Source organism: Pelophylax lessonae, assembly GCF_965119305.1.
Source record: "Pelophylax lessonae genome assembly, chromosome: 2".
Taxonomy (NCBI): Eukaryota; Metazoa; Chordata; class Amphibia; order Anura; family Ranidae; genus Pelophylax; species Pelophylax lessonae.
In genome coordinates, this window is record NC_138769.1 from 150,472,715 (window position 1) to 150,616,893 (window position 144,179).

Consider the following 144,179-nt stretch of genomic DNA (forward strand, 5'->3'; position numbering starts at 1 on the left):
GATTTCCCTTACGAGACAATGACTTGACCTGTTAGAAGTTGAACTTAGAGGTTCGTCTGACCTGAAAATAAAAAAAATATGTATTAACCATAAGTAGATGTAGAGGGTAGCTGGTGGTTTCCCCATCCCCTCTCTATTTTTTGTGTGCTCTCCCCCCTACCCTTAGTTTAGTCTTAGTTGTGGTGAGTAGTGGGGCTGGGAGTTGACTAAGGTGGCCAACTTCTAATCTCACGCTCTCCTTGACCTGCTGATCAACCTTACCATGAGTGGTCTTATATTTCATGTTCTACTTTGCTGGTTACTAATTGATTATCTCTGAAACTATTCCAGTTATATAGGTTATTAACGATAACAGCTGTTTATTTGTTACATCCTCATCAAGGTGTCTTCTCAGTTTAATAACTTGTTCATTGGATGGAATTGTTTTATTTTGACTTATTTCATTTTGTATTTTTTTCCTTTTCTTCTCTCTCTCTTCCTCTTCTTACATGATGCAATGTATTTGGAGTCGAGTATCTGTAATGCTCATTAAACTCTCAATAAAATGTTTATGCAAAAAAAAAGATCAGATTTCCCCTTACTTCCTGTTGTGAAGTGAAGAAGTAAAGGAAAATCTACCAAATGAGTCACAAAGCCCACAAACAGTTTGCTGAAGACAAGCAGACTAAGGACATGGTGGTGGGAGTGTTATGGACTGGGGCTGCATGATTGCTGCCAGCACTGGGGAGCTACAGTTCACTGAGGGAACCGTGAATGCCAACATGTACTGTGACATACTGAAACAGAGCATGATCCCCTCACTTCGGAGACTGGGCTGCAGGGCAGTATTGCAACATGATAACAACCCCAAACAGGCCTCCAAGACAACCACTGCCTTGCTAAAGAAGCTAAGGGTAAAGGTGATGGACTGGCCAAGCATGTCTCCAGACCTAAACCCTATTGAACATCTGTGGGGCATCCTCGAACAGGAAGTGGAGGAGCTCAAGGTCTAACATCCACCAGCTTCATGATGTCATCATGAAGGAATGGAAGAGGACTCCAGTGGCAACCTGTGAAGCTCTGGTGAACTTCATGCTCCAAAAGGGTTAAGGCAGTGCTGGAAAATAATGGTAGCCACACAAAATATTGACACTTTGGACCCAATTTGGACTTTTTAGCTTAGGGGTGTACTCACTTTTGTTGCCAGTGGCTTAGACATTAATGGCTGTGTGTTTAGTTATTTTGAGGGGACAGCAAACTTACACTGTTATACAAGCTCTGCACTCACTACTTTACACTGTAGCAAAGTATCATTTATTCAGTGAGGTCACATGAAAAGATATAATAAAATGTTAACAAAAATGTGAGGGGTGTACTCACTTTTGTGAAATACTGTAGCAACTTTACAACAAGACCTAGTTAGAAAATAACCTAAGGTCTCTAAAAAAGGACAAGTGGCCACACAATGAAGGTGCATAAGAAGTGGTTCAATCCTAAACTGCAAAAGGGGTTCTTTACTGTTAGAGCAGTAAGGATCTAGAACATCCTTTCAGAGTTGATTGTGTTAGTGCAGACTAGACTAGATAAATCCAAAAAAAAAAATATTTTCCTTTCTCCGTTGGGGTCCCCGAGGTTCTGTTCTTGGACCTTTCCTATTCAAATCTTGGACCTTTCCTATTCAAATCTACACCTCCTCCCTGGGTCAGCTGATAACCTCCCATAGGTTTCAATAAAATTTTGTACATTGACACTCAAATCTATCTCTCTACCCCTCAGCTCACAACGTCAATCTCCTCATGTATCACTAATTTACTGACCGACATATCAGTCTGGATGTCACACCACTTCCTCAAACTCAACCTGTCAAAAACCGAGCTCATAAAATTTCCTCTCCCACGTGCCCCTTCCCCTGACTTCTCTGTCAAGATCAATGGCACAACCATCAACCTATCCTCACATGCCAGGGTGCTAAGTGTAGTCCTGGACTCTGAACTCTCTTTTCAGCCCCATATCCAATTACTTTCCAAAGCTTGCTGCCGCAACATCTCCAAAATACGCCCCTTTCTAACCAATGACACCCCAAAGCGCCTAATCCATTCCCTGGTTATCTCTCGCCTAGACTATTGCAACTCCCTCCTCATTGGCTTACCTTTACATAGGCTATCCCCTCTTCTGTCCATCATGAATGCTGCTGCCAGACTCATCCCCCTTACAAACCACTCAGCGTCTGCTACCCGTCTCTCCCAAACCCTCCATTCACTGCCACTCATCCATGAAATTCAATTCAAAATACTAATAACTTACAAAGCCATCCACAACTTGGCCCCCAGCTACATTACTAACCTAGTCTCAAAATACCAACCAAATTATTCTCTTCATTCCTCCTAAGACCTTCTGCACTCTAGTTCCCTTGTTACCTCCTCCGATGCTCGCCTCCAGGACTTCTCCTGAGCATCTCCCATCCTTTGGAATTCCTTACCCCAATCTTTCAGATTATTTTTTACTCTAGTCACTTTTAGGCGATTCCTAAAAACCTCTCTTCAAAAAAGCCTACCCTGCCTCCACCTAACAACTGGACTTTTATTTTCTCCATCAGCTCATCCCCCACAGTTATTACCTTTTGTATCACTTGACTTGCTTTTTAGACTGTAAGCTCTGATGAGCAGGGCTCTCTGATTCCGCTTGTATTGAATTGTATTGTAACTGTACTGTCTGCCCTCACATTGTTAAGCGCTGTGCAAACTATTGGCACTATATAAATCCTGTATAATAATATTCATTTTAAATGTGCTTCTTAGCAAGCGCAAGGTACAGAGATATGGAAAATAGTAGTGTCACGCACACATATGCACACACACCCACACAGGTTGACCTGGATGGACAGGTGTGTTTTTAATTTTCCTATGTGACTGGGTATTCTCTGCAAAGTAAATTTTCACCACATTCAACTAAGCTGATTGATAACTCCTGGGCAATGTTAACAGCCTATTTGCCTTTCACTAAGTTCACATCTATGCAGGTAGCGGTTGATGCATTTTTGCAGCGCATTTTGCATTTTTTAACACGCGTGTTTTGGCTAATAGGAATATATGACAGTTCTGTTCATGTAGTGCGACTTTGATGTAGTGTTGACTTTACACTCTCTGGCACTCGAGTCACATCAAAGTAGTGCAGGAACCTTTATGTGACCAAAGTCGCATGTTAGGGCTAGGGTTAAAGTTAAAGGCTAGAGTTAGAGATAGAGTTATGGTTAGAGGTAATCATTAGGGTTAGCAGCAATCGTTAAAGGTTAGGGCTAACCCTAACCATTACTTCTAACCCTAACATTTAACCCTAACCCGCACTGCTTTAATGTGACTTGAGTGCCAGAGAGGGTAAAGTCGCACTACACGAAAAAAAAACTGTCATACTTCCCTATTAGACCAAAAAAAATGCAACACTTGCATTTTTGGTGCGAGTTTATTGAAAAGCTATTACACACAAAACGCAATCTGCTGCAGGAAAAAAAAAAGTCTCTGACCCTTTTCAAAAAATGCACTGTGGCTCAAAACGCACAAATGTAAAATAGATCCATAGGAAACCATGTTAAATGGACTGTAGTAAGTGTAGTAAGTGTCTGCAAAACGCACTAAAAAAAAAAAAAAACATAGGTGTGAACCAAGGGTTAATAAATCAACCCCCTCTGGAGAGATGTTGCCACAAATGCTGACCTAAATAAGGGAGTTGCTGCTGTAGAGGACTAACAGCATGTCCATTTTTCAGATAAGGGGTTAGAGAACCAGTGAACTTTTACTGATGGTTCTAAAAGCTCCCTGGGCACACTGAGTATAACCTGCAGCAGCTGTCAGATTTGTACTCTACAAATAGCTGGTGTCACATCTATATGCATGTAACCGCTCAGCTGAATGGTTACATGCAAATAGGGCTTTCAATCCACCCTAGACACAGTGTGCATCTAGGGTCAGTGTTTCTACGCAGCTAATCAGCCACTACACAGCCATAACCATAGTGTTGCTTTGTCCACAGGTGGCGTTTAGCCACTTCCGGCCCCCAGAAAACGATCCACTCCTGTGAATGTAGCCTTTAACCCCTTCCCGCAAACCGACGTACAAAGAAGTGGTTGTATCGGGGTGATGCCTGCCGCTAGAGGCATCACCCTGGTACCATTTTTTAGAGCAGGCGGTCGGCTTTCTGGTGATAGCAGCCGCTCGGCCATTATCACAAGGATCGGGAGGGGACGTCCACCCCCTGCCTTCCGCCTCTACGCCCGGGAGACCTGAGTGACCAGCCAGCGGGTCCGCAGGCTGGTTGGAGTCCCGACGAAGCTGGATTAGGCTTCGCTCATGTCTCCGATGCAGTAACCCAGAAGCAACGCCACAACGTCACTTCCACATTGTGGCCAATGTCATTGATTTTGAAAAAAATTACAGTATTCAAACATGAAGGAAGGATTTGAGGTCTTTTAGACCCCAGACCTATCCATAAAGAGTACCTGTCACTGCCCATTACTGTCACAAGGGATGTTTACATTTCTTGTGAAAGGAATAAAAGCGATTTTTTGTTTTTAAAGGGACAGTGAAAAAAATAAACAAACTAAATAGGAAAAAAACAAAAAATTTCAAAGCGCCCTGTCCCGACGTGCTCGCACACGAAAGAAAACTCATACGTAAGTCGCGCCTGCAAATGTAAACGGTGTTCAAATCACAGATGTGGGGTATTGCCGCAATCATAAGAGTGCAAGCAATAATTCTAGCACAAGACCCTCTCTGTAACTATAAACTGGTAACCATTAACCACTTAAGCCCCGTAAGATTTTACCCCCTTCCTGACCAGGGGATATTTTGCGATTCGGCACTGCGTGACTTTAACGGACAATTGCGCGGTCGTGCGACGCTGTACCTAAACGAATTTGACGTCCTTTTTTTCCCACAAACAGAGCTTTCTTTTGGTGGTATTTGATCACCTGTGCGATTTTTTTGATCATGCGCTATAAACAAAAAAAGAGCGTCAATTTTGCAAAAATAACAATATTTTTCACATTTTTTTTATATGAAACTCCCAAAAAAAAAAAAATGTAAAAATCTAAATTTTTTTAACATTTTAGGCCAATTTGTTTTATGCTACATATTTTTGGTAAAAAAAAAAAAAAAAAATGCAAAAAGCGTATTTTGATTGGTTTGCGCAAAAGTTATTGCGTTTACTAACTAAGGGAAAGATTTTTGTTGTTTTTTTTTTTAACGCGCAATGGCAGCGATCTGCGATTTTTTTTTTGCAGGACTGCGACATTGTGGCGGACAGATTGGACCCTTGACTGACATTTTTGACACTTTTGGGGGTACCAGTGACATTGCTACAGTAATCAGTGCTGTCACGGACGATCGTGAGTGCCCGCCGGGCACACGTGCGGGGGGGGGTCCGTGACCAAGTGGGAGCGCGCCTCCAGCGGTGCGCGCTCGCTCCCCAGAGCCTCACAGGCTAGTGACGTACCCATACGTCACTTTGCCTGTGAGGGGCTGACCGCCGCAGTATATGTACTTGCGGAGGTCGGCAAGTGGTTAAAGCATTTTAAAATGTCGCCTATGGAGATTTTTTGTACCGTAGTTTGTCGCCATTCCACGAGTGTGCGCAATTTAAAACCATAACATGTTAGATATGTTAGGTTAGGTACTCGGCCTAACATCTTTCACAATATACAAAAAAATTGGGCTAACTTTACTGTTTTGTCTTTTTAAATTCAGGGACGTGTATTTTTTCCCAAAAAATTGCATTTGAAAGACCGCTTCGCAAATGCCGTGTGACATAAAATATTGCAACGACCGCCATTGTATTCTCCAGAGTCTTTGCTAAAAAAAAAAAAAAATGTTATATATATATGAGAATATTTGGGGGTTCTAAGTAATTTTCTAGCAAAAAATACAGATTTTAACTTGTAAGCAACAAGTGTCAGAAATAGGTCTGGTCCTTAAGTGGTTTAAGAGCAATTCCACTTCTGTTGAGAAAAAAAAATAATCCCCTCAAGGAGATCATTGTACATTGCAGAGATTTTAACAAACCAGGAGAAAAAAAAATGATGTGTGCTGTTGTCTGCAGCGATACAGTAATCTGAAGAGGAGTGACTTTTTCATTATTATTCAGCTGATGCACTTGCAGTCGTCTATTGAGGAAAACACATTAACAAGTGATTAACCATTTAGGAATACTTTACCTAAAATAAAAAACTTTTTGCGGAGGACGCCTTCAAATGTAAAAAGGTAGAAAAGAACTGCAATTGGGTTGCATACATTCTCATATTGCAACTGCATTCATTGAGGTCCCCAATGTATTTTATGAAATCAATGTGATAAATATGGCAAAAAACAAATGTGCAGCTATCCCTTTAAGTGAATAAACCACTTAGAAAATGAAAAAGTACCATCAATCAAAAGTAAGGTGCTACAAAACCACAGTATAAATCAACTGTCATCAAACCATTTTTTAAACAAAACTAAAACTATTATGTAAATGTACATAATGTGAATTTTTTTTATAATAATCTTCTTAAAGAAAGTCCTCCAATCACCATGTTCAAAGATGTGCAGTATTCCAAAGATCTCAAATAAGTGCTCCACCACAGTGTATATGAACTGCATACTCACCAACCATAAGGATTTAAGCACCTTAAACAAATGGAACAGTAATGGATATTTTGCTTAGAACATATTCCAGTTTTTCAGCTCACAATATCCACAGCTACCAGATCACTTGATAATAGATTGTAACAGTGCAGTATGCTTATTTTTTAATGGTTAAAAAGTGTGTGTGTGTGTATGTATATATATATATATATATATATATATATATATAATATAATATAATATAATATAAATATAAGCTGTGCAGCAGCCAGTGGTGTTCCTTCCTTTTGGGTCTCAGGGTAATTTTCGGGGTGCTGGAACGCACGACGTATCGGGATGAGCGGCGAGTGTGGAGGAACTTTTGGGCAGTTTATGTTGGTGCTGACAACAGCACCAAAAAATGTGAGTGTATTTTATTTTATACTTATACTTTTTCAACATTGATAAACATACTGTACTATTATTATCTATTATCTTTTTGGGCTCTTGATGCCATTGAGAATAACAGCCAAGTGATCTAGTAGCTGTGGATATTGTGAGCTGGAAATCTGGAATATGATCTTATGCCTCGTACACATGCAACGATAATCGGCCGACAGATCGTCCGACTTTTGTCCAGAGTTGTGTTTTGTTGGTTGGAATGTGCTCTAGACTGCACACAAATTTTCTCGGCCAACAAAAATAAACTTCAGAAGTGATGTCATGAGCTGGTTTACTTTCCGTGTGTTTTTTCATCTCTGAGCATGCCCAGTCTTGCTCATCGGATTTTTGTCTGCCGAAATCTGTACTGACTGACGGAAAATCGGCCATTGTGTCACGGCCAACAAAAATTTTATAGTCTGCACACCAGATTTTTTTTCGGCCGAAAAGTCGGAGTCGGTTGTCGAAAGCATCATACTAACAAGCCGAAAATCGGCCGATCGGACGTTGGCCGAAAATTCCCGGCCAATATTCAATGCGTGTGTACGAGGCATAAGCAGTATATCCATTACTAATCCATTTCTTTGAGGTCCTTATGGTTGGTGAGTGTGCATTTCTTGCACACTGTGGTAGAGCACTAATTTGAGGGAACTTTCTTTAAGAAGATTATAAAAATTTCACATTACGGACATTTATTTAGGTTTACTCATTTTTGTTTGAAAGATGGTTTAATTACATTAACTGATTATATTGTGGTTTTGTATCACCCTACTGTTGATTGATGATGTATTTTATGGCCTTACAATAAAGTAAACATATAGTGGTTTTATACATTATTTTAAATTATGGGGAGGGCTATAAAAAATTAAGTAGTTTTTGCTCAATAAAAACAAAATGCACTGATAGAAAATTACATCTGTTTTTATTAATAGCGCATCAGTAATTTTAAAACAATCCGATATAAAACTATCTTCTGAATTGAATGAATTAAAAGAATATACAAAATAACTTAAAACAGGTAATGAATAAGTAGACTACTAATGACAATCTTCCTTAAACAGATTGTCCCTGGAAACCAAGGGCTATCTCCAGCAGCATCTGTCCCAGCTTCTCCTGAGTACCACCAGGCATGAACTCTGCTGATAATTCTCTAAAAGTGCTGCAAACTCTGCGCTGCTTGATGTGTTGTCTGTGAATAGCATGTTTCCAACTATACCGTGCCTTTCCATATATAACTACCAGGGATCTTCTTGGTAAACATATGGCTACTTCCACTTCAGAGCAAGGAACTAGAGCAGTCTGTGTTCCACAATGTGGTGCAGAGTCCTGAAGGGCACACTGTGAATTATTCAGATGACTGCTGTATTTACCATTGAATTTAGGGCTTTCATTTGGCTCACCACTTAGATTTGCAGAAGAGAAGAGCTGCAGTATATCTGTGGAAGAGTTTGTCATAGTAAGCACTGTATCTGAAAGAAGATTGAGACTAACCAGTCTTTCACCCCACAGCCAAGAGTCATCAAAGTGAGGATCAATAGCAGATCCTCTGTCAGAGTTATAATCTAGATTGCACTGTTCTACGGGCAGAAACCCTTCTAGCACAGTGTGTGCCTTCATGCGTTCCCATAGGACTTTGCTGAAGTTAGGAAGACCAGTGAAACTGCCAACCTTTATCTTCTGCTTCTTAAAGTTCACCTTTGGACCAAAATCCTGCATAACGATAATAGGTAAATAAAAGGTCACAAATAACATTTTTACAGTTTCTCAAAAAACTCTATTTAAAGAAGTCTCACTCTAATTTTTTCTTTAGTATTCAGCACCTAGGGGACAAAGTACAGTTAGTAGTTTTTCCTATGTCCCTATGAGGTCGGACAAAACCCCCCCCTTTCCCTGCAGCCATCCAACAACATTATCTAGAAAGAGACAACTGCTTGATAAAGAGCGCTTGCCTGTACATACCCCTTTATTACTAGGCTAGTTTTCAGTTTTGGTTCTGTGATAGTTTGATCAATAACGGCTAAAAAAAAACAATCTCACAATCAAAACCCCCCACCTTGAATCTGCTGCTACCTGTTATTTGCTTCCAATGATGAATAGTTCATTTAAAGGGTTAATTCAACTTTACCAAAAAACTTCCTATGCCAAAAAAGGGGCATCTGTAGATCAAAACAAACTATATAGCTTTGACTAAGCTCCAATTCACACGTGCATTTTCTGATGTGTTTTTGTGAATTTGCATTACAAGTAAAAAAGAATGTGTTCCTACTGAGGGCATTCATCTAGATGCAGTTTAATCACAGTGCGATTTGGAGAAAGGGTCCTGTGCAACATTGAACTTATTTTGCCTGCGTTTTTTTTCCTCACTTGACTTGTGCAGAGGGGAAGACAGAGAGAGCTTTGGAAACTTCAGAATAAAATCGTATCGCTGAATCAGACCACTGATGTGTGAACCCTCTCTAAAGCCGTAAAATGCCCTTACTATAGATGTAGGCCATTTGTGTACCTCCTAAAGTCATGCTGAAAACTTCCAGAGATGGCGTTCCCCCTGTTGAAACCGCGTTAAAATCACAGCTTCTGCAACAGGGGAGAGAAGAAGTTCAGACACAGGGTTTTGTATCAGGGAGAGAGCTTGCTCCTCCGATGGTTGGGGTGCACATCAACAACTGGGAGCATCTCAGCAACAATGCAGGACAGGGGAGCACCATCTCTAGGAGTTTTTCACCATGGCTTCAGGACGTATGCAAATAGTCTACACTTATAGCAAGAGCATTATTACATTTTATTCCAAGCTGGAGAAAGAAAAAGAGAGAAAGAGAAAGAAAAGGAGAGAAAGAAAAAGAGAGAAAGAGAAAGGAAAAGAAAAAGAGAAAGAAAAAGAAAAAGAGAAAGAAAAAGAGAAAGAAAGAGAAAAAGAGAAAGAAAGAGAAAAAGAAAAAAAAAGGAAAAAGAAAAAGAGAAAGAAAGAGAAAAAGAAAAAAAAAGAAAAAAGAAAAAAAAGAAAAAAGAAGAAAAAAGAAAAAAAAAGAAAAAAGAAAAAAAAAAGAAAAAAGAAAAAGGAAAAGGGAAAAGGGAGAGAGACAGAGAGAGAGATATGAGCCGTGGCTCTGTGTCTGAATGGACACAAGCAAGCTGCTTGCTATGGGAGCACTCGACATGAGGGAGGGGCCAGGAACGCCAGTGTTCTGTTGATATAGCCAACTCATTAAAATCTCCAATTACATCACTTCCAGTGTGGCGGAGTCACGGTCAGCTGGCCTGAGGTCAAACACGGGTCGAAACACTGCCATGTTGATACACCTAAAGCATTTCTGATTCCCTGTCCTACTGATAAACTTGGGTAAACAGCGGCTGCTCACTGGAGTTTTATTACAACATGGCGGCCTGTGGGCAAAGACCTTTTCATAGAACTATACAGGAAGATCAGCTGGTCCTGAGTTTACCAATAGGATGGGGAATCAGAAATGTTTTAGATTTACCACCATGTTAGTACACCCAAAACATGACTAACATGGCGGTACAACTAAAACATTTCTGTTCCCCCTCTTATTTGTAAACTTGGGATCAGCTGATCTTCCTCTATAGTTCTATGAAAGGGTCTTTGCCAAAAGGCCGCCATGTTATAAAATTCAAGTGAGCGACCGCTGTTTACCCGAGTTTACCAATAGGACAGAATATTTTCTGACTCTAGGTTAGCATTTTGTCTGACCATTCCTGCATAGAACTGTAAGAATAGTATCCTTATGAATGTTTTCCCCTATACCCTCCACACAAAAAATATGTTCAGGTATGAATGTTATGGGCAACAATATGGCTTGTGTCACTCGTTATGAACAGTGGTATTAACGTACTTGTTTTCTGCGACCAGACTGTGAGAGTCTCCACTCATCCAGGTCCATGGTGTGTACCATCTCGCGTTCCTCATCTTCTGTTACAAAATCTTCTATCAAACACACTCCTGGGAACAGGAACCACCAGCCAGCCGAGTCGGTGTTTTCTACTCCAACAGCTATGCCTTTTTTTGGGATGTAGATAAAGGATTTTGTCTGCAAAATAATATTAAAAAAATATTTTTTTTTTTTTTTTTACCAAAAAGGTATACACGGGATCAAATGTAATTAAAATTGAAGCTCACTCTTACCTTCAGTCTTACACAGTAGTAAATGCTCCTATCCTGTACTAAAATAGCTTACTCTACTTTCCCTGCATACTGTGAGCTTCTCACACCGTGCATTCAAAGATGCAACAAGTCATATGAAACCAAATTCTGGAGCTGTACACCGCTTTCAAAAGAGCAAAATCAACTTTATTGTGCAGCACAAGTACAGACACTCACCAGCTTTTACCTCTAACACATTTCACCCCCTATTGGGGCTTAATAGTAGCAAAACAGAGAGGAGAATAGCTAGATTATATTACATACATACACACAATTTAAGAGCTTAAAAAAACTGGATAAAATGAGTATCACTTTTTTTTGCTTAGAATAAAGATCATGATTCGCTCACAATTCTGGGTTCAGATGTTTATAATTGAATGCTGCATGTTATTCGCTATCTGGTGAGTGTTTTGACACACCACACTGTCAAATTTCCATTATACCTGTGTATCTCCCCCCACATTAAGGCCCCTTTCACACTTATGCGACCTAAAAGTAGTGTGATTTTACTGCGATTTTGACTGGACTTGAAGGAATGCCTATGGACCTCAAAACGCATTACAATCGGCCCAAAGTAGTGAAGGGACTACTTTGAAGTCGTTGCGTCTTGAAGTTGTACAGATATTAACGGTACTCATTGGAAATCATGGAGTACGACTTGTCATGGGACTTTGCAACCACAAATCACAGGACAAGTCACACAAGTGTGAGAGGGTCCTAAACCAACATGTATATTACAAATATTTAAAACAAAACAACAACCCACGGTCTTATTTACAATGCAAGCTTTGAAGATTATTTAGGACGTTCATAAGGTTTCACAATTAGTCATATTTTTGCATCTTCTAAATACCCTTTTCATTATTTGCTTAAAGCTGAAACAAAACTATTTTTCTACATTTGTACAGTAAAAATAAAGTACCTGTAATGAAGTGTGCCCCATCTCTGGCTGCAACTTGTAGTTTCAGCTGTAATACACAGTGGAAGAAGGGGACCCCTGCGCCGGTGCCCAGAGAGAGAAGGGGTCCCCTGCGCCGGTGCCCAGAGGGAGAAGGGGTCCCCTGCGCCGGTGCCCAGAGGGAGAAGGGGTCCCCTGCACCGGTGCCCAGAGGGAGAAGGGGTCCCCTGCGCCGGTGCCCAGTGGGAGAAGGGGACCAGAGGGAGAAGGGGGCCCCTGCGCCGGTGCCCAGAGGGAGAAGGTGCCAAGTGGGAGAAGGGGACCCCTGCGCCGGTGCCAAGTGGGAGAAGGGGACCCCTGCGCCGGTGCCCAGTGGGAGAAGGGGTCCCCTGCGCCGGTGCCCAGAAGGAGAAGGGGTCCCCTGCGCCGGTGCCCAGAAGGAGAAGGGGTCCCCCGCGCCGGTGCCCAGAAGGAGAAGGGGTCCCCTGCGCCGGTGCCCAGTGGGAGAAGGGGACCCCTGCGCCGGTGCCCAGAGGGAGAAGGGGACCCCTGCGCCGGTGCCCAGAGGGAGAAGGGGTCCCCTGCGCCGGTGCCCAGTGGGAGAAGGGGACCCCTGCGCCGGTGCCCAGTGGGAGAAGGGGACCCCTGCGCCGGTGCCCAGTGGGAGAAGGGGACCCCTGCGCCGGTGCCCAGTGGGAGAAGGGGTCCCCTGCGCCGGTGCCCAGTGGGAGCAGGGGACCCCTGCGCCGGTGCCCAGTGGGAGAAGGGGTCCCCTGCGCCGGTGCCCAGTGGGAGAAGGGGTCCCCTGCGCCGGTGAAGGGACCATTGTTCTGATGGTCAATGGGAAGAATGCCGCTTACTGGGAACATGAAATATCACCATAGTCAGTGGTATCTTATCTGGCAGGTAGTAACTGCTCATTACTGAAGGAAGCTCTAGCAACCACTGGTGTATCCCTTGAGTTCCATGGTTGAACCCTGGTTGGGAACGAATGGACTAGGCTGATGGGAAACAAAGTAAAAGAACACGTTAAGACAACACAAAATACATGGACAATGAGAAAAGAGGAGGATTGGGTATAAATACACAGCGAAGGTTTATTGGTAAGATGTCTGATTGCAGTCATGACAGAGAGCGCCCTCTAGTGTTGTCATTGTACTCCTACAGCACTTTAAGCCTAGCACAGGTTTCCCAGCCCCGTAAACCAAGTACAGTACTAACAACCGTGTCCTCCTTCCAACCACACACCGAGCAGCCGGGTCCTAATAGAAACCAGAGGAGCCACACACTGAGCAATGTTATAATATCAGGGAAGTACCTGAGGTGACTCCTTGAGCAGCTCCCGGTCTGCGGACTCACACAGCAGGCAGGATCGGATCCCTTTACACCCACAGCCAGACTCACCACCACCTCCAGCCATGTGCAGCTACAGGACGGCGACACTTCCGGGAGAAAGGTGTCTCTCGGAAGTGACGACATGCTGGCGGGAGCTGCGATGTTGATAGTGCAAGTACAGTAAGTTGTGCAAGTAGTGATAGAGAGGAGGCTGATCATTGTACGGAGGACACAGAGGAGGAGGCTGATCGCTGTACGGAGGATAGACTGCACAGAGGAGGACCCAGTAAGTATGATCACCACCATAGAACCACGTGTGTCATCATACACTGATCACACATCAGACTAATCGGGGACATTGGAGGGTACATGATTGTATCTCTGCAGGATGATATGGAACTTATAAAAGGATAACTGATGGATTTGCTGACCTGTTTTATATTTTGTGTTTTTATCCCTATGTTTGTGTCCTGTAGTGATCAGAGATTCTTGTATGTTTACATGGTAATGTTCTGTTTATAATATTTATATCTAACACACATTTTGTTTTTATATATAATCACATATTTATGTATGGTATAGTATTTTTATACTTTTCAGGTCTCCAAAATACTCCACAGGAGATGATCAATGTGTGACTGTGTCACCACTGATGATGTCGTCTTGGATTCCGATTAGATTTTATATACCACTATTGTTGCTGTTTATGATTGGTGGTCTCATTGTGTTCATCTGTACCAGCATAAACCTTTATCAGGTGTTGTGTAAAATACTGATTGTTGATGGGAGGTTGGTGTACCCCGATACTTCCTGTGGGTGGGGTGTTTACTGTATGTTCACAAAGGCATTTTTCAGTAGAAGAAAATACAATATTGTGTACAAATCGGATATCAGTTTGAAGTAGTGGATGTTATGATGATCAGTTGGAATGGAATGGAATGATGCAATACGTAGTTTAGGGGGGTCCTGCTAATTAATGTACACATATCAAGAGGTACGTATTATTATGGGACCCATGACGAGAATGGACCTATCTGAGTATAGCTGTATGATGGTACCCCCACACTCCTGTAGGTGCATACAAGGTTAAAGTAGAACTATAGGCAAAACTTCCCAGCAAAGTTCCTTTCATCCTCAAATTAAAAACTTAAAGTAGAACTATATGCAATTTTTTTTTTTCATTTTGAATGGAGTAAGGGAAGGTTATACCACTGTCAGTTTTTTGTTCACCATCTGTGTTCCAATGCAGAGATTTTATTTCACTTCCTGTTTCATAGCCTAACAGGAAGTGAGAGGAAATCCCTGCAAATTAAGGGAATTTCTTGGGGACCCCCATGTCATCAGAACTAGTGGAAGATTCATCAGAACTAGGGTAAGATTCCCCTCTAACATTTCTGAGGAAAACCCAAAATTTGGGATTTTCTTTGCTTTCACGTTCAAAGATAATGGTAAACAGGACAAAAATAATGGGGGCACAGACAGCAATAAGAACTGACAAGCGTTCTAATATTTCTCCACTCTATCCCAAACAAAAAAAAAGTGTTGCATTTAGTTATACTTTAATAAAAATCAGATTTAAAAAAAAAACTGTACACAATGGCAGCTTTAAAGAACTTTTAAGACAGAAAACCCAAAAAAGAAATACAAAACCATCTTATTGGGTGCATAGGGAGCAGCTGCTTCCTGGAATGATATACATAGGAATACAGACCACATGATGATGATCAGAGTGCGGCATGTAGTAAACAAATAGCACATAAAGATAACAAAATATACTTTTAACATAGAAAAATAAAGACTATGATTGCTCAAGACACGGGCACACTGGGGAGAAATACAGGACTGTATCCCATAGTAATTCTCAGAGTATTACCAGGATCAACAGAGGTGAAAAATACCAGTATTTGAACCAAGCTCTTCGTTTACATATATCATCTAGCGCCCCCCTATGGAGTATGGTTGTATATTTGTGTCTCCACACCCTGCAGTTGCAGACAATGCTGAGGCCTGTTTATGTTTACACCTATAGTCTCATGACTCCCTATGGAGGCACAATCATGTAAATCAATGTAACTGTATGCTAAACATCTTCTGAAACTGAGTGCATTTTCTGTTAACCCCTTCAAGACCAGAGTGGTTTTAGCCCAAAGGTTTATTCCACCAGAGAAGTTCAAGCACGCTTCTAAAGATAGCTTTTCATCTGAGATGTGTTCTACTGGCTAGTGCAAGTTAAAGCTGGCCATTGATGGGTAGCGTTTTGAACAAAATATTTTGGGAATGTTCTAAAAAAAAAAAAAAGCCATTGTATTTTCCGGTGTATAAGACTACTTTTTAACCTTAACCACTTTACCACCGGAGGATTTTGCTGTCTTCCGTCCAGGCCACTTTTTGCGATTCGGCGCTGTGCGACTTCAACTGACAATTGCGCGGTCGTGCGACGCCGTACCCAAACGAAATTTACGTCCTTTTTTTCCCACAAACAGAGCTTTCTTTTGGTGGTATTTGATCACCTGTGCGATTTTTACTTTTTGCGCTATAAACAAAAAAAGAGCGTTTATTTTGAAAAAATAACAATATTTTTAACATTTTTTTATATGAAATTCCCCCCAAAAAAGATGTAAAAACCAATTTTTTTAAAAATTTTTGGCCAATTTGTTTTATGCTACATATGTTTGGTAAAAAAAATCGCAATAAGCGTATTTTGATTGGTTTGCGCAAAAGTTATTGCGTTTACTAACAAAGGGAAAGATTTCTGTCATTTTTGGTGTTTTTTTTTTAACGCGTAATGGCGGCGATCTGCGATTTTTTTTTTTTGCGGGACTGCGACATTGCGGCGGACAGACCGGACCCCTGACTGACATTTTTGACACTTTTGGGGGTACCAGTGACATTACTGCAGTAATCAGTGCTATAAATATGCACTGTTACTGTAAAAATGACACTGGCAGGGAAGGGGTTAATTTTATTGGAGAGGGAGGGGTTAATGTATGCCTGGTGCTTACTGACGTGTAGGGGGGGAGGTGACTGAGTGATTCATGGACAGATCGGATGTCCAGCTATGCTGAACAGTCCGATCTGTCACTCCCTGTCACTATGGAGATCCGCCCGCTGTGTTTACACACAGCGGGCGGATCTCCAGACTCGATCCCCGACGATCGGGTAAGAGCAGCGGCGATCGCCGCTGCTCCTCCCCTGGCCCGACTCCCGCTGTGAATGAAAACAGCGGGAGCGAGCCTCCGGCGGCGCGCAAGCGCAGCCCAGAAGGGGGAGTGTCCAGTCACGTTATACTACGTGGCTGGACGATAACGAACCACTCTGCCGCAGTAGTATTACTGTGAGCGGTTGCAGAGTGGTTAAAAACATCCCCCCAAAAATGGGGGGGTCGTTTTATACACAGGGTATAAAAATCTCCAAGGTAAGTAAGTAGGTGTAATCTCTCGAAAGTGCTGGCTGGATGTGTGGGAATACTGTACCAGTATGTACCCTATTACTCTATTTACCAGTATGTACCCTATTAGTCTCCAAGGTAAGTACTGTACGTAGCTGTAATCTCTCAAATATCTCCATGGTAAGTAAGTAGGTGTAATCTCTCAAAGCGTTGGCTAGATGTGCGGGAATACTGTACCAGTATGTACCCTATTACTCTATTTACCAGTATGTACCCTATTACTCTATGTACCAGTATGTACCCTATTACTCTATTTACCAGTATGTACCCTATTACTCTATTTACCAGTATGTACCCTATTACTCTATGTACCAGTATGTACCCTATTACTCTATTTACCAGTATGTACCCTATTAATCTCCAAGGTAAGTACCGTACATAGCTGTAATCTATCAAATATCTCCAAGGTAAGTAGGTGTAATCTCTAAAAGCGCTGGCTGGATGTGCGGGAATACTGTACCGGTGTGTACTGTAACTTTGGCTACATACAGTATACCACGCTGAGCCAATCACGTTAAGCGATGTATTCTATTATTGAATATAAAGCCAGCTCGGATTGGCAGAGTCAGAGAGGCGGGCTGCTGATGCTACTCTCTCTAACTCCGCCAATCCGAGCTGGCTTTATATTCAATAATAGAATACACCGCTTGCCGTGATTGGCTCAGCGCGGTATACTGTATGTAGCCGAAGCTACGGTACAGTATTCCCGCACATCCAGCCAGCGCTTTGAGAGATTACACCTACTTACTTACCATGGAGATATTTGAGAGATTACACCTACTTACTTACCTTAGAGATAGTTGAGAGATTACACCTACTTAGGGTACCTACCTTGGAGATTAATAGGGTTGCCTCAGAAGGGGGGTAGTCTTATACGGCGAGTATAGCCCAAAACCTATGTTTTAACTTGAAAATTAGGGGGGTCGTCTTATACGCCGGCAAATACGGTCAAATCAACATTCATTTTCCTTTTTTTTTTTTTCCTTCCAAGATTTTATTGAGTTTTTCAATGAAGTATAACAATACAGCGTAAGTTGAGTATTCTAATAAAAAGTGTCCAAACAGTAAATAGGAACATTCGATCATAAATCGAAACATTCATTTTCATCCGCAGTGATGAGAAAATTCAAAGGAGCAAGAGGGTTTTTTTTTTTCTCAAACAAACGTATTTCTAACAGTGTACCGTATGTGCTTTTTATTTGGTAAAGGTCATTTATTCCAAAATCAAATATTAAAAACAAATAAGTCTTTCAAACTACATGTTCTGAGGAATTTTGTACAGATTTTCCTAGGAATTTCGAAATTGTAGATCCTCCTAGGGTAAACCTAGACAAGTTCTAGGTACTGGGTAGCTGTTAGGGCTAAAAAGCTTTCTGATTTTTGACTAAGGCCTCATTCACACCATCTGCAGAGACCTGCGTTTTTCTAGTTGGGGCGGCTATGTGGCAAATGAGATTTAAAATGTTTGTACAGGCACAACGTTTTTTACTTTTCATGCATTCTATATAAAAGGTAAAAAAAAATGTGTGTGCAGCAGCACCCCTAATACTTACCTGAGCTCCCTCTCGATCCAGCAACGTCCACGAGAGCCTTTCTCTCTGGGGACTTATACTCCTGATTGGCTTTTGGCAGCAGCGGGAGCCATTGGCTCATAAGTCATGTCAGTCACAGCCAGTGAGCCAATCGGGGGGGGGGGGGGGTGTGAGCCCCAGCCCCATGTCTGTCTGAAAGCAGCAGCTCAGCTCACGTGCCCCCATAGCAAGCTGCTTGCTGTGGGGGCACTCGGCAGGAGGGAGGGGCCAGGAGTGCCGACGTAGGACCCAAGAAGAGGAGGATGCGGTCTGCTCTGTGCAAAATCACTGCACAGAGGAGGTAAGTACTGTATAACATGTATTTTTTTTTTTCTAAAAAAGGAGACTTTATTATCATTTTAAAGTTGATCAATTTGAAGTTATGCACTTGGGGGCTAAAACAAATCCCTGCATTATACATACTAGGAGGAGTACAACGGGGGGAATCAATGGTAGAGAAGGATCTGAGTGTTCTGGTAGATCATAGGCCTAAAAGGTACCTTCACTTTTGTGGAGGGAAAAAAAAAAAAAATGTAGCATATACAATTGCTACACAAGTTATATTGTAACTGAATGTTATTAAAGCATACATTTTGTTGGTTTTCAATCTGCAGCAGCTGTTTTTTCCTGTAAAATGCAACATGCCTACCTGGAGGCGTTCTGTACACAAATGGTGTACCAAACTTCCCCCCTCCCCCCAGATATGTCATTTCCTGCTTGTGTGATTGGCTCACTGATTTTCCCAGAAGTCTACACTACAATACAAGTTAGATTTTGGGGATCCCTGCAGCATAAATGTCATTTTTGGTGAAATACTTCCAAAGGGAAATCGTGTTTAAAGGGATGCAGGCCCATCCACTTTCCTCATTACCCTCAGGTGCAGCAGCCGAAATGTGCAACAAAGTTTGTTCAAATCCTGGCGATGTACATAGATTACCCAGAGAGGAGTGGTTTGTTTTTTTAAGAAAAGTGGAGTTACTCTTTATTAGCATGCAATGCCAAGCTGCAGTTTCCAAAGTGAGAAAAATACTTTCTTGTATGAAGAGGGGCATGGACTCCAGAGAGTGAGATATCATTTTGCCCCTGTACAAATATTTAGTAGGACCTCATCTGGAATACGCAGTTCAGTTTTGGGAACGAGTTCACAAAAAGGATATTGGGTTGCGGAAAAGGGCAACCAAACAGAGGTATGGAGGAGCTCAGCAATGAGGAAAGATTGGCTGAATTTAATTTATTCTCTTGAGAATCGGTGATTAACGGGCGGGATATGATCATTATGTATGAATAAGGGGTCCATATGGTGAATTTGGTGTTGAGTTATTCCCCTTCAGGTCATCAAAGAGGACAAGGAGGTACTCTTTGTGTCTGGGGGGAAAAGAGATTTAGGGTCCTTTCAGACATTTCTGTCATCCGCTCCGTGTGCCCGCATATCATCCCATCCGTTTGCGGATGATATGCGGAAATAATGTAAGTCTATGGCATTGCGGATGTCAGCGGATGACACCGCTGACATCCGATTTTCCTTCCTTTCCGTTTTTTACACGGAAGAAAAAATAGGGTTCTGTTCCATTCGAAAATCATCCGCAAACGGATGGGATGATTTGCGGACACACGGAGCGGCCGTGTGAAAGGACCCTTAAGCTTGATATGGAAAGGCTTCTTTACAGTAAGAGCTGTGAATATGTGGAATAGACTTCCTCAAGATCTGGCTCTGGCCAGCTTGTAAATTGTTTAAAAAAAAAAATCCAGGGAATATTTGATTGCCACACTGGGGATCAGAAAGGAATCCCCCCCCCCCCCCCACTGGGGAGATTGGATCATACTTTATTTTTTGTACCTTTCTTTAGATCAACTGTGTCTATAGGATTGTGTATACAAAAATGTTTTAATTGTGTGCTTGTTTGTTTTTTTTTGTTTTTTATGTTTTTCTTTATTGGTTGAACTAGATGGACTAGTGCCTTTTTTTTTTTTCAATCTGACTAACTAATTATGTAATTCCTAAAGTGATATTAAAGGCTTAATTATTAAAAAAAAACAAAAAGACCCTGTTATACTTACCTGCTCTGTGCAAGAGTTTTGCACAGAGCAGCCTCTATCCTCCTCTTCTCGGTTCTCTCACCAGCACTCTGGGCTCCTCCCGCTTGCTGATTGCCCCCATAGCAAGCCACTTGCTTTGGGGGCACTAGTGCATGCTCAATCCTGAGCTCCACTCTGTTTGTCCATAAGACATAAAGATTGGGGCTTGGCCCCACCCCCGCTCCCTCTTCACTGGCTGTGATTGACAGCAGTGTGAGCAAATGGCTTCCCTGCTGTTCCCAGCCAATTTCGGATATTCTGACAGCATGGATTCTGTGGCTGCTTAAATACAATATCAAACCAGATCGATAGCCAGCATGGATGACTGTCTATCATGGATACAGGAATGCCTAAAGGGGACCTAAACTCTCCCAATATATGTACCTCCACCTTCTAGCAATGCATTGGTTACATCCCTTACCGGGTGCTGTCCTCTTCTCCCCAAGTGCTGGATTTTCAGCTCCTTGGTTGGCCGAGGGAAGACAAACTTCCCTGCATGCGCACAGAAGTCATTCTTGCACACACGTGCACATGCGCAGCTCGCTGTACATTCGCTAGAAAACTGTGAGCAGGGAGGTAAGTTTGTAATATTGCAGAAGAGATATAGGCATGTGTGTCTCTCTTTGGCAATAAAAAGCTGCTTTCTTGCAGGTAGGTTTACAGGTAGGTTTAGTCCCATTGTAAGATCTTGTATTGAATCACATCTGGAAGAGAAACCCAGCATTTTGAAAGCTTGTATTTTAAGTCTTCTGAGTTGGTTGATAAATGAGATCTCTTTTCTCTTTAGGAAAACCTGGCAGGCAAGCACAATGACAAAATTAACAGCAGACATCTTATTAAAGAAGGGTCTTCCGAAATCCAACCATTTGAAAAATGTGAAGACACTCAAGTAAGTTTAGATCTTAATGTGTGATTTAAAGTGTGTGTGTGTCAGTACAACATAAAAATCTAATTGTTTTAATACATCTCTGTATTGCATGCACATTCCTTATGTGTTATCCCTTTGAAGATAATGCAGGTACAGAAAATATCTAAGATGTTTTTTTTTTTTTTTGTTCTGTGAATTCCTTATTAACCACTTAAGCCCCGGAGGATTTGGCTGCTAAAAGACCAGGGGGTTTTATGCGATTTTTTTTACTGCGTGACTTTAACAGACAATTGCGCGGTCGTGTGACGCTGTACTTAAACGAATTTGACGTCCTTTTTTCCCCCACAAACAGAGCTTTCTTTTGGTGGTATTTGATCACCTGTGCGATTTTTCTTTTTTTTTTTTTTTTTTTGATCACGCGCTATAAACAAAAAAAGAGCATCAATTTTGCAAAAATAACAATATTTTTCACATTTTTTTTATATGAAATTCCCCCCAAAAAAATGTAAAAATCAAAATTTTTTAACATTTTCGGCCAATTTGTTTTATGCTACATATGTTTCGTAAAAAAAATCGCAAAAAGCGTATTTTGATTGGTTTGCGCAAAAGTTATCGCGTTTACTAACAAAGGGAAAGATTTTTGTCATTTTTGGTGTTTTTTTTTTTTAACGCGTAATGGCGGCGATCTGCGTTTTTTTTTCGGTACTGCGACATTGCGGCGGACAGATCGGACCCTTGACTGACATTTTTGACACTTTTGGGGGTACCAGTGACATTACTGCAGTAATCAGTGCTATATATATGCACTGTTACTGCAAAAATGACACTGGCAGGGAAGGGGTTAACTTTATTGGACAGGGAGGGGTTAAGTGTGTCCTAGGGGCGTGCTAACTGTGCAGGGACATTGCTATTGGTGTAAAAACAAAGAACATAGTAGAACCGTCTGATCTTCATTTTTACACAGGGAGAATGACGGGCGGCTTGTTTACATTAGCCGCTCCGCCTTTCTCCCTTCACAGGAGCAATCGTAGTGTGTGTCACACGCACTGACTTGTCTGTGAACGAGCCGCGGCGGGCGCGCGCCCGCCCCGCAATTGGCTCACAAGTCAGTGACAGGCGAGTGACGTATCCATACTATCCGACTATATACTGCGGCGGTCGGCAACCGGTTAAGAAAGAAGTTTGGTACAACAGTGCACAATACATAATACAGTTACTATACGTACAAATAAGCAAACTAGGATTTTTTTGAAATTTCAATAGAGCGAATACATCAATCAGCCAAGACTTTGACCAGCCAGCTAATAATGAGTAATGCCCCGTACACACGTGCAGATTATCTGAAGACTTTTGTCTGGCGACTTACCAAAACCGTATAATATGAGGTCAAACCTAAACACTTTCAATTTGTATGCAATCCGGCAGGCCCTTGCACTACATAGAAAAGGTAAATCTGAAGACAAAAGTCTTCAGATAATCTGCACGTGTGTACGGGGCATTAGTTGCCTTTTTTCTGCCAAAACAGCCCTGACCCATCAAGGCATGGATGTCACTAGAGCAGGGATCCTCAAACTACGGCCCTCCAGCTGTTGAGGAACTACACATCCCATGAAGCATTGTAAAATCTGACATTCACACACAAGACTAGGCATGATGGGAATTGTAGTTCCTGAACAACTGGAGGGTCATAGGTTGAAGACCCCTGCACTAGACCTTTGAAGGTATGCAGTGGTACCTGGCACTTAGCCATCAGTAGTAGGGCCTCCATGGATTGGACTTGTTTTTCCAGCACATCGCACAGATGCTCGATTCAATTGCGATTTAGAGAAATTGTAGGCCAAGTCAACACCTCAAACTCGTTGTGTTCCTCAAACCATTCTTGAACCATTTCTTTAGTGTGGCAAGGTGCTTTATCCTGCTGGAAGAGGCCATTTCCATCAGGGAATACCATTTCCATAAAGAGGTGTACTTGGTCACCAACAATGTGTAGGTAGGTGGTACGTGTCAAAATAATATCTGCATGAAAGGTAGGACTCAAGGTTTCCCATCAGAATATTGCCCAAAGCCTCAGTTGGCTTGGCGCCTCCTCATACTGCATCCTGGTGCCATCTCGTTCACAGGTAGCACACGTGGATTGCTAGAAGCATGATGTAAATTAAAAGGTGACTAATCAGAGCAGGCCACTTCTTCCATTGCTCTGTAGTCCAGTTCTGATGCTCACCTGCCTGTTGTAGGTGCTTTTAGCTGTGGACATATTACATACAAAAAAACTGCAATGCTCTTCTCCCCTTTTTTTTTTTTTTTTTGCTTTCAACTTCAAGACCATGTTTACTTTCTGCCTAATATATCCCACTCACTTACCGATGTCATTGTAATAAGATAATCAATGTTATCCACCAGGGCCGGACTGACCATTGGGCACAGCGGGCATATGCCCGGTGGGCCGCCGAGGCCTCCGCTCCGAGTCCAGCGCCAGGCGCACTATAATGGAAGACAGTGTCCGCCGTCCGGCCGTTGCCTGCCTCTCCGCGGCCGATTCCGCGGAGTCTGAGGGCCGCCGCCGCATTACCGCAATCTGGCCGCCCGCCCACCCCGCCACTGTCCCCGACTGCCCGGGCCCCGCATTACGGCAATCTGGCCGCCCGCCGCTATCCCCGACTCCCCACTCCAAACTTTGCTCAGCTGGCAGCCGGCTCCGCAGCGGCATCCAGGCTCCAGCGTAGCTCAGGAGGGGGTGGAGTCGGTGGGTGGACCGTCCGTGTGACTGTGAAGTGAAGTGAAGTGAAGGCCGGGGGTGGAGCTAGAGGCCGGCGGGGACCCCATGCTGCCTTGTTGTCACAGGAAGAAGCGGGAAGTGAGCAGTCGCCGTTGCCGCAGACAGACACTGACAGTGTGTCTGAGTCTGAGACAGTGACTGTCTGAACTTAAGTGAGTCAGAGTGTGGAGGAGTCGTCAGTGTCAAGTTAGTGCCTGCCCTGGAGCTGCATTAACACCACCACCCACGACCAGGACAGGAGCCAAGACCTCAACAACAGGTAAGGAAAGAATGGCAGCAGGCCAGCAGCACAATTTAAAAACACAGACTCCCACTGCCATACCTCTGCCTCATCCCATCCCATCCCACCCACTGCCATACCTCTGCCTCATCCCATCCCATCCCTCCCACTGCCATACCTCTGCCTCATCCCATCCCATCCCTCCCACTGCCATACCTCTGCCTCATCCCATCCCATCTCTCCCACCGCCATACCTCTGCCTCATCCCATCTCTCCCACTGCCATACCTCTGCCTCATCCCATCTCTCCCACCGCCATACCTCTGCCTCATCCCATCTCTCCCACTGCCATACCTCTGCCGCATCCCATCTCTCCCACCGCCATACCTCTGCCTCATCCCATCTCTCCCACCGCCATACCTCTGCCTCATCCCATCTCTCCCACTGCCATACCTCTGCCTGATCCCATCTCTCCCACCGCCATACCTCTGCCTGATCCCATCTCTCCCACCGCCATACCTCTGCCTGATCCCATCTCTCCCACCGCCATACCTCTGCCTGATCCCATCTCTCCCACCGCCATACCTCTGCCTGATCCCATCTCTCCCACCGCCATACCTCTCCCACCGCCATACCTCTGCCTGATCCCATCTCTCCCACCGCCATACCTCTGCCTGATCCCATCTCTCCCACCGCCATACCTCTGCCTGATCCCATCTCTCCCACCGCCATACCTCTGCCTGATCCCATCTCTCCCACCGCCATACCTCTGCCTGATCCCATCTCTCCCACCGCCATACCTCTGCCTGATCCCATCTCTCCCACCGCCATACCTCTGCCTCATCCCATCTCTCCCACCGCCATACCTCTGCCTCATCCCATCTCTCCCACCGCCATACCTCTGCCTGATCCCATCTCTCCCACCGCCATACCTCTGCCTCATCCCATCTCTCCCACCGCCATACCTCTGCCTGATCCCATGCCATACCTCTGCCTCATCCCATCTCTCCCAATGCCATACCTCTGCCTCATCCCATCTCTCCCAATGCCATACCTCTGCCTCATCCCATCTCTCCCACCGCCATACCTCTGCCTGATCCCATCCCATCTCTCCCACCGCCATACCTCTGCCTCATCCCATCTCTCCCACTGCCATACCTCTGCCGCATCCCATCTCTCCCACTGCCATACCTCTGCCGCATCCCATCTCTCCCACCGCCATACCTCTGCCTCATCCCATCTCTCCCACCGCCATACCTCTGCCTCATCCCATCTCTCCCACCGCCATACCTCTGCCTCATCCCATCTCTCCCACTGCCATACCTCTGCCTGATCCCATCTCTCCCACCGCCATACCTCTGCCTGATCCCATCTCTCCCACCGCCATACCTCTGCCTGATCCCATCTCTCCCACCGCCATACCTCTGCCTGATCCCATCTCTCCCACCGCCATACCTCTGCCTGATCCCATCTCTCCCACCGCCATACCTCTCCCACCGCCATACCTCTGCCTGATCCCATCTCTCCCACCGCCATACCTCTGCCTCATCCCATCTCTCCCACCGCCATACCTCTGCCTGATCCCATCCCATCCCTCCCAATGCCATACCTCTGCCTCATCCCATCTCTCCCAATGCCATACCTCTGCCTCATCCCATCTCTCCCAATGCCATACCTCTGCCTCATCCCATCTCTCCCACCGCCATACCTCTGCCTGATCCCATCCCATCTCTCCCACCGCCATACCTCTGCCTCATCCCATCTCTCCCACCGCCATACCTCTGCCTGATCCCATCTCTCCCACCGCCATACCTCTGCCTCATCCCATCTCTCCCACCGCCATACCTCTGCCTGATCCCATCCCATCCCTCCCAATGCCATACCTCTGCCTCATCCCATCTCTCCCAATGCCATACCTCTGCCTCATCCCATCTCTCCCAATGCCATACCTCTGCCTGATCCCATCTCTCCCACCGCCATACCTCTGCCTCATCCCATCTCTCCCAATGCCATACCTCTGCCTCATCCCATCTCTCCCAATGCCATACCTCTGCCTCATCCCATCTCTCCCAATGCCATACCTCTGCCTCATCCCATCTCTCCCACCGCCATACCTCTGCCTGATCCCATCTCTCCCACCGCCATACCTCTGCCTGATCCCATCTCTCCCACCGCCATACCTCTGCCTGATCCCATCTCTCCCACTGCCATACCTCTGCCTGATCCCATCTCTCCCACTGCCATACCTCTGCCTGATCCCATCTCTCCCACCGCCATACCTCTGCCTGATCCCATCTCTCCCACCGCCATACCTCTGCCTGATCCCATCTCTCCCACTGCCATACCTCTGCCTGATCCCATCTCTCCCACCGCCATACCTCTGCCTCATCCCATCTCTCCCACCGCCATACCTCTGCCTCATCCCATCTCTCCCAATGCCATACCTCTGCCTGATCCCATCCCATCCCTCCCAATGCCATACCTCTGCCTCATCCCATCTCTCCCAATCCCATACCTCTGCCTGATCCCATCTCTCCCACCGCCATACCTCTGCCTCATCCCATCTCTCCCAATGCCATACCTCTGCCTCATCCCATCTCTCCCAATGCCAAACCTCTGCCTGATCCCATCTCTCCCACTGCCATACCTCTGCCTGATCCCATCTCTCCCACTGCCATACCTCTGCCTGATCCCATCTCTCCCACTGCCATACCTCTGCCTGATCCCATCTCTCCCACTGCCATACCTCTGCCTGATCCCATCTCTCCCACTGCCATACCTCTGCCTGATCCCATCTCTCCCACCGCCATACCTCTGCCTCATCCCATCTCTCCCAATGCCATACCTCTGCCTCATTCCATCTCTCCCAATGCCAAACCTCTGCCTGATCCCATCTCTCCCACTGCCATACCTCTGCCTGATCCCATCTCTCCCACTGCCATACCTCTGCCTGATCCCATCTCTCCCACTGCCATACCTCTGCCTGATCCCATCTCTCCCACTGCCATACCTCTGCCTGATCCCATCTCTCCCACCGCCATACCTCTGCCTGATCCCATCTCTCCCACCGCCATACCTCTGCCTGATCCCATCTCTCCCACCGCCATACCTCTGCCTGATCCCATCTCTCCCACCGCCATACCTCTCCCACCGCCATACCTCTGCCTGATCCCATCTCTCCCACCGCCATACCTCTGCCTCATCCCATCTCTCCCACCGCCATACCTCTGCCTGATCCCATCCCATCCCTCCCAATGCCATACCTCTGCCTCATCCCATCTCTCCCAATGCCATACCTCTGCCTCATCCCATCTCTCCCAATGCCATACCTCTGCCTCATCCCATCTCTCCCACCGCCATACCTCTGCCTGATCCCATCCCATCTCTCCCACCGCCATACCTCTGCCTCATCCCATCTCTCCCACCGCCATACCTCTGCCTGATCCCATCTCTCCCACCGCCATACCTCTGCCTCATCCCATCTCTCCCACCGCCATACCTCTGCCTGATCCCATCCCATCCCTCCCAATGCCATACCTCTGCCTCATCCCATCTCTCCCAATGCCATACCTCTGCCTCATCCCATCTCTCCCAATGCCATACCTCTGCCTGATCCCATCTCTCCCACCGCCATACCTCTGCCTCATCCCATCTCTCCCAATGCCATACCTCTGCCTCATCCCATCTCTCCCAATGCCATACCTCTGCCTCATCCCATCTCTCCCAATGCCATACCTCTGCCTCATCCCATCTCTCCCACCGCCATACCTCTGCCTGATCCCATCTCTCCCACCGCCATACCTCTGCCTGATCCCATCTCTCCCACCGCCATACCTCTGCCTGATCCCATCTCTCCCACTGCCATACCTCTGCCTGATCCCATCTCTCCCACTGCCATACCTCTGCCTGATCCCATCTCTCCCACCGCCATACCTCTGCCTCATCCCATCTCTCCCAATGCCATACCTCTGCCTGATCCCATCCCATCCCTCCCAATGCCATACCTCTGCCTCATCCCATCTCTCCCAATCCCATACCTCTGCCTGATCCCATCTCTCCCACCGCCATACCTCTGCCTCATCCCATCTCTCCCAATGCCATACCTCTGCCTCATCCCATCTCTCCCAATGCCAAACCTCTGCCTGATCCCATCTCTCCCACTGCCATACCTCTGCCTGATCCCATCTCTCCCACTGCCATACCTCTGCCTGATCCCATCTCTCCCACTGCCATACCTCTGCCTGATCCCATCTCTCCCACTGCCATACCTCTGCCTGATCCCATCTCTCCCACTGCCATACCTCTGCCTGATCCCATCTCTCCCACCGCCATACCTCTGCCTCATCCCATCTCTCCCAATGCCATACCTCTGCCTCATTCCATCTCTCCCAATGCCAAACCTCTGCCTGATCCCATCTCTCCCACTGCCATACCTCTGCCTGATCCCATCTCTCCCACTGCCATACCTCTGCCTGATCCCATCTCTCCCACTGCCATACCTCTGCCTGATCCCATCTCTCCCACTGCCATACCTCTGCCTGATCCCATCTCTCCCACTGCCATACCTCTGCCTGATCCCATCTCTCCCACTGCCATACCTCTGCCTGATCCCATCTCTCCCACCGCCATACCTCTGCCTGATCCCATCCCTCCCACTGCCATACCTCTGCCGCATCCCATCTCTTTCACCGCCATACCTCTACCAGATCCCATCTCTCCCACCGCCATCCCTCTGTCTGATCTCTCCCCCCCTCCCATGAGGCAGTGGTGATGGGGGGGATAGGGATGACATCAGTAGCGGTGGGGATAAGGATGACATTAGTGGCAGTGGTGATGAGCATAGGGATGACATCAGTGGCAGACATTGTCATTCCTATCCCCACCACCACTGCCACTGATGTTATTCCTATCCTTACCACCACTGCCACTGATGTCACCCCTATCCTCATCATTCCCACTGATGTCACCCCTATCCCCACCACCACCGCCACGGATGTCACCCCTATCCCCACCACCACCACCACGGATGTCACCCCTATCCCCACCACCACTGCCACGGATGTCACCCCTATCCCCACCACCACTGCCACGGATGTCCCCCCTATCCCCCACCACCACTGATGTCACCCCTATCCCCACCACCACTGCCACTGATATCATCCCAATCCTCACTACCACTGATGTAACCCCTATCCCCCACCACCACTGATGTCACCCCTATCCCCACCACCACTGCCACTGATGTCATCCCAATCCCCACTGCCACTGATGTCATCCCAATCCCCACTGCCACTGATGTCATCCCAATCCCCACTGCCACTGATGTCATCCCAATCCCCACTGCCACTGATGTCATCCCAATCCCCACTGCCACTGATGTCATCCCAATTCCCACTACCACTGCCACTGATGTCATCCCAATTCCCACTACCACTGCCACTGATGTCATTCCTATTCCCACTGCTTCTGATGTCATCCTTATCCCTACCACCACTGCTACTGATGTCATTCCTATCCCACCACCACCGCTACTGATGTCATCCCTATCCCACCACCACCGCTACTGATGTCATCCCTATCCCACCACCACCGCTACTGATGTCATCCCTATCCCACCACCACCACTACTGATGTCATCCCTATCCCACCACCACCACTACTGATGTCATCCCTATCCCCTATCTTTTATATTTTACCCAAAAATTGGGTAATATATTTTTAATGTACCCTAAAATTACCTGTTATCTCTTAGCCTGAGTTCACACCAAATGCGGACTGCATCTAAATAGCAACCCGTCCATGCAAACAGATTGCAGAGTGTATGTTAGGTTAACGACACCCCGCAATCGGTTTTCAAAACACAGTGCGATTTGCAGAATCGGATCGCATGGGTGTGCAGGTTAAATATAACTAAAAAACAGAGAAACCGGTAGTTGTTCATCATTGGTCATTTTGTTTAAAAAAAAAAAAAAAAATGGGCTGCTCAGCCTAAAATGCCCGGGCCTATTTTTTGTCCCAGTCCGGGCCTGTTATCCACTTAACCTATTTGTGGTCATAACGTTCTGGCTGAGTGGTGTGTGTATATATAGGTATATACCAACCAAATGACAATTTAAAATTGCAAGGGTGCCTCAAGTGAGAAGGATAGGTGATATTTGCATATTGTGTAATCCACAATAGGATGTGCATTGTGCCCTTGCCATTTTTCTATTTTTAAGGTAGGTAAGTGTCAATAGGAAACTTAAACAGAGTGGAACAAGAGAAGATAAGGTCAAGTGGATCCATTGGCATAGTGGCAGGGAAAGAAGGGAGGCTGGGATCAATAGGTGGTCTTAAATGGTCTTGCTCTAATTGCACTCATAATGTTTTTCAGGAGGGTTATTTTCATTAAATTGCATCTCGGGTTCAAGCAAGCCCAAAAGACAAAAATATACTGTAATGCTTGGTCTAAATAGTCTTGCTCTAATCAGATCCATAATTCTGTTGAGGAATGTTAAGTCTAGAGCCCAATAATACAATAGTATAGTGCAATAAACAATATTCTGCTACAGGCACACTTCCTCACAAGTCCTCCAACTCGCAGTGCTCGCTCCCAGTAGTTGCTGGTTGCTCCAGGGGATTCATCCAGAATAATCACAAAGAGGAGGAAGAGCCGCTCTCTGTTTAAAAGCCTTCTACAGATTTACTGAACGATCTGATTTACAGACTGTTCCGCCTCTTAGAAGACATCCCAACGTGTTTCACTCAATGCAGAGCTTACCTATGAGTCCATAGTGAAAGTATAGAGTTCAGCTCTAATAGGAACGCTGATGGTATTTTCCCTCAGTCTTTAAATTCATGCACTTCTAGAAACATTGGCTAATGTTCCACCTCTGATGCTGCAGTGCATACAGGAAACTTACATGAGAGATCCTCACAATGGATCTATTTTATTAAAGTTTCATTACTGCAAGACCTCTTTTTTTTTTTTTTTTACCTTTTTTAATTTTCTATTCTAATCTGCACTGAAGGGAATAAAAAGGAAAGCTAATTGGTTGTCATAAACAATACAATTAGCTTTACTGTTAAACAGTGATGTATGAGATCAGTGTTATTAGCAAAAGTCTTGGGAATACAGTTATTGCCAACCACCAGTGGACTTTCACGGAAGGGATCTCATTTTGGAGAATTGTTTTATTTGTGTTTTTGTAATTTGACTTGGCACATCCTGACAGCCCTGATCATATAGAGGTCAGTCTGTGTTCAAGTAGCCATGACCTGGAGGTCCATTTCGGTGCCTGTGCCTAGGTTTTAAAATAACTATTTAAAGAGCTGTTCATAAATCATGCTTTTGTTGACAAGATTTTCAGATATAGCTTTGTTAACTATGTAGATGCATATATAGTCCTCTGTCAATTTTTAATATAGATTATTTGACATTTGTTTTTTTTTTTTTTTGTTTTTTTTAGCTTGTCTAAAATGCAGCTGGAGGCAAAAGATATTGATCCACGTCTTTTTTCACAAATGATAAATCTTGAACAACTGGACATCTCTAAGAACTGTCTATCTGAAATCCCAGGAAAGATCAGCCTTCCTAAACTAAAGGTGCTAAATTTCAGTGACAATCAGGTTGAGGATATAACCAGTCTGCAACAGTTTCCCAATCTGGAGGAGGTCATGTATGAAGAAAACCTATATCTGACTGTAAGTAAACTGCTGCCTTTCCAGTAATGCTAGGCCTAGCAACACCATAAAGCACCACCAGGGGTGATTGTAATGCTCCTCTTCTATTCAAAAGCAAACAAAATTTTGGCTATAGTGGAGGTTCAGTTTGTTAATGACTTTAAGTCTGGATGAAATTACCTGTCCAGCTAAAGCCAGCCATAGATGATTCAAATCTCAGCCCGAACCATCATGGGCAGGCTGAATTCACCCAAGTTGATCGATCAATCAACTTGGGTACAACCAACCTGCTGAGTTTTACATGCAATTGCTAGTGGCTGTTATAGCCACAAGCAATTATCACTGTTTTCCCCCGGCAAGGAAATCTTCCCCCAGAATCAGTATACAGATAAGGACCTCTGATATTTCTCTTTCTTACCTGATTTGCAAAAGACTGGGGGTTTTTTTTTACCCTAATGCATTTCCGGCATTTAAGGTAAAAAAACACCTCACTAACCCACTCACTCCCTTCTCCAATGCTATGAGATGGAATTGCTGTGAGGTGAGGTGGGGGGCACAGCCACACTGTGCATGTCTTTGGGCACACTGGCAGCACAGCCTGTGCTTTCATAGCAAATGGCTTGCTATGGGGAAACACAGAGAAAGGGAGGAGCCTGTAGCGTTGATGGGGGGAACCCCAGAAGAGGAGGTTTGAGGCTGCTCTGTGCAAAACCATTGCACACAGCAGGTAAGTATAACGAATTTGTTATTTAATTAAAAAACAAAATCTAGGCTTTACACTCACTTCAATTTAAGCTAGAAGATCAGCATAATCATCAGTCAATTCATATTTTCAGAAGGGTGTTAGCAGCGGCAATGTTTATTTTTTCGCTCAGTAAGGCTGTACAGGATGCAGAGCCTGAATAATCACTCTCCTGGGACGCGCTGCTTCCGTGTACTTAAGCCAATCTAGGTGAATTAGAAGATGTGGTTGTACGCAGTTATGCATCAGGGTTTTGTAAAGCACACGTATGAACATATGCTCCTAACACAGGTAGTGTGTGTTCAGAGCATGTCAATGCGGGTGCTTTGAGCAACCCTCAGTGCAAAATCGCATACAGCCACATCTTCTAATTCAATGCTAATAGTGGCTGTATGCGGCAGCGGGTCTGGGGAGGTCTGTGCTAGCCATGTGTATGAAGCCTAAAAAGTTTGAGCATATGTAAGCAAAAGCTTAATAATATAAACAGGCTACATTAATTAACACTTTTTCCAGCTTCCAGTATATTGAGCACTTTTATGATTGTTTTTAATGCTTCTTGCCTATTTTAGGTCAGCGATAATTACAAGGTGTTCTGTCTTCTACCTAAAGTGCGACGATTAAATAATAAAGATATAACATCTCTGGCTAATCATGTCCGGTTTGTCAACCACAGAGAATTGAACTTCAGGGTAAGTGCACTGCTCCTAGAAAACCTCAGCTAGCAATAGACATAGAAGGACATAGAAAAGATCATGCACTTTAGACTGTTTGAAGTTGAATTCCAACTTTCTTTTCATGAGAACTGAATGATCAGTCCTAGCATAGATCATACTTCTGTACCATGTTGTTCTGTTGTCTGCAGATCCTCTGATATTCTGGGTTTACTTGTGGCTTTGTATCATGTGGCACTCTGTAAATCCTGCTAATAGACTTCCACAGCCACTTCCTGCAGCAGCTAGAGTCTATAACACTCCACTTTGTCTTCCATTAGACTAATGATGTAACTTCCTTCACAGCTCTGATGGTGGGTGGGATTAAATATATCAGACTGAGGTTGATAGTAATTAGCATTCTATCCCACCCAGTCACACCTTCAGGAAAAGTCCTGCTTCACAGATCACAGTATTATTCAAGAGGGAAACCCCTTCATACACAGCCTGTTCTGAAAGCTAGCTGTTGCTGGGCAGGTTTGAATGGATCACAATTAGAATTCAATCCTGCCCAGTTAAATATGCTGACCAGTGTAAACGGGGAGAATCAGATCGCACCCTCCCAGAGCCCTACTCTCTGTGAAGTGATTCATTTACATATAAAGGAAACCCCTTCATAACCTCCCAATAGCCCTTTCTCTGTAGTCTTGCAGTAAGCCATTATTCCTTGGCATGCTGCAAGACAGGAATAACACAGGAGCAGGTATGACATATTTACACCTTTGAAAGACAACAACAAGAGAAGGGCTCACCGACCTTGTGCATTACCACTAAAAAGTTTATTAAAATCGAAATGGGTAGCGTACATTATACTCACAAACGTAGGATGTATACGTGATGGCGTCCACAAAGACCTGGCTTGGCTTACGTGATTTCGGCTCTGAGGAAGAGGGTTCTCCCTCGAAACGCGTAAGCCAAGCCAGGTCTTTGTGGACGCCATCCAGCAGCAGAGAAGTGTTCTGGAGGCGATTGGCTCCTATTTCCTACATGCACGTATACATCCTACGTTTGTGAGTATAATGTACACTACCCATTTAGATTTTAATAAACTTTTTAGTGGTAATGCACAAGGTCGGTGTGCCCTTCTCTTGTTGTCTTTCGGTGTTTTTGGATACCCTTGGTCCTGAGGGGGCAGCAAGACCACCTTATCTGTGCTAAAAAGACCATTCAGAACATTCATCTTCCCGCATGCCACTTGAGTGCAGGAGAGATACTGTTTTTGGAATCACATTTACACCTTTCACCACCCACATGAAGGCCCATAAATACCCACAGTAACCGTAGGACCCTCCCACATCAACTCCCAGAACTGGTACAAGTTACTCCCATAGCCTGCCCTGAAGTTACAGAGGCTCGAAGGATCATGAGACCTGTATCAAGATTAGAAAAGGAAAGGAAGCAGGAACGTAGAAATTCAGGCAGGAGTGACATCACAGACACAGAAACCTGCTATATACAGCTAAAGAAGGTAAGTTACGCATACACTGACAGTGGGGTTGTGATTAATTTTACATGCACAATGCATCTTTTCTTTTGGGGAGGAAAAGCTGGAGTTCTTCTTTAAATATTCAAGCTGAATTTTAATCTGCCTTTCCCAATTCCTCTTTTCTCCGCCTTTATCTTATGTTAGTCCTAGCAATGCTGTTACTAGGTCTCTGTGATCCTCAATGCAATGCTAGCAGGTGAGAAATGGTAAAGGGCAGGGAAAGAGGTGGGATGGGTATAGTAAGGCTGGGGAGGAAAGATGAAGATGATGCTGGACATCTTCCTGACAGGAAATAATGCAGGCTCTCTCTGACTCGCTGCAGAGTAAGCAATTTCAGTACTCAGCACAACTGTGCAAGAATGAAAACTAAAGCTGGAATTCAGCTGTAAGCTTTTTGCAATCATTCAAATAAAACCCTGTCCTGCTGCAGAGATGCAGGAGCTGATTACTTTATATGTAAGGCTATGTTTCTTCATGTTGTCTCATAGGTCGAAACCTACTGGGAGAAGAGCTTTAAGGACAAATTGCCTAATGAGCCGACGCCAGCCATGATTAAATCTGTCAGTAAGGAGTTTCTGAAGACCGTGGTAAATCATGTGAAGTATGGTCCTAACTCTCTCAAAGACTTTACCAAGTGGAAAGTAAGACTTCAAAGATTGCTGATGTTCATCCTAAATACATTTATAAAGAGAAGTTACAATCTATTGTCTTGAGGCCATTCATTTTTGGCTTTAATCATTAGGAATTAGCTTTTTTTTGGTTCATCAAGCTGTTTCAAATGTTAGCTCTTTGCCTGCCTATCTAGTGAGGAACATACAGCTGACATGAAAACATTGTGCACTCTGCCTGACTTTTTATATTTTTTCTGTTTGTTACATCCAGCTTTCTTTTTATTTGTCACACAGGTGAACATACTTGCAGAAGAATTAATTTTTAAATTGTGTAATAAGAAAAAGATTGCTGAGCCACAACCTGAACCAGTATCTGCAAATGATGATGATGATAATACAGAGGTCAGCACAAACCAGCTATTTTTTATTATTTATTTATTTATTGCCCTTAAAGTACTATACATTATCTTTAACCACCACTAAGGGACCGGAAGGTTTTACACCCTTAATGGCCAGGCCATTTTTTTTTGCAATATGGCACTGCAGTATTTTAACTGACAATTGCACGGTCGTGCAACGCTGTACCCAAATACAATTAATGTCTTTTTTTTTTTTTTTCCCCCACAAAAATGAAAAAATCTAATTTTTTCATCAATGTGGGCCAGTATGTATTCTGCTACATATTTTTGGTAAAATAAATCCCCAAAAGTGTATATTGATTGGTTTGCGCAAAATTTATCACGTCGGCAAATTAGGGGAAAAATTTGTCATTTTTATTTATTTATTTTACTAGTAATGGCGGCGATCAGAGTTTTTTAGTGGGACTGCGACATTGCGGCGGACAGATCGGACACCTAACTGACACTTTGAGGGGACCAGTGACATTACTACAGTAATCAGTGCTAAAAGTATACACTGTTACTGTACTAATGACACTGGCAGGGAAGGGGTTACCACCAGGGGCGATCAAAGGGTAAATGTGTGCCTAGGGGGTGCTTTCTAACAGTGTAAGGGATTTACTTACTGGATGAACACAGAGACTTGTGTTCCTAAATAGGAGGAACACAGGATCCCTGTGTTCATCACTGACAGAACAGCAGTCCGCTGTGTTTACTTCGGCAGACCGTCCTGTCTCCATGGGGAGTGATCGCGGGTGCCCAGCCAATATCGCCCCCACCGGACCTGCTAATTGGCTCCCCCCTAGCCAATCAGCGCCCCTAATAACTGCTACACAGGTACGTCATTTTGCATAACAGAGCCGACCTGCTGCAGTATAACTACTGCGGCTGGTAGGGCAAGTGGTTAATTATGATTGAAATTTTGTGTTTTCTTTTCTAAAGATCCAGATAACTCCTGGTAAGAAAAAGCGTACTGGGGAATTAGACCTTGCGTTAGGAACTCCTACAAAGCGCCTCCGAACAAATGATGTGCTCTCACTTGCTTTAACACCTAGAAGGTCATCCAAACTTCAGGAAAGCCCACAGAAATCCTCACCATCCAGAAATAAACCAAATATTATACTTTCTCCAATCAAACAAAAACCAAATGTTACACCTGTTAAGGAACCTGCTAAGCGTGGCTTGTCAACACCTCAGAAAGTCAACCTAAGGAGCACACCATCACAAAAAGGACCCGATGAGAAGAGAGACAATGGGAGACAGAAGAGGGAACTAAAAAAAGTAAGTGCTGGATTTTTTTTGTCGTGTCTCTGTAAGGAATGGAGTACCTGTCATTTCCAGACTGGGATGAAGCCATTATGGTGGCTGACTCTTTCTGCATATCAGTTCCTTGTTTTGGAAGACGCCTGTAAGGGTCCTTTCACACGAGCAGTCCACTTGGCGGACTCTGTTTTGCTCAGCAGGAGATCGATCCGCTGATGCCTGCTGAGCAGGCGGATGACAGGTCCATCTCTGCTCACTGTGCAGAGACGAACCTGTCAGAGTCCCGCTCTCCTCTATGGGGAGATCAGAGGAAAACAGACCGCCTATCCGTTTTCATCCGATTCTCCAGACGGATGGGAAAATAGGGTCACCATCCGTCTGGATTTGGCAGACAGGATTGAATCAGATAGCGGCGGGTGTCAACGGACATGTCACCTCTGACCTCCGCCGATCCATAGGCGTGAAGGAAGGGTCTGATCAGGCCCCCCTGAAAAACTGACAGGTGGATCTGATTGGAAAGTCCGTGTGAAAGGGCCCTAAAGGTTTGTGGGCTTCATTTGCAGCCCTCGTCCACTATGAGTTCCATGTTAGTTAGACTGGACTAAATAAAATGTAATTGTTTTTTGCACATATGTACAACTACAAATGGATAATGTCCTATAAAGAGTGTATTTAGGACTTGAGTCAATATTGCTATTCTGGAGAAGCCAGGGCCCATTTAGGTCTTATTTCCCTATAAAACAGCTTACATGCTTTTGTCTAGTTTTCAGCAAGCTTTAAGTAGCTTTTGTTAAGGTCTTTCAAGGAAACTTTGGGTTCCAGTGTGCAGATGTTAAACATATCTTTTAAAAAGTTTTACATAGAAGTGAAGCCTGCTAACAGCCTGTTTAAAGTTACAGTCAACATTTATTTCAGACAGTTTCTACCTGCCTACTATATGCAACCCAGAGAGGAAGGTGATAGCGATCCAGTGGATCCGCTCTGGCCATGTTGGTATTGAGGCTTGTAAAAAACTGATGGATTCAGACCTGCCTTTATATAGAATTACCTTTTGAGGCTTGTGGTTGTCCCCAAAAATGTAATAAAATATGTTTTAGATGGGTGGATTCAAAACAGACACTGGACACCAATGCATAGTGGATGGGGTCACATGTCCGGCAGTTGATCCATAGGCAGATGGTACTTGCTTTTACTTATACTTACGGTTCACTGAGCTTACCTAACTGGGGAATGTAATGCGGGGGATCTCGCTCCTTCTTGCTTCATGCAAGAAATCCAATGCACTTTTTTTTTGTTTTGTTCAGTTTAGAATACTGCATAGAACACTACAGAACTTTCATGTGTATTTAAGCACTTAGATTTAATCTGGCTTTGAGATGTACTCCTGCATAACTTGCTCTTTTGCTAACACATTCCCATTTGACTGTGTAATGTCTCTATAAGCTCTGTAACACATAGAATGTATCTGATCACTTGTGCAAAGAATGTACTTATGTGTATGTTAAATGATGCTCGAAACCTGCTGAAGGCCTTTAAAAATGCTTTGCAAAAGCTTACTGTGTACATTTCTCTCATACAATATAAAACCTTTGTGAACAAGGTGTGTGAGCCTGAGTCATGTGGTTGATAATAAATCTGCTGTCCCTGTCGGACTTTTATTAGTTTGTGTCCCTGCTGGGGAGAATTCTCCTCTCTAATATCACAAAGGCTGAAAGTGATCAAAACGTTTCAGTTTTCACCTAAACAGGAAGTGTTTCAATAGAGATACTTGTTTGGGTGACAACTAAGAGAGGATTTCTATTTCCTGTTCTGAATCGATTTCCTTATAGTAGAACAGTTGGCAAAATATATATATATATATATATATATATATATATATATATATATATATATATACACTCTGGTGTACAGTATCAAATTTCCCCAATTGAAGGAACTTTACTTAATAAAAAAACAAATAAATAAATAAAAATCCAGTGTATTGAATTCATTGATATACAATGCTCGCCTCTACATGCTATAGTTATTGGTTCATCTTTCAAGAAGTATTCTTTCAAGCGTGTGTACATAGAAGTGTCCACTTTGTGCTGGAATGTATAACATTGTGTAAACATGTCAGCTCATTCGTTTTTGCGTATTCCTTTTCTCAGAAAGGATTTGATGTGGAGCCACTTCACTTTCTTCAGTGTCACAGTAAAAATAACAACAGCGATGATTTCCGCACCCAGCTGTGGTCCTGTGCTTTTGAACCTGCTCTGGATACTCTGTCAAGTAAAGGTAAGGCAGAAATATAGCTGTAAAGTTTTGAGACCTCATGGCATTGTAGAATGCGTACAGCTGTCTATAGAAATTATTTGCAGAATGTGGCCGTACACACGTACATCCATGGACACAGACAGTCTGCGTCAATGGGTGTCCATCTGCATGTGAGAGCAAGTCCAGATAAAGGGTGGATAAGGGTTTAGAAAGGAATTCTTGAGCCAAAAGTTCCTCAATAAGATTTATTTGCAAGTTGGGGGGGGGGATGGGAAATTGGGCTAGTGCGGCATAGAAATACCAAAAGAGCATCCATCCTGGTAGTTTAAATTTGGCCCTAAGGTCTGAGAAAAGGAGTGGTGTACCCGCCGAAAAAACATCCCTCAGGGTTCTAATTCCATGTTTAGACCAATGCTGGGGGTCAGGAAGGGAACGAAAATGCAGGCGATTAGGATTACCCCACAGTTTTGAAATTATTCCGACATGCCACGTATTTGTGAATTTTTTTTTTTTCGCTCTTGGGAGATGTGAATCAGTTCTTCCATCTCCTCTATTTTAGAGACCCTGACAATCCATTCTCTAATCATTGGAATGTGTATGGAGTGCCAATGTATAGGAACACAGAGTCTTGCCACATTCACTATATGCATAGCCAGTGATTTGTGGTAGTTTTTTTTTTTTTTTTTTTTTTTTTTTTTTTAGGCAAGATCGTATGGTTAGTACTCCTTTTTGTTACTGGTGTTTCACTTTAATAGGCTTGATATGTGATGAATTCTCTGCCCTTTCAGTTATTGCAACATGTGGTGGAGAGTCAGTTTGTGTTATCGACTGTGAGACTGGAAAGGTTCTAAAGAAGTACAAAGTTCCAGGAGAGGTAAGTGTAATTCTGGATATTTTGCCTAAAATAACTAAACTTTAGATATGAAAATTAAAGTTTCTAAAGTCAGTAATAAAAACAAAAAAAATAAATAAATAAACATTTAATACTTATCTGCTCTGTGAAATAGTATTGCAAAGAGTGGCCCTGAACCTCCTCTTATGGGGTTCTTCGCTAGTGCTCTCTTCTCTTTCTCTTCTGTGTCTGCCTCATAGCAAGCAGCTTCCTATGGGGGCAGACGTGCAGGCTCCATCCCAAGTTGGGCTGACTGCATCCATTGACCTAAACAGTGCAGCACGGCCTACTGAATATTGGCTTGCAGCTTAACAACTTTATGAGCATGTATTGGGGAACCCTGGCCTTCAACATAGAAAAGACTCAGTTCTTGGCTGAAAATGACATCACATTTTTGAAAATAAGGATCCTTATCCTGGTGTTTTAGTTATGTGAATTGAGGTGTGATCTGATTCAAAGAAGACACACTCAAAATGGAAGTTGTTTGTAATTGGCAGGTGGGGACTAGAGATACAGTGCCTTGCAAATTGCACATTTCAGGCTTCAAACATAAAGATATAAAACTGTAATTTTTTGTGAAGAATCAACAAGTGGGACACAATCATGAAGTGGAACGAAATTTATTGGATATTTCAAACTTTGTTAACAAATAAAAAAACTGAAAAATTGGGCGTGCAAAATTATTCAGCCCCTTTACTTTCAGTGCAGCAAACTCTCTCCAGAAGTTCAGTGAGGATCTATGAATGATTCAATGTTGACCTAAATGACTAATGATGATAAATAGAATCCACCTGTGTGTAATCAAGTCTCTGTATAAATGCACCTGCACTGTGATAGTCTCAGAGGTCAGTTTAAAGCGCAGAGAGCATCATGAAGAACAAGGAACACACCAGGCAGGTCCGAGATACTGTTGTGGAGATGTTTAAAGCCGGATTTGGATACAAAAAGATTTCCCAAGCTTTAAACATCCCAAGGAGCACCGTGCAAGCGATAATATTGAAATGGAAGGATTATCAGACCACTGCAAATCTACGAAGACCTGGCCGTCCCTCTAAACTTTCAGCTCATACAAGGAGAAGACTGAGATCAGAGATGCAGCCAAGAGGCCCATGATCACTCTGGATGAACTGCAGAGATCTACAGCTGAGGTGGGAGACTCTGTCCATAGGACAACAATCAGTCGTATACTGCACAAATCTGGCCTTTATGGAAGAGTGGCAAGAAGAAAGCCATTTCTTAAAGATATCCATAAAAAGTGTCATTTAAAGTTTGCCACAAGCCACCTGGGAGACACACCAAACATGTGGAAGAAGGTGCTCTGGTCAGATGAAACCAAAATCGAACTTTTTGGCAACAATGCAAAACATTATGTTTGGCGTAAAAGCAACACAGCTCATCACCCTGAACACACCATCCCCACTGTCAAACATGGTGGTGGCAGCATCATGGTTTGGGCCTGCTTTTCTTCAGCAGGGACAGGGAAGATGGTTAAAATTGATGGGAAGATGGATGGAGCCAAATACAGGACCATTCCGGAAGAAAACCTGATGGAGTCTGCAAAAGCCCTGAGACTGGGACGGAGATTTGTCTTCCAACAAGACAATGATCCAAAACATAAAGCAAAATCTACAATGGAATGGTTCACAAATAAACATATCCAGGTGTTAGAATGGCCAAGTCAAAGTCCAGACCTGAATCCAATCGAGAATCTGTGGAAAGAACTGAAAACTGCTGTTCACAAACGCTCTCCATCCAACCTCACTGAGCTCGAGCTGTTTTGCAAGGAGGAATGGGCAAAAATGTCAGTCTCTCGATGTGCAAAACTGATAGAGACATACCCCAAGCGACTTACAGCTGTAATCGCAGAAAAAGGTGGCTCTACAAAGTATTAACTTAAGGGGGCTGAATAAATTTGCACGCCCAATTTTTCAGTTTTTTATTTGTTAAAAAAGTTTGAAATATACAATAAATTTCGTTCCACTTCATGATTGTGTCCCACTTGTTATTGATTCTTCACAAAAAATTACAGTTTTATATCTTTATGTTTGAAGCCTGAAATGTGGCAAAAGGTCGAAAAGTTCAAGGGGGCCGAATACTTTCGCAAGGCACTGTATGTGTAACTGTTTTGGCCGTACTTTTCTCCTGAGTCACATGAGTGCACTCTGGGTGCAGAAGTTCTGCACTCCTCTGACCTAGATTCAGCCGACAGTGGCTGAAGTCACAGAGCTGGTCTATGCTCTGCAGGGATCCCAACAAAATTGTTAGGATCTGCCCAGATGCCTGATCAGCAGCTGGCTCAGCCTCTCAGTGCACCACTGGGAGCCTGAGCCAACTGCTTCCGCCCCTCCATAGCCTGGTGCTCCAATGAGTGCTGGAGGTGCAGAGAACCTATAACTGACAGTCCGCTCAATGAAAATTGAGAAGTAAGCGATCAGCAGTCATGTGATTCCTCAGTTCTCGGTCTTAGATCCAGCAGGGACAGCTGCAGCATTGGACCAACACTGCAGCCACATAGATGATTATGCAGGTTTGTTTCTTGTTTTAAACCCTCTTACTTCTCTTTTAAGGCCAGCAAAAGTTGAAATTGCGTTATCAAATCCCCTAAGTGTCTATGAAGAGCTGCTTTCTTTCCCTGTATGATTTATTAAAATACAGAATTATTTACAAAAATCCCAGCAACGTTCCTTTCATCCTCAAATTAAAAATTTAAAGTAGAACTATAGGCAACATTTTTTTTCATTTTGGATGGAGTAAGGGAAGGTTATAACCCCTGTCAGATTTTTTTTTTTCCCGCCATCTGTGTCCCATTGCGAAGATTTTCCTTCACTTCCTGTCTCATAGCCAAACAGGAAGTGAGAGGAAATCCCTGTAAATCAAAGGAATTCCTTGGAGACCCCAAGGTCACCAGAACAAGTGTACCCTTGGAAAACTTCTCCTCCTTTATACTTTTCTGGTGACAACCCAAAATTTGGATAATTTCTTTAATTTTCACTTTCAATGATAATGGTAAACCGGACTCGGAGAGAGTGAATTTCCTTAACCACTTAAGCCCCGGAGGATTTGGCTGCTAAACGACCAGAGGGTATTTTGCGATTCGGCACTGCGTGACTTTAACGGACAATTGCGCGGTCGTGCGACGCTGTACCTAAACGAATTTGGCGTCCTTTTTTTCCCACAAACAGAGCTTTCTTTTGGCGGTATTTGATCACCTGTGCGATTTTTTGATCACGCGCTATAAACAAAAAAAGAGCGTAAATTTTGCAAAAATAGCAATATTTTTCAAATTTTTTTATATGAAATTCCCCCCAAAAAAATGTAAAAATCAAAATTTTTTAACATTTTCGGCCAATTTGTTTTATGCTACCTATGTTTGGTAAAAAAAATCGCAAAAAGCGTATTTTGATTGGTTTGCGCAAAAGTTATTGCGTTACTAACTAAGGGAAAGATTTTTGTCATTTTTGTTGTTTTTTTTTTTAACGCGTAATGGCGGCGATCTGCGATTTTTTTTTTTTTTTTTTTTTTTTTTTTTTTTTGCGGTACTGCGACATTGCGGCGGACAGATCGGACCCTTGACTGACATTTTTGACACTTTTGGGGTTACCAGTGACATTTCTACAGTAATCAGTGCTATATATATGCACTGTTACTGTAAAAATACACTGGTAGTGAAGGGGTTAACTTTATTTGAGAGGGAGGGGCTGTGTGTGTCCCTAGGGGCGTGATTCTTACTGTGATTGGCTGTGGCTTCAGCTGTATGCAGAGTGATTAACGGATCTACATAGTAGATCCGTATGATCATCTCTCATACAGAGGGGAGAATGACAGGCAGCTTGTTTACACAAGCTGCCTGACTTTCTCCCTCTCCCCCGCCGATCGCAGGTCACACGCGCGGGGGGGGGGGGTCCGTGACCACGCGGGAGCGCGCCTCCGGCGGCGCGCGCTCGCTCCCTAGAACCTCACAAGCTAGTGACGTAGCCCTACGTCACTTTGCCTGTGAGGGGCTGACCGCCGCCGTAGATAGTCGTGCGGCGGTCGGCAAGTGGTTAAGGGGCACAGACCGCAATAAAAACTGACAGGGGTGCTAATCCCTTTCCAATCTATACAAAACTAAAATAAAAGTTTTGACTTAAGTTATACTTTAAGGGAGGCTGCTATTGCTTTCTTTACATTTGAGCAGTGCAAGATCTCTGGCTGTCATGCTGATCCAGATACTTCAGTACTTTCCGAATCACTGATGTAAACTTGTACACAGGTTATAGGTTCTCATTTAGATGATCTGTGTTGTTCTGGGTCCATGAAAGTATTAAAGTAGAATTCCTGCCTAACACTAACTAACCTTAAAAATGTCCACACCCCCTCCTGACTTCAGCGGAGATATGGGTGACTTCACCGCTTCCGAAAATCCCAGCTGTTGTCCACCACTCTCTTCTCCCCTGTAGCCACCCCTGACAAGTTCAGGGGATCATGTGACTGGATCAGAGTGAGCTTCAAATAGGAAAGTATACATTTTACAATTTTTTTATTTTTTTTTATTTTTTATAAACAGGGGTCAACATAGGTAGCAGGAGGGGGAAGAGGCTAGTTTGTTTTAGGCTGAAATTCTACTTTAAACCCAGACAACTGGCATTGTCAGAAGGTCAGCAGTGGGAGCTTGTATAATTCCTTGTATAGGTTTCTATAAGGCTACTTTCACACCGCTCCACTGCAAAAACGTGGTAAAAACGCATGTGTGTTTTTGTTGCTTTCTCAAACATGTGACTCCAAAAAAGGACCAGCAGGTGTGTTTTTGATGTGTTTTTGCCACTTTTGATGCGTTTTCCATTTATTTCAATGAGCAGGTGCATTTTTGGCTTGGTTTTGCATGAATCAAAAACGCAGCATGCAGGACTTTAAAAAAATGCAACTGACCAGTGTGAAGAGCTCTACAGGATTTAAAGTTCATACATTTTTCTTTCGCTTTTGGTAAGGCACAAAAGGAAGAAAACTGATCAGTGTGAAAGCAGCTTTAATGTATTGCTCTTCAGCAGATGTACTAATCATTGACTTGTTGGATAGCTGGATTTGTAAAACAGTTGAAAGTGAGTTAAAAAAAATACTTCCAGTACTGACTATATTATTTAGTTCAGATATTGGGTTTTAAACAAATGCTTACAGTTTGTTTCTAACAGAATAAAAAATTTCCCATTTTAGGAGTTCTTTGCACTGGCCTGGACGACGCTAACTATGATAAACAACGAGGGACAGAAGAGAAAAGTCAATGTCTTGGCAGCTGGTGGAAGATATGGCATAATCAGACTCATGCATCCCAAAGTTAACATGTGCTATGGAGAGATAAAAGCTCATAAAAAAGCCATCTCAATAATGTGTTTCAGCCCAGCACATGACACATTTCTCTTCAGTAAGTGCTTCTAAACTGGCAAATCATATCTGCATGGAAATTAAGTCTGTCACAATTCTTTATCAATACGGTAACACTGTTTCTATGTAAAACATATTTAGTACTTATTTTACCTACCCCTTGTCATTGAAATGTTAGAGCCTCTACTATCTACTGAGGTTTTGGCATATGCCAACTAAATGATAGAGGTCGTAGTTCCACAGGGATTTATTTAGAGGCACCATTAGTTCTCTGTACTTCAGCACTTTTGTTACTTTAGGCCAGGGATCTTCAAACTACAGTCCTCCAGCTGTTGCTGAACTACACATCCCATGAGGCATTGTAAAACTCTGACATTCACAGACACGACTAGGCATGATGAGAATTGTAGTTCCCAAACAACTGGAGGGCAAATGTTTGAAGACCCCTGCTTTAGGCACTGTTTAGGCCAAGTCTGTTTCACTTTGTGCTCATCTGATCATAACCTCCCCCAGCCAGAATACCGGTAATGTAATTTCATAGTTTTAAAGGGAAACTCTAATGTATTTGGTTACTATTTTTTGGGGATTTATTAAAATTTTAAGGCCAACTAATTAGGTCTTATAAAGCCTTATCTAGCCCCCAGCTACATTACCAGCCTCATCTCAAAATACCAACCTAATCGCTCTCTTCGTTCCTCTTAAAACCTCCTGCTCTCTAGCCCCCTCGTCACCTCCTCCCATGCCTGCCTCCAGGACTTTTCCAGAGCCTCTCCAATCCTTTGGAACTCCTTACCCTTATCTGTCCGATTATCTCCCACTCTATTAACTTTTAGGCGATCTCTGAAAACCCTCCTTTTCAGAGAAGCCTATCCTACCAAACCCTAACAGATGTACAGTAAACCCCCCTCCATTGCGGGGGTTACGTTCCGGACCCAGCCGCGAAAAGTGAAATTCCGCGAAATAGAAAAACCCTATTAAAATGCATTGTAGGCATGTTTTTTTACTGTCACTGTACGTGTAGAAGCATTTTAAGGTCTTTAAACACACTTTTAAAACAATAGAAACTCATTTAAACACATAAAAGATACTAAGAGACATAGCAAGAGCTATGGAAAACACAAAAATATTTCATTTTTAATGATTTATATAGTAAAATAACATTACAAAAAAAACCGCGAATTACCGGGACCGCAAAAACTGAACCGCGATGTAGCGGGGGATTACTGTACTTCCTTTTTCTCCATCAACCCATCCCCCACGGTTATTGCCTTTTGTTTCACTTGACCCTCCCTTCTAGATTGTAAGCTCTAACGAGCAGGGCCCTCTAGTTCCTCCTGTTTTGAACTGTATTGTAACTGTATTGTCTTCCTTCACATTGTAAAGCGCTGCGCAAACTGTTGGCGCTATATAAATCCTGTATAATAATAATAATAATAAAAGCTTGCATTAGAATGAAATGATTTAAATATATAATGTCTGTTTTTTTTTTTTTCTGAAAGCTGGATCCTATGACAAGAGAATCATATTATGGGATATAGGGGTTCCAGACTATGAATACAACTTTAGAGCAAGGTAAGCTACACCAGTCCATCCCTTCTTCTTCTTCTTCTTCTTCTTCTTCTTTTTTTTTTTTTAATACTGCTTTTATTGTTATCAGCATCAAGAAATGTTGCAATATGAGGCACTGCTGGGATATAAAAAAAAAAAAAGCCACATAACATAAGTGCAATATGACTTTAGAATAAAATGACAATTCTTTTTGTGAAAGCACCTTACAGTAAAGTGTAAATTCCCTGGGGTCCAGGGGTTGGAAAGCTGCAGTCTCCTTCCAGGGCGGATCACAATGATTCTGGTTGGCTACATGCTGGCATGTGACCGCTTTGACCTATCAAAATTGCTCTGATCTGACCCCACACCCTGAAGGAAAGAAGCGGGAAGAAGGTTTTGGCTTTCAAATTCCTGGACTGTAGCACTAGCTGCATGGGCAGTAAAAACGAATCATCCATGGAGATAAGTACAGCCAGGACCTGGGGGTGGAGAGTGTGTATGGTGTTCGATCACCTTTTCATTTTTTGTGAAAAGGTGAACTTACACTTTAAACAATATTTTTAAACTTCTACCTCTTAAGGAACGTGTAGATGTTTGTGACCATTACTCCATCTCAGAATGTTACAGATCAGCGGGGCTGGAGAACAGGGAAAAAGCTCAGTTTTCATGAAGCAATGAAATAATTTAGTGTTTTGTACGTAGAACATGTGCTGTCATCACAGGGATGGGCTCAGGCGCTAACTTTTACAGAGTGTCAAGTAAAGAGCTGTAAATTAGCTTCTCTCCGGTTACTGGAAAAGTAGACAAAGGTGTTAATTCATTTTAGTGTTTAGTAATTTCTTGAGCTCTTGATTTTAAAGCTGAACTTCAGGTAGTTCCTAAAATGCACAAATAAAATATGTATTTAAAAATCATTAAATGTATTTTGAATGCTTTTTTAAATAAAACAAAATATGAATTTGACTTGATGCCATCCACATGTATTCACGTGTACAGCAGGTATAGGGAGGTGCATTACTCTGGGCCGTTTAGGAGTCCTGCATGTACATGTGCTTACAAGGAACCTGCTGAGGGGGAGTGAGCAGATAGATGATCTTGTGAGTCTGTTGTTGCTCCTTCCCTGTCCAATTACAGGCTGGAGCTAGTGAAATGACTGAGCTGTACAGCAGAGAAAATCTGGTCACCAGACTGGGGTGCTCTGTGGTAGGGCTGTCTAAATATTGGGTATGGATGAAGAGAAGTAAAAACTCTAGGAAGGTAACATTGCTTCCATATAGGTAAAGGTGTATTTAGCTGTTTATTCAGAGTTCATCTTTTAGGCCCATTTCACACAGTGGAGTCCGTCGGCAGACTCTGTTTTTCTCAGTGGTGGTTCGATCCGCCGATCCCCCGCTAAGCAGGCGGGTGGCAGCTCTGTCTCTGTGCTGTGTGCGGGGACGGAGCTGTCAGGTTCCCGCTGTTCTCTATGGGGGAATCGGATGAGAACGGACCGTCTGTCCGTTCTCATCCGATCCGCTGGAAGGATGAAAAATAGGGTTTCCATCCGTCCAGATTTGACGGATCGGATATCAGCGGACATGTCTCCGCTGACATCCGATGCCCCATTGAGATGCATGGGGCATCCGTTCGGATCCGCCAAAAAAACTGACAGGTGGATCTGAACAGTCCGCCTGTGTGAAAGGGGCCTTAAAGAGTAAAAGTTTTTAAACTATTGCGATGTCTGTCTTTTTACTATATTGTATGTATTGTATACAGTATTTGTTTTACAAATAAAAACATGACAAAATAAAATACATGATAAAGTATTCCCTCATTGCTATTGGCGAAAGTGCAATACAGTATAAAATTTCATATTTACTATACTAAATAAAATCCACATATACATGCTTTAACTGCAAGTTACATATGTTTCTTTGTATTGGTCACATGTCAAGCTCTAGTAATGCAAGTTTAATGTCTAGTAGTCCTAAAGTTTCTCTCCTACTGTCACTATTATTTTCCAGCCAGTTGCTGACACTGGACACTCCATCCACTCCTCTGCGGCTCTGTCTGGTTCCTTCCTCCGTGGATCAATACTTGCTGGCAGGTTGTGATGATGGTTGCTATGTTTGGGACATAACGCTGAATAATCAAAAAGGAAAATGGTAATAAATTAGTGAATATGTACTCTGCCTGAAAAGTTGGGTTGGGTTATGCATGAAAGGTTGATATGTGCACTTGGCCGTTTTTTATTTTTTTTTTTTATTTTCTGCGTCCTCTCCCCCCTTTTCACTGTACATCAGCATTTTAGTAATAGTTCATATTCTCACTCCCTCTACTACCCCAGGATTTTTGTAATAGTAATACAGCAATAGTAATTTTTGTAATACTTGGGCTGGGCAGCACAGTTGCTAAGTGGTTAGCACTTCACCTGCCAGCACTAAGGTTGTTGGTTTAAATCCCAACCACGGCACTACCTGCCATGTTCTCCCTGTGCCTGCGTGGGTTTCCTCCGGGTACTCAGATTCCGTCCAATGCTCCAAAGACTGTTTTGGCCCAGCATGTGTAAATATAAATGTGAGTTGGGGACCTTAGATTGTAAGCTCCTCAAGTGCATGGATGTGTGTGTGTGCGCTATAGAAATACCTAAGATAATACTTATTTGTAAACTGCTCCTCTAAGATCTTCAATATGAAGACTGTCCATTGCACAGCCTCTAAATATTCCAAATTTTTATTCTGCAACTCATGCATGTGTAGATTCTATACAATTCAATGGAAAGCCCATCAACCGGTTGTAGACAGGGTTTCTTTTTGAAGTCTTTTCCCCCTTCAAAGCTGTTGTTGGATTTGCCACCACAGGAAAGGGAGAGGGGCAGGTCGGACCTCACACCTATGTTTAGAAAGCACTTAGCAGTTTGGGACAAAGTAGTACATGTACTTGTCTCATAGGGGATGGAATTTTAACAACAAATTATAAAAGATCTTTGTTTAGCCCATGGGGCTAGTTTACAGTGGAAAATGCTCTGAAATTGTTTTACAATTCCCTTTTAACTTGTTCACTTTATTTGTTTTTGCCTTTATTCAGTTCCTACCATACAGAATTCAGTTTTCCGATATACAAGAAAAAATCAGATGACAATGATTATCATACTATAGATGGACTGGCCTTTCTGAATGATGATCTAATTGGTGGGTTTGTAGCAGATTTTTAGTAAATACAGTAGTATTAATGTATTTAGCTGCAATTAGGTTTATTATTCATGTTTAACTAGTTCCAGAGAGGCCATAGCTTGTTTTGTTGGAGAAAGCATTGCACAGTAGAGTTTTCCTAGAACATAAAGGTATTCACATGTCTCTTTCCATCAATAATTATGGGATTAGTCCTCATTTTAGGATAATAGGCAAAGCAGTGCAAATACATTTTTACCGCATGACCAGATCAATCTAAAGTTAGGTTTGCTCTTTAAAGCGGTAGTATACCGCGTTTTGTGACTTTTAACTACAGGTAAGCCTATAATAAGGCTTACCTGTAGGTACAATTTATATCTCCTAAACCGGCACGGTTTAGGAGATTGCACTGCATGCAGCCACTGACGCGAGCGGCGTATTCGCTCTAAATGGTCCGGCGGACCTTCAGAGTTTCCTTGTCGGGAAGTGCTGGAAAATGACTCCCGCGTGCATGCGCGGGAGTGACGTCATCGTGGCTCTGGCCACTCTCAGCGCCGGAGCCGCCGAACCCGGAAGAGACACAGAGGGATCATGTCCGCTCCCACAGCGGTGTCCGGGGGTCCGTGTTGGGGCTTCGTTCTAAGGTAAGTATTTTATAATGGGCTCATTATGCCTTTGTCTTGCAGGGTTTTTTTTTTTTTTTTTTTTTTTTTAGTATACTACCACTTTAACTACTTGCTGACCGCCCTATAGCACTTTTACTGCTACAGGGGGGCAGTTGTGGGCAGAATCACATATATATATATATGTATGTATGATTCTGTATTTCTGCCCGCAGGGGGTACGTGCACAGCCAGCAGGCCGCTTCTGCTGTGAAAATTTAGAGCAGAAGCTGATCTGCGGGTCCCTGGGGACTCTCTGTACCCCGACACCCACCCATCGTTAGTAAAACATGGAGAACTGAGAAATGCCTATTTAAACAAGACTTATCTCAGTTTTGACAGGGGGGAAGGGATGATCCCGTGTCTCTGCAAAGCAGAGATTAGATTTGATCTCTTCCCCTAGTGAAAGCAGCACAATGTGTACACAAAAACACTGGCTAGGCACACAGGTAGTCCTTTGATTGCCCTAGATGTTTAACCCCTTCTCAGAGAGTGTCATTAGTACAGTGACATATTTTTAGCACTGATCACTGTATTAGCGTCGCTGATTCTCGCAAAGTGTCAAAAGTCAGTGTCCGATTGTCCCCCACAATATTGCAGTCCCCCTAAAGGTCGCCGATCGCCGCCATTACTAGTATTAAAAATAACATAAATATATCCCATAGTTTGTAGAGGCTATAACGTTCACGTAAACCAATAAATATACGCATATTGGCCTCAATTTATAAAGAAATTAAATTTTTTTTCATTGGATGTTTTATAGCCAAAAGTAAATATAATAGTTTTTTTTTTTTTTTTGTTTTTTTTATTTTTTTTAAATTGTCTCTTTTTTTGTTAACCAGTTAACGACTGCTCGCCGCAGTTATACTGTCGCAGGCAGCCGCTTCCAGGCAAATTGCCATACATGTACGGCGCTCGCTCTAGGAAGGCTAGGGGGTGAGAGCGCACCGCCGATGGCACACTCCCACCCCCGCTCGTCAGCAGGGAAGCCGATGCAGGGGGCAGGTGGCTCCGATTGCCGCCTGACACCCGCGATCGTTCCCCGCTGAGAGAGAAGAATGGTCAGCTGTTGTAAACACAGCTGACCGTCCTTCTCCCTGCAATGATCATAGGGCCCATGTGATCCTTCTATATAGGATCTCATGTCTCTATGGTCATTTCAGAAGCCACGCCCCCCACAGTTAGAATAACTCCCCTAGGCTCACATTTAACCCCTTGATCACCCATAATGTTAACCCCTTCCCTGCCAGTGTCATTATTACACTAACCGTACATATTTTTAGCACTGATTACTGTAGTAATGTCACTGATCCCACCAAAAGTATCAAAAATGTCAGTCCGGTGTCCGTTTTGTCCGCCGCAATGTCACAGTCCCGCAAAAAATCACAGATTGCTGCCCTTACTAGTTAAAAAAAAAAAAAAATGACATAAATCTTTCCCGTAGTTAGTAGACGCAATAACTTTTGCGCAAACCAATCAAAATACGCTTATTTCGATTTTTTTTTTTTTTTACCAAAAATATGTAGCAGAAAACATATTGGCCTAAAATGCTAAAAATTTTAGATTTTTTAAACATTTTTTTGAGAATGTCATATAGCAGAATGTGAAAAATATTGTTTTTTTTTTCAAAATTTTCGCTCATGTTTTTGTTTATAGCGCAAAAAATAAAAATTGCATAGGTGATCAAATACCACCAAAAGAAAGCTCTATTTGTGGTAAAAAAGAACAAAAATGTTATTTGGGTACAACGTCGCGCAACCGCGCAATTGTCCGTAAAAGTAACGCAGTGCCGAATCGTAAAATAGGGCCTGGTCAGGAAGGGGGCAAATCCTTCCAGTCTTAAAGTGGTTAATAGCGCAAACAAAAATCAATCAGTGGTGATCAAATCCCAGCAAAAGAAAACTCTATTTGTGGAAAAAAAATGATATAAATGTTATATGGGTACAGTGCCGCACGCCTCCGCAATTGTCAGTTAAAATAATGCAGTGCTGTATCGCAAAAAAAATGGCCTGGTCATGAAAGGGGTATTCTTCCGGAGGTCAAGTGCTTAAAGTATCAGTCTACCCAAAAGTAATGTTTCAGCTATAGTTGGATTTTGCTGGAAGACACCCTCTGGCTTCTTAAATTTTTTCGGAGACCTTATCTTCCATAAAATAAATGTAAATATTCCGAGGACCAGAAACTACAACATAGAGATCCCATCATTTGAATGTCCCAATGATTTAAAGCGGTTGTATCCCGCTTTTTTACACTTTTACCTACAGGTAAGCCTATAATAAGGCTTACCTGTAGGTACAAATAATATCTCCTAAACCGGCACGGTTTAGGAGATATTTACAGTGCATGCAGCCGCTCGCGCGAGCGGCGCATGCGCTCTGAAGGTCCGGGGGGACCTTCAATTAACTTGCCGGGAGCTTGCCGGAAAAATCACTCCCGCGCATGCGCGGGAGTGACGTCATCGCGGCTCCGGCCAATCAGCGCGCTGGAGCCGTCTCTTCCGGCCAATCAGCGCGCCGGAGCCGCCGAACCCGGAAGAGACGACGAGGGATCATGGCAGCGCCTGCATCGATGTCCGGGGGTCCGTGTCGGGGCTTCGTTTTAAGGTAAGTTAAACATAATGGGCTAGTATGCGATGCATACTAGCTCATTATGCCTTTGTCTTGCAGGTTTTTTTTTTTTTATTTTTTTTTTTTACAGGGTTTACAACCGCTTTAAGAAACTGTTAGGTAAGTTTACTCTCCAGCATCCCTTGAAATCTAAAATAATTTTGGTGGACCAGTCTTTTTAATCTTCCGGTGTTTGGCTATGATGGTACTAAAATTTATATATATTTTTTTTCCATTAACAGCTTCTAAAAGTTCCATGCAAGGATCCATATACATTTGGAGTTGGAAGAAGTCTTTCCCTAAACAGCGCTCTAAGAGCGCCAAGAAAGTGGAGGCAGCTGTACTAGCAGAGCTTAAGTGGTCACAGACTGAACTACCATATCTCACTCTCACAACCTCTTCAGGTAAAGTACATGCATTCTTCTGCCTTTGACTTTCCATTAACTTCTGAAATTTGCTGTCTGTGCATATGCAACCTCTATTTTCTGTGTTTTCTCTCCTGTAAGCGGTCCCTGGGTTACAAACATGATAGGGACTGTAGGTTTGTTGTTAAGTCAGAACAGGTACGTTTTTGAGAGCCGCAAAACCATTGCGACATTTAAAACCAATATAATACTGCATATATTCCCCCTTTCAAAGCAGTGACCAGTGTACATGCCCCTTTCAATGTAGTGACCAGCGTACATGCCCCTTTCAATGTAGTGACCAGCGTACAGGCCCCCTTTCAATGGTAGTGACCAGCGTACATGCCCCTTTCAATGGTAGTGACCAGCATACATGCCCCTTTCAATGGTAGTGACCAGCGTACATGCCCCTTTCAATGTAGTGGCCAGCGTACATGCCCCCTTTCAATGCAGTGACTAGCGTACATGCCCCTTTTAATGCAGTGACCAGCGTACATGCCCCTTTCAATGTAGTGACCAGCGTACATGCCCCTTTCAATGTAGTGACCAGCGTACATGCTCCCTTTCAATGTAGTGACCAGCGTACATGCTCCCTTTCAATGTAGTGACCAGCGTATATGCCCCCTTTCAATGTAGTGACCAGCGTACATGCCCCCTTCCAATGCAGTGACCAGCGTACATGCCCCTTTCAATGTAGTGACCAGCGTACATGCCCCTTTCAATGTAGTGACCAGCGTACATGCCCCTTTCAATGTAGTGACCAGCGTACATGCCCCTTTTAATGCAGTGACCAGCGTACATGCCCCTTTCAATGTAGTGACCAGCGTACATGCCCCTTTCAATGTAGTGACCAGCGTACATGCCCCTTTTAATGCAGTGACCAGCATACATGCCCCATTCAATGTAGTGACCAGCGTACATGCCCCTTTCAATGTAGTGACCAGCGTACATGCCCCTTTTAATGCAGTGACCAGCGTACATGCCCCTTTTAATGCAGTGACCAGCGTACATGCCCCTTTCAATGTAGTGACCAGCGTACATGCCCCTTTTAATGCAGTGACCAGCATACATGCCCCATTCAATGTAGTGACCAGCGTACATGCCCCTTTCAATGGTGGTGACCAGCGTACATGCCCCTTTCAATGGTGGTGACCAGCGTACATGCCCCTTTCAAAGCAGTGACCAGCGTACATGCCCCCTTTCAATGCAGAGACCAGCGTGCGTGCGTGCCCCCTTCAAAGCATCACTTCACTTACCTGCCGTCACCGTGCCTGGCGTGCTGCTGATGGGAGTCGGGTCTCGGTCGGACGTCTTCTTCTTCCTTGACCTGCATTCGCGCCGCTGCCCTCCTCTCTGACGGCGAGCGGGAAGGTGACGTCGGGACGGTGCGTGACTAATGCACGCACCGCTCCCCACGCGACGTCACCCGGGATGTCCTCTATGATTGGACCAATCACAGCCAGGACAGCGCCACAGTGGGGGAGTGTCGGGGCGCATTGCTATGCGCACCGATGACACCCAGAAGGCCGCCAATCGGCGGCTCTGCGTGACGCACAGTGCACCTCCTCCCCTCATCCGCCCCGGAGCCGCTGCAAAGGTTTAAAAAAGCCGCATGCGGCTCCGGAGCCACGGGTTGCCTACCTATGGCCTAGGCCATCTTTATGTAGAGCAACTATTCTTTTTTTTTTTTTTTTCAGATCCTCAGAGAGTTCTTTGCCATGAGGTGCCATGTTGAGCTTCCAGTGACCAATATGAGAGAGTGAGAGCGATGACACCATATATTAAACACACCTACTCCCCATGCACACATGAGACTGGGGATGGAAAATGGCTAATTGGGCCCAATTTGGACATTTTCACTTAGGGGTGTACTCACTTTTGTTGCCAGCGGTTTAGACAATAATGGCTGTGTTGGGTTATTTTGAGGGGACAGCAAATTTACACTGTTTTATAAAAGCTGTACACTCACTACTTTACATTGTAGCAAAGTGTGTCATTTCTTCAGTGCTGTCACATGAAAAGATAGAATAAAATATTTACAAAAATGTGAGGGGTGTACTTACTTTTGTGAGATACTGTGTGTGTGTGTGTATGTGTGTGTGTATGTATGTATGTATATATATATTTGATTGGACAGAGAAACTTAATTTAGCTAGTCTTGTGAATTGCACACCTCTGATACATTGCATGGCCAAGTGGTGATTGAGCAGTTTTTGAAGGAGGATTCTAAAGTTCTGTGGACATCCTAATGTATTGTTCCTCTTGCACATAAAATCATTGCAATTTTGTAACCTATAGGGCAGACCATATATCCTCCTTAAGCATCAGCTGAATTTGTTTGACTGGGCACTAAGCCTGGCAATGCCTTCCCTTCAGAGGTTTTTCATTTATATGCTGACGGTTCTTCTGTGCAGCAGCATCTAAATTGTCAGCCATGGCAATCCTTACATATGTCCTTGCTGCTCAGGAAGTAAGGCTTCCCAACCTATCAAATTGGACATTTTTTATGGCAGTCGGGAATTGTGCAACGTGGTGTCAAACAGCCCTGGCACATCAGCTTCTTTATTTCCATTAAATAAAAGGACTAAATCTGCTGGGTGTTCTATAGAACACAAATATTGCTTCTCTCATTGCATACAGTATTTTTTTTTTTTTTTACAGGGCTCTGCCTATTCTGTGGTGATGAGGATGGGAAAGTGTGGATTTATGATCTTGAACCCTGTCAAGCTGAGCTACAGAAGGGAGTTTCAGGAGGTGCTCTGAAAGAACCCACAAAGGTACACTTTTTTGTTTTTATATATATATATATATATATAATATATATATATATATATATATATATATATATATATATATATATATATATATATATATATATATATATATACATACACATACATTTTAGGTATGGTGTGACATGTCGAAAGAACTAGCATCAAAAGTCTCAAATGCATGTGCCACACAGTGCTGAATTGCTTACTAGAACTCCTAGTGCTAAGGACCTCACCCAAAAGAAAAAATATTTATTTGGCCCTTGGCTCTCAGCCTACCAACACAGCATTTGTGTATTTTATTTTTGGAAACTTGACTGTTTTAGCACTGAAACATTTAATAAAAATCTGAATTGATCAGTTGAAAACAAAGAAAATATTTTCAAAGCTATGGCATAGTTTGCAGGGTTAAGTTGGTCCCACTTGTTACAGTACAGTTGAAAATTTTCTGTAGAGCACTTCGCACTCACTTTGTAATATGGGCATCTGATTGGCCAAGTCAGAGAATGTGTCGTCATTAACCTGCCTCTTTGCCACAGCCAATCAGAGGAAGCTTTGTATTCATTCACAGAATACAAAGCTGCCTATGAATAGCTGAGCGCCGCTCAGACTGACTCTTCTTCTGTTTCCCGGGTGTGAGATGAGAATTCTTTGTCTCACAGCCAAAACCCAGCATGGTGTACTGTATGTAGCTGAAGCAGTGCTTAGAGCCAGTGCAGCACTTGGTGAAGGAAATAGTTTGTTTCGACCAGCTTGGTCAAAACAACCTATTTAAAGTGAAAGGAAACATGGAGATCGGCTTTAAATTCTGCTTTAACACATGTATGTATGTTTCTGTTATCTTCAATTCCAATACAAAATTGTAACAAACCTTTCTGATTCAGTATTTGTTTTACCCCCAGATTGTTGTGCTTTTAGTGAGCAGAAAACGCTCCTCATAATGTTTTTTGCCTTATTTAAACAGGTTATTACCTGGCCAGCTCCCATTTCAAGAAAAGAGAAAATGGAAAAGACTATGATCAACACTGTGCTTGTAAACCCAGGAAAGGAATATTTAGTTGCCCTAACTGACAAAAATGTTATTGCTATCTGGAAAATCTTATAATTGGGAAACCTACAGAGATGGACGCGTCTCTGGGATTACAAAAACTGTAATTTGTAGGGGCTTTTAGTTCTTTTTATGTAAAAAAAAAAAAAAAAAAAATACTGATAACCTTTTATATTGACAGGTATTATTTGGTATGTAATATTTTAAAATTTGGTACATTTTAAATATTTTAATTTTCATTATGGTAACGGTTGGATCAGAGGGATTTTGTATTTGTATCATATTTTGTCCCTGTAAATGTTTTAGCTCGTAATATAATATATCTTAATCAGCGCAATACTGTGTCCCAAGTGCAAACAAAATATACGGTGAAAAAAATGAAAGTAAAATATCCTGTGAAAAAAAATAAATAAAAAAAAAACAGTGCAAAATTGATTGCCGCCCGTATTCAATAGGTGTTTTTACTACACTCTAATAGATACGACTATAATCTAAAATCAGCGCAATCTCATCTCATCTGTGTCTATCCAAAGATTGTTACACATGTGCAAATATTTCTAAAGTGTGAATCAATATTGATACATAGTGACTGAATCACATACACAAACTGAGCGTGAAATAGAATTACAATGTGTCAGTTTGAAACGTGACTATTAACAAAACAAAGCAAATTAAAGGAAGCAGAGTCCTCCAGTGATATTCAATCAGTCCGAAAACTGAACGAGTAATCCTGCCACCTCTGTGTAAAGTGATTAACCTCAAGAACAGGTGCTCAAAACTAATCCACCACCAGTGACTCCTAGCAGATCACCTCCAACTTTGACTCCTGTTTCACCAGAGATTCAAAGTACCTTGTTCCCCCTTAGGGATAACCAAGCTCAGAATGGATGGATGGATGTCTCTAGATATGTCAAGATACCAATGTATCCTCATTGATAACAGTCGACCATAGGGAACAAAAACAACATATCTAGTGCTATCTGTAAAAAACTTGGACACAAAAAAGAAGAGCTCACTCACATAGTACAACTCTAAGCCGTGCCAGCTGTATTAGGCTTGTGATATCAATCCACTGGCTCAAAGCCGTCAGATTGGTGACGGTCGTGGGTAAAATCGAATGTCAGGCCCTGCCTCCAGACGCGTTGCCTCTTCAAAAAAAGACTTCTTCAGTGGCGTATTTTTTGAAGACGCAACGCGTCTGGAGGCAGGGCCTGACATTCGATTTTACCCACGACCATCACCGATCTGGCTGTGAGCCAGTGGATTGATATCACGAGCCTAATACAGCTGGCACGGCTTAGTGCTGAACTATGTGAGTGAGCCCTTTTTATATTTGTGTCCAAATAAAAGTTTTTACAGAGAGCACTAGATATGATGTTTTTGTTCCCTATGGTCAACTGTTATGTATGAGGATACATTGGGACCTTGACACATCTAGAGACATCAAAGAACAGTAATTCTCCTGCGCTCGAGTGGTATGTGACAAAGGGTAAATGATCTTATGTGGTCTTTGTAGGCACCATCTTAGGTCTTGCTGCCCCCTTAGGACCAAGGGTATCCAAATACACTGAAAGACAACAAGAAAAGGGTGCACCGACCTCGTGCATTACCATTATATAGGTTTATTAAAATCCGAAAAAGCAACATACAGTGTACTCCCAAACAAATGATGGTTGTACACATGTAATGGCAATTGAACCGATCGCCTCCAAAACAGCCAGGACACTCCTGTAGTGCTGATATCCGCATATGTCTGGCTGACAAGTTTCGAGGGAGGACCCTCTTCCTCGGAGCTAAAAAGTGCTACTCAAATAGCACTTTTTGGCTCTGAGGAAGAGGGTCCCCCTTCGAAACCCGTCAACCAGACCATATTAATTCCCACTTTAGAAATATTTACATGTGTAACAATCTTTGGATATACACAGATGAGATGAGGTTGCGCTGTATTTATATTATATTCATAATGTTTTAACTCAGTCAGGTAAAATGCCACACCTCCTGTAAATATCGAACGCAAAATATGTTTAAGTACATTTAAATATTACTCTGTTTAATACATGGAAAATAAACGTCTATTTTTCAGATTTTGCTTATTTTTTTTTTTTTTTTTATTCTCTTATGGATGATTATCCTTTTTGTTCTAATCTTTATTATAAACTTTTTATTAGTTTCATGCAATTACAAAAAATGTATCCTATTTCTTCCTTAAAGTTATACTAAAGGCTTAATTAAAAAAAAAAACATGAAATACCTGCTCTGTGCAGTGATTTTACACAGGGCAGCCTTGATTCTCCTCTTCTTAGGTCCCCCTCGAGTGCTCCTGGGCCCCCCCCCCCCCCTCTTGCCGAGTGCCCCTATTGTGCCTATTGGCTCCCAAGCCTCGCTCTGTGTGTCCATACTGTCTCTCAGCCAATGAGGAGGCAGAGACCTTGTGCACATCGCGGGATCAGGCTCAGGAGCTGTATACATAGAATGCATGTAGGTAAAAACCCTTCAGGCTTTACAACCACTTTAATACATTGTACATGTATATCACACACACAAGGGAAGAAAAACACAGAGCACTTCTTTGAATGGTCTTGCATTCCTAAACAACCTACTTGTATCTCTTATTGTATCTCTTATCCTCCCTCTTCCTTTTTTATTTCATTTCTCTTTGTGCAGACTGCGCCTCCCCGTCTCATGTCCCTTTTTTTTTTTTTTTTTTTTATAAATTCCTCTTCTTTTTCTTTTTTTTTTTTTTTTACAAGACAATAAGGTAGGTAATGCAGTCATATAGGATTGGATAAGCATACAAAAAAAGAATAGCCTATTGCCAAACCATGGGGGTAGATTTACTAAAAATGCCACACCGATTCCCAAAAGTAGTTTCTGTACTACTTTTGGCGACTTTGAGGGGCAATTCCAATAGACATCTGTGCAGAGACCCACACAGATGTCTATGAAATCTCCCCCAAAGTCGGACTGAAATGGTGGCTTGAAATCATGAAACATGGTGGTGGTAGCATCATGCTGTGGGGATGTTTTTCAGCAGCAGGAACTGGGAGCAGTGCTGTATCTTGGCCTAGGCTGACCAGGCCCAGGTCTAGGACAGCACTTTTATGGGGGGCAGCAAAAATCCCGCACCCCGCACAAAAAAAAAAAAAAAAAATCTGCTCCCGCAAGAAAAGGGTCCCCACCGGCTTGCGCTACACTTGTAGTATAGTGCCAGTCTTATGGGGCGAATTGGGCCGGAGGGCAGGGTCCAGGAGGCAAATCAGTCAGGCACCCCTATAAAATGGTATGATAATACCGGCTGATGAGGACATTCGGACAGACCGCAAGCTGCCAACCACACTCGATACAACTGGTCCCACCGCCGCCAATACTAATAGGTGTGGCACTGCAGCCTAATTCTCCGCCTACTCTCCTTCGCCCCCCAGGTATGGCAGGCATCATGTCAATAATATAATTTAATTTCTTTTAAACATCCTTGTCCTTGAGTGAGCATATTGAATTGCATCATATACAATTAAGACTTTTATTGTATATGATTGCTATAATATTTTGGACCTGCTCACCTCATATGTACTATCGCAATATGTCTCTGGGTTAGTAAGATTACTCCAATCTTATGGGATATTTGGACTTGTGTTTGCTGCCACTGATTATTTCACTTATTTGTATAATGACAATGGACTTCCTAGTCATTATACAAATGAGTGAAATAATCCTATGATTACAATCAGTGACCGCAAACACAAGTCCAAATTTTTTTAAAGAAAGGAGTTATCTTACCAATCCAGTGACATAAGTCTGCACTGATGGCCACTGATAGGCTGCACTGATGGGCGCTAATATGCTGCTCTGATAACCACTGAGGAGGCGGCAGTGGTGGGTACTGATCAACTGCACTGATGAACACTAATGAGGCTGCACTAATGGGCACGAGGCTGCACTGATGGGGCTACACTGATATGCTGCCCTGTTGGGCACTGATATGTTGCACTGATGATGCTGCACTGATGGGCACTGATAGACTGCACTTGTGGCCACTGATAGGCTGTAATGAGGCTGAACTTATGGGAACTGATAAGGTGGCACTGATAGACTGTGGTTTACAGATGATAGGGAGGGTCATAAACAGGAAGGGGTGTGGCCTTTACAAGAAGGGGTGGGTAATATTTAAATTAGGGGCTGCCCAAGTTTAGACAGGCCTAGGGCAGCACAAAACCTAAATACACCACTGACTGGGAGACTAGTCAGGATGCAGTAAAAGATAAATGCAGCAATGTACAGAGACATCCATGATGTAAACCTGCTCCAGAGCGCCCTGGACCTCAGACCCGAGCAAAGGTTCATCTTCCAACAGGACAATGACCCTACGCATACAGCCAAGATAACAAAGGAGTGGCTACGGGACAATTCTGAATGTCCTTGAGTGGCCTAGCCAGAGCCCAGACTTGAACCCGATTGAACATCTCTGGAGAGATCTAAAAAATAGCTGTGCACCGCTGCTCCCCATCCAATCTGAGGGAGCTTGAGAAGTCCTGCAAAGAAGAATGGGAGAAATTGCCCAAAAATAGGAGTGCCAAGCGCCAGTGGCATCACTAGGGTTGGTGTCACCCGATGCGGTAACTCACGGTGTCACCCCAACCCCTTTCAATAATGTTTTTTTTTTTTTGATTTTTTTTTTTACTAATGTAACTTGTAAATCATAGCTCCCATATAACACTAAATGTGATGGCAATAGCGACATTAATAACTAGGAGAGTTAAAATGACCTTTAAATTACAATATCAGATGAAAATAATAAAACACAGCTGTCAGGTCCCCATGCATCTCTATGGGGGAATCGGATGGGAACGAACCGTCTGTCTGTTCTCATCCGATCCGCTGGAAGGATGGAAAATAGGGTTTCCATCTGTCCAGATTTAATGGATCGGATTGAATGTCAGCGGACATAGAGATGCATGAGGTGACCTTTCAGACCCGCCAAAAAAACTGACAGGCGGATCGGAAGGGTCCATACATATAAAGACCAAAGTGCATTTCCTTAGTGCAAATTCATATACAGTACTCTATTCAAAACATATATGCAATATTCATACATAATATTTGTATTATTCAAAAAAAGTGCCATTATATTTACTCATAAAAAAAGTGCCAATGTGGAAAATAGTGCAATTAAACTTAAGGTGCCCAGACCGATATAAGGTGCTTCTTTTTGATTTGTGCTGTTAAATAGTCCGTAACTTCAGTATGTTTTATTTATCAGATGCAGCAGTGCTTGTCTCACTCTCAGCAATCAGTTTATTCACCCTTAGGGCTCTTTCACACATGCGGACCGTTCAGATCCGCATGTATGTTTTTTTGGCGGATCTGAACGGTCCCCCCATGCATCCCTATGGGGCATCGGATGTCAGCGGAGACATGTCCGCTGTCATCTGATCCGATCCGTCAAATCTAGAAACCCTATTTTCCATCCGTCCAGCGGATCGGATGAGAACAGACCGACGGTCTGTTCCCATCCGATTCCCCCATAGAGATACATGGGGACCTGACAGCTGTGTCTCCGCACACAGCGGAGAACAGGTGTCATCCTCCTGCTCAGCGGAGATAAACTGAGTTTGTCCGATGGACGGACAGTGTGAAAGGGGCTTTAGTGTCAGTGTGAATTTGCTATTCCTCCTCCTCTGTGTGCAAGGGCCACTCCCCAGACAGATTTGGGCCTGCAAGGACCCCCTGTGTTTTAAATACAGTACAGATGTCCTTCTAGTGAGTGTCCCCTGTTTCATCTTTCATGCACTGGGGAGAGAAATATAAAAAAAATCGCATCCAGACATAAAGAAACATACCCAGTCTGGATGCGATTTATTTTCTTTTTTATATTTCTGTATTGAAAAGGGGGCACACTGGTCTCTCTGCATTGAAAGGGGGCACGATGATCTCTCTGCATTGAAGGGGGGCACGGCACACTGGTCTCTCTGCATTGAAAGGGGGCACGATGATCACTCTGCATTGAAGGGGGGCACGGCACGCTGGTCACTCTGCATTGAAAGGGGGCACGCTGGTCTCTCTGCATTGAATATCTTCTTTATAACATCTCGGGTATGAATTTGCTTTGCTTTTAGGAAAGAGCAGGGCATGTATTGTGTAAATTGCACCACTGGCACACCGTAGTGTAATTAGCATTTTTTCTGGATATACGGTAGTTTTGTGCCTGTATCGATTTAAAAAGTATAAATCATTAATATTTAGTAAAAACCCTGACATGTCACACTATTAGGCTGGATTTAGACTGTCAAGTGCATTGCAGTGCACTTGGTAATACACATTCATGGGTGTGAACGGGCTCATATCATTTCCTTTTTTTTCTTTCACACCTAACTGCAGCACATACAGGAGGTGTGAACCAGTCAAACAGGAAAGAATGGGAGTTTTACTTTTCACTGATGCATTTTCATGCAGCGAAATGCATTATTATTGCAGCATGAAAACAAAGAAATGTGGATAGCCCCAAAGTGTATTTCTCAGGCAAAATGTAAGTTTAAAACTGAACCCTACATTGAAAGGGGGCACGCTGGTCTCTCTGCATTGAAGGGGGCACGCTGATCTCTCTGCATTGAAGGGGGCACGCTGATCTCTCTGCATTGAAGGGGGCACGCTGATCTCTCTGCATTGAAGGGGGCACGCTGATCTCTCTACATTGAAGGGGGCACATTGATCTCTCTGCATTGAATGGGGGCACGCTGGTCTGTCTGCATTGAATGGGGGCACGCTGATCTCTCTGCATTGAATGGGGGCACGCTGATCTCTCTGCATTGAAAGGGGGCACACTGGTGAGATAAGTGTGCACCTTTCAATGCAGAGTGACCAGCGTGCCGTGCCCCCCCCCCCCCCCCCGGACCAGTGCACTTACCTGCAGCGGCGGCTTCTCCTCAGTCTTCCCGCCGCCTCCTCGGCCAACGGCATGGTTTTGCCTTTCGGCCAATCAGGAAGCGGGTCTCTGACCCGCTTCCTGATTGGCCAGGAGGAGGATCCGTGTGACAATAGCGAATTTTCATTCGCTATTGTCACACAATCGGTGGGCTCCACCCTTTTCTGAAGCCTATTAGAGCCTTTGGCTCTAGTCAGGTGACTCAGAAAAAAAAACCCCATTGAACTCCATGCTTCCGGTGCCCCGCATGTAGATTAGGCGGCCGGACGCATGGATGGGGGGGGGCGACACCCCTGTGCCCCCAATGCACCAGCCGGTACTGAGTACACATCACATTATGCGGCTCAGCGGCGATGCAATGCCGGCCTGCCCGCATAGATGAGAGGGAGAAGAGAAGGATCAGGAGCTTGAGCAGAGGCAGAGCGGTGTCACCCTACCCCCCCCCCCCCCCCTGTGGACACCCTGGTGTGGTGCGGTCCGACGCCCCTGCCAAGTGTGTAGCATTATACTCAAAAAGACTTGAGGCTGTAATTGGTGCCAAAGGTGCTTCTACAAAGTATTGGGCAAATCTCATTTACATGTGATTTTTTTTAAGTTTTTTATTTTTTTTAAAAGTCTTTCTCCCAGCCCCCCCCATTTATACTTACTTAGGACTAGGTGGATGCAGCATTGGTCCGAGATGGTGTAAAAATAAAATAAATAAGAGAAAGCATTTTTTTTTTTTTTTTAAAGCGCCCTATTCTTCCCGTACTTGCGCGCCAAAGCATACCCATACGTAAGTCGCGCCCACAAATGTAAGCAGTGTTTGAAACACCCATGTGAGGTATTGCCATGATTGCAGAGCAAGAGCAATAAATCTAGTGCAAGACCTCCTCTGTAACTCTAAACAGGTAACCATTAAAAGTTTTAAAAGCGTTGCCTATGGAGATTTTTCAGTACCGTAGTTTGTCGCCATTCAACGAGTGTGTGCAGTTTTAAAGAGTGACAAGCTGCACTCTTATGCAGCCATCAAGCTCCTGCCTAGGGCGACCACATGTTCTGGATTGCCCGGGAGAATCCTGCATTTTGTAGGTCTGTCCTGGGTCCCGAGCACCTTCATTTCAAGACAATGGTGTCCCAGAATAAAACTGACAGAGTGAGGAAATCCCGCCATAGCGCTCGCTGCGCCTCCACCTGAGACTCTGGCCTCTGGTTGCTAGAGCCGCCTGGCGTCTAGCAACCAGTGACGCCACGCCGCGACTCCCTGCCCATAATTCAAAGCAGAGGAGGAGATAACTTCCTCCTTCGCCGTGCCTAGTACTCCCCACCAGGGCCAGGACAAGGTCGGAGTGTGGGAGGGCGTGCCAGGTTAGGAGCATGCAGAAGAATCTATCCACTACCGTGCCCCAACCTTTGTTGCGGCCAAAACCTGCCCAAAAACACCTGCCACCTATGCTTAGGGTGCCATCAACCACTTGCCTACTGGGCACTTTTATTCTCTTCCTGCAGAGGCCCAAGAAGAGGAGGATCCAGGCTGTCCTGTGCAAAACCACTACACAAAGGAGGTAAGTATAACATGTTTATTTCTTCTTTAAAAAAAATTAGACTTAGCAATCACTTTAAAGCGGAGTTCTGGGCAAACATTTTTTTACCTAAAAATACCCCCGGCACAGTCAGGGCTAGTGCATTTAAGCAACGATAGCCTCTGAACTGTCCCGTTTCACTTACCTGGAAGCAGGGCCGGATTAAGAGCATCATGGTCTTGGTGCTGAGGATTTTGAAGGGCCTTAAGGGCCGTGCCTTGGCATGCACCCAGAGGAGGAAGGGTGCAGCCATGCATGCCTAATTCAACATGGGATGCTGTCTCTGAAGCCCATAAACACATCCATGCATCGGCAACTGTCCCTCCTTGTCCGGCCTTCGCGCTGTGTGGGGAGGTTCTGAGGGTGCTGCCTGGGGAAGCGAGCATAGAAGCCAGACTTCTGTGTTTACAAGTGACAGAAGAGCGTCACAGTGAATATGGCAAACCCGGGGCCTATATAAAAGGTAGGGGCCTGGAGCTGCAGCTCCAATAGCCCCTACGTTAATCTGGCCCTGCCTGGAAGAAGAAATACTTCCCTTGAAAATGTCTTGTCCAGCGCTGCCATCTCAGGTGTGAGCAGCTGAAGCCAAAGCGTCCCTCTTTGTGTCCTCTTCCGTGACATTGGAGTCCCAGAATGCATGCCCAGAAGCTGTTTAGCAGGGAATGATGGGCCTGCCCTGGAAGTGACGAGTGACTCTGGTGCAGGCGCATTGACTCCTGGGATCGATGACGCTCATCTCCCAGGAGTCAATGCAAGGAGGAAGTAATGTCGTGGGCCGTGGCTGCAGAGGGAGGAAGAGAAGTATATTTTCATTAAAAACAAGGTAAGTGAAGCAAAAAATTTTTTTTAAGTATCCAATTGTTTTTCAGGTTCATCTAAGCTAGCGGAGGTGCATAGTTTTTAGGGTGGAACTCTGCTTTAAGTGCTAACACCAACAATTCGCCTGAAAATTCACCCCGTCAACCCTGAGACTACATTCACACCCCCCAAAATTGTTTCTGAATGGCAGTTTGGAAATGTGGTCATTCTACACTCCTGCCACTGAGCAAAGGGACCATTACCACCCATGTGTGGCAAAATAAAATGAGAAAATGCCACAGAGTGCTGTGAGAGACTCAGAAGAGATGAGCAGGTGACAGTTGAAGCCATGTGTGATGTCAGGCTGGGGTCACACCACACTGGTTTACAAAGGCTCATGTGATCAGTAATTGGGGGTAGAAGAGCAGACAAGGTGACAACACACAGTTCTGTACATAGGAGCTCTGCAAGGGAGCGTGTTACTCATGACGTGTCACGTGGTCACCGGGAGTTCCCGGAAGTAGTCATGTGACTTCGCTGTGTCCAACATGTCGGCGCCCAGTGGAGGGAGAGGGGAGAGTACCCGGTTGGTCAGATCGGTTCGGTGTGTCCGGGCACCTAACACCTCCAATGCCTGCTGGAAGGAGACGCTTCGGATCGCACTGATACTGTACTGCTGGCTGTGTGTCAGCGCCAGGTACACGGACACTGAGCGAATTACATGATGACGTATCCTAACTTCTCCATTCTTAGTAACAAGGAAGCTGTGCCCTGTGTTTATATGACTAGGAGGCCTGGGCTGTTCCTATAGCTGGATTATAACTTGTGTACACTCATAGTGTGTGTAAATATATTACAAGTGAGGATGAGTGACCTGATTTTGCTTAGTTCAGTTGATGGGTTTTGCTGCCTTTGAAGCTGTAAAGCCCTATTCACATGAAAGCATAAAGTATCCCATTCACTTGGATGAGCTGCCCTCTGCGTGACAAAAGAGCCAAAGAAGCTCCTGTCCCCTTTTCAGGTGCAGAGCATGACGTGTTTCTTAACCGCTTGACAAAAATGCGTGTCTGCTAGCCGCGTTTGGGTTGCCATTAACAACTGATAGCACTACTAGCATGTTGTGCAGTCTGGAGCATTTTTTCGCACGTTTTGGGAACACTCAGGTGTGAGTGGGGCCAAGGCTTGTTAACTAGGGTTGCACTGATACAGTTTCTTCATCGGCAGTACTGATCCTTCCGGTCAAGTACTCACCGATACAGAGTACTGATACTTTTGCAGTGCAATTTGCGTCCATACAAAATGAATGGGCTCAAATCGCACTGCAAAAAATCGCATGCGGCTTGAACAGGAATGCAATGTGGTTTCTGTTCGAATCGCATGCAATTTCCCCCAACGCTCCTGTGTGTGTGTGTGTGAACCTAGTATAGAAAAGAAAGCACCAGTGCAGTGGTGGGTAGTTTATTAAAAATGTTCTAATAATTCACATTAAGTCTATGGTCTCACTGGATCCTACTTTGAAATTGTGCGACTTCAGTTGCAACGTGGAAGACATCTGTGCGATTATGCAAGTTGCACCTTAAATCTCAAAAAGTAGGGTAGGAACTACTTTCAAAATCAGCTTGACCGGTTCTATTGCTGTCAATAAGTTGCATATGTATGACCAGAGCGCTAAAAACCTCCAACACAGGGGATGTGTATGATAAATCAATTACAAAACAAGGAGGGGGGAAGGGACAAAAAAGGCTAACAAAGGCTGAGCAGTAAATGAAACTGATAAAATAAAATTATTGTATAGTATGGGATCAACGTGTAGTCAGAAAGGGGTAGTCCATATGCACTGAGCCGCTCTTCCACAGACCAAGAGGAGATTCTGTTTAAGCAAAAAAAACAAAGAGGAGAAGCGCTCTAAGTGCAGACAGTTTATTAATACATGTGAGGCAATGTGTGTGGTAACTCACAAGACATGAATGAAGGTCAAGCTGTGTAACATCGTTAGATCTTTAAGACATCCTCTGGGGGGAGGGGGGTTGTGACATCCACTCCAAAGCGCCGTCCGTGGCTGAGTCAATGTTAATGGGAGGAGAGCAAGCCGGATGCCTCCCGCCTCGGTCCACGATAAGCGGTCAGATGGAGGTGACTGGCGGCTGCAAGGTTCCGTAGATGGATGGACGCTCTGCCGTCACCAGGAGTGGTGTGTTCAAACAGCAAAAAAAACGGCAGGCACGACGCGTTTCTGAGCATGCGCGGGTCAGTGTACCCGGCGCGCTCTTTCTCCAGGTCGGCGCTTTGGAGTGGATGTCACAACCCCCCTCCCCCAAGAGGATGTCTTAAAGATCTAATGATGTTACACAGCTTGACCTTCATTCATGTCTTGTGAGTTACCACACACATTGCCTCACATGTATTAATAAACTGTCTGCACTTAGAGCGCTTCTCCTCTTTGTTTTTTTTTTTTCTATTGCTGTCAATAGGGTGCGACTTGTCATGCGATTTGAAACTTTCAAATCGCATGACAGGTCACAATGGTGAGACCAGGAGCTAAATTACATATCTTGTCAAATCCAAATCTGCATAGTGTCCCTGTTCTGCTGACAATAGAAAACCAGGGCTAGAGAAGAAGTTCCAGGGCCCCTGTGGGTAGTGGGGGGTAGTGATGTCAGATTGGAGGTGGACCGCCTATACATCTCCTCTAGCTGCTGTGGTTTTCTATCATTGGTGGGATAGGGACACCATGCAGATTTGGATTTGACTGGGTATGTACTTTAATGTGAGTTCAGTGGCGTATCATCTATGAGTGCAGGGTGCACACTGTGACCCACACTGCACACATGGATGGTCCCCTGGTTCACAGCCGGAGCTGCGGGAGGGACCGCTGTGACCACTGATCTCCCTGCAATGCATTTCAGCCGCTTCTCCTTCTCTCCCTCCCGTGGCTGTCAGCTGAAAAGCCACGCAGGGAGATCAGGGGTCACAGCTGTCCCCACTGCCACAACGATCCCCGGGTGTTCCATGTGTCCTCCTCCTCCAGCCCCCCTTGTCCCCCCACATCCGGCTTCCCTCCTCTCCTGCCAGCTGCTGGGTAAATGTGTCAGGATGGAGAGTGGAGGCAGGGGCCGGTAAATATGTCATTTACCGGCCCCTTCCTTTTCACAATTTGACACAGTGAACGATCACTCCTGTGTTGACTGAGCAGAGAAAACTTTGTTTACTCTGCTTCAGGCTCGGTTTCCACTAGTGTGACTTGCTGTGCGACTTGACACATGTCAAGCCGCACAGCAAGTCAAAAGCCATTGATTTCTATCTGGCCCGTTTCCACTGCCGCGACTTGAGTTGCGGCGACTTCAAAAGTAGTTTGTGCACTACTTTTGAGCCGTCTTCAGTGCGACTTCCGTCTATAATGAGGGACAAGTCTCACTGAAACCTGCAAACAACTTTAGCTACGAAGTCGCGCTAGAAGTAGCACAACTTTGTAGCCGCGCTAGTGGAAACCGAGCCTTAGTTTATGAATGAACAGGAGTCTCTGTTTTCTGTCCATTCATTTTCAATGCTGAGGCTGCTGAGAAAGGGGCTGGGGAATCTCTGTCCCAAAGGGGAGATGTCAGGGGTCTATTTAGCCCCCTGATATCTCACCAAAGGCCACCAACAGGGCTGAAAAACAAATTTCAATAAAATAAACCAAAAATGTAAAAAAAATTATAAAAATTGAAATTCTAAAAAAAAATAAAAACAGCTGGCACCATCTACTCCCACCCACCCTACCGACACTGTCAACTGCCCCAACCTCCTCTCCCTAAAAAAACACTGTGCAAAAAATTAAAAACAAAATAAATTGTAAAAAAAACAAAAACATAAAAATAAAAAAAACGACTGACCCTGCCCTACTAACCCTGTCCACCATACCCCTCTCCTGCACATAGTACCCACCGCCGTACACTGTACATTCCCTATTTTCCATTACTGCATTCTCACAATGTACGTCACCTCAGACTCTATTAAACCACACCCCCTTTAAGCCACGCCCACATTTCACAGTAGCGTACGGCTTTTTTTTTTGTTATCAATGCCTGGGGCCCACTTTTTTTTTTTTCTTGCACACGGGCCCGCTCATTTCATGATACTCCCCTGTGTGAGTTGTTATAACATTTTTAATAAACTGCCCATTGCTGCACTAGATGGCACTTTCCTTTCGATACTGGGTTCACACACATGGGAGTAGTGGGGGGAATCCCATACGATTTGGGCAGGAATTGCCCCGCATTCCTGTTCTAATACTGTGCAATTTGCACCAATTCATTTTTTATAGACACAAATCGCAAATGCAAAGTATCGGTTTCGGGTATCGGGAACATTTTCATGCGTATGAGTACCTGTGAAAATACTTGGTATTGGTGCATCCCTAGTGACAACTTCCTGCCCAGCCCTGGCATCCCTTTAATAGGTTTCTGTATACCTAGGGGGGAAGCTAATAGTTCTAAGGGGCAGGAAACGACAGTACTGGTCAGGAAGTAAGGGGACTGACTAATGATTGTCATTCAGATAAGATTTGAAGGCAGACTCATGATAGCTGTTGCAACACAGTGAAGGGTTTGCTTCAGGTGTGAAAAAAAAAAAAATTAAGGATGGAGCTCAGCTGAAAGTGTAAGTTTGCCTTTTCAAAAAAGGTTAAACCCCCCCCCAGCTCCCAGCTGTACTTACCTCCAATGCAGCTGGTGTAGTGGTCTAGGGATTTGAAATCGAGATTCTTCTTCCCGTCTTTCTGTAGGACTTCCGGGATGAAGCAGAGCAATTCCCATTGGTCAGCAAAGGCACATGACTGCCTTGACCATTCAGAATCGCTCTAATCCATCTGATTTCCTACAAAAAAATCTCTACAGGAACCACACAGCCTAAATGTTACTGACATGTTATGGAAGAAGTTTATTTTGTCATTCTTTGCATTGTAAAAGGACCAAAAATAATTCTGTTGTGTTTGTCTTATTGCAGAAATTCACTGGTTGACGACTTGCTGTCCCCATATCACCCCCTTTCTAAGCATGGCCCGAGCCGCAGTCATCGTGAGACCAGAGACTGTCTGCGTGTCACTCATGGAAACAAAACGCACGAGACATGGCCTAGTAATAATGATACAACATGGCCTGTGGCCTCCACTAGGACTTATATCTCAATGTTTCCTGGTTTTCCTAAAAAGGCTGTTTATGGGCACTTTACATTTATTAATAACCCACTTAAGACTGTATCTGTGCTGGAGCCTGGGAGTCCTGGAGGATGTGCCAGTAATTTTAAGGCAACTGTGGAAGAAACTGCAAAATATGGAAAGTGCCTTGTGGCCCAAAATGGAGGATTTTTTAATACTTCAACTTTTCAATGTCTTGGAAACGTTGTCAGCAATGGCAGATTGGTTCAGAACTCAAAAGGAATACAAAATGCCCAGTTTGGCATTAGAGCTGATGGTACCATGGTGTTTGGGTGAGAAATTTTGTAAATTGTGTATAAGTTTCAAAGCTTTTATTTGTATTTGTTTTTATGACTAGACTGGATCACTGGAGGTGACTGGACAAATCCAGGACTAACCAATCTCTAAAGATGGATACACACTATACAACTTTTGTGATTAGATTTCCTTCAGACTTACCTTTTCTATGTAGTGCAAGGGCCTGCCTGATTGCATATAAATTGAAAGTGTTTAAGTTTGACCTCATATTATATGGTTTTGGTAAGTCTAAAGGAAAAAGTCTGTGTATGGCCCATAAGACCTCATTCACACAGGCGCTGAGACCCATAGACCAGGGTTCCTCAGCCAGGGTTCCATGGATCCTAGAGTTGCTCCAGAGGTTGCTAGGGGTTTCTTGAACAATTAGCAATTTCTGCCTCACAAATAAGTTCCCACTGACACCATTGATCTTTTTAGCTATCTGTAAGGGGGAATTCTTCCCAATGACTACAAGTGTAAGGAGTATTCTTCCCACTGAACATCACACTAATGTACCATGAGTTGTAGATAGCCAGCTTTAGCAGGGGTTTCCTGAGACTGGAAAGTTATTTCAAGGGTTCCTCTGTTGAAAAGGTTCAGAGAGAGGCTGCTGTAGGCCATGAATAGGCATTGTGTAATGTGGCTTGAAGCCTCCAGGTGCTACATGCAGGCAACCCATGCAATAGTGTATAGCAGGGGTAATGAATTAAAATTCAAGGAGGTCCGGTGGCTAAAATGTTCATTGGGCCGAGGTCTGAATCTCAAGTCTGTGCACATTTTATGTTAGGGGCACTCTGATGGGCAGAACAAAATGTGCCCACCAGCGTGACCCTTAACATAAAATATGCCCTTCAGCGTGCCCCTTAGCATAAGATTTGCCCATCAGCGTGACCCTAACATAAAATAAGGGGCACGCTGATGGTCATATTTTATGTTAAGGGTCACGCTGATGGGCACATTTTGTTAGGGGGCACTCTGATGGGCACATTTTATGATGGTGGGATCGCTGATGGGCAAAACAAAACGTGTAAATCAGCGTTGCTCTTAACATAAAATATGCCCATTAGAGTGCCCCATAACATAAAATATGCCCATTAGTGTGTACCACAGCATAAATATGCACATCAGCATGCCCCTTAACATAAAATATGCCCATTAGAGTGCCCCTTAACATAAAATATGCCCATCAGAGTGCCCCTTAACATAAAATATGCCCATCAGCGTGTCCCTTCGCATAAAATAAGGGGCACGCTGATGGGCACATTTTATGTCAAGGGAGAACTCTTTTTTTTTTTTTTTTTTTTTTTTTTATGGGGCACTATAATGAGCATAACAAAATATACCAAAATATGCCATTCTGCACACTTGTTAAAGCTTGTGCAGCTGTTCTCCCCTAAAAATGTGCTCCACATACCTGGAGCCAGGAGCTGAGCCAAAAGCTGCAAACAGGGGGGTGGGGCGTGCACATAGTGTCACGCCCTAGCTCGCTGCCTGGTGTTCTGACAGATACACGCTCAGATTGCTATACCCCCGTCACTTCCGCCGGCCGCGCGTCATCAAACAGCTGTGCGAGTCCCGAGAGGGAGCCGCAGTCAGAGCAGGGGGCGGGACGCTCGGATGACGTCACGCCCCTACTCGCGGCCCGTCAGGACAACACTGGCTGCAGGTGAGCCGGGAGACGCATTGAGGAGGGGGCTGAATACGGCCTCGTGGTAGCATCATGCGGTCCGCCAATGGACCGCAGGCCGCCATTTAGTGACCGCTGGTGTATGGGCTGCACAGACACAGTTTCTTGACCTAATCTGACAGGCATGCAGGTGAGCGGCCCTGAAAGCAGACTGTCTTTGGAGCCACCCAATCACACCCCTGTCACATTAGAATAAGCAGCTGTGTCCATGCAGCCATTGCATTCCCATACACACTCATGGGCTGCCTGCACACAGCACCTGGCAGCTGAAGCCGTATAAACACACAGCCCATTTATGCTCCACAGACCTCAGCGCCCATGTGAATGGGCCTTTATCTGGGATCTACTTTTTCTGAAAAGCAAAATTCCCCTGCTGCCTGTACACTAAAGTTCATATTCTTAAATGGGCAGTTGTCCAATTCAAGTTTATGGGATGTTAGGAAGCAAGTGCAGACAGCTCAGCTCTAGAATTTTACCAACCAGGCTGCATTACAGCGCAGGAAACTGCAGCCTTCAGAGGTGGTGAATACAAACCTGCTGGCACAGCTAAATATGTAGAGGGGGTTGGGTGGGGGTCTGGGCTAATTTTGTGAAAAAGCTGAACTTGCACTTTGAGGCTGGGTTCACACTATTGCGATGCGGGAACATGTGCGATTCTGGTGCGGGTCCCACATCGCATCTAATTTGCAGGCAGTTCACAGTGCTCTGTGCGAACCGATGCTGGTGTCAATACAAAATTAATGACACCCCCAGATTGGATCGCAGTGCGATTTGTGAAATGATGCAGGAATTGGATCGCATGGGTGTGAACACCCATACAAGCTGGTTCCAGTGCAGACCAAAAAAAAGGTCCTGTACCATTTTGGTCCGAATGTTATGCAAATTCAGCCATACAAACTGTATGGCTGAATTAGCATCGCACAGACATCGCGTGTGATCTGCACTGCAATGCGGTGCGGATTACATACGATGTCTGACATCGCAATAGTGTGAATCCAGCCTAAATACACCTTCTGAAGTACATACTGTATGTATTAGGGATGCACCGAATATTCGGCGGCCGAACATTATTCGGCCGAAAATAGAGAAAATAGCACTTTCGGCGTTCGGCCGAATAAGTCAAAAGGCCGAATAATTTTGAGCCGAACAATGTCAGCTTCCGCCCTGACCGCTCACCTTCCTCATTGCGGCTCCCTTCTCACACGCCACCGGTGTCCTGTCCGGCCGCGAGTAGGGGGTGTGACGTCACGCGCGTGTCCCGCCCCCTGCTCCTGACTGCGGCTCCTTCACACTAGGTCCACGCCCCGTCCCCCTGTTCGTGGCTTTTGGCTCTGGCTGCAGTTCAGGTATGTGATGTGGAGCTGAGCACATTTGGGGGAGAATACGGTAGCTGGCAGCTGCACAAGCATTAGTGTGCAGACTGCCATATGTTGTTGCCACTTGCCATGCTCATTACATTAGAGTGCCCTATAAAGTGCCCCTTAAAAAAAAAAAAAAAGAAAAAAAATGTGCCCAACAGAGTGCTCCCTTGACATAAAATGTGGCCATCAGCGTGCCCCTTATTTTATGCTAAGGGACATGCTGATGAGCATATTTTATGTTAAGGGGCACTCTGATGGGCATATTTTATTTTAAGGGGCACTCTGATGAGCATATTTTATGTTAAGAGCAACGCTGATTTAAATGTTTTGTTTTGCCCATCAGCGTGCCCCCTAACATAAAATGTGCCCATCAGCGTGCCCCCTAACATAAAATGTGCCCATCAGCGTGCCCCCTAACATAAAATGTGCCCATCAGCGTGCCCCCTAAAAATTGGCAAAATAAATGGAAAAAATGCAAAACACCGCGTTCGGTATTCGGCCTTCGGGCAAGCATTTCATTATTATTCGGCTTCGGCCAAGAATTTCATTTCGGTGCATCCCTAGTATGTATGTGTGTATGTATGTATGTATGTATGTGTATATATATATATGTGTGTGTGTATATATGTATATATAATATATATATTTATATACACACACACACACACTGTTTACCTGCCAAAGGACTAGTAATTCTGTTCAGTCTTGTATTTTGCCCATTTATGACACATTGAGATTTTGCTTACATTTCTTGGTTCAGCTTTCCTAGTTCAGTTTGCATCTTTCTCTGATACATTCTGCCTCCAGCCTGCTCATTGGAGAGTGTATCAGCGTCATCTCTTTTGTTCTTTAAACAGGTAGGTGACACAGGACACTGTAATGCTGAACAAGGAAATGCTGCAGTTATCTTTTTGCTTTTTCAGTGTGAAAAAAAGACTATATCACAAAATCTTTTGGCAGGTGAAGAAAAAAAAAAAAGGATTCTTGTCTGCATTTCAACTATAAAGGAAACAGTACGGAAGTCACCATTGTTAACTTCCTGGTGATTTTGAAATCAGGAACTTCCTGTCACTGGTTTGAAACAGGCATATAGACTGAATAGTCAGAGTGAAGTGCTGAAACTGTTTAATTAGATCGTCTTTTAAAGAAGAGATCTACAATGGCAGTATGCATACTACTCTCAACACAGGTTTCCTTCTAAGGGTATAAAATAATTTAAATATCATTAAATCATCTTTATATCTAGTTTTAGTAAGCGTTTCTTTTCCTATAACAATCTAAACTTTGCTAGAATTTTTGTCATCTGATGGCAAATAAGGGTTTAACCTTTTTGATTGTGTTCTCTTTATGTGAATTCTAGCTATCTATCTGAAGAGGAGGTCTTGGATAAGGAGAATCCTTTTGTACAGCTTGTGAGTGGAGTTGTGTGGTTGTTGCGGAATGGTGAGGTGCATATTGACCAGAGCAAGAGCGTGGAATGTGACGAGACTCAAACTACAGGTTAGCTTCACTTTTCATCTGCTGCGTTTCTCCACCAAGTGGCACAATTTCAGGATAAGTATCCAATACTCCCAAGAAATACTTTTTTTTTTTTTTTTTTTTTTCCCCCTAAAATGTCCATTTAAAATGCTAAGTGGTTTGGGCCTAATGTTGTTTTTTCTTTTGCAATATAAAGGTGCACCTCATAAAGTTAGAATATCATCAAAAAATTAATTTATTTCAGTAATTCAATTTAAAAAGTGAAACTCCTATTTTATATACACACATAGTGATATATTTCAAGCATTTATTTCTTTTAATTTTGATGATTATAGCTTAAAGTTTAGTGAAAACCCAAATTTCAGTATCTCAGAAAATTAGAATGTTACATAAGACCAATAAAAAAAAAAAAAGGATTTTTAATACAGAAATGTTGGCTTACTGAAAAGTATGTCCATGTACAGTATAGTATGCAAAGTATACATTATACTCACAAAGCAGGTGTGTATGGACACACATCAACATAATACACATAAAGTCTCCAAGGTAGCCAAGGAACCGCACTGTGCTGAATGGTATGCAGTGTGCCGCAGGAGGCTGCTGTGTCTAGGCTGAAGCGTTTCAGGGGCGAACCCCCTTCCTCGGAGCCAAAAAGAGTTGCTGCCTCAGAGTTGGCTCTGAGGAAGGGGGTTCGCCCCTGAAACGCGTCAGCCTAGACACAACAGCCTCATGCGACACACTGCATACCATTCAGCACAGTGCGGTTCCTTGGCTACCTTGGAGACTTTATGTGTATTATGTTGTGTGTCCATACACACCTGCTTTGTGAGTATAATGTATACTTTTTAATATTTTTAATACATTTTTAGTGGTAATGCACTAGGTCGGTGAGCCCCTTTTTCTTTTTTGTTGTTCCCTAGTTGGTTTTCGGATACCCTTGATCCTGAAGGGGCAGCAAGACCGCAAGCTTTGTCCACTCAAGTCTGAAGTATTCCTCTTCCCTCCGGCCTATTTTTCACTTGAGCGCAGGAGAATTGTTCTACTACTCAGTATAGTATGCACTCAATACATGGTTGGGGCTCCTTTTGCATGAATTACTGCATCAATGCGACGTGGTATGGAGGCGATCAGCCTGTGCCACTGCTGAGGTGTTATGGAAGTCCAGGTTTTTTGATAGCGGTTTTCAGCTCCTCTGCATTGTTGGGTCTGGTATCTCATCTTCCTCTTGACAATACCCCACAGCTTCTCTATAGAGTTTAGGTCAGGCGAGTATGCCCGGTTTTGGAGCCTTTAGCCATCTTGATTGGCCAGGGTGACATAACTCCTGCATGTACACTCTTTGTCCCAAGACTATTCACTTGGAAAAAAAATGCTAACAGGCTGGGAGAAGTATTTATAACATAGAGTCCCTTCTGTCGCTTGTCAGTGGTTTATTAGTATGTTGAAAGTAGCAATGTGTATTTTTTTTGCAGTTTGACTTGTTTTCTTCAGCTCAATAAGTGTTAACTCTCTTTTGTTCACCAGGTAATTTTGATGCGTTTATTAGTAAGATATCGGCTAGAACAGCAGTGGGGCATGATACAAAGGGGCGTCTTATTCTGTTTCATGCAGACGGACAGACTGATGGGAGAGGGTAAGTCTCTCGCTCTCCTTACACAGTTGGATGTAGCGTTTTTATATTTGGTACCTGTTCATAGGTATATTTTAAATCTGTCTCAAATTGGGGAAAAACTCATTTAAAATAAATGAGATTTATATGTGGAAATCCTACATTCCTAAAGTAGAACTCTGACCTCCCATTAAAAAAATATGTACTGCAGCACTTAGTGTTTGTAAAGGAAAACATTTTATTTAAAAAAAATAATAAACATGTCATACTTCCCTGCTCTGTGCAGTGATTTTGCACAAAGCAGCCCTGACCTTCCTCTTCTTGGGACCCCCACTGGCACTCTGGGCCTCTCGCCCTTTCCAAGTGCCCCCATAGCAAGCCGGTTGCTTTGGGGGCACTCATGCATGCTCGCTGCTGAGCCGGCTCTCTGCATCCATAGGACACAGAGCGCAGTTACAGTTTTCAGTCCCCCTGCAAAGTCCCACAAATATCTATTGATCCTGCTATTAAAGTATACCTAATGCAGCTTTCATGTGATGGTGTGACAACAATACTGCACTGCTCCTGAATTTAGAATAGAATTGTCACTCATGTAGGCTGTGCCTGATTGCGTTACAGTGGGATGAAAAAAACATTTGTAAGTGACATGGCTATCAGCATTTTCACTGCTGATTCCCTAGCCTGTAGCTTGTCTAATAGTACCTTGCCACACCTAGTCCTAACCGCTGCTTTCTGGATTGACAGAACTGCCTCTGTTAGGCTAGGTTCACACATGCGAATTAGATGCGTTTTGAATCTGGGCAAAAAAGAGAGCAGGGTCTGAGACTGCTTTAGATAGGTAACACACCTCCATCCCTATTCGTACATGAAAAGAAAAGAAAAACGCCCATAGGACTTTAAATGAGGTGGGTACCGTAGGCCATAAATACTGCATTTTATTTTGTCACAATACACAGTAGACAGGATCAAACAGTAAAAATACAAAAAAGTATACATCTAGGTCCATAACAGTATAAATTGTATATTGGTACATAAACATCTTGAGGCTCAATGCATTTCGTGAGATTCGACTCACTTCTTCAAGAGCAGATGCGTATTTGGTCTATAAATATAATACAACACCGTATCAAAATACAACGCAGTAATCATAAAATTTTATTTTAAAATGGATCTAAAAGCGGATAAGTACTCACATCGGCTGAGGCGGGATGAGAGACCTGTGCAACCCCCAGGTAGCGGCCGCAAACGCCTGATCTGGGAGTGGAAGTGAGATATATATATATATATATAGGGGTAGGAAAGTGTGAAATCCATTGGCAATCCATTGGCAATAAACGAAAATACCAGAGTGAGTGGAAGTCTGCCAAGGCATACTAATGTGAAGCCAGTGGCGTGGGATGACCCTCCTAGGAGTGAGTCTGCAATTCCTGGTGCAAAAACCTCCCCTATGAATCTGGGCAGTGCGGTCCTGCTCAGGTGCGAATTCAGGCCCATTGATTTCTTTGGGAATGCTTCTGAATGGCATATGTCATTCAGTTGTGAACAGTATAAAATCCTGACCTGATTCTGATGTAAACCTGACCTGATCCTGATCAAAAACTGACCTGAAACGCTGAACAACTACTTTGTCAATTAGCTGTGAAACGGTGCTTGAATTCACATGTGTGAACCCGGCCTTAAAGAGGTAGTATACTCATTCATAGTACTTTACATATTTAAAATCGTATGTGTGCATATAATATTTTTACCTTTCTCCTTTGCCACTCACTTTTTCCTTTGCTTAGATATTTTGCTTGTAATTTCTAATGACGTCACCCGCGCATGCTCCATTCATCCTGATTTTCCGGCAAGTTATTGCTGCTGCCGGAATAATGCAGGGTCTCACACCGGGGCTGTGTCATTTCCTTTACTAGACGTCAGCCCCGTGCTCTCGCGAGACTCCGTCTGTCCCCATTCAGGCATTCCTCCACTACCCAATGTGACTTGCAACGTCACAGGGGAGTGATAGTGGAGAGAGCCAAAGATGCGAGGAGAAACTGCGGCTAGTGTGCATGCGTGGGATTTCTTAACAGACCGAACACTGAGGGCAGAAATACATCACAGAGAAGAACAGGGAAACAACAGTAAGGATGGCGGCGCTATACATGAACAAAAACGCTGCAGAATGGGATCAATAAGAGATGTAAGGATGATTTTTTATCATATGATTTACAGGCTATGTGATTAACAAATTACAGGCTTTAAATTGAAATTGAGAAAAAAAGGTCTGAGTATACTACCGCTTTTAAGCCCTGTACACACGGGCAGAATGTCGGGAGACATTTGCCAGTTCAAAAAAAAAACCACATCCAATATTCTGCCCATGATGGTCTGTCCGACAGAAGACAACCGTGCTTGCTGGAAACCCAGCACCAGACCGAGTCCAGATCAGCGCTCTCAGCCAATGAAAGATTGCTGATCGAACTGTTCTGGGGGGGGGAGACGGAGAGCTGACCGTTTTTTTTTTTCGCTGGTTGAACAAAAAAAAAAAAAAAACGAATCGTGTGTACCTGGCTTTACTTCAGCTATCCTCCAGCTGTGCATTACATGGTAAATGGATTTGTGACTTGTTTAGACTCATATAGGAGAGTTTAGTTAGATTTTAAATAAAAAATTAGCCTAGACTTGCCTTTGAATAGAAAACAGTATACAGCTAGTGTATTATTCAGCTTGGCAAATATGTCTGTTACTTAAAGTAAGGCTGGCCATACACCATACAATTTTCTTATTCAATTTCCTTTAGATTTACCTTCAACTATGTAGTGCAAGGGCCTGCCTGATTGCATACAAATTGAAAGTGTTCAGGTTTGAACTTATATTATATGGTTTAGGTAAATCTAAAGGAAAGTTGAACAAGAAAATTGTATAGTGTATGGCCAGCCTAAGACCATGCTGAAAATTCAGATGCATGTAAAAAGAATGGGATCAGTGGGTCTGTAGTATCAGCCTTGCCTTCACATGGAGATCAAAGCTTATTGTACATAGAAATGTCTAACTATTACCAGAGATACTGCGAGTCTCTGACAAATCCCTTCTGTTTGGTATTCAGCAGGATTGGTAACAGTGCCACTGGCCTCCTCAATTCTTCTCACATGTCTTTTCTGTAGAAATAGATTTGCTGCACATTTTGCTCCTAACTGATAACGTCGGTTAAGCCAGTGTTTTTTAAAAAAAAAAAAAGACAAAAAATGTTTGTTAATGAATATGTAAACTTTCATTGCTTCCCTAACTCTTTTGGCAAGGCCCACAAAAATGAATTGATGGTTAATGAAGTGAGAAAATAATAAAATCAGTACCTTTTTTTTAATAATTTATTTCCAGGGGTCACATAGTAAGCTGCAAATGCAGAGGCTAGGTGATCCTTCATATTGGTGCCACTGCCAACCAGGAACAGCAACTCGCTGGCATTTATTGGCAGGGTTTGACTAGATTGGATGAGTAGGGTTTAATCAATATTGTTTACAGTTTAACATTGTCATTTCAAAATAACCAGTATATACATAACGTAAAAAGTAAAGAGTAGAATAATTATAAGTTTTGTCATGAAATATATCCAGCCTACTGTATAGATGTAAACATTTTTGTTGGAAAAAGAAACTCATATTTTTATTTGAATCTTCAGCCTAAACTTGTGGGAGATGGCCAGTTTCTTAAAAGATCAAGGAGTTTACAATGCCATTAACCTTGATGGAGGAGGATCAGCCACTCTGGTACTTAATGGAACCCTGGCCAATTATCCTTCTGATCACTGGTATGTACTGAAATTTCAGTTTTCTCTAATCAAAATAAGGGATGTATTTATGTATAATAAAGTGCTATGTAGGCTATATGAAATGAATGAATTTTGCGAAGGCTGGGCTGAAAATTTACCGCAGAAGCATGGTCTTATATCAATACTATAAATCACACGTAAAGTGAAAATATTAAAATAACTTATACAGTGGAAATAAAGTATACACACCCCAGTAAAATTGCTAGGTTTTTCAGATGTAAAAAAATCAGACCAAGATAAATCGCATCTGAATTTTTTCCCACATTTAATGTGACCTATACTCGGTGCAATTCAATTACAAATAAACTGAAATAGTTTTTTTTTTGTGGCAAAAAATAAAGTGGTTGCATAGGTGTACGCACCCTTTGATAGATGGGGATGTGGCTGTGTTCAAAATAAACCAATCATATTCAAACTGATAGTAGGCAGTACACACCTACCATCAGTGAAAGCAACTTTGATTAGGCCTATATAAAGTTCAACTGTTCTAGAAGGATTTTTCTGACATTAAAGGCCCGTACACACGCACAGATTGTCGGCCGTAAATGTTCGGCCAACGTCCGATCGGACGATTGTCGGCTTGTTAGTATGATGCTTCCGACAACCGACTGCGACTTTTCGGCCGAACAAAATCTGGTGTGCAGACTATAAAATTTTTGTTGGCCGTCACCAGAACGGCCGATTGTTCGTCAGTCAGTACAGATTTCGGCCGACAAAAGCCAGATGAGCAAGACTGGGCATGCTCAGAGAAGAAAAAACACACAAAAAGTAGACCAGAACATGACATCACTTCTGCAGTTGGTTGTTGTTGGCCGACAAAATTTGTGTGCAGTCTAGAGACATTTCAACCAACAAAACAACACTGGACAAAAGACGGCCGATCGTTCGGCCGACAATCGGTGCGTGTGTACAGGGCTTAAGGGTCCTTTCACACGAACAATCTGATCAGATCTGCCTGTCAGTTTTTTAGGCGGATCTGATCAGATCCTCCATGCATCCCTATGGGGCAGCGGATGTCAGCGGAGACATGTCTGCTGACACCCGCTGCCATCCGCATCCGATCCTGTCCGTGAAATCAGGATGGATGGAAACCCTATTTTCCATCCGTCCAGGGGATCGGATGAGAGCGGACAGGTGTTCCGTTGTCATCCAATTCCCCATAGAGAGCAGCGGGGCTCTGACACCTCCCTCTCTGCACACAGAGCAGAGAGGGAGCTGTCACCTGCCTGCTGAGCGGGGATCAGTGTATCGATCCCCCGCTGAGCAGCACGGAGTCCGCAGACGGAGCGGACCGTGTGAAAGGAGCCTAAGGCCTGGTACATACCAAATACACTCCAGTGCGTTTTTAATCTACTTAAAAAACTGATGCAAAGTGTTTTTTCCATGTGTTCCAAAGCCCTAGTTCACACCAGTGTAGTGTTTTCCAGTGCAGTTAACAGAAGTAGAACATGCTGCATTTTTTTCTGTATGGAACACATCTAGAACACAGGAAAATGCACTTGAATGCACATGTCCTGAATTGGGATGACCACAATGCATCAAAAACTCATGTAAATGCATTCAAAACTCAGAAATTGTAGTGTGAACCAGTCTTTACCCAGTTGCCTCTTACAAAAAAAAGTCATGATCCACAAAGAGCTTACAAAGCATCAAAGGGATCTCACTGTTTGGAAGGTATCAGTTAGGACAAAAAAAAAAAAAAATTCCAAGGCTTAGATATACCATGGAACACAGTAAAGACATCAACAAGTGGAGAAAATATGGCACAACAGTGGCATTACTAAGAACTAAACATTCCTTCAAAAATGGTTAACAGCAAAGAAAACTGGTCTGGAAGGTTGCCAAGAGGCATACAGCGACATTAAAGGAGCTGCAGGAATATCTGGCAAGTACTGGCTGTGTAGTACATGTGATAACAATCTCCTGTATTCTTCATACGTCTGGGCTATGGGGTAGAGAAGGCCTTTTCTTACTAAGAAAAACATCCAAGGTGGTATATTTTCCAAAAACCTACATCAAGTCTGCCAGAAGCATGTGGGAAATGTGTTTTGGTCTGATGTAACCAAGATTTAACTTTTTGGCAATAATTCCAAAAATTATGTTTGCCACAATACCAACACTGCACATCACCAAAAAAAACACCATACCCACAGTGAAGCCTGGTGGTGGCAGCATTATGTTTTTAAGGCTATTTTTCTTCAGCTGGATCTGAGGTTTTAGTCAAGGTGGAGGGACTTATGAACAGTTCCAAATATTAGTCAATTTTGGTACAAAACCTTCAGGCCTCTGCTAAAAAGCTTAAGATGAGGAGGAATTTAATCTCTCAGCACAACCATAATCCAACGCATATTTATTTATTATTATTATTATTTCAAGTACTTGTATAGCGCTGTCAATTTATGCAGCGCTTTACATATACATTGCACATTCACATCAGTCCCTGCCCTCAAGGAGCTTACAATCTAAGGTCCCTAACTCACATACATACACAGTAGGGCCAATTTTATTTTTTTTTTATACAGGATCCAATTAACCTACCAGCATGTCTTTGGAGTGTGGGAGGAAACCGGAGTACCCGGAGGAAACCCACGCAGGCACAGGGAGAACATGCAAACTCTAGGCAGGTAGTGTCGTGGTTGGGATTCGAACCAGCAACCCTATTGCTGCTAGGTGAAAGTGCTAACCACTACACCACTGTGCCGCCCATATCTTCAAATCTACTAATGAATAGCATCACCGGAAGAAGATTAACATTTTGGAATGACCCAGCCAGAGCAGGCAGAAAAGGAGGTCATCTTACAAAGAAGAGTGGGCAAAGATTCCCAAAGCAAGATGAGCCATGCTAATGGATTCCTATTTCCTACCCCAAAAGACTGAATGCTGTCATAAAGTCAAAATGTGCTTCAACAAAGTATCGGTTTAACCATTTGCCACCCGCGCTATAGCCAAAAGACTGCTACAGCGTGGGCCTCCGCTTCTTGTAAAATGTCCATTAACGTCCTACCGCACGCCCCTGGGGGACGAATCAGGCTCGTTCTGTGACCTCTGTGTGCTTTGGACACCGATGATTGCGGTAAAGGACCAATCACAGCAGCCCTTTACCTTTTATGATCAGCTGTGCCCAACTAAACTGGTCACATATAAACACATTTGCCGTTAATCGGCTCTCCTTTCCCCACACAGACACAGTGTGTGAGGAAAGGAGAGCTGATCTGACAGGGCAAAGGGAGTACATTGTTTTCACTGATAACCAAGGCACTGATCATCAGTGCACATCAGTGAAGAAGAAAAATTACTTATTTGCAAAATTTTTAACACCAAAACCAAGAAGAATTGTGGGTTTTTTTTCCCAAATTTTCCGTCTTTTTTTTTTTACGATTTTTTTTTGCAAAAAATAAACCCCAGTGATGATTTATTACCACTAATAGAGATCTATTTGTGTGAAGAAGATAATAAACATTTAATTTGGGTATAGCGTTGCAATTTCAAAATGTGACCGCGCTGAAAACTGAAAATTGGCCTCGGCAGGAAAGGGGTGAAAGTGCCCTGTATTAAAGTGGTTATAGGTGTGCATGTTTGTGCAACTTCAATATTTTTTCCATTTTTTATTTTTACCCTTTTAAATAATTCAGTTTGTTTTTAACCAAATTGCACAGAATTTAGGCCATATCACAGGTGGGAAAAATCTGAAGTGATTTATCTTAGTCTGATTTTTTTACATCTCGAAAACCTGGCCTTTTTGTATACTTTCTTTTCTCTGTGTGTGTGTGTGTATAATTTTTTATTTTTATTTATTTTGTTATATAATTAAGTTAAGATGGATGGATACAGATTTGTTTTTGTGTACGCTGCTACACACCACCATTGTTCTGTTATTTTTTTATTTTTTTTTGTGGCTGCATAACTCTGGGTTTGAAAGGCTCCATGCACACTATAACCACTTTGTTTACCGCCCCTTATGACCAGGCCATTTTTTGCTATGCGGCACTGCGCTACTTGAACTAGCAATTGCTGTACCCAAATTAAATGTATATCTTTTTTTTCTCACACAAGTGAAGCTTTCTTTTGGTGGTATTTGATCACCTCCGGGGTTTTTATTTATTATTATTATTATTATTATTATATAAAATAAAAAAAGACAAATTTTGAAAAAAAAAAAAAAAAAAAAAAACATTTTTACATTCTGCTAGAAAACATCTCAAAGTAAAAAAAAAAAAAAAAAAAAAAAAAAAATCAAATCTCAATACTTTTTAGCCAAATAGTATTCTGCTACGTCTTTGGTTAAAAAAAATAAAATCCCAATAAGTGTATATTGATTGGTTGGTGTTAAAGTTATAACGTCTACAAGCTATGGGATGTATACTGGAAGTTTTATTTATTTTTTTTAAACTAGTAATGGCGGCGATTAGCGACTTATAACGGGACTGCGATAGTGCAGCGGACAATCTGACACTAACTGACACTGAGTGGAAACTGACTAACTGCCACTGACATCACAAGTGACACTAATACCGTTATCAGTGATATTATACACTATCACTGTACTAATGACACAGGCTGGGAAGGGGTTAACATCTAGGGCAATCAAGGGGTAAAAAGTGTGCCTAACGATGTGTAATGCCGGGGCCAATCTGACGCTGAGTGGGAACTAAGTGCCACTGGCATCACCTGTGCCATTATTACAGGGATCAGTGCTAATAATATGCACTGTCACTGTACTAACGGCATTGGGCAGGAAGGGGTTAAAATCTAGAGTGATCAAGGGGTTAAATATGTGCCTAACAAATGTTTGTGTGCACTGTGTGCTGCTTTTACTGGGGATATAGTTGTTTTCATTCCCTGGAAAAAGAATACAATACCCTGTCACTGAACAATACAGCTCTGTGCTGTTTACACTCAGAGCTGTGTTCTGTGTGACTTGGAGCCAATCACTGGCCGAGACCTGGCTATCGGCATGCGCCCCTTTACCTGGAAATGCAAAATCACGTGAAAAAAAAAAAAAAATATATATATATATATATATATATATATATATATATATATATATATATATATATATAATACACATGATTTTGCGCACAGTGAATAAGCTAAAAAAAAAAAAAAAATTGCCAGAGAAACGCTCCTAATTAACATTTTTTTTTTTCCCAGCTTTTAGAAGCGTTAGCGTTTATTGGGGTTTCCTGTAATGTGACTTATTCCCCCCCCCCCCCTTTTTTTTTTTTTTTTTTTTTTTTTTTTTTTTTTGTGCAGTTCCTTTTTTGTGGAAACGAGCAGTTAGCAAGGATTAAGAGTGTTCAGAGGTTTTTTTTTCTGCTGGCAAATCACTCTTAAAAAAACACAAAAAAACATTTTTTTTTTTTTTTTTTTTTGTCTTTTTTTTTTGTGCTCCTAGAAGCTGAAGCTTCAAAAACGCTTGAAGACTAAGGCTACGTTGTACATGTTGGCATAGCGGATCGCAGGCAGAATCACCGCGATTCTGCCTGCGATCCGGAAATCATTGCAAATCGCGGGACGCCTGTTCGTTGCCGTTGATTTGCAATGGCACCCCAAATGCTGTTCGATGTTGCCGCGATTTCCACCTGTCGAATTGGGTAACATCGCGCAAACAAAATCGCGGGTCGCATGACGACCAAAAAAGGTACAAGAGCTTCTTTGGGACGTCATGCGACCCTCAATTTTGTTTGCGAGATGTTACCGCGATTAGGCAGGCAGAAATCGTGGCAACATCGCACAGCGTTTGGGGTGCCATTGCAAATCAATGGCAACGCACAGGCGTCCCGCGATTTCTGGATCGCGGGCAGAATCGCGGTGATTCTGCCCGTGATCCGCTATGCTAACATGTGAACGTAGCCTTAAATAGTGTGCATGGACACATAGGAGAAGACTCTTTGCTTCTAGAAGCAGAAGAAAATGCTCAAAAGCTGCTGCTATTAGCCTAATATTTTTTTTCTTCTACTGCAGTTAAAGGAACACGTACTTCTTTATTACTTACAGTAATTGTAGACTGTCACAGTGTTAATTTTTGTTTCCATAGCCCGAATGAAACAATGTGGCGCTGTCCACGAAGTGTGTCTACCATCGTTTGTGTCCATGAACCGTACTGTGATCCCCCTGACTGTGGAGGCCATGGACAGTGTGTTGCAGGAGCATGTCATTGTACTGGCTACTGGACAGGGAGTTCCTGTGATGTTCTTCTCTGTGGCTCTTCAAACTGTAGTGGTCATGGGAAATGCACCCAGAGTATGTCATTCTATTCATTTTATTTAATTTTTCATTTCAGATCTATTTTCCAATGGTATATCTATTTATAATCAAAAAGAATCCTTTAAAGGATGCCAATCACTGATGAAGTCATGACATTTCATTTTCTGTGCAATTCAAAAGGGTTTTTTTTTTTTTTTTTTTTTTTTTTTATAAAGTAGAGTGGGATGGAAGTACTTATGGTAAGCCTGCAGCCTCCTCACCCAGTGTCTGATTATCTCATAGCTTATGAGAGCAGTTCTGCCACAGTAGAGGACTGTGAGCGCCCTAGCTTTTTCTGGTGAGATAAAGCTTTAAAGTGATTGTAAACAATAACCTTGTGAAACAACCCATTCGGTCTGAAATAGAAATGAAAGCCAAACGTTTGTGAGTAAATATCAGAAAACATAAATACTTTTTTTTTTTTTTCACATTCCTTCTGTTCCCAGCAGTATAGGTAGGAGCTTGGGGGGGGGGGGGGGGAGCAGCAGCACACTGAGCTTCCCAGTGAATGGCTGTGCAGCGGTGGCGTGTCAGGACAAGTCTGATCATGGGAAGAGAGCAGGTTCCAGCATAGTTAGAGAACTGACCACGCTAGGAAGAATGTGCTTCTATGCCTAGTGTGATCAGTTTTAAATAGGAAAGCAAGGGGACTGGCAGGAACACATGGGATTTCACACAAAGGAAGCAATACAAAGAGAACTGGATCATTTTTCATATGAGTACATGGTACAGCAGACACATATAGGGAATATGAAAGTTGGGTAACAAACAGTTTAACTTTGGAAACCCATTACAATCAGTGCTTTTAACATTCACAACTACGTCATACAAAAAAGCAGTGGCTACAAATCCTCAGGTGGGTTTGAAACCTTTTAGGCCCCTTTCACACAGGGAGTCCGTCAGGCGGACTCCGTTTTTCTCAGCAGGGGAACGTTTTGCCGATCCCCCGCTGAGCAGGCGGATGGCAGCTGTGTCCCTGCGCTGTGTGCGGAGACAGAGCTGTCAGGTCCCGCTGTTCTCTATGGGGGAATCAGATGGGAACGGACCGTCTGTCCGTTCTCATCCGATCCAATCCGCTGGATGGATGGAAATTAGGGTTTCCATTCGTCCATATTTGTCGGATCGGATGTCAGCGGACAAGTCTCCACTGACATTCGATGCGTGGGGCGTCCGTTCAGATCCGCCAAAAAAAAACTGACAGGCGGATCTGAACGGTTCGCCTGTGTGAAAGAGGCCTAACCCAGCATCGGTTTGACTGGAGCCTCCCATGGCATTTGGTATGGGTCTTTGCACTGTCTGAGATAGTTACCATTGATTTGATGGGCGCAGGGCACTGTGTTCAATGCTGTATGGTGCATTTTTGCTGCTGAAGAGCACTGATAGAAAACAAATCTGTAAGAAATGTAAGGGGCGTACAGAGCAGCTAGTGTCCTATGATACAAAGGTAAGAAAAGGAGAAGGTAATGTAGGCAGATAGAGGGCATAGTTAATCTTGTAGAACTGCTTACTAGGTAAGATAGATCCCAATTCCAGGATATTACTTACCCCCTCTAACTAACCACTGGTATGACAAAAGAAAAAACCCTATCAAAATGCAAATTTTACTTAAAGCGGAACCTTAGTCCCAATACACACATCTGCTTCAATGATTTGAGGTCCCTCGCTGGCACCCGCATCTTCTCCTCAGCTTTTTCAGGGTGCCAGTCTTCAGCCATCTTGTTTGGCTGGCGCATAATGATGTCTAGGGCTGCCAATGGGGGTAACACCAGGCCTCCTGGAGAGGGCTCGAGCACACAGAAGGGCCCGGACAGCCGGGGGATCGGTGTGCGGGACAGTAAGATAATTACAGAATGATGCAGAATGAGACACTGTGTCTCTCTCCAGCAGCTCAAAAGCCAGATCCTCTCCCTGCAACCAGCTTTCAGCTGCTGGAGGGAGAGACACAGACACAGTGCATCTTTCTGTAACTGTCCCCCCCCCCCTCCCCGCGTCACATATCCCCCTCCATTTGCTGCCCTCATCTTATTCCCCCTTTTGTGACCGGGCCCCCCCCCCCTCATCCCCCCCCCTGCAGCAATGCCGACTTCCCTCTCTGGCCGGCTGCTGCGGGTATACAGGGAGATGAAGAGTGGGGAAGGGGCCAGTAAATATATCATTTAACGGCCCCTAGCGTTTCTGAATTTTACAGATTAAGTGAGATACATACCTCACCTAATATGCAAATCTAGATTTTACTCATCCAGTTGCACTCGGCTCAGCCATCTTCTGTTCCCTAAACCTCTCTGTTGGTCTTTTTCTCATCAATCAACAGGGAGGCTTAAGCTGGCCAAATACTAGAAATTCTACTATTCTACTAGTGACCTGCTTTAGAAAGGAATCTGTAGGCCAAGTGCAACATTAGTTTAAAGTGGTTGTAAAGATATAGATATACAGTATCTCACAAAAGTGAGAACACCCCTCACATTTTTGTAAATATATTTTATTATATCTTTTTCATGTGACATCACTGAAGAAATTACAATTTGCTACAATGTAAAGTAGTGAGTGTACAGCTTGTAAAACAGCGTAATTTGCTGTCCCCTCAAAGTAACCCACAGCCATTAATGTCTGAACCGCTGGCAAAAAAAGTGAGTACACCCCTAACTGAAAATGTCCAAATTGGATCCAATTAGCCATTTTTCCTCCCCGCTGTCATGTCACTCATTACTGTTATAAGGTCTCAGGTGTGAGTGGGGAGCAGGTGTGTTAAATTCGGTGTTATCGCTCTCACTATCTTACTGGTCACTGGAAGTTCAACATGGCACCTCATGGCAAAGAACGCTGAGGATCCAAAAAAAAAAAATTGTTGCTCTACATAAAAATGGCCTAGGGCTATAAGATCATTGCCAAGACCCTGAAACTGAGCTGCAGCACGGTGCCCAAGACCATCCTGCGGTTTAAAAGGACAGGATCCACTCAGAACAGGCCTCACCATGGTCGAACAAAAAAGTTCAGTGCAAGTGCTCAGTGTCATATCCAGAGATTGTCTTTGGGAAATAGATGTATGAGGTGCTGCCAACATTGCTGCAGAGGTTGATGGGGTGGGGGGGGTCAGTCTGTCATTGCTCAGACCATACGCCACACACTGCATCAAATTGGTCTACATGGCTGTCTTTCCAGAAGGAAGCCTCTTCTAAAGATGATGCACAAGAAACCCTGCAAACAGTTTGCTGAAGACAAGCCGACTAAGGACATGGATTACTGGAACCATGTCCTATGGTCTGAGGAGACCAAGATAAACTTATTTGGTTCAGATGGTGTCAAGTGTGTGTGGTGGGGACCAGACGAGGAGTACAAAGACAAGTGTGGCTTGCCTACAGTCAAGTATGGTGGTGGGAATGTCATGGTCAGGGGCTGCATGAGTGAGCTACAGTTCATTGAAGGAACCATGAACGCCAACATGTACTGTGACATTCTGAAGCAGAGTATGATCCCCTCTCTTCGGAGACTGGGCCGCAGGGCAGTATTCTAACATGAATATGACCCCCAAACGCCTCCAAGACAACCACTATCTTGCTAATGAAGCTGAGGGTAAAGGTGATGGACTGGCCAAGCATGTCTCCAGACCTGAACCCTATGGAGCATCCGTGGGGTATCCTCAAACGAAAGGTGGAGAAGCGTAAGGTCTCTAATATCCACCAGCTCCGTGATGTTCTCATGGAGGAGTGGAAGAGGACTCCAGTGGCAACCTGTGAAGCTCTGGTGAACTCCATGCCCAAGAGGGTTAAGGCAGTGCTGGAAAATAATGGTGGCCACACAAAATATTGACACTTTGGGCCCAATTTGGACATTTTCACCTATGGGTGTACTCACTTTTGTTGCCAGCGGTTTAGACAATAATGGCTGTGTGTTGAGTTATTTTGAGGGGCAGCAAATTTACACTGTTATACAAGCTGTACACTCACTACTTTACATTGTAGCAAAATGTAATTTCTTTGGTGTTGTCACATGAATAGATATAATAAAATATTTACAAATAAAGGTGAGGGGTGTACTCTCTTTTGTGAGATACTGTGTGTGTGTGTGTGTGTGTATATGTGTATATATATATATATATATATATATATATATATATATTAGGGATGCACCGAAATGAAATTCTTGGCCGAAGCCGAATAATAATGAAATGTTTGGCCGAAGGCCGAATACCGAACGCGGTGTTTCGCATTTTTTCCATTTATTTTGCCAATTTTTTGTCCTCTCTCTTGTCCTCTCGTGTGTCTCTCTCTTGTCCTCTCACTCTCTCTCTTGTCCTCTCATGTCTCTCTCTCTCTCTCTCTCTCTTGTCCTCTCATGTCTCTCTCTCTCCCTAAATGTTACTGTAGGGAATGGGATTCAGTGCACACTGCAGCCTTGTACCATAGGGTTAATGTTAGTGACACTGTAGGGATTGGGAAGGATGCTGGGAATGGAAATCAGGAAGCATGCAGGCAGCCTTGTAAATTTTAATTGCAGATACAGGGCACTGGGCAGGTCAGGGTTAATTAGGTAACATCAATTACTCAGTGACAGTCAGTGTCAGTGTGGACTCGATCAGATTATACAGTGACAGAGTCAGTCATAGTGGTGGTAGTAGGAGGCTGGAGGTTGACTAGTAGGAGCCTGGAAAGGAGCACAGCCGCATACATCCATTACTCACTCGTGCACTGCAGCCCGCCCCACACATTCAGTGAGTCTTACTCTCCTCCCTAGTTTTTTCAATGGCACATTCAGGAAGCCAATCACGCCGTGAGTAGCGGCACAGCGGAACCAATCAGGTGTGCAGGCACGCGTGATTGGTTCGCTGTGCAGCTAATCACGGCGTGATTGGCTTCCTGAATGTGCCATTGAAAAAACTAGGGAGGAGAGTAAGACTCACTGAATGTGTGGGGCGGGCTGCAGTGCACGAGTGAGTAATGGATGTATGCTCACCGCTGAAGTGTCCCGGCTTCACGGAAGTCTGCGAGTCCTCCTCCAAGTCCCTTCCCCCTGTAAATATCGTGACCTCGGCGATATGAATATCGCCTACGGCTACAGAACGATAGTCGATATATCGACTATCGTTCAGCCCTATTGTTCGGCACAAAATTATTCGGCCTTTTGACTTATTCGGCCAAATACCGAAAGTGCCATTTTTTCTATTTTCGGCCGAATAATGTTCGGCCGCCGAATATTCGGTGCATCCCTAATATATATAATATTTATTTTTTTATTAAAATAATGAACGTGTTATACTTACCTGCTCTGTGCAATAGTATTGCACGGAGCAGCCCCTTACCTACCTCTCTGGGGTCCCCCGCCGGAGCTGTCTGCTCCTCCTCTTCTTAGAGTTCCCCCCCATAGGAAGCCAGTTGTAATGGGGGCACTCGTGGGCGTGCTCCTGAGCTGTGCTGTGTGCGTCCATTGACACACACTGTGCGGCTCAGCTCCACCCACCATTCCCTCCTGATAGGATTTGATTGACAGCAGCAGGAGCCTATGCTGCCTCTGTGTCCTATGAATACTGGAAGAGAGCGAAGTACTGCTGCTGACGGCACAACGCTGGATTGAAAGAGGATCCAGGTAAGTATTTAAGGGGGGGGGGCTGGGGGGAGATGATCATGGAAGGTTTTTTACTTTAATGCAGAGAATGCATTAAGATAAAAAAAAAAACCTTGTGGTTTTACAATTACTTTAAGGAAAAAGTAACCCATATTGTTGCAGTACAATGCACATTATGTGGATGATTTAATATGATGTTCAATTTCTAAAATGTTATATTTTCTATCATTTCAGTTGGATGTAAATGTGATTCTGGCTGGACAGGCAGTAACTGCAGTGATGGTAATTTTCATGCTTTTATAATTGTATGGTAAACATTAGGGCTGACACCAGTGGTATGTGTAAGCTTCCTTGGTGTCATAGTGTCTTCAAAAGAGCTTATACAGGTGGAGAAAGTGAACCTGTATGGTTATAAATATTATCTAAGATTAAAAAAAACTGCTAAAGTGCAGACACCATAAACCTTTCTCAATCTTCACTTCTATCTTTGAGAAAAAAAGTTCAGATATAACAAAATGGGATATCCTGCATGTACCAAAAGTAAACAAGCAAAGTAAATGCATTATAAATGGTAACATTTGCTTGTAAGATCGAATTCAAACATTGCTTACCCTAATTTTCTGAATCAGCTAATGCCTGAGCCAGAAACAAACCCCTGCGTTCACAGGCACTTAGGGACAACAAGGAAGAGGAAATGGAGAAATTAGGGATGCACCGATCCGATATTGGGATCAGATATCTGCGCCGATATCGCCATAATAGCTGGATCGGGGATCGGTAAAATTAACATTTCCACTGGCCGATCCGGTTTTGCTCTTTACATAGCTGTGAGGGAGCAGAGAACAGCTGTCAAAGAAAAAAAAAAAAAAGAGCCTCCTGCAAATGCTTGTCAGTCTCCCAGTTAAGTAAACACAATGTATACAATGTATCTTTTCGTTCCTTCTGCCAGAGGAGGGAAGTTTAACCTCTTAAATGCACAATGTTATAAGGTATCTGCCGATACCGAACCGGAAGTATAATTTTGTTATAAGCTCACAAAACAGTACTTCGGGATCGGACTCTGGATTGGCGATTTCACAAAGCAAAAGATCGGGATCGGGACCAAAAAAGTCGGATCGGTGCATCCCTAGGAGAAATTCAGAAAATGTCTGAACCTGGGGAAAACCTCAGCACACAAAACATTCAGGTTTCCATTTTTTGGCCATTGCATTTGCAGCTATTTTTCTATCAGCTAATGACCTAAAATGATTAATTTACAGCCTTGTTTCGTTACAAATGTAATAAGTTGTAAAATGTGAGGGCAAAACCAATGGCAAAGGGGATTAATAAAGTGTAGTGACATCCAGATAAGCAAGTAACATTATCATTTGCCGTGTGGAAGAAATGAATGTTCATATTCCATGTTCTTTTGCCCAGCGTGTATTCAGGGTTACTATGGAGATGGATGTGCCAGCAAGTGTCAGTGTCAGAACAATGGGACATGTGACCACATTTATGGGAACTGTACATGTACAGCTGGATTCCATGGGCCCAACTGTGAAGAAGGTAATGATTGATCAAGATTTATAGTTCATCATATCGCTTGTGTAAATGATGTGTGTGTGTATGTATATGTGTGTATATATATATATATATATATATATATGTATGTGTGTGTGTATGGAGATAAAAAATAGAAAATATATATATATAAAATATATAATCTCTGTTCAACCCAATGGCAATATAAATCCAAAATGTGTGAATGTTAGGTGAAAGTATTTATAAATAAACTCCTTATTTTTGCACTAATATTTTAAAGTAAATCTGCACTGTATAAAAAAGTAGAGAAGTCAGCAATATCTGTGTGTTTTGATTTATATTATTCTAGTTGTATATTTATACTGCCTAACAATGTAATGTTTTATTTAATATTTGCAGTGTGCCCATTTGGTTTTTATGGTTTACAGTGCCAAGAAGTTTGCAATTGCGAAAAGCAGTGTTACTGTGACCATGTTACCGGAAGCTGCAATATTACTGATGGACCTGCAACGAAAGAACTACTTATGAAAGGTATGCTTTTATTTGTTGCAAAAAAAAAAAAAAAACCAGGAAAATAAGGATGGTAAGGTGTTTTAATTTGAATTTACATTCTTATATTTCAGTTGGTCATTGTACAGAATCGCTGATGTACGCTTCTTGGTGGAAAGACGTGCCTTCTAAAGCCAAAATAATATATTTCACTGAGTAAGTTTGTGTGTCCTTCCTTTTTTTTTTTTTTTTTTTTGGGGGGGGGCAAAAACGCTCCCCTCTCCTGTATGGGCTGTAAAATCCTGGACACGTGTATGCAAGAGCACAAAACGTACTTTAAAATAATTAGTTCTAGGACATTGGCCCTGTGTCATTTCTGTTGCCAGCACTAATGCTTTAGAGAGTGTTGACAAATGATGGCATGGAAACCTGTCTAATGTGTGGAGATCCTCTGCAGTGAAATTAAACAACGCTAAGGGTCACCATACATGTTACAATCGGACTGTACAATCAATTTTTAGATAAAAAAAAAAAATATGTAATATGAAGACCTAGCTAAACTGTCCAGTCAGGCGTATATTGAACTACCTAGTTGTTGGTAGATCTAACAAATTGTACAATCTGATTATAATTTGTGTTGTGAGCTTAAGATCCTGGCACTAATACTGCTGCTCTGCATTTCACCATTTTATATCAGTAGCCAGATTTTCCAACCTATCCTATCACTGACATATAGTTCACAATGCTTCTGTTTTTAAATTGGATTTAGTCTGTGTTTTAGATTTATTTAACCAGCCACACAACAAGAATGATCTGTATGTTAAAGGATTAGGTGGTAAAGTGGAGATTTACCCACTCCCACCTAGGCGATCCGAGTGGACGTTCTCTCCCCCTCCCTTTCCGCAGTCTTCTGGGACACGTAACAAGTCCCAGAAGACTGCAGGACCATGCACAGTGTGAAGCCACAAGCTACCACAGCTGGGTGCTCACACTTAAGATGCTGGAGCCGGTAATCCTAAAACTAGTAAAAAAAAAATCTAGCCCAAGTGAGGAGGGCGCTGGATCCATGAACAGGTAAGTGTCCTATTTTTTAAAAGTCAGCAGCTACAGGATTTGTAGCTGCTGACTTTTTTTTATTTTTTATTACAGACTGGGGAACTGCTTTAACCTTTGTACTTGTATAGCAGTATACTGTTTAATTCACCCTCCTCCTTTCCTTTGCAGACAAACATGGGCAATAGTAACCTGCACTCTTGCTTTGCTTCTTGTGATCAGTGCTGCATTTAATATCAAGCAAGTATGGACATGTAAAGAAAAACGTACAGATTGGACCTATTCCTATCAGCAGCTGCGAGAAATTAATGGGAATGTGGATGTTCCAGATATGTATGAGGCCTGTGATTTGTACAACTCTGATACAGATGTGGAAACCTCACCTCTCAAAAGTGAAAATTGAAGGCTAGAGCAAATATGAAGCGGATGGTTCAGCATCTACCTATGCAGTCTGTGACATGCAGAAATCTTGTGCCTTACATTCATCCCAACCTCGTACTGGGGTTTTAAAACTTGAAGCTAGTGAATGAGTATATCTTCCGATCACTGATGATAATGGTACAGTACTCAGGACACTGTTTTGATCCTGATAAAAATAGATGAAGATATACATGTATTTTATTATATGGACTGCATTTCCATGACACTGGAATTTTGTCTTAAAAGGTCCTGTTTGAATTTGTCCTCCACTATTCAAGTGCCAATATGTTTTCTGTCTTATAGCCAGTGGAGGGCATGTGTATATGTGTGGCCTCATTCACAAGGCCGAATGCTTGTGTGCCCTGTGCAGAGCTGTATTTTGCCAGCATTGGGATGCAGCAAAGGTGTTGCTTGCATCCCCATGCTGCCAGTCCCAAAGATGTCTATGAGGACACGCGGCAGCACAAATACAGCCAGTGTCTCAATATGACATCTGTGTGTATGCACAGCCCCAAACTGCAGTGAATTTAGGGACACGCACTCACACCCACACAATTGTCATATTGGGACACAGTGGCTGTGCAATAGACATCTATGGAACTGCTGACATGGGGATGCACTTTATGTTAAATACATAAGCAGACAGGGATTTCTACTTTTAGCTGTGAAGATCCTCATTTTTATATATACGTATTATCTAAACTGCCTATTTCAAACATTGCCAAGTAACTATGTGGGCATGGGTAATGATAAAGTCAGGGAGAAATATTTTGCAACTAAAAAATCAATTTGAACTTAAAGCGAATACATTTTTTTTTTTGCTAATTTATTTTCTTTGGTATGTTGAGGGCTACACTATAAAATGTAAAGTATTTTTTATTTAAAATGAGGTAAATATGAAATTTTACTCATGGACACTGTATTTATTAGATGAAGCAAGCAGGTTGTGTATTTTGCTGTTAACCCCCCCCCCCCCTTTTTTTTTTTTTTTTTTTTAAGTAAACCCTTTTTTAAGATTTTTAAGTGCTGATGAGTTGGAACACCTGTCACCGGTTTTTATTGCTCTCTGTGCCCATGTTGTGGAGATTCGCTCTGTAAAGTTGTCCTGACCACTAGTGTCACCTAAAATGAAAGGGAGGGAAAATCAAAATGTTTGAGTTGCCACCAGAACAGGAATAGAGGGAGCATCTTGTGCTTGTAACATCTTTCTAAAAGGGGATTTCCCTCACATTGTCTACAGGTCAGGAAGTAAAAACTTCCTGGGGCACAGATTATCAAAAAAAAAAGAAAAAAAAACTTTCAATGAACTGCCACTGTTTAGGCTGTAGAATAAAAAAATAGTATAATAATAACAAAATTAAAAAAATCTAATTTTCCCTTTTACATTGTAGTGCATTTGTCAGCATATAAAAAAACAGAACAGTTACAGGGGTTTGACAAAATTATGGAAACAAGTATGGTAAAAGAAAAACTCGTTACCAATATGCTGTTGGACCACCTTTTGGCATCCAAGATGTCCTGAATTCTCTTGGGAATTCTAAGTCTTGGATGGTGAATAATGGAATCTGATAGCACTCTTCATGTAAAAATCCGGATCACAATCCTGTGCAGTGTCACGTATGTTTATCAGACGACATTTTCCTGGAAACTGTTTATGCCATCATAACTTTTAAAACTGTAACTCTCAACACGGCAAATAAATTGGCAACTTCAGTCAAAGAGGCACTAGCTAAGCTTTGAAACTTGACTGATGAAAGTGAGGCTTTCTATCTGTTAACTAGGTGTCTCGTCACACAGCGGAAAAGAATGTTACATCACTTCTGCTTTCAGCGCGAACCATGTCGTCACTTTTACACCTGTAAATCATGTAGTGTTTTCATATTTTTGTCCAACCCCTGCATTTTATTTTATTTTTTTAACTTTTTTTTTTCCTTGCACATGTGTTTAAGTACACATTTTAGGCCTGATTATTACTTGCATCTCCACAAACATTACATATTTTGTAAAACGGGTCTCCCATTTTAGAAAATCTGTAATGCTTGTTGAGAATAAAAGGGGCAGTTGAAATTTATTATGTCACACAATATTAGTGCAGCTGTCTATCACACCCATATTTTCAGTGAAAATATGCTCATAATAATTTTAGTGCACACACACACTCAATATAATATAAAAGTTGAGGTTGTGTTGAGTAACACAAGCACATTAAGCCTTAAAATTTGTGCATACCCTACTTTACCTGCAATTGTCTATTAGGCCTGGTTCACACCTATGTGTTTTTTGGTGCTTTTTGCAGAAATGCATTACAGTTCATTTAACATGGTTTCCTAAACGCAAATCTCGTGTGCCAAAACCCACAGCGAAAAGCACCGTAGAAACGATCAAAAGCAAACTGCATAGGTGTGAACCTAACTACGCTTTAAAAGCTTTAGCGCTCATTAATTTAGAGTTGGATCTAGAATATATTATCTTACAATATCTAATACGTGTGTCAAAATGTTTGTTTTCTTACATAGGTGTATGGATGGGGTGGTGGGGCTTCTAAAAATGTTGTGTTTTTTTTTTTGTTTTTTTTTTACTTTTTATTTCTTTACCTCATGAACATAAGGGGGCTGATACCCCTTTATTATGATGACATAGTGCAGTTGGCTGGATTTCTTTAACAGAGTACATGTTGAAGTGGTCCCTTCAGCTGCCTGGTCCACTTCTTTAAAAAAGCTGGCAGCTCACTGTTAGAAGGTAAACAAAAAATGTTCACATGCCGGTACTGCTGCCGGCCATACGCAGATGGATCGAAATTCAGCTGGTACAGCAGAAACTGGCCAAATTTTGACCCATCTATATACAGGCTGATCATACAGAAGTCGATCTCTCAATCAACCTCTGTACAACAAGCTTGTTGGAAAGTTTTTGCTTGATCAGTGCCGCTAGCTATATGGAAGAGATTCCCCATCCACCTCGAATGTGTGGATGGGGAAATCGATTTAACCAGCGGGTTGAACAAAAGAAAATTAATTATATATGGCCTTCCTTAAAGCGATATTAAATCTTTGTTTTAGAAGGAAAAAAAAATGACAAACATTATACTTACCTGCTCTATGCAGTGGTTTTTCACAAAGCAGCCCAGGTCCTCCTCTTCTCGGGTCCCTCACCAGCGCTCGTGCCTCTTCCCTCCTGCCAGGTGCTCCCACAGCAAGCAGCTTTCTCTGGGGGCACCCAAGCAGGCACGCTCCTAAGCTCTGATTCTGTGTGTCCATTCACACACGAAGTCACAATTTGGCCCCGTCTCATCCGTCTCCTGTTTGGCTTACTGGTTGTGATTGACAGCAGCAGGAGCCAATGGCTCCTGCTACTGCCAAAAGTTAATCAGGAGTCCCTGGAAAAGCAAAGCTCTCGTAGACGTCGCTGGATTGAGATGGGGCTCAGGTAATTAATGTGGGGGGGGGGTTCGGGCTGCTGCACACAGGCTTTTACCTTTGTGCAGAGAATGCATGAAGGTAAAAAAACCTTGTACCTTTTACAACCACTTTAAGTCCGTAGCAGCGAAAGGGTTACACCAGTGTGACAAATTAATACCTTCTATCTTGATTATTTAGCTATGCAAATTAGTAATAGTTACTAACACATGCTATCACTGCAAAGTTCAGCCTGAGCATCAATGACCTCTGGTTAAATAAGTCTAGGCTAAGGGCTGGAAAAGTGCTTTTGGATGTGTTTTTTTTTTTTCTTTTTTTTTTTTTTTTTTTACTCAGTATGCATGCTAGCTCACATGCATTCTACCTAACATACTTCATTTTCAGATTTACTTTTACATGCTTTTTCATATTGGTTTGCTTTTTCTAAATAAATGCCATTAAAGAAGACGTATCGCAACAACAATAAAATCCTAGTTGAATCCCCCATGTAGCCCTTAGCCCTTGATCGAGGGCCATTGTGCTGAAATCCAATGTGTGGGCCTTCCGACACAGCCAGCATGCTAGTCATGGCCCCCTTCCTCAGATTTTCTGATTTGTACAATGTTCCAGCTTACCAAATATTTTTATTGTAGCCTTACCTGCTGCCCCTTACACAGCACTGACTGTGTCATAATAGTTTGTATAACTATTAGGAAGGGGGAGCACATTTGGCCGCATTAGCTAAACAACCAGGGCACTGATCAGAACTGGACCAAGTGCTACAAGCTCTTGGTTCCCATGGTGCATTCAGCTAGGATTTTAAAAAATGTGACAATACGTCATCATCAAATCTTGGCAAAATGTATCCACATGGTGTTATCTACATGTATTATTTATTTTAAGTTATTTTTCTTAGAAGAGTTTGACAATTGGAATATACATTTATTACCAATGCTTATGTTGCAATCTTGTTTTGCTGTTCTTAATAATGCTTTTATAAGGTCACCGTCTATGCCAGCAATGAACATGCTTGACTGCTCTTTGTTTTGGTTATGGGGCGCAAATTGCCTTGCTGAGTACATTTCGTATTTACCCAGCCAGTTCAGGGAGGTTAAAGGTAGGTAAAGACCTAAAACAGCCCCATCAAATGGTACAACCAGTAAGTCGAATCTGGCCGGTTTTCTAGTACCCGTCGTTGACAATAATGAGGAGACAATGTTATGTGGAATAGTGCAAAACATTGAGGATAGTTTTTCTTTTTTTAAGAGACCCTGTCACCAAACATAAATGTGCATTTAATTAAATCTATGTATGTTATTTACCTGTAAAAGCCTCCATTATAGACACCCAAAAGCCATGAGACTGCTACTAGGTGCCATCATCTTTGGTGTGATGTCAGCAAACCCAACAGACTCTGAGCTGTCAAGTGACCTTCCATAGTGTTCCCTCTTCACTCCTCCTGCATAAAAAGATATATATATATATATATATATATATATATATATATTCAGGTGATGGACTAGGACATGCAAGGAGGAAGAGGAGTTGTGCTAGGGAATTTACTCTTCTTAACGTATTCACATTTGTAGCAAGTTTAGAGATGCAACAAGAAGAAATCATTAATGGAAAGGAAAAATGCTGCATTAGGCATGTATTAATGTTTGTGGTTTTACTTAAAATTTTTGAAGTTAGTAATAGGGTCATGGTCTGTTTTTTTTTTTTTTTTTTTGAAAAACAGTGAGTTTATTGAAAAACAAAAACCAAAGTTTTACAACAACATTTGCAAGGACCGTGCGTACACAATACATCTGTGGCTAAATACAGCACATACAACCAGTAGTATCGGCAATACAATACATGCAGTTAATGCAAATAGTGCAAAGGAGCGGTCACGAAAGTTTAAAGTGGTACGAGGCAGATATTAACTACAAGTGTCGGATCTCTGCATCCAACGATCCCATATTTTGTTAAATTTAGTGGGATTACCCCTGTGCTTATACATAAGCCTTTGATAAGGTAAGATGCCATTAACCTCCGCCACCCACTTACTCAGATCGGGGGGGGGGGGGGGGGAGCGTTCCCGCATCCATTTCCTGGCAATCAGTTTTCTAGCTAAGAAGAGTGTGGTGTGCATAAAGGAGATAAGGGATTTGTTCATGTCTTCATCTGGGTAGACTCCCAGAAGACACTGTTTAGGGTCTAGCTGTACAGGGGAACCCATCTTGTCATGCAGGAAGGCTACTACCTGTTTCCAGTAGCATTGGATAACGGGACAGCTCCAGAGCAAGTGGAAAAAGGTGCCCACTGTCGCATGGCACATAGGACAGTCCGGGGAAACCTCAGGTCATTATCTCGACAATCCCAGGGGGGTGAGGTAGGCTCTGTGTAGTATGAACAACTGTGTGAGACGGTCAGAGAGTTTGGGGGATACCTTCCTACTCGTTTCAAGGGCATCATCCCAGTCTTCGTCGTCCATGTCTCCCACATCTGTCACCCAGTTAGCTTTAACAGCATAGGCAAGAACAGTAGAGGAGGGCATATGCAATTCCGCGTAAAAAATAGAGATAAGGTGCTGCGGGTCCGTGCATTTAATAATCTCTAGTATAGAGAGAGACTCTTCAAAGGGAAGTGTAGGTTGAAATTGAGTGCGGAATGCATGTCTTACCTGATAATACCGAAGTAGCATATGAGGCAGTAAGGAGTGGGCGCCACACTCCGGTCCGGTCTGCAAATGTGCCCATGCCTGACCCACGTATAAGATGCGAGAGATAAAATATTCCCCTGCCGCTCCACTGTCCAGCGTCCGGCAGAGAGCAAAATTCGGACAAGGCTGCGTTATGCCACAGGGGGGTATGAGTATGGAAGTTCGGGTATTTCAGTTTGTCCATCACCACCTCCCACACCCTGCTGTAAGTCATGGTCTGTTTTTAAAGGTTGTGTTAGAGGTCTCTGAGCTCCTTGTTCTGCTCCAGTTATGTTCTGAACATTCTTTATTTTTTTTCTGCTGACTTTTAGTAAACAACCTGTTACAATGTCCAGCAATGCGGCCGCCCAGAGCCTTGGTTCTCTTCCTCTTCTGGCACCGGCATCAGTAGTGTGGGCACCTGGCTGTGACAGCTGGAGGCTTCACAGCCGAGTGCGCACTGTGCATGCGCGTCATGCATGGCCAGGCAATCTTCTGGGACCTGTGACGTGTCCTCTGAAGATTGCAGGGAGGGAGGGGAGAGGAGAACTTCTGCTTGAGTGGCCTAGGTGGCCCGAGCGGAAGTGGGAGCTGGGTATCTGTCAAATCAGCCCCTAAAAAAATTACATGCCAAATGTGGCATGTCAGGAGCACTCAAAGTGGAAACTCCATTTTTGGGTGGAACTCCGCTTTAAGTCAGAAGGTGGGTGTGTGTATACAACACATAAATATATATACCTCGGTGGAGCTCCAAGATTCTGTGCTGAGAGTACACTCCAAGCACACCGACTGTACTGTTGCCATCTGTTCCTGGTCACAATTTGAAATTTGGGCCAGTGAGAGAGGCTTCTAGTCATGTAACAGCCACTTACAGCGATCATGTGATCAGAGAGCTGCCATCTAGTTTTGACACCCTCTTGAGGGCTTCCGGGAGGGTGACAAGGAGTTAAAGGAAATGTGTTTTAATCTTTCCAATTTTTTTTTTTTTTTTTTTTTTTTTTTTTTTTTTAAGGGATCCATATAAATAGAACATCTGAATGTAAATTGCATTACTGTTTATTTTTTTATTATTGGTTTCTATTTGTCAAGAATTATATACAGTATATATGTGGGAGCTACCATATACGCTCATTACATACACAGGTTTGCTTGCTGCTTTGTAGTCCTATATAATGGTTGTGCTTTTTACTGCTACTTCTCACAATGTAACTGCTGACTCACCCCGAGCTACTGAAAGCTGCTTCTAGTGGTTAATCTACGGATGTTTTATATGTACACAATTACAAACAGTAAGGAAGAAATGGCCTTTAAAAAATGTTTTCAGTTAAATAAAAACAGAAACATGAAGGCTGCCATTGCTAGTTGCCTGGCTGCATGTATGTGGATAAGGACTTGTAACGTTATTTATGATTTTTATTCCATGTCAGTAACTTAGAATCTATTAACAGCATACTATTATCATGGCCTCATGCACACTTTAAGCTTAACCACTTGCCGCCCTCCCGCCGTCAATTGACGGCGGGACGATGCGGCCATTGTTCTGGGAAGACCGAGTGTGCGCCGCCCTGCACTGCCGGTGTCGGCGTGTCCCCGGGACACCCCCCGTCACCGGCAGGGGGGAAACAGCCAATGGGCATGGCTGTTTCCCACGTGATCGGCTGTGTTCCAATGACACAGCCGATCACAATACAGGAGCCTGGAAGATGACCGCGCATGCGCGATCGGGAGCGCGCAGCGCGGTCATGTCGGTGGCTCTGTGTTCCCTAGGAACACAGCTAGTCACCGGCAGTAGTGACTGTTTACTAAATGATCGGCTGTGAATCCATTCACAGCCGATCACAAAATGTAAACCAAGAGCAGTAACTCACTCGCGCCGCCAGTCTAGCCACCACCGCTCCTGCCAGCAGGACCGAGGAGAACATATCCTACAACCTACATAACAGCCCACATACGTACTCACTGATGCAAGTATCCTCCTCGCAGGAAATGCAAACCATTGCGATTTGACTGCTCTGGCTCTCTGTAATTTGCGGGGGCTCGCACAGCACAATTTTAAGCCGGCCCGCTCTCAGTGATTTCCAGCCCACAGTTTGGGAACTCCTGGCCTATAGTGTGCATGAACACAGGCAAACATGAAGCGGAGTTTACAGGCTGAGAAAAAATAAATCTCAAACGTCTGAAGAAGCAGCTGATTTGAGCTGCAGTGTGCATGAGGGAACTAGATTCTTCTGAAGAAGAATAATGGTGGTAGCCCCCATGTTTCTCTTACTACAGTTTTTCTTTAACTCATTGGTGTCTGGCAGATGTCCTGATCTTTGAATTGTTGTAGAAATGTTTAATGTGTGTTTTAGGATCGTTCCAATACTAAATACAGTATTCACATTAAACACTGCAGTACTAATTCAAAAATATGTTCTTGCAATACTTGCACTATACTTTTTCTCTTTAACTGCACTTCCGTAGCCAGATCTAGCCTGGGAACTATTGTGAACCTTGACTGCAGTTACATTTGTATGGTGGGGGTCTGGAAGATGGGCAACCTACAATAGAAGTGTAATTTCAACAGAGATGAAGTTACAAGGATTAGGATCTGCATTTTAAACTGCCTAGGACTTTGTAATCAGTTTTATGATGCAATAGTGATCGATTTGATGAAGTTTCAAGTTCTTATAAAAAGGAAGGTGTTTTTGTATTTTTGTTTTTTTTTTATACAGATTTGCCTTATTTGTATTTACGCACAAACTGAGCCAAAATGTATTCTCATACGTTGACACTGAGCCAATAAAGGCATGCTTAAAGAAAACACATGTTCCTGGTTTATTATATGAAATATTGTGGCATTCATTGTTTGCTTTCTGATGTGGCTTTTCTGACCACCATTTTTATGATGTTTCTTGCATAGCCACACCTATGAATGGGTCACAGCTTTACCCAGTGAGCTAAGCACTATTCTTTCTAAACTGATTATATAAAATATAAACCGCAGCTCTTTCTGTGGAGATCAGCTGGTTTTGTAGTTTAGTACTGTTTAGAGACCAAGGCTGGTCATTAACGCAAAGATTTTTTTTCTCTTACGTCCTCCGACAGTCGCCGCCCTCTTCATATTCGTCACAATGGGGTATTAGACTTTGCTCCGAAGGAGTAGCTAGGCAACAGAATATGTTAATATAAAAGTTTTAACACATCCCACCCCCAGGGGGTGGTCCCCTCAGTCAATACCCTCCTACTTCCTGTATCCATACTCCAGTTTCAATGTCTAGCTTGTCAGGAGTAGCTGGATGTCTCTATGCTGGGGCTTTTGTCTCAGCCTTTTCTCTATTCTTTTTTGATTTTGTTTGAGTTTTTTCTCTCTGTTTGCTTAGCTGTTCATTTTGTCAGCGTTAGTTAGTTCTTCTGATGAAGAGGATTCGTGCGGGCTGGGACTCGGGCTGATCCCCCTGGTCGCAGGTTGTGGGTCAGTGGTTTTCCCGGCCTGCCATCGAGCATTCAGCCAGGTATCGCTCCTGGCACAGTGAACGACCCATCCCTGTTCGGTGCAGGGATGCTTGGTGAGGTGGCTACCTCACTGGACGCTGTGTGGTTAACCCCGGTTTCGTGCGTCCTGGTTGCGACTCTCCCTGCCTCATGTGCTGCGGTTTGTTCGCCAGTGCGGGTCCCCCACGCCATTAGCAGGTAAGTGAACTTATGTGGGGACCTGTCTGTCGGGGGGGGGTATCAGTCTGGGACTGTGTAACCTGCCTCTATTCACACTATTGGGCTCCCTGTCATTCTGCCTGCACGCTGTGGGCTGCAGGAGGGGGGGCTGTGTGGCACCGTGTGTCTGCCTGTTACTGTGTGAAGCGATGTGTGCTGTGGGGCATGCCTGTGGTCATGTTGGGGGCACTGTACAGCGGTCGCTGCGGCGACCTGCCATGTTGATTTTTACATGGGCGATGTGTTACATCGCAGAGCGGGGGAGCGGCGTTTTCGGCACCAAGCGCCGCCATTTTGCCTGCATCGCCCCAGCCGCATGTTTTCAAAACGGGCGGCCATTTTCTTGTAGCCTCTCATAGGCTTTACAAGAGCGCCCTGATTGCATCTCTCTTTCCTGATGTGCACCGATCGCAGCAGCAGCTACTACAGGGGTCCCCTCAGGTTTTTTAACTTTCCTATCTGCCTGTATCCATTGCCTGTTTTCTGTGCTCTCCCTGTGGGGGTCTCATTAGGCTTGTGTGTGTGGCGGTGGGCTGCGCTCGCCGCGCTTGTTAAGGGGGCAGTGACCCTTTCTTGTCAGCATAAGTTTTTTGTGGGGCAATGGATTCTCAGGAGGGCAAATTTCCTGCCACATTGGTGGGTAGCCAGGGGACTGCTGTTTCTCCCCCAGGGGGGGATTTGGCTGTGATTGTGGCTAATCTTGCTGCCCAGGTGCAAATGTTGGTGGCTGCTCAATCCACAAAAAGGTCCAGAGTTTCAATTTCCTCTGGTTCAGAGGGTGATGGTGCGGGGGCTGATATGGCCGGGGTCTCCTTGTCGGGGTCCCGTTCCTCCCTGGATCTTGTGGGGTCCGAGGTGGAGGCTGAGGTTGAAGGGGTGGATAATTCTCCCCCTGGCTCGTCTGAAGAGCTTGCGCTCAGGGATGACTTGGTTGCTTCCATCAAACAAACGCTGCGCTTGCAAGATGAACCGTGTCCGCCGGCTGCTTTGGCAGCTTATGGGACAAAGAGAAGGCGCAAAACATCGCAGGTTTTTCCCTGCACTGATGATTTTCAGAGCGCCGTTAAGGAACAATGGCGTAATATTCGCAAACCTTTTGCGGTACCCAGTAGGTTTAAACTGCGTTATCCTTTCACGCCCGCTACTGACGAGCGTTGGTGTGTACCACCTCCTGTGGATCACGCGATTGCGGTTCTGAATAAGTCCACTGCGATTCCTGCTGAGGATACCCCGGTATTCCGGGATGCCACGGACAAGAGGCTGGAGTCTCTTGCCCGTCATACCTATTCTATTATGGGTTCTATGCTAAAAGCTCTGTTTGCTTCCCTTATGGCAGCCCAGGCGGTCGCGAGTTGGACGCAGGTGCTTAGACGCGTTTTGGTGGCTGACTCAGCCCCGCAGGCGACATTGGACATGGTGGATCAAATCCATCAGGGTGTCATGTATTTGTGCGATGCGGACTTGGATATGGTCCCGTTGGCCGCACGTGTACACGGTGTGGCGGTGTTGTCTCGCCGTTTGGTTTGGTTGAAGTGTTGGTCGGTGGACCAATCTTCTCGCAAGACTTTAGCCAATCTTCCTTATGACGGTTCTCGCCTTTTTGGCGAATCCTTGGATACACTGATAAAGGGGATCACGGGTGGTAAGAGCACGCTCTTGCCCCAATTCCAGAAGGCTAAGTCGGCTCCTGGTAAGAAGCATGCTTCCTTTCGGCCCTCTCAGGGGTCCTTTCGTGCCTTTCGGCCGCACTTTAAGGGCAAACCGTTCAAAGATCAGGACTCTCAAAAGAAGCCGTGGAAAGGTAAGCAGAAGTCCGGCCAATCCGGATCCGCTGCCCACAACAGTGCGGCCTGAAGGGGCGCCCTCACCCGGTTCTGGGGTGGGGGGACGCTTGCTCGGTTTTCTACAACCTTGGCTGGCCCGTGTTCGGGACAGGTGGGTTCAGGAAATCGTTCGATCTAGTTACAAGATCGAGTTTCTCTCTCGGCCGGAGGGCAGATTTTTTCCCTCAAATCTTCAACTGTCTCCGGAGCGTTTGCGGGATCTGCACCTGGCGGTGCGGGACCTGAGAGCTCAGGGAGTGGTGGTCCCGGTGCCCTGAGCTCTCAGGTCCATCGGGGGTTCTATTCAAATCTGTTCACTGTACCCAGGAGGGAGGGCAAGGTTCGTCCAATTCTGGACCTGAAGGCTCTAAACCGCTTGTGCGGGTTCGCAAGTTCCGCATGGAATCTCTGCGGTCGGTGGTGGCTGCCCTGGTTCCGGGGGAATTCATGGCCTCCATCGATCTGAAGGATGCGTACCTACACATTCCCATTTTCGAGGGTCACCAGAGGTACCTTCGATTCGCCATTGGGGAGGATCACTACCAATTTGTGGCGTTGCCTTTTGGCCTCGCTTCGGCTCCGCGGGTTTTCACCAAGGTGCTTGCGCCACTGCTGGCCTTGTTAAGGGCCCAGGGCATCTCTGTCCTGGGGTATCTGGACGACATTCTGGTTCGGTCTGCGACCAGCCAGGGTCTGGAGAAGGATCTGTCCGGCACGGTGCAGACTCTGCAGGAGTTTGGTTGGACGATAAATTATCCAAAATCGACAATGTGCCCGGCGGTTCGTCTTCCCTATTTGGGAATGATCCTGGACTCGGTCCAAGCGAAGGTCTTCCTACCGGACGACAAAATCAAGGTTCTTCAGGGAGAAGTCCAGTCCCTCAGGGACGTTCCGTGCTCATCCCTGCGGAAGTGCATGCGGTGTCTGGGTCTGATGGTCTCGGCTTTCGAGGCAATTCCCTTTGCCCAGTTTCACACGAGGGGTCTCCAAGCGGAGATTCTGTCCAAGTGGGACGGGCGTCCGCAGTCTCTGGATGTCGAGGTTTCGTTGAGCCGTCGCACCAGAAGGGATCTTCTGTGGTGGCTCCAGTCCCCGGCGGTGTCGGGGGGAAAGTCTTTTCGTCCTCTTTCATGGACGGTGATCACCACGGACGCCAGCCTGTCGGGCTGGGGTGGTGTTCTGGGCGTTCTGTCCGCCCAGGGGACTTGGTCGGAGGAGGAATCCTCCCTTCCGATCAACATTCTGGAGTTGCGTGCGATAAATCTCTGCCTTCACCGTTGGACGGACAGGCTGCGCGGCTGTCCGGTTCGGGTGCAGACGGACAATGCCACGGCGGTGGCTTACGTCAATCACCAAGGGGGCACCAGGAGTGCCCGAGCGGCTCGGGAAGTGGCCGGCATTCTTTCTTGGGCCGAGACTCATGTCCCGGCGATATCGGCGGTACACATTCCGGGGGTGGAGAACTGACAGGCGGATTATCTGAGTCGCCAGACCCTGGATCAGGGGGAATGGTCTCTCCACCCGGCTGTCTTCCAGATGTTGTGCGCGAAGTGGGGTCTTCCGGAAGTGGACCTGTTCGCGTCTCGTCTGAACAACAAGGTAAAAAGGTTCGTGGCAAGGACGCGCGATCCTCGGGCAGACGCGTCCGACGCGTTGGTGGCCCCGTGGCACCAGTATCGGCTGCTGTATGCGTTCCCGCCGATCCAATTGCTGCCCAGGTTCCTTCGCAGGTTGAACTCTGAACCACACACGGTGATTCTTGTGGCACCGGACTGGCCTCGCCGGTCCTGGTACGCGGATCTCGTGAACCTGGCGGTCGACGCTCCTTGGCGTCTGCCTCTTCGAGAAGATCTCTTGTCTCAAGGGCCGATATTCCATCCTGCTTTACAGTCGCTGGCTTTGACGGCCTGGCTGTTAAAACCGAGGTCCTGAAGGATAGGGGTTTCTCTCCGGAGGTCATTCACACTTTGATTAACGCGAGGAAGTCTTCCTCGGGGAAGGTCTATCACCGTACTTGGAAGGCCTATTTTGCCTGGTGTGAGTCCAGGGGGTTTTCACCTCGCACTTACTCGGTGTCTAGGGTGCTGTCCTTCCTTCAGACGGGTGTCGACCAGCGTTTGGCGCTGGCTACGGTCAAGGGTCAGGTGTCTGCGCTGGCCGTTCTTTTTCAACGTCCTGTGGCGTCTAACTCTTTGGTTAGTACCTTTTGTTCAAGGGGTGCGACATCTGGTCCCTCCTAGGAGTGAACCTTTACCTCCTTGGGACTTGAATCTTGTTCTGTCCGTGCTACAACATGCTCCCTTTGAACAGATCAGGAAGATCTCGTTGTCCATGTTGTCCAAAAAAGTCGCTTTTTTGGTGGCGATCACTTCGGCTCGCAGGGTTTCGGAGCTGGCAGCTTTGTCATGCAAGTCTCCGTATCTGGTCCTTCATCTAGATAAGGTGGTCTTACGATCTAACCCTTCTTTTCTTCCGAAGAGGGTTTCGGATTTTCACATCAATGAGGATATTGTCCTGCCTTCGCTCTGCGCGAAGCCCAAGCATCCGAATGAGGTGGAGCTGCATTCCTTGGATGTTGTTCGGGCGATTAGGGTTTACCTGAAATCGACTGAATCTTTCCGCAAGTCGGATTCCTTGTTTGTCCTTCCTGAGGGACCTCGGAAGGGCTTGGCTGCATCGGCCTCTACCATTGCCAAATGGATCAGACAGACTGTGGAACAGGCCTATGCTTTGATGGGGAAAGTTCCCCCTGTGCCTGTGAAGGCACACTCTACCAGGTCTCTGAGTACGTCTTGGGCCTGTCGTCATGGGGCTTCTGTGGCCCAGGTGTGTAAGCCGGCGACTTAGTCGTCCGTTCACACCTTCACAAAATTCTACAGAGTGGATGTTCAGGCATCGGCAGATGCTTCCTTTGGCCGCAAGGTTCTTAGTGCGGCTGTTCCATAGAGCCTCTTGTATGGGCTCCTTGGCTGTTTGGGATACATGTTGTTATCCCTGGGTTATTTGTTTTCCTGGGATTTTTGCTTCTGTTGAGCAAGTTTTTTCTTCTGTTGCCCAGAGGGTTTCCTTCCTTTTTTCATTTATATATCATTCTTCAGATATATAAATGAAAAAAGGAAATTAAAACAAGGAATAACTAAATTAAAAACAAAGGACGGAAGGTATGTAGAAGAAAATAAAGGGCTAGCTGACTGCCTTAATGAATACTTCTGTTCAGTTTTTACAGAAGAAAAAGAAGGAGAAGGACCTCCACTTGAAAGGATGACTAATGAATCATTTGATGCATGTGTCTTTACAGAGGAAGACATTCTAAGATTGCTGTCTAAAGTGAAGACAAATAAGTCACAGGGTCCTGATGGGATACACCCAAGATTATTAAAAGAGCTTAGTGGTGAGCTGGCAAAACCATTAACAGATCTATTTAACCAATCATTAGTAACAGGAGTCGTCCCGGAAGACTGGAAATTGGCAAATGTCGTGCCCATTCACAAGAAAGGTAGTAGGGAGGAATCGAGCAACTATAGACCAGTGAGTCTAACATCAATAGTAGGCAAATTAATGGAAACCCTATTAAAGGATAGGATTGTGGAACATCTTAAATCCCATGGATTGCAAGATGAAAAACAACATGGGTTTACTTCAGGGAGATCATGTCAAACAAATCTTATAGATTTTTTTGACTGGGTGACTAAAATAATAGACGGTGGAGGTGCAGTAGACATTGCATATCTAGATTTTAGTAAGGCTTTTGACACTGTCCCACATAGAAGACTTATCAATAAACTGCAGTCATTGAGCATGGACTCCCATATTGTTGAGTGGATTAGGCAGTGGCTGAGTGACAGACAACAGAGGGTTGTAGTCAATGGAGAACATTCAGAACAAGGTCATGTTACCAGTGGGGTACCTCAGGGATCTGTACTGGGACCAATTTTGTTTAATATCTTCATAAGTGATATTGCAAAAGGCCTCGATGGTAAGGTTTGTCTTTTTGCTGATGACACAAAGATATGTAACAGGGTTGATGTTCCTGGAGGGAAACGCCAAATGGAAAAGGATTTAGGAAAACTAGAAGAATGGTCAGAACTCTGGCAACTGAAATTTAATGTGGATAAGTGCAAGATAATGCACCTGGGGCGTAAAAACCCAAGGGCAGAATATAGAATATTTGACACAGTCCTGACCTCAGTATCTGAGGAAAGGGATTTAGGAGTAATTATTTCAGAAGACTTAAAGGTGGGAAAACAATGTAATAGAGCAGCACGAAATGCCAGCAGAATGCTTGGATGTATAGGGAGAGGTATAAGCAGTAGAAAGAGAGAAGTGCTTATGCCGCTGTACAGAACACTGGTGAGACCTCACTTGGAGTATTGTGCGCAGTACTGGAGGCCATATCTCCAGAAGGATATAGATACTCTAGAGAGAGTTCAAAGAAGAGCTACTAAACTAGTACATGGATTGCAGGAAAAAACTTACCAGGAAAGGATAAAGGACCTTAACATGTATAGCTTGGAAGAAAGAAGAGACAGAGGGGATATGATAGAAACATTTAAATACATAAAGGGAATCAACTCGGTAAAGGAGGAGAGCATATTTAAAAGAAGAAAAACTACCACAAGAGGACACAGTTTTAAATTAGAGGGGCAAAGGTTTAAAAGTAATATGAGGAAGTATTACTTTACTGAGAGAGTAGTGGATGCATGGAATAACCTTCCTGCAGAAGTGGTAGCTGCAAATACAGTGAAGGAGTTTAAGCATGCATGGGATAGGCATAAGGCTATCCTTCATACAAGATAGGGCCAGGGACTATTCATAGGATTCAGATATATTGGGCAGACTAGATGGGCCAAATGGTTCTTATCTGCCGACACATTCTATGTTTCTATGTTTCTATGGTAAGGTTCCTTTCTCTGCTGTGGAGACGCGTTGCCTTGGGCGCGGCTGCGTTTCCCACCCCTCATGTTTGCACTGCTTTGGGACGTCCCCATTGTGACGAATATGAAGAGGGCGGCGACTGTCGGAGGACGTAAGAGAAAACTGAATTTTTGTAAAATCTTACCTGTAAAATTCCTTTCTCTGAGTCCTCCGACAGTCGCCGCCCCCGCCCCTCTTTTGGGGTTGAATGTACTCTCTACTGCTATTCCACTGAAACTGGAGTATGGCTACAGGAAGTAGGAGGGTATTGACTGAAGGGACCACCCCCTGGGGGTGGGATGTGTTAAAACTTTTATATTAACATATTCTGTTGCCTAGCTACTCCTTCGGAGCAAAGTCTAATACCCCATTGTGACGAATATGAAGAGGGCGGCGACTGTCGGAGGACTCAGAGAAAGGAATTTTACAGGTAAGATTTTACAAAAATTCCGTTTTTTTTTTTTTGTGTCCCATCATGGAGATTTCCCTTCACCTAACAGACCCAAGGACACAGGTGAAAGTAAAAGGAGATCTCCCCAAAGTGAGGAGATATATCCTCTTAGTTGTCCCAATGAGAAGGTTTGCCCTCACATCCTGTTCCTGTATCACTTAAAAAAAACTTCCTGTTCAAAGTGGTAGTAAACCTTAGTTAAAGGCAATGTCATGATGGTATAATGTCCTAGTATGCACCGCATACTACCACATTATGAGAGACAAAAGTAAGCCTTCCAGCGGCGCGCTGTGACTGACGAGAGGGCTTCCGTCTTGACCCGGTCTTCCTTCTGGGTTCGCGGCCTCTGGCTACATGTGGCTAAGTGCAATGACATCATTCCCGTACATGCGTGCAGGAGCTTCTGTTTACTGCACCGGCTCTAAAGGTCCGGCACAGTATGCTTGACTTTTAGAGAGCATGCACCGAAGATGTCGCCGGCTGCATTCCCTCTGAATATCACCTAAACGGTGCAAATTTAGGAGATATTCACAATGCCTACAGGTAAGCCTTATTATAGGCTTACTAGTAGGTATAAGTGGTAAAACTGAGTTACTTACTCACTTTAACAATGGTCACTAGAGCTAACACAGAGGTTTTCAGAACTAATAGAGCTAGTGAATCTTTCCAGTGGAATCACAGACAACAACAAAAACCTGACCGGGATTTTTCCACGGCTGATCCCAAAAAAAGTCTTGGCTTCATACATTTTAAAGCAGAACTAAAGGCACAAATACCTTCGTTCCAATGGTCTGACACCTACAAGATCCCTCGCTGGTGCTGGCATCTTCTCCCTGGTTTCTTCTTGGTGCTGGTCTAAGGCCGTTTTGATGGGCTGGCACAGGATCGTCTCCCTCTCACGCATGCATAAGAGTGATGTCATCCTGCCACACTGGCAGCATGCCAGAATGTACATTGAGCTGTGCATGTGCAGCTTAGTGTACATTCTACAGAGGATTGTGAGTAGCAGATGTGTACTTTATTGCAGAAGCAACATTGCATTTTCTTCTACAATAAAAAGCCTGCCTGTGAGCATTTTTTTTATTTTTTACTTTAGTTACGCTTTAACGCATAAGAGAACATCTGCCGTCTTTTTGCAACATATTTCCTTCTGAGACATGGAGACTGCCATTGCTGACTTCATTCAGCAAATGCTAGATAGTTGTTAAGGCACCCCCTCTGGCTTCCATACCATGGGTCGCCAACCATAAAAAAAACTTTGCAGATAGGGACTTCTAACTAGCCTGATCAGCACATTTGTTCAGGATCAATGACTAAGGCTTGGGTGAAAGAGGACCGCTGGCCCTGTAAGAAAATACAGTGGTTATGGCAGCTATCTGCTGTCATAACACCGGTAATATCCATCAAAGTACAGACGTAAAACTGTGACAGGTGGTCCGGAATTGGTTAATTGGGCAACTATGTGGCAGATGAGGTTTAATGTTGATATATGTAAAGTTATGCACTTGGGGACTAAGAATATGCATGTATCATACATACTAGGGGGAGTACAACTGGGGCCAAAAAAGAAGGGAAGGAAAGTAATGGAATCAATGTAATAATTATACTCGACCCACTCGCTCAGAAAACAAACTGAAAGAGCGGTACTCTAATGGCTAAAAAGCAGCATACAAAAAAATATAAGTCACCGGGGTATGGATGAATGGAGGTTAACAAAGAAACCACAAATTTAGTTCCTAATAAAAATACAAATAATTTATTGAATAAAGGAACATACAGTTTCAATAAAGACCAAAAATAGCAAAACCTTCCACCTCACCACTATAAAGTGACCATGTGGTAATTTAAACAACACACACGCTTAAACCTGCTGCAGCTGGAATATGAGCAATGTGTCAATGCAAATAGAAAAAACATATATAAATATAGTATTCAAATAATGCAAAGTCCACCATGTCAGAGTGGAACCAAGTAAAAGAGGGGCAAAAACTCAGCTGGATGTAACTATTGGCTAGATTACCAGGCATAGCCAACCACCAATTAGAAACAAACAAGCTGAGCGAGGAGCAGGGCCATACATGTTACGATGGGTAACACCAGTGGAAACAATCATGCAGGAGCAAATAGCACGGCATAATAGACTATAAATAGATAAGAAGCCTAGAGGCTCCTACCATGAGGTTCCACTGGTACAGTGCCTTGCGAAAGTATTCGGCCCCCTTGAACTTTTCGAACTTTTGCCACATTTCAGGCTTCAAACATCAAGATATAAAACTGTAATTTTTTGTGAAGAATCAACAACAAGTGGGACACAATCATGAAGTGGAACGAAATTTATTGGATATTTCAAACTTTTTTAACAAAATAAAAAACTGAAAAACTGGGCGTGCAAAATTATTCAACCCCCTTAAGTTAATACTTTGTAGAGCCTTTTGCTGCGATTAAAGCTGTAAGTCACTTGGGGTATGTCTCTATCAGTTTTGCACATCGAGAGACTGACATTTTTGCCCATTCCTGCTTGCAAAACAGCTCGAGCTCAGTGAGGTTGGATGTAGAGCGTTTTGTGAACAGCAGTTTTCAGTTCTTTCCACAGATTCTCGATTAAATTCAGGTCTGGACTTTGACTTGGCCATTCTAACACCTGGATATGTTTATTTGTGAACCATTCCATTGTAGATTTTGCTTTATGTTTTGGATCATTGTCTTGTTGGAAGACAAATCTCCGTCCTAGTCTCAGGTCTTTTGCAGACTCCATCAAGTTTTCTTGTATTTGGCTCCATCCATCTTCCCATCAATTTTAACCATCTTCCCTGTCCCTGCTAAAGAAAAGCAGGCCCAAACCATGATGCTGCCACGACCATGTTTGACAGTGGGGATCGTGTGTTCAGGGTGATGAGCTGTGTTGCTTTTACGTCAAACATAACGTTTTGCATTGTTGCCAAAAAGTTCGATTTTGGTTTCATCTGACCAGAGCACCTCCTTCCACATGTTTGGTGTGTCTCCCAGGTGGCTTGTGGCAAACTTTAAACGACACTTTTTATGGATATCTTTAAGAAATGGCTTTCTTCTTGCCACTCTTCCAAAAGGCCAGATTTGTGCAGTATACGACTGATTGTTGTCCTATGGACAGAGTCTCCCACCTCAGCTGTAGATCTCTGCAGTTCATCCAGAGTGATCATGGACCTCTTGGCTGCATCTCTGATCAGTGTTCTCCTTGTATGAGCTGAAAGTTTAGAGGGACGGCCAGGTCTTCATAGATTTGCAGTGGTCTGATATTCCTTCCATTTCAATATTATCGCTTGCACAGTGCTCCTTGGGATGTTTAAAGCTCGCAAAATCTTTTTGTATCCAAATCCGGCTTTAAACTTCTCCACAACAGTATCTCGGACCTGCCCGGTGTGTTCCTTGTTCTTCATGATGCTCTCTGCGCTTTAAACGGACCTCTGAGACTATCGCAGTGCAGGTGCATTTATACGGAGACTTGATTACACACAGGTGGATTCTATTTATCATCATTAGTCATTTAGGTCAACATTGGATCATTCAGAGATCCTCACTTAACTTCTGGAGAGAGTTTGCTGCACTGAAAGTAAAGGGGCTGAATAATTTTGCACGCCCAATTTTTCAGTTTTTTTATTTGTTAACAAAGTTTGAAATATCCAATAAATTTTGTTCCACTTCATGATTGTGTCCCACTTGTTGTTGATTCTTCACAAAAAAAAAAATTACAGTTTTATATCTTTATGTTTGAAGCCTGAAATGTGGCAAAAGGTTGAAAAGTTCAAGGGGGCCGAATACTTTCGCAAGGCACTGTATTTATACTAGGGATAGACCGATTATCAGCAAGGCCCATATATTGGGGGCCGAAATGCACTTTCCCAGATATATTGGTATCGTCCCCGGAACTGGCCGATATTTTTGTGACGTCATTCTGCCTTTCTTAGGCCACCTCCCTCGCCTTGGACAGCCTCATCTGAAGTCTGGACTAGTCTCACGGGAGTGTATCACAGCCATACACCCACCCACAGCAGCCCGGTGCCAGCCAGCCATCCACAGGCACTGTACCAGCGAGCCAGCCAGCCACCCACAGGCTCTGTACCAGCCAGCCACCAACAGGCCCTGTACCAGCCAGCCACCCACAGCCCCTGTGCCAGCCAGCCACCCACAGACAGGGTGCCAGACAGCCAGCCAGCCACCCACAGACAGGGTACCAGACAGCCAGCCAACCACCCACAGGCCCTGTACCAGCAAGCCTACCACAGGGTGCCAGCCAGCCACCCACCACAGGGTGCCGGTGCCAGCAAGCCAACCATTAGGCATTAAACAAAAATTAACATGTTCAGTACCAGATTTGTGTAAAAAAATTGTCTTTATTTTTCAAAACTTTAAATGTACAAAATATCGGCCCATATCGGCCGATACGTTGTGACCAAAATATCGGTATCGGCCCTGAAAAAAACATATCGGTCTATCCCTAATTTATACATGTTCATCATATCCCTCCTTAATCTCCTCTTCTCAAGAGAGAATAAATTCAGTTCCTTTAATCTTTCCTCCTAGCTGAGCTCCTCCGTGCCTCTTATCAGTTTGGTTGCCCTTCTCTGCATTTTCTCCAGTTCCGCGATATACTTTTTGAGAACTGGTGCCCAAAACTGAACTGCATATTCCAGATGAGGTCTTACTAATGACTTGTACAGGGGCAAAATGATATCTCTCTCTCTCTGGAGTCCATGCCTCTGTTAATACAAGAAAGGACTTTGCTTGCTTTGGAAACCACAGCTTGGCATTGCATGCTATTATTAAGCTTATGGATTCTCCCAGTTCTACTCCCCCTACTACGTATGATGCATGCATATTTTTAGCCCCTAAGTGCATAACTTTACATTTATCAACATTAAACCTTATTAACCACATAGTTGACCAATGAAACCGTGCATTGAGGTCAGCTTGTAAGTTGGAGACATTCTGCAAGGAAGTTATTCCACTGCAAAGCTTGGTGTCATCTGCAAAGACTGAAATGGTACTTTTAATCCCAGACCCTATATCATTTATAAAGATATTAAAGGGTCCCAACACTAAACCTTGGGGTACACCACTGATAAACCTTAGACCATTCAGAGTAAGAATTATTAACCACACTACTCTCTGAATTCTATCTTTCTCTGTCGCTCATTGACAGACATAGTCCTCCTTGATTAATATCAACTCGGGTTATACTGCCCTCTACAGGAGTAGGACTAGACAGGAAAGAAAATGTTCTGGCCACACCCTAGGGGCAGTCCCAGAGGGTATATCCTCTCACTTCCTGCTACAGCAAATCAGTTTTTTTCTGTCTAGTTAGGAGTAAGGACCTAGATTCCTTGCTAGGATCTTCGGTCCTGGCAGGATTTTTTTAGAAATACTTTTTTTAGACAGCTTTTTTTCTCCAGTGTTCCTGTGAGATCTTCAAGCAAGTACGCTGAAACTGGGCGACGGGCTGGATGTTGAGATCCAGTGGTCACCCCAGTTCAGCCTACGAGCGCGTGCAGGCCATAGCTCCGCGCTGGGTCGGCCGCGACATAGTCCCACTGGATGGGGACTGACCCTGCGAGTTAAACGTCTCGCCTGGACGCCAATGACCAACAGAGTCACGGCATCCGTATTGGTCGACAGCCCCCCCACCCCGGTGGAGAGGGCTTCTGTCAGGAGTTGGTGCCCGCCTGGTTCCGGTATGGTGAGTAGAATGTTCCCCCTCTCCCCCTGTCGGGTTTGTTGGTGGACGCGGGCCCCTCTCTGGGATGGTCGGACACTCAGTTTCTGGGTCTCCCCTCTATCCTATAACAGGTCACAGATCCCCCAATTTTGAGTGTGATTTTTGTGAATAGAAACCAGGAGGCTTGGTTTGAGAGCTGACTATCTAAAGTCACTATATGACTGTAAGGGTGACTGAAGTCAGTGGCAGACTACTAAAAGGCATTACTATTGAGGTATAGAGGTATCCTACCTGTCTAGTGTGTACACAGGCCGATGCCTATGCCTGAGTTACTGCAGCCACAGATCGCCATCCCTCCAGAAAGCCGGTCACTTCCACAGGCCCGCACAGCCTCCCGCAGGCCGAGGACACCTCCCGCAGGCCGAGGCACTTCCGCAGGCCGCACAGGCCGAATGCACACATCCCGCAGGCCGCTGCTAACTTGCAAGCCGCCGCTATCCTACACAGGCCGCCGCCATTTTCCTGCAGATCGCATGAGGCCGCCATATTGGCGTAGCCTCGTGTCTCCAGCATGGGGGCGGCCATGTTTGAGGTGACCGAACACCTCGTGGAGTAATTGGGAGGCGCCGGAAGGCGTGTAAAGGGGCGGAGCCGCCTCCTTGGCCCAGGGAAAGCAAGCCAAAGACTTCCTGTCTGTAACAGACAGTGCTGGAAGCAGGTTGATAAGAAACTTCTGTGCATCAGGTGAGCCTTGGGGTCTCTCTCTCTCTCTGAGGGGTCCAAGCAGGTAGACTGAGGGGCGCTACTGCGCTGGGGGACTAAGTTAAAAAAAAAAAAAAGATGTTTTTTTCTTGCAATTAATTTTTTTGTGTTTGCTGGCAAGTGTCTTGTTACATGAACCCTGCCACACATGTATCCCCACCTGATCCCCTCAGGGTGGCCGCAGGACCCTCCAGTACCCCACTTTTGATGATGCATTATCAGCAGTTTTGGAGTCTTTGGTATCCCGGGTGGAGGTAGCCTGTCAGGGACGGGGGTCAAGAAGAGCGACCCCCGCCTACCCCTATGTCATCTGATACCTCAGATACGGATTCTGAGCTGGTCATTGCAGTCCCTTTTCTGGGGTTGTCTCAGGTACGGTCTCCTCAGACAGTAAGGAGGACGCTTCTGCCTCCGCCATAGCACAAGAAGCGTTGGTGGAAGCACTAGTTGTGTCTGTCCGGGAAACCTTAAATCTTGAGGTTACACCGGCAGAGGTAGCTGAGACTCATATTCCTTTTTTGGTACTAGCAAGCCTACCAAAATGGTGAAGGGTTTCCCTTGCCCAAATAGGGTCGTCCGTAAATGAGCCCTGCTATTTCCAAACGCATGGCTAGGCGCTATCATTTTGAGGAATCCCTCATTACAAAGATGGACGGTACCACCAATAGTGGACTCACCGATTTCCAGACTAAATAAAGCCACTGTTATCCCGTTGGATTGACAGAATGGGCCCCACCCATCTCTAGGGTGGGGGGACGTCTTCACCGGTTTCCGGATCCAGGGCTTTCCAGAATCCCGGATAAAGGGGTTCGCAAGGTCATATGGTCGGGATACAAGATCGAGTTTTGATCACTTCCACCGGTGCGATTCTTCCCTTCCAATAGTCGACATCCCTGGGTCGCTTAAAAGCTTTGCGGGGGACAGCTTGATACAACAAGCAGTGGTAGTTCCCATTCCTTGGAGGAGTTCTAGTCGAACTTGTTCACAATGCCCAGGAAAAAGGGCTAGGTGCGTCCAATACTGGTCTTGGAAGAGATGGAGTCCATCCATACAGTGGTGGCCTCCCTGCATCAGGGGGATTTCCTGGCGTCCATAGACATTTAGGATGCCTATCCTTATATCCCCATCTTCGCAGGACATCAGCGTTTTCGTTGCTTTTCCCAAAGATCATCCCTGGTTCCCACCAGGAGACTGAACTATCTGGGCCTAATTTTGGATACATCCTTGGCAAGAGTGTTTCTCCATGCGGAGAAACTCCAGAAGATTCAGTCAATGATTCGGATGTTGCTGTCCGTCAACTGGCTGGGATTGATGGTCGCGTCCTTAGAGGCAGTACCGTTTGCCCAGTCTCATACCCGAATTCTCCAAAGAGGAGATTCTTCTCATATGGAATCAGAATCCCGATTCCCTGGACAATTGGATCCGATTGAGTGAGCGGACCAGGGAGGCTCTGGTCTGGTGGCTTCGGTCTCCGATGCTCAGCCAGGGGAAGTAATTTCTTCTGATAAATTCCAGGCTACCGATAAATGTGTTGGAACTGAGAGCGATCAGACTTTGTCTGATTTACTGGACCGAGCAGCTCCAGGGCAGCCCGGTTCGGATCCAATCGGACTATGCCACGGTCATGACTTATATCGATCACCAAGGGGCACCAAGAGTGCCCTGGCAGCCATAGAAGTGGCCAACATTCTTATTGGGGGAACAGTTGTTCCAGTTCTCTCCGCGATATTTATCACGGGGGTGGACAGGCAGATTATTTCAGCCGTCAGATTCTGGATCAAGAGGAATAGTCTCTTCATCCAGAGGTATTTCACCAGCTGTCCCTTCATTGGGGCACCCCGGATATGGATCTGTTGGTAGGTTGGCTCAACAGGGCTCGCACTCGCGATCCTCTAGCGGACGCAGCAGACGCGCTGAACGGCCTGTAAAGGCAGTATCAGCTACTATATGTCTTCCCCCCTCTCAAATTGCTGCTGAGATTTCTCTGCAGGATAGAGGTGGAGGGAACTCCAGTTGTCCTGGAAATTCCGAGCTGGCCTCGTCAAGCCGGGTACGCCGACTTGGACAGGCTAGTCGCGGACGCTCCTTGGAGACTTCCTCTCAGGGAGGATCTGCGGTCTCAAGGACCGATCTTCCATCGTGCTTTACAGTCGCTGGTTTTAATGGCCTGGCTATTGAGACCCAGGTACTGAAGGACAGAGGGTTGTCAGCTTCAGTTATTCCTACTCTAATTAAAGCAAGGAAAGCGACTTCCAGCAAAGTCTTTTATCGCACATGGAAGACTTATATCGCGTGGTGTGAATCTTTGGAATTTCCCCCACGTACCTATTCGGTGACCCGAATCTTGGCTTTTCTGCAAAAGGGGGTTGAGCAGAAACTATCCTTGAGCACTATCAAGGGTCAGGTTTCAGCATTAGCAATCTTCTTTCAGAAGCCTTGGGCTACTCATTCCTTGGTGTCCAGGGGGTGCGGCACTTGGCTCCGCCAGTGCGCGCGCCCTTACCGCCCTGGGATCTTAATTTGGTGTTTGTCGGTTCTTCAGAAACCTCCCTTTGAAAATATCAGGGAGATTCCCTTGCTTACATTATCCCAGAAGGTGGCCTTCTTGGTGGCTATCACTTCTGCACGCAGGGTGTCAGAACTGGCTGCATTATCATGCCATTCCCCATATCTAGTGGTTCATAGGGATAAGGTAGTTCTTCATCCGAAGCCATCCTTTCTTCCTAAGGTGGTTTCAGATTTTCATCTGAATGAAGATATTGTGCTACCTTCCTTGTGTCCTAAGCCCAATCATCCTCGGGAATATGCTTTGCATTCCTTGGATGTGGTTCGGGCAATCAGGGTATACCTGAAGACTACGGAATCGTTCCGTAAGACGGATTCACTTTTTGTGATCACAGATGGCCCCAGAAAGGGGTTGCCTGCATCTGCCGCGACTATCTCCAAATGGATTAGACAGACGGTGGTACAGGCTTATTCTATTAAGGGTCAGAATCCTCCGTTCCCTGTTAAGGCGCACTCCACTCGAGCGCTCAGTACTTCCTGGGCCTACCGCCATCAGGCGTCAGTGGTCCAGGTGTGCAAGGCGGCTACCTGGTCGTCGGTTCATACCTTTACAAAATTTTATAAAGTTGATGTGATGGCATCGGCGGATGCCTCATTTGGCCGCAAGGTTTTGCAGGCCGCAATTTGAGGAGACCGGTGGTCTACCTCGAGGGTTTTTTTCCGTTGGAATTTCAGTTGAGTCTCATCGTGTGATTGATGAGCCTTTAAAACTTCTAGTTGGCACTGGTTGGGCCTTCTAGATTGGATTTTGATTTCCATTTTCCCACCCCTCATTTGTGGCACTGCTTTGGGACGTCCCGAGTTGATATTAATCAAGGAGGACTACGTCTGTCAATGAGCGACAGAGAAAAATGGATTTTTGTAAAATCTTACCGTAAAATCCTTTTCTCTTAAGCTCATTGACAGACGTAGTACCCGCTCCTCTGTTTTTGAGTTGGGCTGGGTTAAATTCTCTAAACACTGCTTTGTGACATAACTGATTTGCTGTAGCAGGAAGTGAGAGGATATACCCTCTGGGACTGCCCCTAGGGTGTGGCCAGAACGTTTTCTTTCCTGTCTAGTCCTACTCCTGTAGAGGGCAGTATAACCCGAGTTGATATTAATCAAGGAGGACTACGTCTGTCAATGAGCTTAAGAGAAAAGGATTTTACGGTAAGATTTTACAAAAATCCATTTTTTAGCCAATTTTCTATCCATTTACAAACTGATTTTTCCAAGCCTGTAGACTTTACCTTACACATTAGCCATGTGGGGAACTGTGCCAAGCACTTTTGCAAAATCCAAGTATACCACATCCACAGCCATCCCTCTGTCCAAAGTTTTACTTACCTCCTCATAAAAAGAAATCAGGTTTGTTTGTCAACTTCTTTCTTTCATGAATCCATGCTGTCTGTTGCCTAAAATGTTTTTTTCCAGCAAGGACTCATCTATGTGGTCTTTTCTTAAACTCTCCAATATCTTCCCAGCTATAGAAGTTAAACTAACAGGTCTATAGTTACTTGCCAAAGACCATGATCACTTTTTAAATATAGGCACCACATTGGCCCTACGCCAATCCAGTGGCACTATTCCAGTCCTTAACGAGTCCCTAAAAATTAGAAACAAAGGCTTAGAAATTACAGCGCTCAATTCTTTTAGGATGTGTGGATGGATGCCATCTGGTCCAGGCGCTTTATCCACCCTTATTTTGTCTAAATATTTCTGGACCATATCACTTTTGAGCCATTGTGGATCTTTTGGGGCTGTGTCAGTACCGTCCTCATTATGGTCATGAGCTCCCCCATGCTCCTTTGTATACACAGAGCTGAAGAAAGTATTTATTAAATATGCCTTCTCTTTGTCCCCAGTCACCCACTCCTGATTATTTCGTAAAGGGCCTACATGCTCAGACCTGTCCCTTTTACAATTAATATATTTGAAGAATTTTTTTGTGGTTTGTTCTACTATCTTTCGCAATCTGTCGTTCATTTTGATTTTTGCGTCCTTGATTTCCTTTTTACATATTCTGTTATATTCTTTGTAACAATTAAACAATGATTTTAATCTTTTTTATTAAAGGCATCATTGATAAACAAACATATATTGACAATAATATAATTCCATAATAATGAGAACATTGTAGTCACATCTTATTATCCCCCCAAAAAAAACCTGATGATGCCTTCACCTATTTTATCCCTGAATTACCCCTAAACAAACCATAAAACCAAAAGCAGAACAAGACGAAACAAAAAAAAAAAGAAAATTGCTCCTTTCCTTCACTTCCCCTCCCCCCCCCACCTTCCTCTCGCCTAATGGCACCAAATTTTTTCCCCATAGGGTCAATACTCCATAAGAGCTTTTCCTTCTTCCGAGAGAATAAATAGATTCCAGGCTTCCCAGGTTTGCTTATATTTTTCCCTATTATGTCTAGAGGTGAAAATTAAATCTTCAAACTTATTTATTTCCTCAACCTTCATTACCCAATCTTTTACCGTAGGTGCTAACTCTTTCTTCCACTTTCTCGGAAAACATGCTCTTGCTGCATTTAATAAATGATTCACTATCTAGCTCTTATATTTTTTGGTTGAAGTTTCCGACAATTGCAGGAGAAAGAAAGCAGGGTCTGTTGTAATCTCTTCTGTAAATTTTTGTGTCGCTCTTTTAACCTCTTCCCTGTAATGCCTTATATTAGGACATGTCCAGAATATATGAATTAAAGTGCCCTGCTCTGTCCGACAGCGCCAACACCTATCTGATACTGTAGGGTAGACCTTATTTAATCTATCTGGAGTATAATACCAGCTTGTCAGTATTTTATAATTAGTCTCTTGGATCTTGGTACATATTGAAGAATTAAAAACTCGTTCTATTATCTTATGGCGCTGTATGGGACAGAAAGAGCACCCCAATTCAATTTCCCATTTATCAAACCTAATTGAGCTCAATTGATCCAGAGGTGTAATTAATAGGTTGTACATTTTAGACAAAGTATGGGTCATGTCACCTGGGTCTTAACAATATTTTTCGAAAAGAGTCAAGTGTCTGTCAAAGTCTTGGGGGTTGGGGATAGAGTGCAAGAAATGATGTAACTGAATCGCATTCCAAAATAGTAGCCTATATCTACCCTCCCTGTCCATCAACTGTTCTATCGTGGGCCATTTTTTCCCCACCAGAAAGTGTAAAACTTGAAGCACACCTTTTATCCCGCATATCTCCAAAGGGATGTGCATCTAGGCCTACAGGAAAACTCGGATTCCCTAAAATAGGGAATAAGGGAGATCTATCCATTTCGCCCAGAATCCGAGGGCCGCTCACTGAAACAATTTTTAGAGTATTACCTATCAGGGTATGAGTCCTCAACTTAGATGGCAGAATACTAAAACACCAAGCGGCCTTTTTTAGTGGTATTTCCATTTAAGCTTGTTCCAGCTGTACCCATAGCTTACCCTCTTATGTTTACACCAATCTATCTGTCTACACAAATGTGAAGCTTGATAGTATTTGTGTACATCTGGTAAAGCCACACCTCCGAATTTTTTTGGCAGGGACAGAATTTTACGTGAAAGTCTAAGTTTCTTTTTAGCCCAAACAAAATTAATAAACAGTGTATTGATCTGTCTAAAATATTTAACTGGAATCTCAGTTGGTAATGTTTGTATCAAATACAACATTTTCGGTAATATTGTCATTTTTAGTAAGTTACATCTACCAAACCAAGAATGCATCCCTTTTTGTTTTTTGTTTCAAATTTTGTAGAGTAGACCGAGGAACATTAATTCCCATTGCCTTCGATTTATCAAAATGTATCTTCATATTAGATAAAGATTTATATTGTTCAAATTCCTTCACTAAATTTGGAAAAGATATTTCAGGTTTAGTAATCGAGAACATCAAGTCATCTGTTTATGCCATTACCTTGTAGTGTCCAGCTCCGCACTGTACCCCCATAATGTCTGGATTTTCTCTTATCCTACAAAGAAAAGGTTCCAAGGCAATTATAAACAGAAGAGGGGAGAGGGGACATCCCTGTCTCATTCCATTCATAATAGGGAAAGAGTTTGACAGAATGCCATTAACTTTAACCTGAGCCCAAGGTTTAGAATATATAGCATGGATTCGTTGCATCATACAAGTTCCCAAACCTATATATTTAGGAGTAGAAAACATAAACTCCCAAATTAATGCGGTCGAACGCTTTTTCTGCGTCCGTTCCTAAGAAAACACAAGGTTGTTGAGACTAATTTATTAGATGTTTTAAATTCAATATTTTAATTGTATTATCTTTTGCTTCTCTCTGTGGGACAAATCCTACTTCATCCAGATGTATAAGGCTATTTATAAAATTTGTCAATCTATTTGCAATAATTTTAGCAAACAACTTCAGGTCCAGGTTTAATAGTGAAATTGGTCTAAAACTTCCACATAATGTCAAGTCGTTCCCCTCTTTAGGAATAACCGTTATTTGTGCTCCCAATGTATCTCTACAAAAGTTAGTTTCCACTCCCACTTCATTGAACAATTTAGTCAGGTAGGGTCCCAAGACCGGAAGAAAGGTTTTGTAATATTGTAATGTGAAGCCGTCGGAGCCAGGGGCTCTACCCGGCTTCATTGACTCAATGGCCTCTTGTACTTCCCTTTCCGATATTTTGGAGTCTAATTCCTCAATCATCTCTCTAGTTATTGTAGGCATGTTTGAGTTAATAATATATACTTCTATTTTAGAGTTATCTATTTGATTATTAGGTAAGCTGTATATGGCTGCATAAAAATATCCAAAAGCTTGTGCTATTTGTTTAGGGAGCATCATTTTCTGTCCCAAAGGGGTTGTTATCTGGGATATGTATCTGAATTTCTCAATTTCCTTAACTGCTTTTGCTAACATTTTCCCACACTTATTACCAGATTCATATCCCACCTTTCGACTTCGTTGTATGGCCGCTTTGGCCTTATACTACAGAAGGTCTGTAATTTGCATACGTATTGCACATACTTTTTTCTCAATTTCTGTAGCTAGGGTCTTTTTATGTTCTTTTTCTATATCTTGTAAAGATGATAAAAGTGAGTCTAATCGTTTTTCTCTTTCTTTTTTTATTCTAGATCCGTGTTTAATTAATGCCCCCCTAATTACAGTCTTGTGTGCTTCCCATAGAACTCCAGTCCCACATTCTGATGTATCATTACTTTGGAAGTAGTCTTTTAATTATTTTTGTATATCTTCTCTTACATCTGGATATTGTAGCAAACTTTCATTTAGTCTCCAGAATCTATTCGTCAGATTTGATCTTTCTGTTAATGAGTACCACAGCATAATAGGTGCATGGTCTAACCAGGTTATATTCCCAATTTCAGTGTTTTGGACCGCATGTAAATGTCTATGGGGGATCAAAAACTGGTCTATCCTAGAATAGGTCTTATGTACTGAAGAAAAAAAGGTGTAGTCTCTCTCCGTTGGGTGAAATAAAAGTCAAACATCAATTAGTTGATGATCATGGAATGCGCTAACAATTTTTTTCCTAATTCTGTTAGGAATAGAGGAGCGACTACTAGAGGTATCCAACTCTGGTGTTAAGGGGATATTCAAATCTCCTCCCAACAGAAGTTGTCCCTCCATAAAATCCGACACTATTTTTAGGGTCTGCGAAAAAAAGACATCTTGTTGGGAGTTGGGTGCATATATTGAACCCTGTGTAACTTTTATTCCCTCAATCAGTCCTTTAACCAGTATGTATCTCCCTTCTGCATCAACTAAAGACTCTTTATGTTCCTATGCTAAACTACTTGAAATAAAAATAAAAGTCCCTTTTGACTTAGTTGTTTTGTTTACGGAGTGGTAACTTTGGGGGTACTGTTTATTTCTCATAACTGGGGTCTTATTCTCTCGGAAGTGCGTTTCTTGAATAAATGCTATATCTGCATGTGTGCGTCTCAATTAATTGAAAAGCGAACTTCTTTTTTCTGGAATATTAATTCCTCTTACATTGTATGAAATAACTTTTATAGGTGCCATTGGATAAAAGCAATCAAATGAAAAGACGGAAAAGGAAAGGAAAAAATAAAAAAAATAAACCCCAATAAAAGGAACAAAAAAAGGCCTCCAAGCAAGGAGACCTTAAATACTAAGTCGATAGGCTATACCTAATATACAGCATGCCTTCCCCTACTGTGTGCGATCCTACTGCGGATTCAACCCGGGCATTTACCAGGGTGAGGTTCCCAGACACTCCCATTCCCTCACCCTTTCTCCTATACTGTTTATATAAAGATAAGGAAAGAGGAGGAAAAGAAGAAAGAAAAGGGGGTATGAAGGCAGAAATTCCACTTAACATCCCAGCATATATAATACTGGTAATCTCAATTCATTCCCAACCCCCCTAAGCTTACTAATAATATTGACAACCTGCATATTACATTTTGTAACAATTATTTTACTCAAAACTCTAAAATATATACATCTTTTGTGAAAAAAAAAAGAAAGAAAGGGAGGGGGGGGGGAAGAGGGATAGGAGGGTTAAGGGTTCCCACTGACGCCCCGATGTATATAACCAGTGATTTCAGTCGAACCCCACTCCCCTAAACCATGGTGAATGTGTCTAGTGATGTAAATTTGTGAATTTGTGAGTCTTGGTAAGTGCGAAAAAAAAAAAAAAACCCACACAAGGGATAGGAGAGTCAATGGTTTGATAATTTGATTTTGAACCCCTCTTCCCTAAACCTTAGTGAATGTGTCTTAATAGTGTATCGTGACTCTTGATAAGTGCCAGAAGACGAAAAAAAAAAAGTGAAAAAATACCCCATCATATATCAATACATCCCAACTCAAATACAATTCACACCCCAACAAAACCTATCGTGAGGAAGAAAAAAAAAAAAGTGAACCGTGGATGTGTCCTAAAAGTATAAACTACCTATGTATTACATTTCTTATAACCTTAATCGAGTGCAGCAAAAATTGAGTCTCTTAAAAAAAAAACACCCCATCCATATCTTCATATACAATAATTCAAGTTCCTTCTTTCTCTTCTCTTTCCTTCATCAACGCATATTTAACCCCGATAGTAATAACAGTCTTATGTTTTTCTGAAATGGGTTCCCCCAGGGCATCTCTGGTCTAACATCTTGGCTTTACCTTTTATTATCTTCTATATTTTTTCATTCTCATTCCGATTCTCTGAGTACAGATCTGTTGATAACCAATTGGGGATATGAAATTCCTTTAAACCCAGAAAAATAAATAATTTAGGTAGGTCCTCTAATGATCGAAGTGTAAAATGAATGTTATCTTTATAATCTTTATAAAATGTTACAGCAATGGGGTAATACCAACGATATTTATACCCCAGCTCTTTAGCTTTTTCCAAAAGTGGTCTCAAAAGAGATCTCCTATTTAAAGCGGTAGTATCCCGCTTTTTGACACTTTTACCTACAGGTAAGCCTATAATAAGGCTTACCTGTAGGTACAAATAATATCTCCTAAACCGGCACGGTTTAGGAGATATTTACAGTGCATACAGCCGCTCGTGCGAGCGGCGCATGCGCTCTGAAGGTCCGGGGGACCTTCAATTAAGTTGCCGGGAGCTTGCCGGAAAAATCACTCCCGCGCGCATTGCGCGGGAGTGACGTCATCGCGGCTCCGGCCAATCATCGCGCCGGAGCCGTCTCTTCCGGCCAATCAGCGTGTCGGAGCCGCCGAACCCGGAAGAGACGACGAGGGACCATGGCAGCGCCCGCAGCGATGTCCGGGGGTCCGTGTCGGGGCTTCGTTTTCAGGTAAGTTACACATAATGGGCTAGTATGCGTTGCATACTAGCTCATTATGCCTTTGTCTTGCAGGTTTTTTTTTTTTTTTTTATTGAGTTTACAACCGCTTTAATGTGGCTCTTGAGATGTCCAGGAGAATTTTTATCTTGGCCCCCTCATGTTCCAAGGAATCCGTTATCCAAGCCTTTCTTAGGATTTCTTCCTTTTTAACAAAAAAGTGTATCCGCGCTATGGCATCTCGAGGTTTATCTGAATTTTTATATCTTGAGCTTGGAGTTCTATGCATCCTGTCTATTTCCAAAGGGGTAGTGGATATCGACCCCATAAGTTTGTCTAATATATCTCTCACTGTTTCTTGTAGAAGACCTTTTTCAATTGTTTCTGGAATACCTCTGATTCTTAAGTTATTCCGTCTGCTCCTATCCTCCATTTCTTCCAAAAGGAGCTTTAAGCCCCATACACACACGCAGATCGTCGTCACACAAACGTCGGCGGACGAAAGATCTGCCGATTGTATGCGTGTTAGTATGGTGCCTCCGACAGCTGTCTGCACACAATCCGCGGTCAAGAGTCTTTCTTGCAAACATGAAAATTTTTGTCTGCGGACACCAGGACGGACGATTGTTCGCCTGTCAGTACAGAAATCAGCCGACAGACCGCAGATTTGCAAGACTGGGCATGCTCAGAAAATAAAAAACACAGGGAAAGTTAACCATTACATGACATCACTTCTGCAGTCAGCTGAAGTCTGCGGACAAAATTCTTGTGCTGTCCTTGTGCTGTCTTTGCACTTTTCAACAGACACCGACATCCCGGGGAGAAAAGACGAACATTTGTATGACGACGATCTGCGTGTGTGTATGGGGCTTTAGACTAGATGTTGATTTGATATGAGTATCTCTATCTTTTTCCAATCTGATAATTCTATGGGTTATTTTATCCAGTTTCTGTTCCCCTGTATGTACTTTTATGGACACCTCATTAACTTCTTCTCTAATCATCTGTATATCTTTACTAATTTTGATCTCCATTTTTTGCGTAATTTCTCTTCCAGATCTATTTTAGTAGGTAAGGTTCTAAGGATTGCTCTTATATCCATCTCTCCTTCTTCTTCTCCCCTTTTAGGATTTTTTTTATATTACTGCCTGTGTGTCTACTCTCTGGTTCATTTCTTTTTGCTTGAACATCTGTTGTTTTACTATGCCCAGACAGTCTTTCTTTAATTATCTTTCTTTACAATATCTTGCGTTGTAGCCATATTGGTCACTTGGACTCTAGTGGTCTCCTTCAGACTCTGGCTCTGTGGGGGAAAAAAATAATCTATTCCCCCTGTACCTTTTTGAGAGATTTTTACTGTCGACGCCTTAACAGATTTAACCAGAGAGCGTGTATTTGGCCTTCTCTCTTGGCCTGATTGCATACCGATCAAAGGGAGATCTAGGAGGAGGAAAGGGAGTCAGTTTTAACCCTTCCCTTACTCTTTTCCACCTTCCTTCCAAACCGAACAATCTTTATAAAGATATTAAAGGGTCCCAACACTAAACCTTGGGGTACACCACTGATAAACCTTAGACCATTCAGAGTAAGAATCATTAACCACACTACTCTCTGAATTCTATCTTTTAGCCAATTTTCTATCCATTTACAAACTGATTTTTCCAAGCCTGTAGACTTTACCTTACACATTAGCAGTGTGGGGAACTGTGTCAAATGCTTTTGCAAAATCCAAGTATACCACATCCACAGCCACCCCTCTGTCCAAAGTTTTACTTACCTCCTCATAAAAAGAAATCAGGTTTGTTTGTCAACTTCTGTCTTTCATGAATCCATGCTGTCTGTTGCCTAAAATGTTTTTTCCAGCAAGGACTCTCTATATGGTCTTTTATTAAACTCTCCAGTATCTTCCCGACTATAGAAGTTAAACGAACAGGTCTATAGTTACTTGGCAAAGACCATGATCACTTTTTAAATATAGGCACCACATTGGCCCTATGCCAATCCAGTGGTACTATTCCAGTCAGGGCCGTTTGAAGGAATTTGGGGGCCCCAAGCAAAATGGACATGGAGGCCCCCCCGACCCCCCACACACACGCAAAGCCTTTTTTTTTTTTATCAGCTAAAAGGTATAATATATATATATTTCCATGATGTCCTGTGTGCGGGGGCTTGTCGGCGTCGCATACTGATGATCCCTGGCGGTTTCTGTTTGATGTGAGTAGTTCTTGTAACATATGGCCTCTATGTGAAATCCAGCTCAACTCAATGGTCTCTCCTGTGAGGAATGATGTGTACATACATTTGCATTATCCCACACAATTTTAATAAAAATATATGAAAAATATATGATTCATATATTTTTATTAAAATTGTGTGGGATAATGCAAATGCACACATTATTCCTCAGAGGAGAGACCATTGAGTTGAGCTGGATTTCACATAGAGGCCATATGTTACAAGAACTACTCACAAATCAAACAGAAACAGGGGATCTGAGGAAGAGGGAACTCCTTTGCAAATTGCAAGTCATCAGCAACTAATCCAGCTCCACTCAATGGTCTCTCCTGTGAGGAATGATGTGTACATACATTTGCATTATCCCACACAATTTTAATAAAAATATATGAATCATATATTTTTATTAAAATTGTGTGGGATAATGCAAATGTATGTACACATCATTCCTCACAGGAGAGACCATTGAGAGGAGCTGGATTTCAGGCCACAAGAACTACTCACAATAAAACCGCTGCCATGGATGGATGGATGAAGGGCTTGTTGAAGAAGACAATCGCAGGAATCCACTGACTGAAGTTCTGTACTGGATCGTCGTACCCGATGGAGGCGGGGCACGTCGACGTCACGTCAGTATGCGACGCCGACATGCCCCCGCACACAGGACACCATCAGCAATGGAAATCCAGCGCTAGCCTGGGCCCCTCCTCCTCTCACTAAAGCAGCAACGGCCGCCGGGCCCCTCCCCACCTCACACAGAAGCAGCGCCACCGCCGGGCCCCTCCCCAGCTCCCCTCCTCTCACTGAATCAGCGCCGGGCCCCTCCCCTCCATCCACTACTATAGCCCCCCCTTCCTGGCTTCCCGGTCGGGCCCTCAGACCACGTCCGAAGTGCCCGACCGCTCAGTCCGCCCCTGTAACATTTTATATCCGGGAGAAATGGATACAAAGTAAGTGACTGACCAGTCTTTGTCTTGGGGCCCCAGGCCAGCTCGGGGCCCCAAGCAATTGCTTGGTTTGCCTGCCTTGTTCCGACGGGCCTGATTCCAGTCCTTAACGAGTCCCTAAAAATGAGAAACAAAGGCTTAGAAATTACAGCGCTCAATTCTTATAGGATGTGTGGGTGGATGCCATCTGGTCCAGGCACTTTATCCACCCTTATTCTGTCTAAATATTTCTGGACCATATCACTTTTGAGCCATTGTGGATCTTTTGGGGCTGTGTCAGTACTGTCCTCATTATGGTCATGAGCTCCCCCATGCTCCTTTGTATACACAGAGCTGAAGAAAGTATTTATTAAATATGCCTTCTCTTTGTCCCCAGTCACCCACTCCTGATTATTTTGTAAAGGGCCTACATTCTCAGACCTGTCCTTTTTACTATTAATATATTTGAAGAATTTTTTGCGGTTTGATCTACTATCTTTTGCAATCTGTCGTTCATTTTGATTTTTTGAGTCCTTGATTTCCTTTTTACATATTCTGTTATATTCTTTGTAACAATTAAACAATGATAGTGTTCCTTCATTTTTATATATCTTAAAAGCACTTTTCTTATTATTTATAGCTTTTTTAACTTTGGCCGTGAGCCACATACGTTTAATTGTTAGCCTTTTAACCACATCCATACCGGCGCATAGTAATATGACGCCGGCAGGATGGCTTTACCGTTCCGGGCGGCCGTCATATGACGTCCGCCCGCTCTAGCTGCTACTGCGCGCCCCCGGGGGCGCGCAGCACGGCGATCGGGGGTGAGGCTCGTCCCTCGGACATAGCCCATCCCTGATCAAGGTAAACAGCCAATAGAAATTGGCTGTTTACCATGTGATCGGCTGTGTCAGTCACAGCCGATCACATGAGCGGCTCCTGCACGAGCCGCTCGTTCTCTCTGCAATGCGCGCCCCCGGGGGCGCGCAGAGCAGCGATCGGGGACGAGGCTCGTCCCTCGGACAGAGTCGATCCCCGATCTAGGTAAAGAGCCAATGAAATTGGCTCTTTACCACGTGACCGGCTGTGTCCAATCACAGCCGGTCACAAATGTCAACAGAGAACACGGTAACTAGCTGTCACCGTGTTCTCCTCCTCACACACTGATCCTGTGTGAGGAGGAGATTGTGGTAACAGCTAGTTACCAAATACAGTGCACCCCAACCACACTGATTGCCCCCCCCCCCAATAAAGAGTACCTGTCACTAGCCCATCAAAGTACCCGAGTACCTGTCACCAGCTCATCAGGTACTCTGATGACAGGTACTCGGGTACTCTGATGGGCTGGTGACAGGTACTTGGGTACTCTGATGACAGGTACTCGGGTACTCTGATGACGGGTACTCGGGTACTCTGATGACGGGTACTCGGGTACTCTGATGACGGGTACTCGGGTACTCTGATGACGGGTACTCGGGTACTCTGATGACAGATACTCTGATGACAGGTACGCAGGTACTCTGATACTCTGATGACAGGTACGCAGGTACTCGGGTACTCTGATGACAGGTACTCGGGTACTCTGATGACAGGTACTCGGGTACTCTGATGACAGGTACTCGAGTACTCTGATGAAAGGTACTCGGGTACCATAAAATTGTCTTGTAATAGGTTTATACATTTTTGCCCTTTAACTGTTCCAGCAGTGCAATTACTCCAGGCAATGTCTGGGTAGTTAAAATCCCCCGTTATCACTGTCCCAGCCCTTGCAGTCTTTTCTATCTGTGCCAATTTAATCTTTCTTGAGAAGAGGAGATTAAGGGGGGATATAATGAACATGTACAAATAATAAATAAAATAAATAGTAAAAAAAAAAAAAAAAAAAAAATTAAAGCGCCCTGTCCCCGTTAGCTCGCGCGCAGAAGCGACGCATATGGAAACCCCGCCCACATATGTAAACGGTGTTCAAACCACACATGTGAGGTATCGCCGCGATCGTTAGAGCAAGGGGAATAATTTGAGCCCTAGACCTCCTCTGTAACTCAAAGATGGCAACCTGTAGAAATTTTTAAATTGTCGCCTATGGGGATTTTTAAGTACCAAAGTTTGTCGCCATTCCGTGAGCGTGCGCAATTTTGAAACATGACATGTTGGGTATCTATTTACTCGGCGTAACATTATCTTTCACATTATGGAAAAAAATTGGGCTAACTTTACTGGTTTCTTATTTTTTAATTAAAAAAAGTGAATTTTTTCCAAAAAAATTGCGTTTGGAAGACTGCTGCGCAAATACGGTGTGATAAAAAATATTGCAATAATCTCCACTTTAATCTCTAGGGTCTCTGCTAAAAAAATATATATAATTTTTGGGGGTTCTAAGCAGTTTTCTAGCAAAACAACTGATTTTAGCTTGTAAACACCAAATGTCAAAAATAGGCCTAGGCAAGTGGCTAGGATGCATGATGATGCGCCTTGGATGTTAGGCCCCTCTATATGGCTAGGCTGTGAAAAAGTCTCACACATGTGGTATTGCCATACTCAGGAGGAGTGGCAGAATGTATTTTGGGGTGTCATTTTTGCTGTGTACATGCTATGTGTTAGGAATATCCTATAAATTGACAACTTTGTGTAAAAAAAAAAAGTTTTTATTTTTTTCCCACATTTTCCAAAAACTTGTGGAAAAAAATGACATGTTCAAAGGACCCATAATGCCTCATAGAATATACGTTGGAGTGTTTGCTTTCCAAAATGGGGTCATTTTGTGGACTTTTCCATTGTATTGGTGCTCTAGGGCATTGAAAAGTGTGATAGGTAGTAAGAAAGTTTTATGTGTATTTATGCTCCTAAAACGCCTTATGGTGCTACTTGGACGTGGAGTCTCTTTTTGTGGCCAGGCTGTGTAAAAGGCTCACACATGTGGTATCACCATACTCAGAAGGAGTAACAGAATGAATTTCGGGGTGTCATTTTTGCTGTGTACATGCTATGTGTTAGAAATAGCTTATAAATTGACAACGTTTTAGGAAAAAAAAGAAAAAAATTTTTTTTTCTTCATTTTCCCAAGAATTGTGGGAAAAAATTATAACTTCAAAAAACTCACCATGCCCCTTACTAAATACCTTGGACTGTCTACTTTACAAAAATGGGTAATTTGGGGGGTATTTGTACTGTCCTGACATTTCAGGGCCTCAAGAAAGGAGATAGGCAGTCAGTACATCTGGTGTGATCAATTTTCAGTAATTGGTACCATCGCTTCTAGACTCAATAACTTTCACACAGACTAAATAATATACACTAATTTGGGTTAATTTTACCAGAGATATGTAGCAGTATAAATTTTGGCCCAAATGTATGAAAAAAAATTAATTTTTTGCAAAATTGTATAATAGAAACTAAAAAAAAGTGTTTTTTTTCCAAAATTTTTGCTCTTTTTTTGCTTATATCACGAAGAAAAAAAAACCCAGTTGTGATCAAATACCACCAAAAGAAAGCTCTATTTGTGTGAAAAAATTGATAAACATTTTGTTTGGTTACAGTGTAGCATGACTGAGCAATTGTCATTCAAAGTGTGAGAGTGCTGAAAGCTGAAAATTGGTCTGGGAAGGAAGGGGGTCTAACTGCTCTGTATGGAAGTGGTTAAACTTGTTGCTCGTGGGAATATACTTTGCATTGAGTTTGCATATGATCTTTTTGAAAATTTCCCATTTTTGTTCTGTGCTCATCAGCAGCCCTCATCCTTGGAAAATTTGCTCTCTTAAAGTTAAGTATTTTTATATTTCCTGTATGCTTTTTTTGCTTACAGCTAACATTAAATGAAATCATATTATGGTCACTGCTACCCAGATGTTCTTTTATATGAACATTATTAATAAGCTCTGCATGGTTTGAGATTACCAGGTCCAACAGAGCATCATTTCTAGTGGGGGCCTCAATAAGCTGCACCATAAAATTGTCTTGTAATAGGTTTATACATTTTTGCCCTTTAACTGTTCCAGCAGTGCAATTACTCCAGGCAATGTCTGGGTAGTTAAAATCCCCCGTTATCACTGTCCCAGCCCTTGCAGTCTTTTCTATCTGTGCCAATTTAATCTTTCTTGAGAAGAGGAGATTAAGGGGGGATATAATGAACATGTACAAATACATAAATGGTCCATATAGTGAACTTGGTGTTGAGGTATTCACTTTAAGATCATCACAGAGGACAAGGGGGCACTCTTTACGTCTGGAGGAAAAGAGATTTAATCTCCAAATACGGAAAGGATTCTTCACAGTAAGAGCTGTGAAAATGTGGAATAGACTCCCTCAAGAGCTGGTTCTGAGCAGCTCACTAGATTGCTTTAAAATAAAAAAAAGGCCTGGATTTTTTCCTAAATGTACAAAAAATAACTGGATACTAACATTTATAGGTAATATCCAATTACCTTTTGGGGGATCAGTGAGGATTTTTTTCCCCTGTTGGAGCAAATTGGTTTATGCTTTGCTGTTTCTTTTTGGCTTCCTCTGGATTAATTGTGGGTATAGGATTGTATATATGGGATTGTATATTTTTTTCCCCCTTTTGTAGGTTGAACTAGATGGACTTTTTTCAACCTGACTATAATGAAAACAATATACTAAAGCTGAAAATAAAAATGTGAACCAGCAGTTGCTTAATAGCAGAGGAGACATTGAATGTCTCTTCTGCTATAAAATACGCTTAACTGCCTGTTGAAAATCCTCTCTAGAATGCAATGCGAAGGCGCTGCTTAGCTTACATCCTGGTGCACTGCCTGTATGACAGGATAACAGCACCCCTGAATGTGCACAGCTCCATCTCCATTTCTGGCACAGTGCCAGTGTGTTGGGATGTATGACTCCATGTATGTGATGTCATTCCTCACCGACCAACCAAGGCGACCGAAGACCAGCAAATCAGGAAATAATGTTGGTGAGGGACCTTGTGGACATCAGACTATTGGAACAGAGGTAAGTATTGTTCTTACTTTAGTTCTTTTTTAACTGCTTAAGGACCACCCCACGTACATATACTGCGGCAGGGTGGCCCTTTAGCATGAAATCACGTACTTTGGTTGGACACAGCGAGAACCAATCAGCAGGTCTGGTGGATGGACCCACCAATCGTTTCCCAAGAAGACAGAACGGCGGTCTACCTTCGTAAACAAGGCAGATCACCATTCTGACAGAAGACAGAGATGTTGTGTTTCTGCTAAGCAGGAACACAGATCTCTGTCTTCTTACAGTATAAGCACCTCCCCACAGTTAGAAAGCACCCCATAGGGACACATTTGACCCTTTCATTACCAGATGGTAACCCTTCCCCAGCCAGTGTCATTAGTACAATGACAGTGCATATTTTTAGCACTAGTGTCACTGGTCCCCAAAAAAGTGTCAATAGTGTCACTTAGGTTCCAATTTGTCCGCTGCAATGTCACAGTTCCGCTATAAGTTACTGATCGCTGCCATTAATATAAAAATAAATAAATAAAATAAAAATATCCCATAGTTTATAGACGGTATAACTTTTGTGCAAACCAATCAAAATACGGCTATTGGGTTTTTTTTTTTTTACCAAAAATATGTAGCAGAATACATATTGGCCTAAATTGATAAATTAGATTTTTTATATTATTTTTTTGGATGTTTTGTAGGAGAAAGTAAAAAACATTGTTTTTTTCCCCAAAATTGTCTGTCTTTTTTTTGTTTATAGTGCAAACATTACAGAGGTGATCAAATGCCACCAAAATAAATCTCTATTTGTAGGAAAAAAAGGACATACATTTTTTTTGGGTACAGCATTGCATGACTGCGCAATTGTCAGTTAAAGTAAGTAACACAGTGCTGTATTGCAAAAAAGGCCTGGTCATGAAGGGGGGTAAAACCTTCCGGAGCTGAAGTGATTAAAGTAGAACATACACATCGACATTTAAAAGGGAGCTAAACTTACCTTTCTGTCGGTGGCCACTGTCCCTCACCATCTTCATTGGCTGAAGCAGGATGATGTCACTCTTGCGCATGAGTCAGTCATCCTAGCAGCAATGTAGGTTGAGCTGTACATGCACAGCTAAGTTCACATGCTGGAGAATGTTGTGAAAGGGCAGGTAGGTGCAGGTTATTAAAAAAGAGACATTGCTTGTCTCCTCTGCAGTAAAGAGCCTGTCTGCTTGCAGTTTGTGACAAAACTTTAGCTTCTCAAACTGTTAAGGCCCGTACACACGTACCGATCGTCGTCATACAAACGTCGGCGGACGAAAGATCTGCCGATTGTACGCGTGTTAGTATGGTGCCTCCGACAGCTGTCTGCGCACAATCCGCGGACAAAAGTCTTTCTTGCAAACATGAAAATTTTTGTCTGCGGACACCAGAACGGACGATTGTTCGCCTGTCAGTACAGAATTCGGCCGACACACAGCTACAAATCCCAACACGCATGATCAAACCAAATGAGTTCCCGGAAGAATTTTCTCTAGTAAACTCATCATTTTATTCAGAAAGAACTTTCGGCTCGCGGCAGTCCAAGAAATAGGTGAAATGCGGAGCACATGCTCATCTTGATAAATGTGAGAAGAAGGAAGATGCTGCTCATAATGCCATACTTTTCTAATCAAAAGGCATGTGTTCTGTTATGATGAAGATAATGTTTGTCTATTCTATCTGTTCTATCAAATTTTATAATTAAATAATTTGAACTCTTCACCATTATTATTTTGTAAACAGCAAAGATCTAACTATTGATATGACCCTTTATTCTTGTATGAATTAATGTCTAAAACATATTTTTCAGGTTATGCACAATATTAAACATGTTAACAAATTCAGATAGGCCATTTTTTATTTTCATTTTCTTTATTTTTTGTATCTCAGCAAAAAAAACCAAAGAAACCATCAATACTTTCCGTATAACTAAACATAAAAAAGGTCCATTTGGACAAAATTAAACTAGAAACTGGCAAACAGGGGTAAAATAAATAATAGGGGGGTACAAAAATTAAAGTTGCTGGTAACTGAAATCAGGTTGCCATGAGGGCAGGTTTGGATCCTGCTGGCCATATTGCCACTGGCCATGTGGCATTTGGCGAGGTGGTGGGTGTTGTGGAGGTGGAGGGCACGGGTGCTCCTGGCATGCATGGCTGTGCTCATTAAGGATCCCGTTTTCAGCCTTTTGCAGCACATCGAGGATAATTTTTCTGGCATACTGACACTGCCTGAGGTCCACCTTATCCAAAATTTTTGCCGTCATGTTGCCGAAGGACTCATTGGCCTCCGGTTTCCGACGTAGGGCTATGGTGGCCTCCTGGATAAATTCGTCTGTGATATCATCCACGTGCTTCCTCTTTTGCCTCCGTTTGGCAGGAGGAGGTGGTGGTGGAAATAGTTCCACAGGCTCCTCAGGCTCCGCAGGCTCCCCAGGCTCCTGGCTGCAACCTGGCTCCTCCTCAGTGACACTTCCCTGTTGATGAAATGAACAATTGATTAGAATGTTATAGTGTATATAAAAAGTCATGTTTGTTATATTATTGTGAACAAATAGCAGACTTTACATACAGTGGCGTATCTAGGGTCTCCAGTGCCCTTGTTGAGGAGCTGTATTTGGCAACAACCCCCCCCCCCCAAGATCAATGTAAAACTGTAACCCACCCCCCAAAAAAAAAATTAAAGGGCATTAAAAGTTTCTAATTTGCCCCTTGTTTGCCCAGTGTAGAGCTCTCTAGTGGGCAATCATTGTCTCAGGTGTGAAAAAGAAAGAGAGGGTTGAGAGCTAGAGAGAGGGAGAGAAAGAGGGGGTGTGAGAGAGAGAGAGGAGGGGGTTGCAGAGAGAGAGGGGCCTGAACTTGCAGAGGGCTTGATGTAGGGCATTGAGGGTGAAGCAGTGCAGGGAAACAGGAATAAGGAAGCCACCTGGCTTGCTGACCCAGAGTGAGAGACCAGAGACATGGAAGCAAGGATGGATGGATCATTTGCAGGAGCTGTTAGTTTTGTATTAAAAAAGGTTGAGCCAGAGGAATGCTGAGGCTACAGCAGTGTTTGTTAGGACCAGAGGTGTGCTGGGGATGCAGCAGTGTTTGTAAGACCAGAGGTGTGCTGGGGATGCAGCAGTGTTTGTAAGACCAGAGGTGTGCTGGGGATGCAGTGAGAGGCAGTCTCAGTCTCCTGGTCTTTTGGCTCAGCTGCTCTCAATGTTTTACACCTGCATGAAGCAGCTCTCAATGTTTTACACCTGCATGAATCCGCCTGCAAACTGGGGGTTCTGGGGTGTGCAGGCTGAGTGGATTGTTAAAATAAACACTAAAACAATGCCAATGTTTTTGTGACCCACCCCCCTTGGCCTGCGCCCCTGGCGGTTGCCTGTCATGCCAACCCCTTGCTATGCCCGTTTACATAAAGGGTCAATTATGGTTTAGCTTATAATTTTGTTACATGATTACATTTTAGCAGACAATATATTGTGAAATGCCATACCTGAGTAAAACTCTCCTCCAGGAAATCCTCATCCTGGCTTGGATCTACAGACACTGAGCCCTCTGCCGAAGTCGAAGGCAGCGTAGAAATTGACGGCCTGGATTCCAAGGTGTCTGCCAGGAACCTCAGGTTATCAAAGTACCACAGCCGTGGTACATGTACATTCCGTGCACCTGCTCCAGACTGGGTGGATTCTTCTATTTTCTTTACCTCCCGCCTGTAGGCAGTGCGAATGCTGTTTATTTTTTTGCGTATATAATCAAAATTTGCCCCAGGACAGACGGGCTTGTAGAAGGCCACCAAATGTTCCATGGCCTGTTTTTTTAGTTTCTTATTTTTATATTCTGCCGACTTGACTTGCCACAAACACGGCAGTTGCCTGTACTCATCAATGAAACTGATGAGAAAGTTGTGGGTGGTGTAATTGTCCACCATATTGCAGGACAGTATATGCCTGCAAGACACAACACAACACAAAACATATTAAAAGAGCATGTATTTTGGCACATAATAAAGATATTCCTAATAAAAGCTGTATAGGGCCCAAAACACACACTTTCTATTAAAAGAGTCGTACCTTTGTTTGTGGGGAAAAGTCGTGATTCGCCGCTCGATCGTGCTCCAACCCTCGATATGTCCGCTAGCGAATCGTCGGCCGAACGAACTTGCGTCCTTTAAATACAGCGCAGGCGTCAACTCCTCCTCCAGTGGCGGGCTTGTGCAGGGGTGTGTACGTGCCGAAGATCAGGCCTACATGCGACACTCACACCTGAAGCAGTGGAAAAATCTTGTAATCAAGAATAATGTCTCAACAATCTGGGAGCTCAATTAGTGTGGGCCGAAGTGATTGGGCCACCAGAAAATCAAGGGCTACACCCATGTCAAAGCCAGAAATGGTGGAGATGGTCTCCATTTTAGAAAAAATGGACTATGATG

At 43.6% G+C, this 144,179-nt stretch overlaps 3 protein-coding genes across 3 annotated transcripts; 2 read left to right on the forward strand and 1 right to left on the reverse strand.

Moving 5' to 3' along the window:
- Positions 1–7,918: 7,918 nt before the first annotated feature.
- ALKBH4 (alkB homolog 4, lysine demethylase) lies at positions 7,919–13,520 on the reverse strand. The gene is made up of 3 exons (XM_082248379.1): positions 13,386–13,520; positions 10,862–11,056; positions 7,919–8,723 (listed from the first exon to the last, which is right to left on the reverse strand). The coding sequence occupies exons 1-3, from the start codon at positions 13,485–13,487 to the stop codon at positions 8,067–8,069; spliced, it is 954 nt and encodes a 317-aa protein (XP_082104505.1). The 5' UTR covers positions 13,488–13,520; the 3' UTR covers positions 7,919–8,066.
- A 162-nt stretch (positions 13,521–13,682) lies between these two features.
- LRWD1 (leucine rich repeats and WD repeat domain containing 1) lies at positions 13,683–58,077 on the forward strand. The gene is made up of 16 exons (XM_082244376.1): positions 13,683–13,688; positions 21,285–21,386; positions 31,809–32,043; positions 33,334–33,453; positions 35,449–35,601; positions 35,866–35,973; positions 36,912–37,250; positions 39,383–39,509; positions 40,277–40,362; positions 45,571–45,778; positions 47,238–47,310; positions 49,290–49,430; positions 50,353–50,456; positions 53,946–54,107; positions 56,769–56,884; positions 57,843–58,077. Exons 2-16 carry the CDS (start codon positions 21,307–21,309, stop codon positions 57,981–57,983), a joined length of 2,193 nt encoding a protein of 730 aa, XP_082100502.1. The 5' UTR covers positions 13,683–13,688; positions 21,285–21,306; the 3' UTR covers positions 57,984–58,077.
- A 9,662-nt stretch (positions 58,078–67,739) lies between these two features.
- Positions 67,740–98,362, forward strand: NAGPA (N-acetylglucosamine-1-phosphodiester alpha-N-acetylglucosaminidase). Its single transcript, XM_082246911.1, has 11 exons — positions 67,740–67,902; positions 72,189–72,671; positions 77,084–77,223; positions 78,727–78,835; positions 82,473–82,601; positions 88,660–88,865; positions 94,662–94,709; positions 95,844–95,972; positions 96,348–96,479; positions 96,572–96,653; positions 97,662–98,362. The coding sequence occupies exons 1-11, from the start codon at positions 67,754–67,756 to the stop codon at positions 97,891–97,893; spliced, it is 1,839 nt and encodes a 612-aa protein (XP_082103037.1). The 5' UTR covers positions 67,740–67,753; the 3' UTR covers positions 97,894–98,362.
- Positions 98,363–144,179: the final 45,817 nt, after the last annotated feature.

What these genes read in the sequence shown, in the direction of transcription:
- ALKBH4 (XM_082248379.1), bottom strand. Translation starts at nt 13,487, where the DNA reads ATGGCTGGAGGTGGTGGTGAGTCTGGCTGTGGGTGTAAAGGGATCCGA. An exon ending in TGCTCAAGGAGTCACCTCAG is followed by an intron (nt 11,057 to 13,385) that starts GTACTTCCCTGA and finishes ATTATTTTGCAG; the next exon opens with ACAAAATCCTTTATCTACAT. An exon ending in AGTCTGGTCGCAGAAAACAA is followed by an intron (nt 8,724 to 10,861) that starts GTACGTTAATAC and finishes ATCGTTATGCAG; the next exon opens with GATTTTGGTCCAAAGGTGAA.
- LRWD1 (XM_082244376.1), top strand. Translation starts at nt 21,307, where the DNA reads ATGACAAAATTAACAGCAGACATCTTATTAAAGAAGGGTCTTCCGAAA. An exon ending in AAAAATGTGAAGACACTCAA is followed by an intron (nt 21,387 to 31,808) that starts GTAAGTTTAGAT and finishes TGTTTTTTTTAG; the next exon opens with CTTGTCTAAAATGCAGCTGG. An exon ending in AAGAAAACCTATATCTGACT is followed by an intron (nt 32,044 to 33,333) that starts GTAAGTAAACTG and finishes TGCCTATTTTAG; the next exon opens with GTCAGCGATAATTACAAGGT.
- NAGPA (XM_082246911.1), top strand. Translation starts at nt 67,754, where the DNA reads ATGTCGGCGCCCAGTGGAGGGAGAGGGGAGAGTACCCGGTTGGTCAGA. An exon ending in TGGGCCCAACTGTGAAGAAG is followed by an intron (nt 95,973 to 96,347) that starts GTAATGATTGAT and finishes TAATATTTGCAG; the next exon opens with TGTGCCCATTTGGTTTTTAT. An exon ending in AAAATAATATATTTCACTGA is followed by an intron (nt 96,654 to 97,661) that starts GTAAGTTTGTGT and finishes TTTCCTTTGCAG; the next exon opens with ACAAACATGGGCAATAGTAA.